We start from the raw sequence: 121896 nt of genomic DNA, 5'->3' as shown, positions 1-121896 counted from the left end.
TTTTAAAACTCCACATGGTAATTAAATTTGTTTGAAAACCTATTAACTGCTTCAAATATAATTTTCATCAACATAAAATAAACAGTACTCCAAACCAAAATGTCCATTATCAGCCATTCTAGAAGATTTCTTATTAAAATTATAGATTCTCCTCATTGGTGGCTGCCCAGAGAATTCAAAAACTTCAGTCTTTTTGTAAGCTGATAGCCGAGTTCTAAAGGAAAGCCTCCTTCTTAAGAACAACCGGAATTCAAAGAAATTCAAAGCTATTCATTTTGGTGAATTGCAACCTGTCATCAATAACTATTTATTGAATGTCCACAGGGTGCCTAGGCATTCAAGTGGCAAGTGATTTATTTGCATTATTCAAAGGATTTCTAAGGAGAGTCTGAAGATTTGCAGATGTCTTTAAAGATGCAAAGTGGTATGTGCCTCTTTAATTTAAACTGCCCCTACCAGGGATGAATTGCATAGTCTGGGTTTCAGAGCTCTAGGGATTTCTAGCACTCAGAGCCGACTTCTGTAAGCGAAGACCCCATTGGGTGCCAAGCGACAGGCAGGCTGGTGGTCAGAACATGGCCCCACCGGGGGCTTCTGGACAAGTCAAGACCTTCCTGGGCTCAGGCAGGGCGGACCGCAGCAATGGCGGCCCTGACCCGCCGCCACCCCATCCCTCCCCCCTACCCCTCCACTCCCACCCCCCACATCAGGCTCACACCCTCTCCCAGTCTCCCAGCTCCGACCGGTTCTCGCGAGATCCGGGCAACTGAGCGCTCGGGGCCTTTTCAAATCGGGATCCGTTACCGCTTTCGCGGCCGCCGCCATTGTAGCGCTCGGAGCCCCTCAGCGCAGGCGGCTGAGGGGGAGGCGGAGGCAGCGGTAGCGGGATGGCGGACGCCGACAAGCCCGAGGTGCTTCGGGCCGCTGGCGACGACAGTCCGCATCAGCAGCCCGTGGAGCAGCCGGGCGAGCCGCGGCGAGAACCGCACCCGCCGGAGCCGGAGAAGCAGCCGCCGCAACACAGCAGCAGCTCCAATGGCGTTAAAATGTATTGTCTTTTTCTCCGGGGACCGGGGCGAAGTGGGGAGTGGGGAGTCGGCCTGTGGCGGGCGGGCGTGTGTGGGGGGGGTCGAAGCCGGCCTGGGCCTCGGTGAAGGATAACCGCCCCAGGGCCGTGGGCGGCGGGAGGAGCAGGTGCAAGCCGGGCCGCTCCCAGGCCTTACCCTCCCGCACGGTGCGGGAGGAGCCGGGGTGCGAGCCCGGGGCCGACGCCCCTCCCCTGTTGATCCTCCCGAGACTGCGGGTCACCCCTTCTTCCCAGACTTCAGCTGGAGAACCTTTGAGCAAAGCTCCGCGGCCACCACGGTCTGCAGGAAAATGGTCCCCCTTTCAAAGCCCAGTACTGTAGTTAGTGTTCATCACTAGGGAGTATCTAGGGATGACATCATCGGACATTTCCTCTTAACTACGGAGAACGTATTTCAAAGGAATATTGCCCCTTCTCCTGGCCTTATTCTGAGCTTTAGAAGTTCAGTGTTTATTGTGGCTTTCCAAAGGATATATTAATTTCTGAACTGATACATACCAAGAGGAAGTTGAATAGTGTGCTGTTAGACTGAATCCATTGTGTTATTCTTGAATTGGTAAGGGTTATTCTGAAAGGGAAAAGGCGCGTGGTGTCTTGCTCCCCTCCCACTCCCGACCTCGCAAATGTTTGTAAGTCATGCAGGTTCTTTTTTAAGAACTCATCGTGTGATGGTTTATTCTTAATTTTGGTAAGTTGGTAAAATAAGATTTTGTTTTTTAATTGAAGAAAACCCACTACTTCTAAGATTGCCCCAGCCATCAGGGCTTATAAAGAATTTAGTTAGCTCGAATCCATAAATTCTAGTTATAAGAAAATACCATGCTTCCCATTGTTCTTGTTATGTAGGGGATATGAATCAGGCATTCCTTTGCATGTGCTCAGCTCTTTAAACTTGAAGTTGAAAGTATGTTAATAATTTAGCCCAAACATCCTTTTCCTTCTCTCAGTTATGCTTCAGAGTAGAAGGCAGTGAACATATGGTCACACTAAAATAGGGAAGAGAAATGTTCTTTTCTTTTGTATAAAATGTTTGAAGCGATAGGGTAAGACCTGGACTAGTTTGTGTAGGGGTTGAGTGCAGATGAGGTAGCTCTCCCAGCTCAGTTATGACACTCTTGTTCTTAGTTGGGTTTGAATAGCACAAGTGGCATCTTCTAGGTAGAATAGAGATGTAGGTATAAGAGATTCAACCTCAGTGGAATTTGTTGCTAGGTGCAAAGTGGCGCACCTCAGTAACTGGGCTGAGGGAAAGTGATCACTTTATACTATGCCTGCCAAAATTGTTGGCTGTCTGGAATTTGGCATCAAAAATTCGAATAAAAAGCATTGGAATGCTAAATATAAAATATGTGCTTTTTGTTTATATCTAAACATGGGCTTGCCTGCTGAACAAAAGGTACAGCCTTGAATTACAGAAAGAAGCCCTACTATACTTGGGTATGATTAGTATAATAGTGTCAGTACAGATAAAGCTGGTATCTAAACCTCCCAAGTCTTTAATCTCTTTTAATGTCTCATTTTGGTTTACCTGGATAGGAGAGGACAGAGGTAGGAAAGAATCTCACTTCTAACTGAAGATGAGGAGACTATAAAGTGAAGAAATTAGGGAATGTTACTAGTAAATACAAATGAAGATTTTTTCATATTGCTTATAATTCATCTCTCGCCCTTCCTCTTTTCTCAAAAGTTGAATAAAGATGCAAATTTATTCTCAAGGGTTTCTTGTACTGTCAGTTCCATAAGAACCGTATAGTGGTCCAGCATGGGTCACTCACACTGAATAACTAGGGACATTTACCTGCGTCAACCTAAAAAAAACTTTTTTTTTTTTTTTTTCTTTAACTCTAAGAACCAACTGGAGTAGTTAATAATCCAACACAAAACCCTTGAGTTGATTACTGTATGTGTACTTAACAATCCAACCCACAATCCTGGAGTTGATTACCATACATTTTTAAGGATAAGGATTCACAGATTATAAAAATTACCAAATATTGCCTTACTTAGAAGTGAACAGAGTGCCACTTACCAAGATTGAAATGACTTTTCTGAGGTTAATCCATAGTCATTGAGGATGGAAACCCGTGTGTTTTATTCATCTTTGTATCCCCAAGGCCTTACGCTTTACTTACTTATTTTTTGAAAGAGTTAATTTATTTACTTGACAGAGAGATCACAAGTAGGCAGAGAGACAAGGGGAAGCAAGCTCCTTGCTGAGCAGAGAACCAGACATGGGGCTCCATTCCAGAGCCCTGAGGTCATGACCTGAGCCACCCAGGCGCCCCTAGGCCTTATGCTTTAAAAGGCCTAGTATATTTGTTTAAGAAATGCAGATGTGAACTTTTATGATCATGAAACATATGCACAAGGACTTTATGGGCATATTCACATCTTTTGACAAGAAATTAAAGATGTTTTCCTAGGTTTAGTCTTTTTGTTTATGTCAAAATGGTATACCAGTTCTCCTTTTCTTATGTGACTAGGAGGTAAAATAGCAGTATTGTTACAACTCTTTATTATTTCTGTGTGCTTAGGTAAAACCGTATATAGAGATTGAGAGTTATATTAGGGTATAAAATATTGTATGAAATATTAAGCATTGAAGCAAGGTGAAGTGTTTGAAGTGTAATATATTTTTTTAACCATATTGGTAGTAAAGAATGGAACTGTGCTTAATTTTATTTGTATTTGTATTTTTTATTTTATTTTATTTTATTTATTTATTTGACAGAGATCACAAGTAGGCAGAGAGGCAGGCAGAGAGAGAGGAGGAACTAGGCTCCCTGCTGAGCAGAGAGCCTGATATGGGGCTCCATTCCAGGACCCTGGGATCATGACCTGAGCTGAAGGTAGAGGCCTTAACCCACTGAGCCACCCAGGTGCCCCTGTGCTTAATTTTAGATTGCATACTATAGCACTGTTTTTAAAATTAAAACTATTTTCCTTGTTTGGTGTTGAATATTGATTTTTCAGATATTTATATTATAATTTGGGTAGGCATAATTCCATCTTAAGAGTAGATAACCTGTTAGTGATTTAAAATAGTCACAGTCTTTATCTCAAGTACATTAAGAAGAGAGTTTGTTTAAATGAATAGTCTGAGCTTTATTACATGGAATTCAGGATCTAGTGCCAATATTTGATACTATGTAGTGTCGTTTCTCTGAGAGTTTTCACATGTATCTTAATTGTCTATTCCATGGTGTATTTATGGCATAAAAAGAGTTTAGGAATTGAATAATTATATCTTAGTTTCTTTTTTTTTTAAGATTTTAGTTATTTATTTGACAGACAGAGATCACAAGCAGGCAGAGAGGCAGGCAGAGAGAGGGAGGAGGAAGCAGGTTCCCTGCTGAGCAGAGATCCCAGGATCCTGAAATCATGACCTGAGCTGAAGGCAGAGGCTTAACCCACTGAGCCACCCAGGCGCCCCTATATCTTAGTTTCTTAATAATCAGACCATACCTCTAGCCACTAAACTGATCTGCATTCCATAGATAATTTATGCATTATAGATGAGCAGTGTAACAGTATCTTTAATATGCTGCTAATTGTTGAAAACTTGAAGAAATTGCTCTGTCTTATCATTGTTGGAATAAATATTTTAGAGAAGATATCCTACCCTATACATTAATTGCTTTTTTTAAAAAAAGATATGGGGCGCCTGGGTGGCTCAGTGGGTTAAGCCGCTGCCTTCGGCTCAGGTCATGATCTCAGGGTCCTGGGATCGAGTCCCGCATCGGGTTCTCTGCTCCGCGGGGAGCCTGCTTCCTCCTCTCTCTCTCTCTGCCTGCCTCTCTGCCTACTTGTGATCTCTCTGTGTCAAATGAATAAATAAAATCTTTAAAAAAAAAAAAAGATATGATTTATTTATTTGAAAGAGAGATGGTGAGAGAGAGCATGAAAGGGGAGAAGGTCAGAGGGAGAAGCAGACTCCTGTGGAGCTGGGAGCCAGATGTAGGGCTCAATCCTGGGACTCTGGGAACGTGACCTGAGCCAAAGGCAGTTGCTTAGACAACTGAGCCACCCAGGTGTCCCTCTAATACTGCTTTTTAATGGAATTATCAGATTGTTGTCAGCAAACACAACATTCATGTAAGAATAGAAGAACATAGTATTTTAGAACTTTGTGCCATTTTCATAATTGGTTCCATCCAGGAAGAAAATGGGTAGGAGAAGGCGCATTGAGCTAGCGACTATATAGATGTCGGGTTACCTGAACAGACTTATTTTAAAGCCATTCACTGAATTCAGCCTACTATGTAAATGGGTTCCTTGGGGAATTAAAAAAGAAGAGTTCTTGTATCTGTTGTACTCAGAAACCAGAGAAAAGGCCTCTGTACCTTTTGGCTGCTTCCTGCCATTTTCAGAAGTGGCACACTATTCAGACAGATAGGTACTTGGTGGAGTTGGACAGTTGTAAGACCACTTACAGGCTCTGCCATTTCGGGGGAGAGATGTTTGACCGGAAAGGTGCCCCTGTCGAGGTCTGAAAAGGCTGGCAGAGCAAGTTTGGCCCTTAATGTCTCTTCCTTGATTTTAGCAGTTTTTCTGGCAGACAGCAGCACCATCTGTGCTCATATTAGGATGGGTTCTTAATTGACTGTTCATGCATTCAAAAATTAATATTTATTGAGTGACATATTATGTGCAGTCACAGTGCTAGATGCTGCTCATACCAATGCAGAGAGTTTTTGTTCTTACAGTTTTACATAATTTATTTATGGCTGTGCTCTTACCTGCTCAGGAAAGTAGTACCTAAAAAGCTTAGTATAGTAAGGAACAAATGACCACATTAGGTGTGTGTGGAGCACTGCAGTGTATAGATTCCCACAGTTACTTGGCTTAGAAGATAAATTAGAGCCTGCATTATGAATCCTGGTTGGTTGTTGGACTAAGCGAAGAAGCTTTAAAAGATTTGGATTTTGAATGTCATTCCCAGAGATTTTTATTAGTATGTGTTTGTGGAAAATTATTTATCTGTTTGTTTATATTTTTTTAGAGAGGGGAGAGAGATAACGGGGGGGGGTGGTGGAGGGGTGGCATGTATGGGGAGGTGCAGACGGAGAGGCAAAGAAAGATTCTTAAGTGGGTTCCATGCCCAATATAGAGCCAGATGCGGGGCTTTGAGATCATGACCTGAGCCGAACTCGAGAGTTGGATGCTTAACCAACTGAGCCATCCAGGCACCTCATGGAAAATTACTTTAAATTGAAGTTTTACTAAATAGTTTTAGATTCACTAGAGTAATTAGTGATTTAAAAGAAACCTATTGTTATTTCTTCTGTAAAAAAAAGATTACTTTTGAAAAGTAAATTATATTTTTATAATATATACCCAGATTTTTATCTATAAGGTTTTCTTTAAGCATATATTTACATGTTATAGATGGTTGGTGGGTACCATCATATAGTTGCATTGTGATTGCAGTCTTTTTTTAATAATTTTTTATTTTTTAATTAACATATAATGTTTTATTAGCCCCAGGGGTACAGGTCTGTGAGTTGCCAGGTTTACACACTTCACAGGACTCAGCATATCACATACCTTCCCTAGTGTCCATAACCCCACCACCTTCTCCCTGCCCTGCAACCCTCCGTTTGTTTTGTGAGATTAAGAGTCTCCTAATGGTTTGTCTCCCTCTGGATCCCATCTTGTTTCATTTATTCTTTTCCTACCTCCCAAACCCCCCACTTGTGATTGCAGTCTTAGAAATTAAAGATTTTTCCAGTTAGGTTCTCATTAAAAAGTAGATTTATAAAATTCTTATTTGTGTTGCCTCTATGTACTGCTTCCCATCTCCACTCATACTCCATCCCACCTTCTAGGTAACAACTACCAATAAAAGTTACATGATTCTATGAAGTGCCCTATCCTACTTTATAGGTTAATACACAGGAAATACTGAGTATGAAAATATTAGAATACCTGACCAATTAATTACATTGATCAAAATTGAGAATAGAAAAAATTTACAAGAAATGTAGGAGTGTATGCATATATAGATAGTAAAACTATGTATTTTAGTTATGTTTTTAAACAAGGAGGAGAAAAGTTATGTGAAGAAACTGTTAATCTTGAAGAGATAAACTTTTTTCAGGGTATCCTTTTGCAGATTAATTCTTTATAGAGTTTTGATTGAAGCTCGGAAAGTTAGGACTTCTTTAAAGAGGGCTGTTACATATATTCTAGGAATAAAATCACCCATTTTCCCCTCTTGTTAGGTTCTAATAATATTTATTAAGTAGTATAATGGGAGAAGCTGGGAGACTGGATGCTGCAGCTATTTAATATGCGAAAAAAGAGGATTATTAAATGAGAAGTTTGGTAAGATGCCCAAATCCTTGCTTTGAAATGGCACTGGGTAATTTCAAAGCAAGCGAGCTGACTCTCCAGCTGCTTTGCTAAGGTCTTATTGGAGAGTTTTGTGAAGTGAAGTGATAAATATAAAATATTTGTGTAATGTAGGCTTCTATTATTAGAAACATGACTGAGGTTTTCTTCTTGTTTTGTTTTTAATTCATAGGGAGAATGATGAATCAGTCAAAGAAGATAAATCTGAATTAAAAGAAAAATCTTCAGGAAATAAGAAGGCTAATAGATTTCATCCTTATTCAAAAGACAAGAATTCAGGCACTGGAGAAAAGAAGGGTCCAAATCGAAACAGAGTTTTCATTAGCAACATTCCATATGATATGAAATGGCAAGCTATTAAAGATCTAATGAGAGAAAAAGGTAACCATCCCTGATAAACCCACTGTTGGATAATCTTCACATAGAAAGGGGAGGGAACTAAGCAAACGTTTTTTATTCCCCTGAGCCACACAGACTCAAAAAATTGAATTTTGTTTATTTCTTGACATGAATTCTTTTCCTCCTCTTTCACTTGACATGATTTCATTACAAAGTCTTATGGATAAATGAAGTTCTTTTTTTTTTTTTTCCCATTTTAGTGGTATAGTAGTGAGCCAGCATATGCATGCCACCAAGAATTTTGTTAAAGTGATTGCTTTGTCTAGTTGAAGTTTTTATAGATTTTTTAAAGGACTATTGCATTAGTTAAGCAATACATTTAGCGTGTTAAAGTATGAATAATAAGGTCTGATTATTTTTTTCCAAAAGCTGTCTTGTTATTATCTTGGTGGAGTCTGGAATCTGGCTGTGGAGTTCATTTTGTTTGCATTGTCATGAATGCCATGATGCTGTCTCTGCAGTTCTATATTAAAATTGCGTTACTGCTGTTGCAGTTTTGTTTCTAGAAAAACCTGAAAACCTTCATTTTATATACATGGTTGGTTTTGGGGAAAAATAATTTTAATATTTGATCTTGTAAAAGTTAGCTTTGTTATCTCTTGAAAAATTGAGTTTCAACAGTCCTGCAAATTATGTACTTGGCTTTGAGGCTGATCTCTTCTAATAAATAAAAAAAAATTTGCATTGGTGTATCTGTTGTAAGGTGACAACTATTTGATTGGTTTTATTCATTGACTTTTTTTAGAAAGTGTGTGGCTTGCTGTGAAGCATGACTTGTAAATTTAGTTTACTGATGGCAAATATGATTGAAGACATTCAGGTAGAAAGTCACCTTAAAACAGCTGTTGTGTGTAGGCGACCAAAGTTATTTGAAAAGTGTTAATGTTGATGTTTTTAATATGATAGGCTAAGGGACCATTTGTATGTATATGTGCATTTGTTCACCAACTATATCATGCTGGCCAAAATATGATCTGTAGTATGAATTAGGTTAATATGGTTGTTAGCTTTTTTTAGAGAACGTGGATGATGTACATTTCAGAAAATTAGTTAAATTTATATAGCCATTGATAGGAGGTATGTTGGTCTGGTTTTGATTGTTGGTGAATAATAGGTGCTTTTCTGTAGAGTTGTGCACAGGTGTGCAGTAAAGCAAGATATTGGTGTTTAAATGTATTGTTTCTTGGTATCTTCCTTTTGTATGTCTTATGTAGTTGGTGAGGTTACATACGTGGAGCTCTTTAAGGATGCGGAAGGAAAATCAAGGGTAAGTGCTGTGGGCAATAATCTGCTTGAGGTTTAAAAGTTCCTCAGCAGTTTACTTTTTTGTATAATATTTGTACCAGTTTTTGGAAACTTAAGTTTCATTTTGTTTTACTTTATTATGCAAGATTTGAGGCTTTATACGAGCAACTCTGACACTTATCCAGACCAAACTAGCTGCCTGGAAGGGCTGGGTTTCATAAAGGGCATTCACTTTTCTAATGCTCTAAGGTAATGCTTTTTCTTAGCCAACAGATTTTAATATAGGATTTTTTTTGTTGTGTTTTGATGTCTTCAAGGATATTTTAAAAGTTACTGAATTGATAATTTTCCCTAAGAGTTCTATGAGAAGCCCATAGCTTAAAGGTGTTAATTCAGAATGTATGTTTGAAACTTATATTGAAGAACTTAATTTGGTCGCCTGCAAGACTACGTTAATAGGCAGGGCTCTGACCAATTGGTATGAATGACTTTGATGATTAAATTGACATAGAAGGAATTGGTTGATAGTCGTACTATTTTGATTTTTAGCAACAAGATTTTAGCAACAAGATTTTAGCAACAAGAAAGCAATACACAGAAGAATACAATGGAAAGCTTTTAAAAGTGTTAAATTATATTGCAAAAACTAGTTGGTGCATGAGAAAAGCTTTGTCATCACATACAAATGGCACTTCAAACAGTATAATGACAAATAATTATTTTAAAATGATTCTATGAATTTGTTTCTTTAGCATAGGTGATTTTCTTTTACATACTTAAACTGGATGCTGTTAAATTGTATGCAGCCAGTTTTCTGTCATAGAGAACTTAGTTAAAAATGCAGTTATTTCCTATTTTGATTTTAATTGAAAGGTATACATGAAATTTGTACATCATACATCTTTTGAAAATATTCTTAACAGTATAAGAATAGGTATGTTGAAACCTTCAGTTATTTCCTTCAGTTACTTTTGATTAAATTTGTGCAATGACATTACTTAGTTTTAATTTAAAGAAGAGGCCTCTAAAAATAAATATTTGCTTTAAGATTGTTAAATGCTAGATTTTATCGTCTTAAATATAGATTTAAACATTGACAGGAAATTTGTGGTACTTGCCTATTATGTTCTGGAAGTGTAAAAGACAAAATGTAATAATTGATTGCTTTTAATGGACTTAAATATTAGAGTCTGCCATTAACTTCATCTACTGATCTAAAACTTTTTTTTCTTTTGCATATATTGACCAATCTACCTGGATATAGGGTTGTGGGTAAGAATTTTTTTTTTAAAGTATCTTAAGTCAAATTTAAACTTCTGATTGGAAGGAAGTAAACTTAGTAAATAAACATTTCCTATAAATTTTTCCTCCTTAAGTGTGGTTGAATTCAAAGATGAAGAATTCGTAAAGAAAGCACTAGAAACTATGAACAAATATGATCTTAGTGGAAGACCCCTGAATATTAAAGAGGTAAGATTTCTTATATTTGGAATAATTTAAACTTTTGAATATAAGGACACGTTTTCTTTGATTTTTGTCTTTGGGGATGTATTTCTCTGACTACAACTTTTTTTTTTAGCATAGATGCTTATCAAAGCATTATATATTTGATGATAGTTTTGCCTGTGCATGGTTTCCTATTTGTCTTTAAGCACTTTTATGTATTTGATTTGTTGTAAGTTATTATAAATAACTAAATGAAAAAAAAACTTTCAGATATTTCAAGATGGCGAACTTTAGGTGCTGACTTAATTTGGTATAGACATTTTCAATTTTTAGATTGTGTTGCTTAATTTGAGAAATGTAACAGATATTTTTTACAGTTAATAATAAAAGGTTGCTTAATAATGCAAATACCTAATGGCTTTGAGTAAGATTAATACTCACTTTTAATTAAAATTACCCTGAAACTGTACCAGATTAAAATTTAAGAAAACTTATGAATCTATTAGTGAAATTTGTAACTGGAACTTGGAAACCTCTAAAGTGGAGGTATTCCCTTTGTACTAAAGGAACTGTAGTAGCATGAATCTCTTGAAAAAAGAATGATCAGAAGATACATAAAAAACTATTTACACTTAGGTTTAATTGACCTTGGTAATGATTAGCTTGAATAGAAGTCATTCTCATATCTTCCTTTAGTTCATATTGTTACTCTTATCTGAATAGTTTGATCACAGATGATTTATTTTTACTAAAATCTGTATTATAAATAATTGAGAATGTACTTTAGGACCCTGAATAGTCTCTACCTACAAGGTTGCAAGTCATTGGAGTAGAGCATTACTGTTGGTCACAGTTTAATTTGGTTTAGTATACCATATAAACTATATGGTATTACCATATAGACTATGGTATAGTCCCAACTCTTATCACTTTCTAACTCTGTGACTAGGCATGTTACTTATACTCTAAACCTCAGTAATTATAATAGCACTACTGATAGTATTCACCTAATAGGGTTTTTATGAGGATTAAATGAGATAACATGGTAAAGAAGTCAGGCTTTTGTATCAGATAATCTGTGATTTAGGGCAAATTACTTACTTTAATTACTTAACAAATTCCCCAACTTTAATTACTCTCTATTTCTTTGTTTCCTTATCACTAAAATGGGAATAATATTAGAAGCTATGTGATGATTTTACAAGGATTCAGTTAATATATGTAAAGCATTTGATAAATGTTAGCTACTATGATAGTGATGTTATTATATAAAGCACTTAGCATGGTAGTCAAAATATGAAATAACTACATAGTAAATGTTAGCTGTAATAATAATTGTTACTCCTGCCTGAGGTGAGAATGTTACTAGTTGTTGATTTCTTGATCCTAAGTATGAGGTGTTAATAGCTTAAGATGAAAGGCTGTGCCACCAAAAAATACAGGTATCCCAAGTCCCTTTATTGGAGTCAGCTTCAGAATTCTTCTACTTCTGTTTGAGTCTGGGGGTTATTTCATTCTTTATTTCTTTATTTTTCTTTTTTTATTAAGATTTTATTTATTTGAGAGGAAGAGAGAATGAGAGAGAGAACGATAGAGAGAAAGCATGAGAAGGGGGAGGGTCAGAGGGAGAAGCAGACTCCCTGCCCAGCAGGGACTCCAGGGACTCCTGGGACTCCAGGCTCATCACCAGAGCTGAAGGCAGTCACCTAACCAACTGAGCCACCCAGGGCCCTCTTTCTTTTTTAACATTTTGACTGGGAAGTGGAGAATTAGTAGGGAAACTACTATTGTAGTCTATGCCAGCCATTTATGTGGTGGTTTTTATGCTAAAGGCCAAGTCTGTGTTTGTGTTACCTTTTTAGCATGTCGTAGATCCTTAGTAATATATCAGAGACCCTAGTATAGAGTTAATGTGATCCAAATTGATGTAGGATACTTGCATTTTAAACTTTTTTAAGAGAGAAAAATAACCGAGTTTGGCCTAGCTAAGTGAAGAGGTATTCTTCATTCAGCTAGCTTTTTCAGATTAGTATTATAAAGGTTTGTTTCCCAGGAATATCTAATTTATAGATGGGTGGCTGAGCTCAGGAAGGAAAAATAAATTGCCGGTATTCCTTCCCAGATATTGGAATTGTGTTTTTTTCATTATATTAAATGGGACTTAGTAGCAGTTATAAGCTTATAGGCCCTCTAATAGCAATAGCTGGTAGTGACGGGCAGGCTCTCATCCAAGGGGAAAGAGGCATAAAAACCATGTTATATAGTGGTTAATTTGTTTTAGATAAATTGTATTTTTTTTTTTTTTTTAAGATTTTACTTATTTGACACAGAGAGAGAGATTGCAAGTAGGCAGAGAGGCAGAGAGAGAGGGGAAAGCAGGCTCCCCACTGCACAGAGAGCCCGATGCAGGGCTCGATCCCAGGACCCTGAGATCATGACCTGAGCCAAAGGCAGAGGCTTAACCCACTGAGCCACCCAGGCGCCCTGATAAATTGTATTTTATATATGTTTTATGTATTTTTATGTGTATGTATATATTTTTGTGTGTACACATTTATATACATGTTAAATATAAAAAGACATATAGGAATATGCTTTATTATTGTTAAGATGTTAAGGACAATCAGCCTATCTTAATGGTTTATGAAGCACCTCTCCTACCCCTCCTCTTCTCCCCATAGGTAACCACTATCCTAAATTTTGCATTTGTACAGGTTTTTGAAGCTTTAGTTAGATGTGAAGCATTATTAACTTAAAAATTTTATAGCGTTTTCCAAAACATTTATTTCTTTATGTTTGTATTTTTATTTCTTCCTGGTGAAGAAATACTTTGGAAGCTGATATACCTTTATACTTGCATTTACTTTTCCACCTTCTATTCTTCCAGCCTTCCTAGAGAATTTCTTAAGGTTATCCAATTTTCTTTTTATTAGTGTCCCCAAAATGAGACCAGCAGAGTAGCATTGATTGGTTACATTTATCATTATCATTTGGTATTGGAGATGATAGTGTACAGTGTGTTAACGTGGATTTGTTTTTTGCATTCTACCTAGTGAGATACGAGTGAGAAGTACATTGAAACTCGCTTTTTTAGTTTTGTTTAAAGGTAGACTATCTCGGGGCGACAGGGTGGCTTAGTTGGTTAAAGCCTCTGCCTTTGGCTCAGGTCATGATCCCAGGGTCCTGGGATCGAGCCTGCTTCCTCCTCTCTCCCTGCCTGCCTCTCTGACTACTTGTGCTCTATCAAATAAATAAATAAAATCTTTAAAAAAAAAAAAAAGGGTAGACTATTTCTTTTATAAAGTTAATGAACTTATTAATAAAAAGCAATGTTTAGCATCATTCTTTACTTGGACACTTAGCCATTCTTTATCACTCCCTGGCCCCCTTCATCTCTGGTAAAATTGTCAGGTCATACACATTGTTGAGGAAAGAAGAAGGTTGGAAATTAGGTAATTATATTTTGTTTAGGAATGAAATTTATACATTATAATAGTTCCCCTTTACTCCAATATTCCTGGGTTTTATAACAGTCTGTTCCGCTGTTGAAAAGCTTTCAATTAGTCTCATTTGGCATTGCCTTGGGCATCTATCTGGTGGTGAGAATTCACCATTACTGCATTTTGGAAAGAAAAGAGTCAACAGTAAGTATTTTGTTCCTCTTTGAGTTATGTGTATTTGTGTTTTCTGTCATATATTTGCACACTAATATAAGGGCAAAATTAAACTAATTTCAAGTTCTTAAGTGACTTTAGTGATTGGAAAGAGGTATTTAATTGACATCCCTGGAGACTGAAATCTTTTGTCTGTCCACAGGTTTTTATGGGACTGAATTCCCTGGATAAGAAAAACTCACTCTTCAAGAGGGCCAATAATTTGAGCCAGTTGGGATAGCTACTGTAGAATTTGAAGTTGTTATTTTAATGATACAGATTTACTGATGTATCTAGTGGTATTTAACATTCAATGTGTGTTATAGGATCCTGATGGAGAAAATGCTCGTAGGGCATTGCAACGAACAGGAGGATCATTTCCAGGAGGACATGTACCCGATATGGGATCGGGGTTGATGAATTTACCACCTTCCATTCTCAATAATCCAAACATTCCTCCTGAGGTTATCAGTAATTTGCAGGCTGGTAGACTTGGTTCCACAATTTTTGTTGCTAATGTAAGTTTAAGTTTTAGTCTAAAATTTTGTCATTCCGGTGTTTAATTCTAATCATGAGATTTTTAAATTAGATGAATGGGTTGTAGGTTTATAGAACATTTTGCTTATTTTTAACTAAAGTAAGCGAAACAGTAATGGTAAACTCGAACCCAATTTAAGTCTATATATATAAGATTAGGGTATAAGTATGAGTAGGATTCTTTTAAAAGAGAACTGTGGAATTTATAAATACCTAAGCAGTTCTTGAAAATGTTTACTTGCATTACATTGTGATTTTGTTCATATTGGGAAATGGATTTCTTTCTTTAGCTTTGTTACTTGATATTTGTGAATGTGCACGTTGTAGTTGGTTTGTCATTTGTTTGAAGCTTTTGAAAGTCAGTGATATCAACAATACTTTCCAAAGACTGAATTTCTCAGTAAAAATAGATGTGCAAGTTTTAAATGTATAAAACAGAGTTGGACAGTTGAGAGACCATTTTGGCAATAAAAAAATATTAAGGATAAGGAACAATGTGGATGTAGCTTAACTGATTTTAAACAACTTAAGATGTTTTTATTTGAATATTCTTGATGTACTGTCTAATAAGAAGTATACTTCTTTGTAGTTTTGACAGTTTAGAAAAGATATGTTTGTATTATTTGTAAATGGGAAGAAGGGTTTATTAGGTATGTAACTTTATATAATTTTATGTTAAGCTTGACTTCAAAGTTGGTTGGAAGAAGCTAAAGGAGGTGTTCAGCATAGCTGGAACTGTAAAGCGGGCAGATATTAAAGAAGACAAAGATGGCAAGAGCAGAGGAATGGGCACAGTCACTTTTGAACAAGCAATTGAAGCAGTTCAAGCAATTTGTATCCTGATTTACACTTTAGCATTATTTAATAAGGTTGAAGAAGTTTGATACTATTTTGTGGGGTTGTGGAATTTAAGGTTGCTTGGCTTAGAAATGTGTATTAGACTTTAGTCTCCAGCACATAAAACCTTTACTATGTCCAAGTACTAAAGTCACTCTTAAAACTTGAATTAGCCATATTGTATAAGTCTGGTAATGAACTTTTTTCTGCTTTCTCTTCCTACCACAACTAATTGTATATATATCTGCTGCTGACAGTTAATGTAATCCATTATATATTAATGCAGTTGCTTTAAATGAAGCCTTGTTAATTTTCTTTTTTCAGTGGTTGGATTAGATTGTATTTTATTTATAAAGTAAAACTGTAAAGGAAAGAATTCAAGATTTTTCTTTGAGTATATGGAAGGGACTAATACAGATAAGTACAATAGTGAAGATGATTAAAATTTTAGGGTTAGTCTGACTCTTAACTCTAAGATTATTAAAAATGTATGTTCAGGTATAACTTTATAGTCTTAACTGAGTTTCCTTGACTGAACCAACAGCTATGTTCAATGGGCAGTTTTTGTTTGATAGACCTATGCATGTGAAAATGGTGAGTTCCTATATATCACTTCAACCTTCCAATCTCTTCAAATCTTTATCTGCTTTCCTCTGCATTATAGATCCTTTCAGTTATGAATTAACCGTACAATAAACTTTTTTTGCAATTAGGATGACAAGTCTGTCCCTCATGAAGACTACCGTTCACATGATAGTAAAACACCACAGTTACCACGTAAGTAAAAGTTATTATTAGAAACAGTGCAGACTATTTTGTTTTTCAATTTTATTATATGCTAAACAAAACTCTTTATACAGACAAAATAAAATTACTCCTGTTGTTATCACAGGTCATATTGTTTTAGATGAGTTTTCTTTAAAGTAAAATTTTACAGATAAAATTGAGACTCCCCCTCTTTCCTGACCACCAGATACCATATCAAGAGGAAACAACTTAAGGAATATAGTGTTTATCATTTAGGCTTTAGTCATTTGGCTACGCATTTATACATCCATAAACACTCCATGAAATTGTTTTGCTGGATAAAAATTTGGGGTGAGTGATATCATATTGTATATATTATTCTGAAACTTGCTGTTTTAGGTTTAATATTGTTTTGAGATGCATTTATATTGATAGATGTCGCTCTAATTCCTTCATTTTAATTTGCCAATACCGCATTTTATATGTATTTTGTTTTTTAGGTTATTTCCGTTTTTGGCCATTAGAAACAGTACTAAGTTGGGGAGTATTTATTCTTTTTCTGTTAGAATAATCTGTTCTCGCACTGTTTTATGAGAAATTACTTGAATATACTGTCTGGCCTTCCTCTTTTATTTGGGGGAAGACTTGAACTAATGATTGTTCATATTTCCTATTGCTTCTTGAGTCAGTATTGGTCATTTCAATTTTTCTAAGATTTTTATAATTTTTGTTCATTTTCACATTTATTGGCATGAAATAATCTCTTAAATTTCTGCTACATCTATAGTTCTTCGCTCTGATAAATTCCAAAGGTTTGCAATTTCCCCTTTTTTCTTGGTCAGTTTTGCTTAGATTTTTCAGTTTTATTATAATAAGTGCTTTCAAAGAAGTGAATTTCATTTTTGTATCTTAATTTCTGTTCTTTGCTTTAATATTTTCTTCTATCTCTTTGGGTTTAGTCTCTTATTTTGTCCAAATTCCTTAAGTTGAATGTTTACTTCACTAATTTTACAGCCTCTCTCTTCTAATAAAAGTAGTTACAACTATTAAATTCAGCTGTTGTATGCAGGTTTTGGTATGGAGTATTTTTATTGTGATTTAGTTTTTATTAAATTACTATTATGATTTTTTCTTAAGCCATACTTTTTTGAGTTTCTAAATGTAAGGGGCTTTTTCTTATTAATTTTTAACTTAACAGTATGGCCAAAGAAGATATGATTGTGATTCTTGGAATTGATTTGGACATTGCATATGGTAGCTTAATATATGGCACTTTTTAATATATATTCCAGGTGTGCTTGGTGAGTGCAGTGTTTTGTATATGTCCATTAAACAAGTTTATTAATCATTTACATTTTCTTATGTCTCTACTAATAGTAATGTCTGTGCTGTCAGTTACTAAGAGTTGTATGTGGTAAAATTTCCCACTAGAATGTTGGATTTGTCTTCTTTTTTCTTGTTTTACTTTAAATATTTTGAAACTAAATTAGTAACTATATCCAAGTTTAGAACTGATATAGTTTCCCAATAATCAAAATTCTATCATTTTATTTTTTAATTTAATTTTTTTCAGTGTAAAATTTTATCATTTTAAACTGATTTTTATCTTTACTAGCTAAGTCTTATCTAATATTAATGTAGATACAAGAGCTTTGTTTTATTTATTCACATTTATTGATTTATTTGGATTAATGCCCATTATCTTATTTTGTATTCTGTTTTTCTGGTTTTTTTTTTTTTACAAATATTTTTCTCCCATCTTGCTTTCTCATCTAGTGATTATCCTGGATTTTTAATATAGCAATACAAAGTCTGAAGTTAATGTAATTATTTGTTTACTCAATAATAGAGTGCCCTTTGAATGTTTTAGTTCTGATCACTCTTCTACTGAATTATGTGTTGTTATTGCTCATTGTCTAGTTGTATATATATATTTTTCAGTCCCACATATTAGACATTACTATTACTTACCTTTTTTTTTAACCTTACCTTTTTCTGCTTTTACCCTGGCACTAATTTTTTTTCCCCTGAAAGATATATTTTAAAATCTCTTTCAATGAGGATCTGTTGTTAGTAAATTCTCTTAATTTTGGATACTCCATAAATATCTTCAAAGATAGTTTTATTGGTTTGCAGTTTAAGATTTATAGTTATTTTGTCTCAGCACTTTGAAAATATCCGAGTCTTTGGGCTTCCGTTGTTGTTATTTTAAGCCAGCTATCAGTTGAAATGTCCTTTCTTTTTTGTTAATCTTTGTTCTTCATGTAGCTGATTTTAAGATATTTGTCTTTGGTGTATAGTTTTCTACAGTGTGGGTATGAATTACTTTTTATTGAGCTTTCACAATATGAGAATTCAAGGTTTTTTTGGTAATTTCTGGAAAATTCTCAGCTCATGTGTCTTTGAATATCGTCTTTTCTCTCTTTATAAGATAAGGGCAGTCTTTTCCTGCCTCAACCAAATTTATCACTTAGTACTTTTCGTCTTCCAAGATCCTGCCTGGCTTTCTGCAGGGGACTTCTGGTTTACTTTCCACTATTAGTACTCTTCTATTTATTTATATTAAAAAAAAAATCCTCTGTTGTATTCAGACTTCTTCTTTATCTGTTTTTTTGAGATTTACATTTTTATATATTCTTCTTTCTTGAGATATAATATGAATTCATAGACTTTATTTTTTTTTAAAGATCTTATTTATTTATTTGACAGACAGATCACAAGTTGGCAGAGAGTCAGGCAGAGCAAGAGGGGGAAGCAGGCTCCCTGCTGAGCAGAAAGCCTGATGTGGGGCTTGATCCCAAGACCCTGAGACCATGACCTGAGCTGAAGGCAGAGGCTTTAACCAACTGAGCCACCCAGGCGCCCTGAATTCATAGACTTTAACAGAATCAGTTTGTTGTTCGAGTTAATCATTACTAATGTCCTTTTTCCCTTCTCTTCTTTTGCTCAAATTATTGTAACTTTGTCAGGTGGGAGCCTTCTCATTTCCTGTGCTGCTGATACTCTTACTTTTGGTAAAAGCATGATTTCCCAGATCTGGGAAGGTTTTGTTTTTTGGTGTTTTTTTTTTTTTTTTTTTTTTTTTTTTGTCCCAGAGACATGGAATTGGCCTAGTTTCAAGGAGTCCTGGTTCCTTTTAATAAAGAATAATATCAAATGAAAGTATGAGTTTTAGGTATAGACATGAGCATTACTGATAGTCAAATGTGCTATTGCTTTCAGTTAGACCATTTTTGGGAACTGAGTTGAAAAATATTTCTCTTACCAGATCACATTAATCTTTCCAACTTAACACAACATGCTTCTGTATGTATTGAAAAATATGTATTGGAAAACTATATATGGTATATAATTTTCTCAGCCTCTACCATTTAATTGCTACATTGCTAGCAAGAACTTTAAAGTCATACTCAGATTTAGTAGAATAAAATAGTTCCCACTCAAATATTAAGTCTTTAAGGTCATCAAATTAACTTCTTAAAGTCTATTTTCAACAAATTTAGTTTAAGAGAGGTAGTAAAAAGAATATTGGATTTAGGGGCGCCTGGGTGGCTCAGTGGGTAAAGCCGCTGCCTTCGGCTCAGGTCATGATCTCAGGGTCCTGGGATCGAGTCCCGCATCAGGCTCTCTGCTCAGCAGGGAGCCTGCTTCCTCCTCTCTCTCTCTCTCTCTGCCTGCCTCTCTGCCTACTTGTGATCTATCTCTGTCAAATAAATAAAATCTTTAAAAAAAAAAAAAAGAATATTGGATTTAGAGACAAAACTTAAATTCTAGTCCTAGCTCAATTACATAGCTAAAATGGCATTATACAAGTAACTTAAGGTTTCAGACATTTCCTCCTCTATGGAAAATAGATGTGAAAACACATAAGGTTGCCATATAAATGTCAATAAATATGTCATGGACAAACCAAGTAATGTAATGTTTGTTTTATTCAGTATTATGTTATCATTGTTGTTGTCTTTAGTTTGATTTAATGCATCTTAAACGTAATTCTTGTATTTTAAGTGGTTCTATAAAATTGAGCAACTTCTCATTTTCAGATATATATACCATTTTTAAGGTATATAATGTTATTCAAAATCCTCTTGGTATTTCATTAGTCCTTTTTAATATTCCTTGAACCTAGGATATAAGATGGGGCTGCTTCATAAAACACTTCTCATTAATAAATGGTATTATAGTGACGCTTCAGTGTGCTGCATTCTGATAAAAAGAAGAACCAGTGCTCTTATTTGCAAATTTGCAAAGTTTTGGAAGTATTACTACAGGCATCTAGCTTTAAAACATTTACTTAGTGCCAGTTAGTTAATTATATATGGGTGAGTACTATTCTTATTTATGTTTTAGGTGGTCTTGGAGGCATTGGAATGGGACTTGGTCCAGGTGGACAGCCTATTAGTGCCAGCCAGTTGAACATAGGTGGTGTAATGGGAAATTTAGGTCCAAGTGGTGAGTATTCTCACATTTTTATTTCTTTTTAAATGGTACATTTGCTGGATTACAAAGCCTACATTTACTAGTTTGTAATAATGTTCAAAGGACTCTGTTTTATAGTTGAGCATTTAGGATGTCATTCAGTCTGATAAAAGAATGAAACCTTGAGAGCAGAGAACATGAAAAAGGCTGAGCAGAGGTCAGTCAGGTTCCTCTGGGGCCAGTTGTGTTGTAGCTAGCCTTTTAGCACTTTGGATTTTAAAATGTCTGTAAGGCAGAAGGAGAATATTTAAATGTAGTGCTCTGTGTATGTATCATGGTTATACAATATTTGTATATGACTGAAATGCTTCCCTCTTATAAGCAGGTTAAATTGAAAGATATAGCTGGGACGGTAGCTCTTCAAATAGCTGTTTGGCTCTTCACCTGGACTAATTTATAGTTTGTCTTTGAAGATTAGTTTTTATACTTTGTGGTTTCAGAATTCTTTTACTCTCAAAATTTGTTGAGGATCCCAAAGTGCTTTTGTTTTATGTATTACGTTTTGTTTTGTTTATGTAGTTATGTAGTTATGTTTGTCGGTATTTACTGATTAGAAATTAAAACTTAGAAATTTAAAACTACTTTTGTATTTAAGATAACAGTAATAAACTTGTGTTAACATAAATATAATTTTAAAGAAGCTAAGTTGTCTTTTCCAATACAAAAACATAGAAGAGTGGCATTGTTTTACCTTTTTGTACATCTCTTTAATGTTTGGCTTAATGCAAGACAGCCATGTTCTTGTGTCTCCTTCTGCATTTAGTTTGTTACAGTATCAAACATCATGTAGTTTCTGGGAAATTGGATTTTATATTCATGAGAGAATGAGGGTAAAACAGTCAAATATTATCTTAATGTTATGCTTGAATGAAATAATTTTGACTTATTAGACCCAGACCATACTTTGAGAACTGTGTCTTAATTGATGGACTAATAAATGCTATCAGATTCCTGTTTTTGCTGAGATGCTATAGTTAAACTTTTAAATTATTAGGGTAGCTACAGAAATCATTCTGACCCAAAGAGATAGAAACTTGTTCCTTACTCTTAGGCCCTCTGCCCTCCTAAATACATGCTTTTTTATTCTTAGTTTTTTATTGCTCCCTTAGCTGCCATGTAAAGAGTCCTTACTTTCTAATGTGATCTTTAAATCTGTTGGTGGTGTGTTTGTATTTGTGTGTGTTGAAAAAAAAGGGAGAGCGATTACCTGGTCCTAGATATTCTCTGCTTGAATATGAGTGTGACCAGTGAATTTTGTTTTCTCATTCAATAAATATTCGTAGAGGCCTTTTTGAAGACTCATGATTAGATAGCTGATGTGGCATAGCACACATGCCACCTGCGTTCCACTGCTTCTCTAGCATTCCGTCATGACTAGACCAGTGGTATCTTTTGCTGTATTGCGTTATGTCATTCTTTAGTCATAAAAATAAGATTGACTGAACGTACATACTGTGTATTTTATTTGAGGTATGGGAATGGATGGTCCAGGTTTTGGAGGAATGAATAGAATTGGAGGAGGTATGTATAAGCATTTGTTTTTTGTATGTACCCATCACCATTTTTAGTAAATTAGAAGCTGTGTTGAGAATTCCAAGGAAAAAAAGTCATGGTTTATTGTTGGCTCACACCTAAAGACTGCTAGCAGAGATTGAGCCTGGTACATACTTAAGGGATATGGAAATGGATGTGTTAAGAAGCCCCTTGGACAAGGTAGGGTGGATGAAGAGTTTACTGATGAAACCAACATTTACAAAATGTACCTTTCAGCTCTCTAACTGACAGTCGGATCTCAAAATTAATCTTTATTCCATAGGAATTGGGTTTGGTGGTCTGGAAGCAATGAATAGCATGGGAGGATTTGGAGGAGTTGGCCGAATGGGAGGTAGGTAAATGTAGGAATGGGTACTGTAGAGGTCTTCGGAGGGCATATGGGCAGAGAGAATAGGACAGGCATGACGGGACTGGGATATTATATGGCATGTGAGGTAAGTTGGTAAATCACAGACTTTTTTGTTTTTGTGACTTTTGCTGTCTTTTCAGTTTAGTTTCAAAATTTTTCTAAATAGATTACCGTGTACTGATGCATTTGAAAAAGGGTTAATTTGTTGCATAATCGTTTCAGAGCTATACCGTGGTGCGATGACTAGTAGCATGGAGAGAGATTTTGGACGTGGTGATATTGGAATAAATCGAGGCTTTGGAGATTCCTTTGGTAGACTTGGTAGGGTTGGCTGCATATTTCTCCTTTTCGTTTTGTAGGTCATATTTTTCAAAGTCTGTTTCCCTTTTTTTGTGAACAGTTGGAAATTTATAATGTTTCACGTAATTTATTACTTGATGAAAAACACATTAGGTATTTTAATGTACTTGCTTGCTACTTCAGTATGTTATGTATTTGAATCCTATTTCTAGAAGACATATAGTTTTTTGGTTACTGTACATCTGAAAGCATAGTACTTTGGGAATTTTAAAATATGATTATTCAAATTAATTAGTATATTATCTTTCCATCCTTGTTTAGGCAGTGCAATGATTGCAGGAAGAATAGGAGCTTCTAACATGGGTCCAGTAGGATCTGGAATAAGTAGGTTTAAATTTTACTAGAATTTATTCAGTAATATTTGAGTGCTTGCAAAAGATTTTGCAAGAGTAGTTATTGTAGTATAGTAATACTTTGTTCTTATGTGTTACTGTGTCTTGTCATAATTTAGAGAAATTTTAATATTTACTGAGCTTTTCTGTTTGATCACTGTTTGAAATTTGTAAACTAACTTTGAATTTTACTTTGACATTTCTAAACTAACACCAGAGTATGTGTTAATTGTCAGCTAATCCAAGAAGCTCTATTCCAACTAAGGAATCTGGGGATTTCTGTGATCACATGTCAGGAGCAACTTTTGCTTTAGCACCAACTTTGTTTCCTTGCCTATTGTCTACAGTTGCTGGTTGGTGACTAGCTTATTTCATCTGTGAACATTTTGTGTCTTTTGGTAGATGCAGGTGAATCGCCCTAGTTATACCACCTTTAGAGACTTCCTGAGGTTGAAGGCTAAGGTTGAAAGAGATGCTTATTTCCTCTCCTCTTAAACTTTTCCTGTGATAGAATCAAGAGTAGTTGCAACACTGGGCAATGCCCCATGTCTTCCATCTGTTTCCACTACTACATTTGAGGCCTTATATTAAGTCTTAAGACATTGCTCAGTTTTTGATCTCTGTTGCTTACTGAGCCATGTCTTTGTGAGTTCTCCATACTTAACTGAATTCCTTTAATTGATTGAAATCTCACAAATAGGAAATATAGCCTACTTGAACTTTTGTAAAATCCTGTTAGCTAAAGATATTTACTTCCCTTGTACCTTGCTTCTCATTCCCTTTCATCATTTTTTTTAGCCTTGGTCGTCTTCCCATTAATCGTAATAACTTCCCTACCTTCGTTTTTTACCTCAATGTTCATACTTCTGTTTCCCGAGCTTTATATTTGTTATTCATAGAAAGTCAATTTGAAGGTGATGTTAATTTTTAGAATTTCTGTGTATGAGGATATTAAGTACAAGAAAAAAAGATGAATTTTGAGGATGAATAGGATTGGAATTAATTAAAGGGGACTCAGTGCATAAGAATGAATTAGGTATGCACTGTGAGTTAAATTCTCAAGCTCTGGCCAAAGGCATATGATTCCATTTTTTGTTATCTCCTTAAGATCTATATAATATTGAGATTAAAAGTTAGGTTTTTCTGTGGTTATTGCATATTGAATTGATATGAAAGAGAAATTGTAAAACAGAAGATACTGAGGTGAAAAGAATATTATATGGGAGAGTATGATGAGATCAACAGTTAATGCGTTGGAGTTGTAATAGCAGGGCGAGGCAGATGGGGGGAAAAGGGGGTCGGAAATTTGAATTCATTTCATATATCTTTATTCTTGCATTTATTAAACATGATATTATTAAAGAAAAATGATAAAAACTCACATTCCATTAATGGATCAAATATTTGGCAGAGAATTTGTATAACTTATATGATGTATTTTATGATCAGAATATAATTTTATAGAAGTATATAGGTATGATGTATTTGTGTAGTGGCTAGAATGAGATTCAGTTAGCCATTAACAGTCAACTAACTGAATGTACATCAAATTATATTGTTTCTTGGAAGATTTTTCTGTTGTGTATAAGAAAATGATTTTATGTTTATATATGATCTAATTATATAAATGAATTAATTTTTCTCTTTCTTTCTTTCTCAAAAATGATTCTCTCCCTCCTCTTTTTCCTCTTCTTTCTCCTTTTTCTTCTGTTTTTAAAACAAAAACACCCAAATTCCCAAATCCCCCCACTTCCCTTCTTGAAATCTAGGTGGTGGCATGGGTGGCATGAACAGTGTGACTGGAGGAATGGGGATGGGACTGGACCGGATGAGCTCCAGCTTTGATAGAATGGGACCAGGTATAGGAGCCATACTGGAAAGGAGCATCGATATGGATCGAGGATTTCTATCTGGTCCAATGGGAAGCGGAATAAGAGAAAGAATAGGCTCCAAAGGCAACCAGATATTTGTCAGAAATGTAAGCAACTAAATGTAAAGGATACTTAAAATTTTTTTTTTCTTTGTATATCTGTTACTAATACCTTTTTTCATTCTAGCTGCCTTTTGACTTGACTTGGCAGAAACTAAAAGAGAAATTCAGTCAGTGTGGTAAGTATGCTAATGACTGCAGACATGTTAATATTGATTATGGAGGGAAAACTGATTATAAACTTTTAAACGTTGTATTTAGACCTTACCTGTCCAGATGTTTGTTCCTGGATAGTACGACAGGTCTACTTCTACTTAAAATAAATTACTCTGTTGTCCTCTGACATAGAGCAGGGCAAATTACTACTAAATAACAAGATTTAGAGTAGAGCCTGTTTTTGTCTTCTGTGGATAAAGAAAGGGCTTGTTTTATTACCTGATTTTTAAAAGGTTAGTATATCATCATTGCTTGCATTTAAAAACCTTTTTTTTTCTCTGTGGGAAATATTAATGAAGGGTGTATTTATTTCCTTGTTTGTAGTGTAGTGCAGTACGTTGTCAACATGACCCTAAAATGCTGACATCCAAATGATGTGGAGTTAATAGATGACACCTATTCTGCCTACTCTATTACCTATAGGACACAGGAAACTTAGTTGATAGCTAAGGAATTCCTTAGACAGGTACATTCTGGTGGCCCTTCTAGTTTTTTCATAAACTGTTCTTGGCTGTGATGATGCTGTCTATACAACCTTACTGTGTTCATTAGTCCTGTAGGTCTTCTTACTTTAGAAGAGGGCTTTTTTTTTTTAAGCTTTTGTTTATTTATTTTACAGAGAGATACGCAGTGAGAGAGAGAACACAAGCAGGGGGAGTGGGAGAGGCAGAAACAGGCTTCCTGTTGAGCAGGAAGCCCGATGAGGGGCTCGATCGCAGAAACCTGGGATCCTGACCTGAGCCAAAGGCAGACACTTAATGACTAAGGCACCTAAGCGTCCCAAGGCCTTTTTTTTTTTAGATGATGAGAGAATTAGTGTGAGTGGAACAACATAAGCAGATTTTCTGCCAGTACTTTCCTGCTATTGCATTGTATCCCAGAGACTATAATCATAATGGTAAGTTATAAAGATGGCATATAGTGATGAAAAGGGACATTCAGTTTCTGAGAGTTGATGGAAAGTTAGGTGTATTTGGAATATATCTTTAATTTTTTGAGATCTTGAGGGGAATAACTTTAGTTGTGATCAAAGTGATCACATGGCTGTCATCTGCTCTGTACTCAGATTACTTTATATATACCTGACTCTGTGATAATAATGTGCTCACATGTTTTCTTCCCTCCTAGATGGAGGCTCTTGATGGAAGAACTGTCATTTTTAGTCTAACATTTTTCACCCCCTTGGTATATGTAGTAAGAGTTTGTTGAGGGTTTATGAGTGAGTTAAACACTCTGAGCAAATCTTATTCATTTATTCAGTTTTTAATCATTGAATAAATCTACAAATACTGTATTTTTGACAGTTGATTATCATTAGAATTAGAAATGTGAACAAACAAAGACATTATCCCTCTTGCCCACAAAGGACATACAGTGTAAATCTGTTTAGGATGTTCGTGGGACTCCATTTGTGGATTTTTTTTTTTTTTTTTTTGTATTTCATTTATATTTTATTCAAAGAAGAGAAACTTGATTTTTTTTTTATTGTAAAAAAGTTGTTGAAAATGAGTTAACTACTAAATAGGTACAACTAAGAGAAAGTAGAATTGTAACAGTTTTGCACAGTGGAAATATTTGTAGAAGTAAGAAGTCTGCCAGAACGAGTAAGTGGCATTTGGCAATGAATCACATAGACTGCAGAGGAATGAATATATTAGGGCCTTGTGAAATATGTCAAATGAGGAGCAGTGGCAGCAGGTATGGATGATCTCTGTGATAGTTTCGGTAGGAAAAAAAATCTCCAAATGAGATATATGTCATTTTTCAATCCCAGAACCCTGGCATCATGCCCTGAGCCAAAGGCAGATGCTTAACGACTGAGCCACCCAGGCGCCCCGTTTTTCTCAATTCTATTGTAAGAGCTTCTGACTTTTAGATTTATATTAAGGTAATACCATATTTAAATAATTCCTTGGGGCACCTGGGTGGCTCACTGGGTTGAGCCTCTGCCTTCGGCTTGGGTCATGATCCCAGGGTCCTGGGATCAAGTACGCATTGGGCTTTCTGCTCGGCAGGGAGCCTGCTTCCTCCTCTCTCTCTCTCTCTTTCTCTCTGCCTACTTATGATCTCTGTCAAATAAATAAATAAAATCTTTAAAAAAAAAAATTCCTTGCCTTCTTCCTGTTTTTAACCTTGAACTACATTGATGGGAAAGAAAATAAGTTACGGTAATATGGAATTTAGTGTTCAGCTATTGACAGCTATGGAAAGTATCTGGCTTGTGTGAACTGAACCATCTTTATTTTTCTGCCACATTCTTTTATTTATTTATTTTCAAATCTTGGAAAGGTTTTTCTTTGTTAGTATGGGGAGTTTGTTTTTAACCTGCTGCAGTCAGTAATGATCTCTTTAACAGCAAAAGGCAGGTTTTTGTTGTTTTTTTTTTTCCTCCCTTGAGCCCAAAGTGAGTAAGTGTATATGCTTGATTGCTTCTTAGTAAGAGTCTTGTGGTAGTCCAAGCAGCCTTCCTAGGCAATATCTGCCTACAGGTGGCTCACCAGCAAGCAGTTTGCTTATTAAATGTCTATATAGATCTTCCACGACTTAACAATGGAGCTATGCTTAACCTACTGAGCATCATAGCCTCACCTAGCCTACCTTAAACATGCTCAGAACACTTAGTATTAGCCTACAGTTGGGCAAAATCCTCTAACACAAAGCTTATTTTATGTGTTGAGTATCTCACGTAATTGATTATATACTTAAAGTGAAAGGGAAAAACAGACTGGTTAGGTGGGTACACAATGGTTATAAATGTATGCATTGTTTATCCTTGTGATCGCCTGGCTTACTGAGGGCTGCTGTTCAATGTCTTCTGCCCTGTATCATATATCACATATCATCAGCTTGGAAAAAGAAAAAATTCAAAGTACAGTTTCTATTGTGTATCGCTGTTGTACCATCATGATGTCAAAACATTGTAAGTTGAACCATTATAATTTGGGACCATCTATATAGTGGTTAAATGTCCTTGATAGGGCAAATACAAAGGCCCTAGAAAAGGCACTTTAGGTTATACTACCTTCAGTACATTTCCTCAGCCTTTATAATTTAGGGGAAAATGTGTTCAGATATCCCAATATGTAACAATATGAGAAATAAGTGACTGTAATAAAAATAGATCCTATCTACCCTATCCTATGTGATTCTTCAATGACATGCATTTTTTAGAAGGCTGAGTATAAATAAATTAACTGACTCATTCAGAATTAGACACCACATTAGTTTAAGTTGTGCTAATGGAGTCAAATAGATAGTCTTTCAAACTTGCTCCCATATTTATTGTCCACTTTAGCTGTACTTTGACCTTCTAGCTCAGTATGATGATGTACCATAACATTTTAGAACTGCAGTGCAAGGAAAGCACATTTAATTATTCTCCTATAAACCATGTAAACAAATATAGCTTTGTTTCACACATTTCCATTATGGAGTTTTCTAGATCAGTATGCTTGTTAACCGGCTAGAAAGTAGAGACTTGTGGTAGATTTTATTTACTAAAGCACATGCTGCTTCAAGCATGACTAGTGGATTTTAACTCTGGAATAATTTAATAGTAAAAATAATGCATGGAGAACATTCATTGATAGCATTAAATCTTTGTTTTTTGTCCTTTATATCATAATTATGGCTTTTTGTAGAACCTGATTTTGCTTTTTTTCTCGTTTCTATATTACACTTCACTTTGGTAGTAGATTTTATTGAACCACTTGTTTCTGCTTTTAATTTGGTGTATTTTTAGATATGCTTTTATATCAGCATTTCCCAGATCATACCACAGGATAATATTAATAGGCTGGATTGAATAAAGTGAAAAGTTTTCTTTTCAGGATGAGTCATTTTTATAACTAGTACATGAAACAGCAACATGTTTGATTATTCTGTGGTACTGATTTCTCATTGCATACTATTTTGTCCTATACTGTTGTTAAAATAGCAATTCTATTTTTGCTTTTTGTGGAATCATACAAGATCAGTAGATATTTAAGTCATTTAAGAAAATCCTCAAGAGCATGTAAAAATAGCCAGGGAAGTCAGATTTTAACTTTTTGAAACAAAATTTTTTTTCTCCTCGATTATTGCTTTAGAAAAGTAAGTTATCTCAATCAGTGTTTTTATGGGATTAGGAAGAAACTTAGAAAACACACAGCTCTTTCTGGTTCTATGCCTAGTGGGGATTTTTGGACAGCCTAACCATGAAACATAAGTATCTATAGGACATTTTCTATAGTGTAAGTGTCCCAACTGTAAGCATTTTGAAGCATCTTGGCTGATAGACCTTGTCAAATTGAAATGCTGTGAGGTCATTGTGAGTTTAGGAATTTAGGGGTCTGAGTATTGATTCCTAAATTGAGAGATACAGTTTAAGAGAAGAAAAAAAGAGAGAGAAGCTTATCTTGAAAGATTGAGACAGATTTTGCACGAGGTAATTACGTATTTTCCTTTGAAGTTCTGAAGGTTTCTTGCTTGAGTGACTCTTAGTATTATTGCTAATAAATCTATGATGGGATGCTTACATTAAGAAAAGCCCTAAATTTTTATAAAAGGTAAATGTAGAATAAGGAGGAACCTCTAACCTTAAAAGCCCTTAAAAATTCTCCGCAATCTCCTTTGGAATCACTGTACAATGCTGCCATTGACCAAGGTATGCTTCTTTAATTAAACTTCTTTATTTCAGGTCCCAGCATTCAAGATATTAAGAGGATTCTGGAAATTGCTCTGCATCTATCTTTAAAGCTTTTTAAAGTTTCATTTTATGTTATTAGAAAATGTGATTTCTGTGTTTTTTGTTTTATTTTGTTTTAAACAGTTGTAGGTTGTAGATCCAAACAATATATAGTTTTTGGGGGGGTGGGAATTAGTCTGTTTTATAACTTTTAGAAACAGTTAAAGGCTGCCCAGCCTGGGTTACAAGATCATGGTTTTGGTTCGCTATGACATTTATTAACTTGGACCATTTAATTAGTATTGAGTGGGTGAGCAGTTGACCAGCAGTTGCTTTAAAAAAATATAGTAATGGTGGGATGGGAAATGGATGAAAAAATAAAAGTAGAAAAGTGGTCCAGGATGTTGTACATAAGAAAGCATTCAGATCAAGATTTAAACAAAACAAATTTTTCTACTCATGCATTGAGATTAAAGTTGATCTTATCACCTGGAAAAAGGCTTAAGCAATTTTTTTGATAAGCCTTTTGCTTTCATTGTCCCCCTCTTCCTTTATAGTCCCTTTATAGAACTAAATATAGTTGGCTTTCTATGTTGGTTGCTAGGCTAAAATTAGCCCATGGTAATTTGGCAACTATATAATAATCAAGGAAAAGAAATATTATGGTAAGTAGGCACACAACTTACCTGTTGTGGATCAGGTGATTATATATCCCAGTTTGCCTGGGGCTAGTCTCCCTTTGCATCTGTTATTTAGTGTATAATTACTAATAACTCAATTTAACTCTCTAAAGTGTTCTAGTTTGGATGGTCGATTTTTATGGACATTTACAATTTGATGAATGATACTGTTTTACTCAAATATCAGTCTCTAGAGTCAGCAATGATACTAACTACATATGGAACAGTTGTCTGGTTTTCTTCCTCCTCTTCGAAGCTTCTCTGAGGTTCTTTTTGTTCTGACCATCACTGTTTCTACTTTTATTGATTTAAATCTGATACCTCTTCCATGCCTATTTCCCTAGCCCATTTGGTACCACTCTTAACACTGGAGTTCAAATTGTGATGTTGAATAAATAGATGATTTTGCACTGTGGTTGATAAGCAGAATTACGGGGGCCCTTTGTGGCCTAGTAAAAATTAAAATTCTGGGCAGTTGCTACTATTTGAAGTTATAAAGGAATGAAAAGGAGGATAAAAGAGAAAGAGATTAAGGAGATTGGGCAGAAAGTGACAGTGTTTTTCTAAAACTAATTTTGTTTAAATTTATAAGTTTGTTATTGGGCATGGTGACTTGGTGGCATTTTTGTGCTAGTTTGCCATATTGCTATAAAATTCACTTGAGAAACTAATAATTTTTTTTTTTAAGTCTTTATTCATTTGAGAGAGTGTGTATTTGCATGCATGTGTGCACAAGCTGGGGGGAGGGGCAGAAGAAGAGGGAGAAGCAGGGAGCCTGAGCAGAGAGCCTGACACGGGGCTTGATCCCAGGACCCTGGGATCATGACCTGAGCCAAAGGCAGTCACTTAACCAACTGAGCCACCCAGGCACCCCCAGAAGCTAAGAATTTAACATAAGAAAGAAATTATTTGTTTTTTTATTTTGATAAAATATTAAATACTAAGTAAGTTTAATTCTTGTTTTGTATATTTTAATGTGTATATTTATTACTTTATGTGAATTGCCTTATAATCAGAATATGAAATGATGAGAATAATGTTTATATGATGTTATTTAATCATTAATGTTTTTAGTCAGTTATTTATCATTTCATTGGCTGTGAGGAATTTCAGACCTGTGCAGTCAAATGAAACCCACTTAAACTGAGTAATAATTCTGTAATTTTTCTTTTACAGGTCATGTAATGTTTGCAGAAATAAAAATGGAGAACGGAAAGTCAAAAGGCTGTGGAACGGTCAGATTTGACTCCCCAGAATCAGCTGAAAAAGCCTGCAGAATAATGAATGGCATAAAAATCAGTGGCAGAGAAATCGATGTTCGCTTGGATCGTAATGCATAATTTCAAACCACGGTTGGAACATTCTTACATCTGTTTTGCTGAATCTCCTAGTAAAAAGTCATTTTTTTAGTAATACTGTATGCTTACAAAAGCTGTAAAAATGAACTTTTAAAACTCCCACCAGCTTTTAACAGTATAGTGTTAAATATACTGTGATTTTTGTTAATCTCAAGTTTGGGTTTTTAAAGACAGCAAGTCAGTCATTCAGTTTAAATGAATGGTTATACTGTTTTTAATGAAATAAGCCATTTTCTTGTTGTTACTTTCAGTACTACATAGTGGGATTTGTTTGTTCAAGTTTCCTCAGCTTTTATCAACTTATTGTAAGGTAAAACATAGATGATTTTTTTCAAAACTTCTGTTTTATATATGTAATTGTCCTTGAAAGAAAGGGCTCAGACAAATTAGGATGTGATTTTGGTTGGCTTTAAATTACTTTTCTTTGGTGATAAAGAATTACTGTAAGTAAGTTTTAGTTCAGGATATTTTTTATTTCACTTAAATGAAGAAATGGGAGTTTTCTTTCTCTTCCCTCTCCCATCATTCACATTTTCCACATAACACTATTAATGTTAACCTCCACAGCCCCTTATTTTATTATTTCCAATGATTCCAAGTTCATATAGAACTGATAATGTGGTAAGTCCCAAGTATAATAACAGGCAGACTGCTCCCAACTTCCTGTCTAGTTTCCAGCCATTGAAGTGAACTGCTGAAAAAAGAAAAATAATTGATATGTTGAGAGCGATGGTTATGTAAGTTAGTCCTCTGCTGTTCACTTCTACAGGAGCTGATGCATTCATAAATGCAGTTTTAATAAACCATGGAACACCTAGGCACAGCATATCAAACACGTTGGATCCCATGATGTTAGACATAGCCATATCTCCTTTGCCTGCAAAAAAAGCATATTGTTAAAATGTGCACACCAATACTGTATTTTATTAATAAGCTTCATAAAAAAAACACTGGAAATTCTTTTTTGTTTGTTGGTTTTGGAAAATTGTTATATTAGAGCAAAAGTCTTACTGAATTTGTATTTTTTAATTTGGGGGTTAGTATTTAAAGTCTTAACATTTATTTAATAATAATTATCTTTATTTATTAAATCATTTTTCAATAAGGTCTGTAGATTACTTGTTGCTTTTCATTCTGATTTAATATGGTTAATTACAATTTGATGCACATTTCAGATGAATATTATTTGGGGGATTAGATTTAGTGAAGTTACTCTGCTATTAAATAGTAAACCCTTCTTTTTGAGTCACTCTTTTTTTTTCTTCAAAGTATGTTAACTGAGGAAATAAATATTTTTAAAGGTACCTTTGCTCAGTATTTCAGCCAGCTTGTAGAATAGGCATTGCAGCTTGAGGGACCTAGCTCTTACCTTTTCTTGCAACCAATACACTTGCAATCGTGTCTGGCAGACTTGTTCCTGCTGCTAATAAAGTAAGGCCCATTACTGTATCTGGAATTTCTAATGTTTCCCCTGTAATTAACAGAGATATACTACAAGTTGCAAATCTTACAAATTCAATAACCATTCTCTGCAGTTACTTCAGATATTTCCTTCCTGAACAAAAAGAAAATAGGCACATTTAGATTTCACAACCAATATGTATTTAAATTTTACCTAGCAAAATATTTGAATAAGATTGGTAAATTGGGTAGCCCAGGTAGCACAAATTTTTAAAAGCAGATATCTAAAGATATTTAATAGAATTCTACTAAGGAGTAATTCCCCTACCTGATATACTTACTGAAGGTTTAGATGTTCACTGTTATCTCATCAAGGCCATTGCTTAATATATGCTAATGCGATTGGTCATTTTCTGCTTTTCAAACTATTTTCTTAAAGTGATCAGAATTAAGCAAATTGTTTATAGCTATTTTTAACCTGTAAATGTGTTACATGGTATACATTTTTTAAGTTGTACGTACTTTGGTGATCTACCTTAAACAAAGGAAAACAAAATAGGGTTCTACTCGGAGTCTTACTAACATTATGGTCCTGTTCTGGTAAATTCAGTATCAGTTCAACATTTTTCAGATATGTGTTCATTTTGGGAAGCAAGCAGAGGGAAGTTAAAAAAAGGTACATGTAACTGCTCTTCTAATGTTGTGATTGAAAGCTTACTTTAGAATCCTTTTTTTTCTTAAATTGTCAATTGAGAGAACTTTAGCTGTTTATTGCATGCTTTATATATTGATATTGGAATTGTAATTGGTTGTTAATTTTTGTTACTGGTTTGCCGGAGTTCATATGTACATAAATAACAGTAATATTTATCATCTTGGGGGCTGTTTTATGATCTATTACTTGATTTTGTTCTTTTCCTGATTTCCTATTGTGAAATATATTCTGGCTGAGAAAATTTGAAGAGATTTAATATGCAAGCTGATTGGACTTTTTGATCTTTCTCATTAAAAAAAACAGTGCTTTCTTGCTAGCATGCTATTCTAAGTCATATATTAATTTGTGAAAAGTCAGAGATCAGCTTTTTTTTGTAAAGGGCCACGTAGTGATTACTTTAGGCTATGCAGGCTATATGGTTTCTGTTGCAGCTATTCACCTTGGCCACTGTAGTGTGAAAGCATCCGTAGATAAGGTATAAAAGAATTAAATGAGTGGGCATGATAATGTTTAGTAAAACTTCATTAGCAAAAACAGGAGACCTGGTCACTTGGTCACATAGGCTGTAGTTTGCTCACCTCTGATATGTCCATTCGGGCTAAACTTTTTGGGAGAAATTTCTTGATTTTTTTTTTTTTTTCCATGTTTATATTCAGTTTTTTCTTCTGGAGTCCTGTGGGACTAGAATGGATTATGGCCAAGCAGTAATATTTAAATTCTAGTCATGAAGATAGTAGAAACCTAAATTGAAATTTTACTTTATATGCTTTTCACCCATTTCATAGTTTGTTTATATGTCCATATTAAAAAGCAAAATAAAGTGCATTTCAGTTAAACAGTGAGCATATATCGTTTTCTCAAAATGCTGGCCTCTTGCTATATTTTTCATTATGGAATGGAATTCAATATAAAGAGTATATTGTGGACCCCATATCATGTGCTGTAATTATTAGCACAGTAGAAAGCTATCCTGTGTATTTGATTTCATTTATAAGAAGATCCTGTGGCTTGTAACTCTGGACTGTATAATATTGGGAATATAGTTGATATGTAATATGCAACTTACAAACCCTGAATGATCTTGTTGGTATCTTAATATTTAATCTTTTTGTGAGTAGCACATCTCTTTAGTCTTTTGCTGAGAGAGAAATTTCCTCTGTAGCTAGATTACTTTTTGTGAGTATATGCAGTTTGTTCTTCTATAAAACTGATTATTTTCTTTTTAAACTCTGCTCTTATGCTAAAGATACATACCAGTTATTGTGACCATCCAAACCAGGATATATGTAAATGCAGATATCCATAGTGCTGACATGAAAAATGTTATTACAAAGTAATTTTTCCAAAACTTTCTTCTACAGTCTGGAATGGTTAGAAAAAGTAAGGTAGTAATAGGAAGGGATAGTACCCAAAAAATTCTTTTTAAGTCGGCTTCAGGCATGTTGAAAACACTTGGTGGATCTGTTGAGCGAAAAACAAATGATTTTGAGTTTTTTCTAATGGCCACTTAAGTTGGAAATGTCCATTTAGAAAGCTATATTGAAATAAATTAGCTGTATCAGTTTTTAAGAGGCTATTTAAAACATTTGAATACCTCATTACTGATACTGCTGGCAAAAAGAAACTAACTGAGACTTTAGGGCAGATAGTATAAAATGTAATACTCAGTGTTTCTTGATTTGGGGCCTTGAATCCATCAAAATAATCTTGGATCATTCACTAAATATATTAGCCATAATGTTTATGAAGTATCAGTTGGACTTCTCTGGTTTTCTTCAGTGTGGATGGTCTTTAGTAACTTTTTTTTGCTTATGGGATTAACCTGGCTTCTACCTATTATAGCTATTATAGTTGTTTCTATTCCCCAGTATTGTTGATGTCTCTAGCCTGCCCTGTGTGTCAGATAATGCATACTTAGGAGGTATAAAATAATTACAGCATAATCTTTTTTATTAAGTTTTGAATATTCCATCCTAATTCTCATTGTAAGTGAGTTTTGGAGGCTTGCTTCATTTTTCTTTCTTCCATTAGTTTACCAAATTTGGAATTCACTACCATTCTTAAGAAGAACCTTGAAGAAAATAGGAACTAGCCTGGAATCTACAATATAACTTAAAAAACTCGAGTATGTTCCTTTATACAATTTGTTTTATTAAATTAATGGAAGACAATAATAGATTGGATAAAAATAAGCATTCACTTTAAAATTATTTAAAATTTGCATAGCATTTACAAAAGAATGTACCCATATATTAGATCAAATTACATTACAACTAATGCTGGTAAAATAACTCGTGAAAAAAATTTGCCAAGCCCCAGCCAATAGGCTACTAGGTAAATTTTAGATGTAATCTCAGTGTAATGAAAAAATTTAGAGTGGTTCTTTTATAAAATTTAACTTGGCAATATATACCACTTGCACTTGAAAGGCTAAAAACTATAATTATTGTAAAAAGGGGAAAAGTCTTTATTTTTTTTTAAGGTAGTAAAAGAATAACTTCCCTTCCTAATGTACTTAGATAAATTTAGAATCTGTTTCATAGAATCACTTTGTAAAAAACTAACACAAAAATTTTTATTTCTGGCCATGGATGAATTTGACTTCTATTAAATATCTAAATGTGTTGCTGCTGCTTCAGATGGCATGTTTAAAACTCAACTATTTATGTTTTCCCACACCAGCCCTTTTTTCTAAATTCCAAGTTTCTATAAGTGGTATTTCTTTTTTCTCAATGATGAACAAAGCCTCAGAATTTTCTCCTCCCTTTTCTTGTCCCATGTAGTCCTTCCATTGCCTAGTCTTGGTGATGCTTCCTTTGCGTTGTCTTTTTTATTCCTACTTTCCTTTCGTCTAGGCATCTACCAAACATCAGCTTTTTTAGTAGCCTCTTACAGACCTTCATTTTTTTTGTCCTCAAATTTCCCTGCTTCATAAACCTACAAAGCATTTAGGACTCTTACTATCCTGTTCTTTCTTATCTACCTTTTCTCTGCTTCCTTACTGTGTACATTCTGTGCTCTAGGTATGCTAGTACTTGAATAGGCCTCTTGCTCATATTAATTCCTTGGCATCAAATACAGACTATACTCTTACTTCTACATCATTTACATAATAGACTTCTATAGCTGTTACTATACACATTACATATTTATTTATGTAGCTTTGTTCATAAATCAGGTCATCAGCTGAAATCTGATCAGTTCTAGAAGGCTCAGTTTAAATACTCCCTTCTCTGTGATAATCTTTTCTATGTAGCCATCAAATTTTATACAATCTGTCCCATTTAGGAACTACACTTACACTTTTTTCTTTTATAGTACTAAAACCTTCATATTTTAGCTATTGTCTTTTTTCTCTACAGCGTTGGAAGCTTCTTAAAGATAGGGACCACCTTCGTCATTTCTGAATCTCCACAGTATCTTTTACATAAGTATATATAGTAATTGCTGAATTGAAATGAGATTTTTAAGTTTTTCTAGTGAATAGACTCAATAGTGGGCATGATGTGCTTATTACCTTCAGAAACCTGACTAAGATCCTGTAAACTTAAAGGAAGCTGAGAGTAGCCAGACTCTTCATGAAATATCCCACTGTCAGTTCTTGATTGCCGACGGATGAATGGCTGACCCTCATCTTCCCATCCCATCAGTGGCTGTTGTTCACTGCTCTCCTCCATAGCTTGGGCAAGACAGGTGCACCAAGGACTGAATTTCTTTATAATATATTGGTTAATTTTAATGTTAAAACACAGCACCAAAACATATAATCCATATATCAAAAGCAGCAAAGTTCCTTCATACCTATAAATCAGAGAAATTTGTGTGTTTTAAAATTAAAAACACTTAAAAAAAAAAAAGTTAATAGCTTTGGGCATATCTGCTTAATAATTTTATAGCATAGCAATAGAACAAGCAAAGAACATTTCTAGGTGTATATTGGTTTTATGGATACATTCTCGCTTGGTTACAGCATTACTATAAATTGATAAAAGCTTAAGAGTCCTTTCTATATTTCAAATAAAACCAAGAATTATAAATTCATTGTCTTCATTTACAGATTCTTTATAAATGGTAGGCATAAACAATGCTTTGAAAATGATAATTGTAGATTTTCAGAATAAAAGTTAATGAATAGTGATGGCCATTCTCCATCTCCGTTCATTGGCAGCAAATATTCCCCAAAATGTATGGTAATTACAAAAGAATATAGTATCAGTTCATTTCAACTGAGTCTGTTCAAATCCCATATAAGAATTTTGTGTAAAATATTCAGAATATATGAGTCTTTGACTGGGACTTCTCAGTTTACAGAGTTTTTTTATTTTGATGTAATTAAATTTGGCATGTATTCACAAGAAGACGAGGATAGTCTTAAAAATAAAATTATACCTTAGGCCCTGAGAACTGTTACTCTGTGCTCTGATTTCCTAAAGAGTTATGATTGGCTAATATCATATTTGCACCCGTCATTTACCTTTTATTTGATAGCCAGTGAATTTCTGCTACAGCTGGAAGCACAGAGTTCTTGATTTCCCTAATGGAGGGAACATAAGCTTGGATACTATCCTTGTCAGTATCCCCTTAGAGAGGACTGCTGGGTCCCAGAAGGATCCCTACTATATCCATTGGTTTCTTTGGGAAACAGACCAGATTTTAGGATGATTCATTTAGAAATTTTTCTCCCTGCTAGATTTAAGTTTCTTGTTAGCAGGTATTTTGCAGGGTTGCTAAGTTGTAGTATTCCAGAAAGGTGCCATTTACATTGTTTTTTCTTCTTTTCTGGTATCCTCTGGCATTGAGCAATGCACAACCTCTTTGGTTGTGATAACCAAAGAGGTTGTGCATTATATATTCCTCTCCATCCCTTATGATTCCTAGCGTAGTGTTAAACACCTACTAAACACTTGGTTCTTATTAGTTGAAAAAGTTATTAGCTGTCCACTGATTCACCCTTTTTTTTCATTTTCTTGCAACAGCAAGATACTGGGAGTTTACAAAGAAGGCAAACAATTATTAATACCTAAATATTGTTGATTCTTAGAGGAAGAAGGCTGTAATTCCTCTGCTAAATGAACATCAGAGAGAAAGTTGGAAGAACCTGAAGATTTTAAAATTTACTTCCTCCATCATTTCTCTCCAGTCTTGTGACCATGACCACTTCTAACCAAGGCAAGGTAAACAACCCAGTAGTTGAAAAACCCAACTGTTGGGGCTTTAATAGACAACAAAAGGGGAGACTTTCTGAACAGGTAGTGCAAAGAAGGAAGGTTGGTAATATCCAGTGATTGTGAGACAAGGAGATTGACATGATTATAGAAATTTTAAAGATGGGAAAGCCCAACCAGCAGCTGTGATGAGGAAGTTAGCTCAGAGGCATCCAGGAAAATGGTGCAGAAGTGGCAGATAATTGAGATCTCAGTTAAAAAAAAAAATTGCTAAAGCATTGGAATTTCATAAAATACTCTCTGAAGTTGTGTTTTACATAAGAGTAACAATTATTTCAAGCTTACCAGTAAACTTGGTTGTCGAATATTATGCCAAGAACTGCGGCTACACTAATTGCATATGCTGCACAGTCTCTGAATAGGGGCCAACACGATAGCGTTGAGACCTGTAAAATGATAATTTACTGTTTCTGTTACACTGTAACTTTAAGTACATGCTTAGTGTGATAATGAAATTGTATGTTTGTAGCCAAATATTGTTATCTTTTGCATTTTGCTTAGAGAAAGGAATTTTAAGAAAAATTGTGTTTTAAAGCCTACTCTGGTTTTCATAAATTTGACCAAGAGCTATTTGTGGGTAAACTTTAACGGAATACATGTTTTTCTACTGATTAATAAATTTGATTGAACACATTACTAGTGCCTTCTTTGTTCTAGATTATAAATAGTTTTAAGAGTTTGTCAAAACAATAAACATGTTGAGTGATGTTTTCTTACATACCACATTAGATAGCAAGCCACAAGCTGCACAGATGCCCAAGAGGTTATACATTGCAGATCCAAGGATGGTGCTAATGCCGATATCTCCCTTTGTGATAAATACACCTATGAGCAAGGTAATTGCTAAGTAAGTGTTACTAGACTTGAAGATGAGAAAATCACATTGAGTAAGCAGAAAATATAAGGAGCAATATTTACCCAGGAAAGCAGTAACTAATTCAGGAGCTGAACTACCGGCTGCCATAAAAGTTGCACCTGCAACATCCTGAGACAATCCAAGGGCTGAAGACAAATGAAATTATGTTAAAGTGGCAAATGAAAGTATGTCTCTATATCTAAATATTCAAATCTATAGCTTCATAGAAAAGCACTGACAGTGACTTAAACTGGAAAAATAAAATAGGTTAAAAAAGAGGAATCCAGTGCCTTACTTTATCTGTGAATTCATTACTTAATGGTTCTGTAGGAAGGGAGAGAAGACCAGGGGCTTGTGGAGCTATGCTGAGACTTGGTATTGTGAATGCCAAGATACAGGGTTTTTTAGGACCCAGAAAAGATTCTTTTCTAGCTGTATGGCTTGTAGGTGTATAGTGACAGCATAAATTCTTTAAAATAACACTGTCAACAGTGCTCCAATAGGTGTTGGGAAAGTAAAGTATTTCAGGAGTCTTAATCCAATTTGAAACAGGAGGAAGAAGTAAATATTGGTCGTTTTTAAGATCTGCAAGTGAACCTGAATTAAGGAGCTTATTCACAAATTGGCAATTTCAACCTTGTCATTACAAATGAGAGGAAACTGGTTAACTAGGAACCAAAAAGATTTACTATTGTATAATTAGAATCTATTGATTCAAGACATAAAACCATTAAGACGGCTCTAGAGTAGGAAATATGAGAAAACACTACTATTCAAATAGTTTGTGTATATCCCTCAGACTTAACAAGTGTGGAAATTCCTTATCTTTGGTGATTGCTGGGATGAGAGTCTTTTTTTAAAAATTAATTAATTAATTAATTTTTTAAACATTTAATGTATTTTTATCCCCAGGGGTACACATTTCACAGCACTCATCATAGCACATACCCTCCCCAATGTCCATATCCCCACCACCCTCTCCCGTCCCCTGTCCCCCTAGCAGCCCTGGGATGAGAGTCTTAAGAAACTTTTGGCTCTTTCAATTTTAGAGTTAAGGGATCTACTGTTGGAAGGAAAAGAGAAAGCCATGTTGAAAACTTGCTTTAGGGAGGCCAAAACAGGTTGCATCAGAAATGCCCAACTGGGCTTTGCTGGTACACTAGAAAGTAGCCCATAGAAATAGCATGCTTTTTTATTCTTGGTGTGGCAGATTGTATTTTACAAAGATGGCTGCAATATTTGCATCTGTGAATTTTGAGAACCTTTCCATTTCCTGCCCTCCCCCCAACCAAAAAAAGGTAGAGTTTATATGTCCTGTAACTGCTTTGAGTAACAGAACATGGCAGGGCCATAATATCTCTGAGGCTGGGACATAAAAGGTGACAAAACTTTATCATGATTCTCTCTAGGGACCTTTACTTTAGGGCCCCGAGCCACCACATAAAACTCCGACTTCCACGGAACTTCTGTACTGGAGATGCCTCATGAAGAAACCATACAGAAGCAGAGATGCCTGACGTACCCTTAACTATTTCAGCCCACAAAATTTGAATTTCCCCATCTCAGACACCAGACATGTGAAAGGGAGGAAGGTTTAAGATAATTCCAGCCTTCTGTCATTGCATGAGCGACCTCAAGCTGGTACTGCCAGCTGAGCCCAGTAAACCCTCAAAGCTGTGAGAGGTAATTGTTGTTTTAAGCCACTAGTTTTGGGGTGATTGGTTAAGCAGCCATTGATAACTGAACACCTGGCTATTGTTCACTTAATTTGTTACACTTTCTGAGTACCTACTATGCCAGATGCTTTTTTAAGTGCTAGGAATAGGACAGAAAAAAATAGACAAAAGTTTCTGCTCTTGTGGAACTTTCATTCTAGTGTAAAGAAACACAAGTGAAATATGTGTTGTGTTAGATTTTTGATGTTATTACTGGAATTGTTTGGGGTTGCCATACTCAACTTCACTCATACAAGACAGTGAATTTAGCTGATAAATATTGTATGTGTTCAGACTGCTCTACCAACTGGCTATTCTGCTATTTCTCGCCCTCTCCTCAGGCCTCCCTAGTCCCAGAGACACAAAAATATTGAAATTAGGCCAGTGAAAAAACCTACCATGGCCTTCAAATGTTCAAGTGAAAGGAAGAGTTGCGCATCTCTCACTTGAAATCAAAAGCTGGAAATGATTAAGCTTAGTGAGAAAAGCATGTTGAAAGCAGGGATATGCCAAAAGGCAGGCCTCTTGTGGTCAAATAGCTAGCCAAGTTGCAAATGCAAAGGAAAGTTCTTGAAGGAAATTACAAGTGCTACTCTAGTGAACACACAGAAGGTAAGAATGTGAAAACCGTCTAAATGCTGATATGGAGGAAATTTCAATAGTCTGGCTAGAAGATCGAACCAGACGCTACATTCCCTTAAGTCAAAACCTAATCCACAAAGCGCCAACTCTCCTTAATTCTATGAAGGCTGAGAGAGATGAGGAAGCTGTAGAAGAGTTTGAGGCTACCAGAGGTGGTTCATGTGATTTAAGGAAAAGCCATCTCCATGACATAAAAGTGCAAGGTGAAGCAGCACATACTGATGTGGAAGCTGCAACAAGGTATCCCGAAGATTGAGCTAATTAATGAAGGTGGCTACACTAAACAGATTTCCAGTGTAGACAAAACTGTTCTGTTGGAGGAAGATGCCATCTAAGACTTTCTTCATAACTAGAGAGGAGAAGTCAAAGCCTGGCTTCAAGGCTTCAAGAACAGGTTGACTTTTGTTAAGAGCTCATGCAGATGGTGACTTGAAGTTGAAGCCAATGCTCATTGACCATTCTGAAAATCCTAGGGCCCTTAAGAATGATGCTAAATCTACTTGGCCTGTGTTCACAGTTTACTGAATATTTTATGCCCACTGTTAAGACCTGCTGCTCAGAAGAAAAGATTCCTTTCAAAATACAACTGCTCATTGACAATGCACCTGGTCACTCAAGAGCTCTGATGGAGATGTACAAGATGACTGTTGTTTTCATGCTAACACAGCATCTGTTCTGCAGCCCATGGATCAGGAAGTAATTTCAACTCTCAAGTCTTATTATTTAAGAAATACATTTTTTAAGACTATAGCTGCCATAGATAATGATTCCTCTGATGGATTTCAGGAAAGTTAATTGAAAACCTGGAAAGGATTCACCATTCTAGATGCCATTGAGAACATTCATGATTCATGGGACGAGATCAAAATATCAACAGAACAGGAATTTGGAAGAAGTTGATTCCAACCCTTGTGGATGACTTTGATGATTTCTTCAGTGGAAGAAGTAACTGCACATGTGGTAAGAATAGCAAGAGAACTAGAACGAGAAGTGGAGCCTGAAGATGCGATTGAATTGTGGCAATCTCATGACAAGACTCTGATGGATGAGGAGTTCTTATGGATGAGGAAAGAAAGTGGTTTCTTGAGATGGCATCTACTCCCTGTGAAGATGCTCTGAAGACGGTTAAACGACAACAGAGGATTTAGAATATTACATACACTTGGTTGATAAAGAAACAGCAGGGTTTGAGAGTATGGACTCCAATTTTGAAAGAGGTTCTAGTGTGGGTAAACTGCTATCAAATAGCATTGCATGCTACAGAGAAGTTGGTCATGAAAGAAAGAGTCCATCATTGTGGCTAAAGTCATTGTCTTATTTTATGAAATTGCCACAGCCACCCCAGCATTCAGCAACCACCATCCCAATCAGTCAGCAGCCATCAACACTGAGGCAGGACCTTCTACCAGCAAAAAGATGATGCTCTGAAAGCTCAGATGATGGTTAGCTTTTTTTTAACAAAGCATTTTAAAATGAAGGTATGAACATTTTAGTCATAATGCTGCTGCACACTTAATGTAAACATAACTTTTTTATATGCATGGGGGAAACCAAAATACTGATTTCACTCACTAATTTATTGTAGTATTTGCTCTGTTGTGGTGGTCTGGAACCAAACCTCCACCATCTGAGGTGTGCCTGTACCTGGGCTAAGAGTGCTCAAGGCAGGAGTGAGTGTAAAGATTGGATGCTAGAGGCTAGCCTGTGTGTTGAAAAAACAGAAAAAGGCTGGCATGTATGGAATAAAGAGTGTAAAGGGATAGCAGTAGGAGATAATGTAAGTGGCTAGATCAGGCAAGACTTGTAAATCTTAGCAAGGATTTTGGCTTTTATTTTGAAAGATACAGGAAGTGCTTGGAAAGTCATCCACATACTGCCTGTCAGTGATAAACCAGCCCTGGTCATCATTTCTCTCATGGGGTATATTTGGTCTGAGAGACTAACTGGAGGCTGAGCCATTTTGTGAAAAGACCTCTTAGAAGAGCTGGAATGATTCCTCACTATTTGCCTTTGGTCATGTTGCTTGATGAACATGTTGCAGTGATGAATGAAGGGAGTGAAGTAATGTTTCGTGGAACAGATTTCATAACATTTCTTTTGCTGTTTAGAGTATCTACCTATCCATCAACTGATCAATCTATCCATCTATTCATCCCTGTGATCTGTAGTAAGACCAATTGGCCATAAAATTTAAAATAGGACATGATAAGGCATATTGCTCTGTGTTAAGTTTTTTTCATTTTAGGAGTGAAGTAAATGTTATCTTACATTCATGGTATACAATTCACTTTCATGTACATAATTTAATCATCTCAGTTATCCTCAGATATGAGTACTGGTATTTCTTTTTTACAGATGAAGACACAGGTCCAGGGACCTCAGTTACATGGATAGTGAGGATCTTCAGTGTGAGGAGTTTGGGCATACACCCTGAATCTATTGTTTCTAAATCCAATGCTATGTCTGTTTTATCACAGAAACCTAGTATAAAAATGGCACTCAGACAAGCCAATTATAACATGATGGGTAACTGAGTTATTTTCTTCCGTGATTCTTGGCATGGGTGTATTACTGTCTCCATTCTAGTCTTTCCTAGGGGAAATAATAGTTACTAGGACTCAGGGGTACTTAGGAAGTTTTCCAGAATATTCCAGAAGATGTATCAATTGAGTGATACTGGATATTGGATTATCATGAGTTCTCTAATAAAATCAGGGCCTGATAATATGTGGATGAAGTTGAAAAAGAAAGATGCATTATTTTGAACTAGATGTCCAAACTCAGTACACCTGAAGAGTGAATGACCAGAAGAATCTTCAGCCGCTTAACACTAGCTGAAGAATGCTTCGTTAGAAAAATTCAGTCTCAGGAGGAAAAGGTGATCTATTGAGTTGTTTGTTGCAAGGTGGAAAAATAAGTAACTCTTCTGAACACTTCCACTATCAAAAGACAGTAACAATAAAGCTGGTTGCTATTCACTGGACTCTAATTGAGTTATGAAAGGAAAGATTCTGTAAAGATGGATATATAAAGCTTCAAAGATATTTTAACAAGTTATATCTTAAGGTTCTAAGAATATTTTGTAAAATGGTTTATACTTTTGAACTTTAGAATAGACTGACTTTGTCTTCACTGACCTTTGGGTAGCATTTCTCTCTGCTATAGTTTATTATTGAAGATAAATTGTTCTGGTTTTTTCTCCCCTAGAGCTATTACTTTTTTCCTCTTTATTACTTTAAAGGAATAATCACATTTCCTTCAGGATATAGGAAGATTGTTCAAGGTGAGTTTTCTTTATAGGTTTAGATATCATTACATTGTTTAAATAAAGTGCACCTTTATTTATGATAATGAACTGTGGTCCATGGGTACCACGACTTAGACCAAAACTCATCAGACTTTCTCTTAAGCATATTGTCTTCTCTGGTGCCATGTTAAAAAGCTTATAACAGTTTTTGAAAACTCTCTTCTGGAAATATAATTCAGTAGGAAAAGTTTTAAACTAGAATGAAGATCTGTATTCTGGCCCTGCCCTAATATGAGACTTCAGACAAGTCATTCAGATAAGACTTGTGTTTTGCTGTCTGTACAATGGAGCATTGGATGACATGATCTTTGAGGTATCTTCTAATTTTATCATTTTTATCAAAACGTAGAATATGGATTCTATTCTTTTAGACTCTATACCACTTTTTATTGTTAAATAAATTTCTTTTAATAAAAAACCCCTACATTATTGAAAATTTAGGAGATAGAGTGGAAATATAGAAGGGGAAGAGTCACATGTTTGCATTGTGTTTTAACCACTGCTATAATTTTAAGATATTTACAGCTGTTTTCATGATGCATATATTTTTTAAAGATTTTATTTATTTATTTGACAGAGATTACAAGTAGGCAGAGGGGCAGGCAGAGAGAGAGAAGGAAGCAGGCTTCCTGCCGAGCAGAGAGCCTGATGCGGGGCTTGATCCCAGGACCCTGAGATCATGACCTGAGTCAAAGTCAGAAGCTTTAACCCACTGAGCCACCCAGGCACCCCCTCATGATTCATGTCTTGATAAGAGTTATAAGCATAAGCTATATATATATGTGTGTGTAATTTGGTACCCTCTGGCTCAATTTTAGAAGGTCCCCAGTGATAGCAAATTTTTATGCTTTGTGAATAGATTAGAGTTTTGGAACCAATCAAAGGTCATTCATACCCAAATCTAGTGATTGGGATGGTAGTCATCCTGTCTAGTTTTATTTTGGGTCCAATATGAAGTGTGACAACAAGCTGATATATTTTTTTGTGATTTGCAAAACTGCTTCTGACATTAATTTCAAATGTATTTTTAGAAAAATTTTGAGTAAAACTTTAGATTTTTGGAATAAATGTCTAGCTTCTCAATGCGCTACGTATATATGTGTACATATATATATATTCTGTGATTTTTTAACAATAAATACAAGCATTTTGAGTTCTTTATAGTTACCCATAAATTTTGAAACCCTGTATAATATGTAATTTATATGCAATATATAATATAATATAATATAATATAATATAATATAATATAATATAATGCTTTGAAGGTAATTCCACTTAAGAGGACTCCCACAAACCCCCAGTCTGAGGCCTATAATATTATAATTAATTTCCAACTTTCCTAAGCTTATCATATAACACATGCATAAGACATAACCTCACAGTTACCTCAGTTTTGGCTCCATAACTTGCCCACGGTCACATAGATAGTAATTGGAGAGATGGGATAGGCACCTAGCTCTTTTTTACTCCCAAGAAGCTACTCTTTCGTTATCCATGTAGGTAAAGTGAAGATATGAATGCATAGCTTTATTTTTGTTGTTGTTTTTGTTACTGTATGTTTCTGCTATTGCAGACTACTCAGGTAATACCCAGATGACTGGGTACTTATCTAGATCCATACACCTGGGGTAGATTTAGATGCAAATCCAGGGGAACCACAACTTAGGTCAGAGGGAAAAGAAAAAGAGGATGGAAATGCTCTTGAGAGAAGGATGAGTGCCCTTGAGTCAGGGAGGAAGCACTATTCTTAGACTCTCTGTTCTTTGGGAAGGCTTTGCCTCTGTAAATTTCATGAGGATTAAGAATCCAACAATCCCATGAAACTGTAGGCTATCCAAATGCCACACTCATGGAATTATTAAACTCCCTTTCAATTTTATCAAGTTAGAACCAATTCTATGTGGATTTAAAACTTGCATTTCTTTCTTACTCTTTCTGAGACATAACATTGAAATTGAACATGGGCAAACATTAGTTCAAAGCAAAATGAACAAAATAAGTTTTTAATACAAAATTAAATATTTTATTTAAGTACGTTTCCCCAACACCTTAGTAAGATAATTTTCACTTAAGACATGTTATACCTCAAAGGATCAGCACAATGGAGGGATTAGCGTTTCTGAGTAGTATATTAGTGTAACATTTAAAAAGAAAAGTGTCTTAGCGAGCTTACGGTAGTCTTTGGGCTGTATCAAGTGACCAGTCATAAAGCATTCTCAGTTTTCTGTGTAGTTAGCTTGGAAAAAGGTAAAGAAATCTGCTTTAAACTGTGGTTAAATAAGTCCCCATTACCTATCTAAAGGGCACATAAAAAGGATTTATTTTGGCTTTATACTGAACTTTTGTTGTTTCTAAAATTGGACTGCTTATAGAGATGAGAGATAGTAGTCCTCTTTGGGCTAACAGTTAATATGGTTTGTATTTTTAATTTATATCATATATGAAATATTAATTTATATTTAAATTAAATATACTTTAAAGATATCATTTTTTAAACAAGGAAAGATTGCTAGAGATAGAATAAAATCATACGAATTTTAATGTAAAAGAAGTAAAAGGAACCCTAAACAGAATATCCCAAAGAAGTATCATTTATAAGTTGCCGCATGGATTATTAGATCAAAGAGTGGATTTCATAAATTTACCTCCTAGCTTGTGAAGGTAGTACTTGCTTTTATTTGCCTTGAACTTGGTGTTCAGGCTCTAGCAGATGCTCCCTAGATTTGGTGTTTGCCCCAAATATATTCATATTGACTTCGATCACTCACCTTCTGCACTTCCATCTTTGCTGAGTAAAGGATTATAGTCTTTGTAGTCTATTCTTATGTAATAATGAATAACTTGTGAATGTTTACTATGTTCTAGGTTTTTGTGTAAGCAGTTTAGTTATATTACCTCCTGTACGTGACACACAGCTCTATGAGCTGTCTCTGTCTCCATTTTTCTGTCACCCACACACCTCAGTGTGTCCACCACTTATGGGTCTAGGGTCTAGAGGAGCACGGCTGGCAGGGATGAGGGAGCTCCCTTAAGTATGTTCTTTACCCCGTTGCCTCTAGCTTCTTTGATCTCAGATAATATTCCACCTCTGATGACACCTTTTAACCCCTTCCCTGAATCCTCATCCTATTTCTCAATTCAGAAACCAGATCTTATCTCTAAGGTAAAATGCTCTGGACAGCTAGAGTGTGATTTTTTATTTAAGCAATTCAGCAGATTCTCTTTATTTTGTACTATAGTTCCTCCATTGTAACAATGGGTATTTGATGTATTTTTTGTTTTGGTCAAAATTCCATTCCTTTGGGAGGAAAATGCCACTTAAGACTGTTTACATAGAATGCTACTTCCGAAATAACCATATTATGGCAGTTAACCTTAAACAAGAATGTGTAAAATTGAGAACATTCTTGGATTTTGGCATTAGAGAGAACAGTCTCTGCAGGGTCCAAGCTGTGTAGTTTTTTTTTTTTTTTTTTAATGATTTAGAGAGAGAGCACTGGTGGGGTTGGGGGTGGGGGTGGGGGGGGGGAGGGCAGAGGGAGAGAATCTTTCAAGCAGATCCCCCTGCCCGCTAATTGAGGACCCTGACTTGTGGTTCAATCCCACAACTCATGAAATCGTGACCTGACCTGAAACCAAGAGTCTGACACTTAACCGACTGAGCCACCCTGGTGCCCCCAGGCTGTATAATCTTAAGTAATTAGTTATCATCTGAGCCTCAGTTTTCTCATCAGTAAAACCAATCTATAGTCCTGATTTGGTAGGGTTTTTGTGAAGACTAAATGAAACTATCTCTGTTTAGTTTAGAACCATGCTTGGTCTTCTATAATTGTTTTATGATAAATAGCTAAAAAATAAATATATAAATAAAACCCCTCCATCACACTGTGGAATGCTTCAGTAAACTGTTTTCAGGATTATATTAATCCTTATTAGTTGACAAAATGGGTGGAATTATTACAACTCAGTGCTCATCAAAGAACTTGGGGAAATATAAAGCATTTGCAGACTTCTCTGAAGCCAGTTTCTGTGTCTGTAAGCAAATTTCAGGGAAATTGTTTTTTATTGCTGATGTCCTAATTTGGATGAGAGTATGCTAGACCTTGAACAGAGAAATGACAGAATTAATCTATAGGCACTTAAAAAATGAATCTAGCCAGCACTATTTCTATCTCATTTTGTTGCCAGGTATTTTCAGTACTCAAGACCAGGGTCAATTCCTAGCAGCTGAAGAAGATTTAGCAGCAGTGTGGGCATCCATCACTCATACATGCGATATTGTGATCTATAAGAAATATATATTTGGTCATTCAGATGAAAATATATGAACAAAATGTATTTTTTATATATATTTGGTCTTGAGCCATAGTTACTGACTCAGGCTCCCCAAACCCTTGGAATTTCCTAAGTATTGAGAGCGATGAAGGCATCTTTCATTATGTTAACAAGGTGACTTGTGGGCTCCACCTAAGAGGCAACACTGTAATTAGAGGGTTAGAACTTTCAGTCCCACCTCTGACCTCTAGGAAGGAGAGGGACTGGAAGCTGGATCCAGTGTCAATGGTTAATTATTTATTCAATCATGCCTATTTAATGAAGCTTCCATAAAACTCAAAAGAAGTTTTCTGGAGAGCTCCCAGGTTGGTGAACATGTGGAGGTTCAAGGAGGGTGGAAACTCCATGCCCTTTCCTTATACCTTGCCCCATGTATCTCTTCCATCTGGCTATTATGTCATTTTATAATACAAGTATATAACAAATATATAATTATACATAATGTATTTATTATATTTATATTTATTTTATATATAGTTATATATGTATATTATTTTTCATAAACCAGTAATCTAGTAAGTAAAATGTTTCTGTGTTCTGTGAGCCACTCTAGCAAATTAATTGAACCCAAGAAGGAAGTTGTGGGAATCTGTGATAGATAGCCTGTTGGCCAGAAGTAGGGGTAACAACCTGGGCTTATGACTGGTGTCTGAAACCCAGGGAGGGGTCAGTTGGAATCCCCAATCTATAGCTAGTTTTCAGAAGCACAAGTTTGCAATGGCATCTGAGTTGGGGGGTGGGAGAGAAGTCTTGTAGGCTTGAGCCCTTAACCCATGAAATTTGATGCTATTTCCAGGCAAATACTGTCAGAATTGAATTGATATCTTGGACACCGTGCTAGTGTCTGAGCATTGCTTTTGCTGGTGTGGGAACCCTCCCCCACCCCCATGCATATACATTGGAATTGGGTTCAGAACCTATTTAGTTTGGCGTCAGTGAAGTGGGGTTTGCTAGAATGACCCTGGCTCACAGAAGCATTTGGTTTGGAAAGAGAAAAGGTGAAAGGACAGGGAATGAGGAACCTTTGATTTCTGGGTGGCTATGTGGTCACCCACGGTATGGAGCCGCAGCTGTGCTGTGGTCAGTTACTAAGAGTAAAAGTTAACTAAAGATAAGTTACCAGGAATTTAGAGATGGATCCAACTCCTGTGGTTGATTCACTTAATATATAAGGAAATGTGAAGTATGAGAAAAGGCAAAATATTCTACCCTTTAGTTATTGTTATCTGTAATAGCTAAACTAAAAGAGGATGCCTGACCAGATCTTGATGCTAAATCAAGCTCCGATTTCAGTGAGTCTGAGCATAGGCTACTAGCCTCAGAGCCTCCCAGGAAGGGGAGAATTACACAGGGGTATCAGAAAGTACTTTTAAGACCTCTGGTTGCCAAGAAAGTGGTCAATAGAGAAAAACAGCAAAAACGAGAAACCATTGAAACCAGAGGGTATAGTGTGAAGGAACTGTTTCGTTTTGTGTATTGGTATCAGTAGCTTCCTGAGGAACCTTTCCTAAGGGCATTGTAAGGGTGGTTTGGGGGCTGTGTCTGGTTTTGGACACTGCAGAGTGAAAGAGCATGTTCGGGTTGTTAATGGGACATAGAGCTAGCTCACTGTGAAAAAATTACAGATGGCTATATGTGATCCATACACATAGGAAGTTATTCCAGAGAGAGAAGGACTGGATAAAAGACATGGAATGGTCTGTTTACCCTGAGAATGCAGACTGCCCAGTTTTCCCTATGAATATCAAGTGGGACATCCCAGATAAAGCTGTTGATAATGCTTTGTATGTACGCCATGTGGGACTGGCTTTATGAAGATTAGGGTATTCACCCACTGAATATGTCCATTACCCATGTCATGACAGATGCTGTGGTTAAGGGAGCCTTCATGAGCACCCCATATCACCTTATTGTTGCAAAACGGAAAAATAGGGAATCTATATCAAATCTGCTGAGCTTCCTCGCATGGGTCTTACAGATGCTAATGAAAACATTAGGTTAATTAATAAGAAAATGGGAAGAGGCCAAGGGGAATGCCAAGGGACTGTTTCCAAGAAGGTGAATGAAAATTTCTAGAAGGTTATTAAGAAATACATTAATAAACCAAATATTGAAAGGGAAAAGCAAAGGAATCAGAAAGGAGAAAGTGGTAGGACTTGTCCCAGCAGGGTGGAAGTCTTTAGATGATTATTAGTAAATGGGATGAATAGGGATGCCTGGGTGGCTCAGTCAGTTAAGCATCTACCTTCGGCTCGGGTCATGATCCCAGGGTTCTGGGATCGAGTCACAAATTGGGCTCCCTCCTCAGCAGGGAGATTGCTTCTCCCTCTGCCTGTTCTGCCTGCTGCTCCCCCTGCTTGTGCTTGCTCTCTGACAAACAAATAAAATCTTAAAAAAAAAAAAAAAAAAAAAAGGAAATGGGATGAATAAAGCAGACATTGACTGGGTTAAAACAAAGGTTTTAATGAGTGTTACCTAAGGTTGGTGGGCCCATGGGACCCCCTATTGGTCACCCATCATTAAAGGACCCCAAACACATGTGTTCTATTTACCTTGTCTGGAGAAATTATAAAAACTGGAATGTAGCGGTTACTATGAGAAAATGGACCAGCAACCACTTGAGGCAGTAGTTAGGCAGATGAATCAAATTAAAGGTTGATGAAGGGGCCAGGGTCCCTTGGGTTGACCCCTCACTGAGGACCTTATGTGCAAGTGTGGATAAATTGGGCAGTGATGGAGAAGAGTAGTTTTCAAGGCAGTGCCCAATGGCCTGACCATATGGTCAGATTAGAAAGGCAATAGGAACCTGGGTATAAATATATGTCTACATAAGACATAACCCTGTGGAAATCACTATGAAAATTTGAAAGGTGCGTAAAGTAGGAGCCTATAAGAAGAATGCCCTAAGTCTGGAGGGTGATTGAAATAGATAAGTAGATATCCCAGTGTGCTCCCTTGAGATGGCTGCCTGGGGGTCCATGAAATGACTAGACAGGAGGGTCTGCAGCAGTGCAAAGATAGGCTGAAGCCAGCCAACAAGAGAGACAGAGACAGCTATGTGTCAGATTCCCTGGTGGGAAGGTCCTGAACATAGCTGGCAAGTGAGATTGATGCTGGTAAACTTCGAGGGCTACAAATGGGTCCTGCCTGACAGGAGTATTTACCGCTTCCAGACTGGGTGTTGCTTCCTTGGTAGTAGATGCAAATGCTCAAAATACTATAAAACAATAGCAGCAGAAGATAATTGCATGGTTCCTTCAGGCCAAGAACACATTTTGCAACCTCTAACAGCCAACAATGGGCAGAGAGATAAGTTTGATGGAGAATTGGAATGGGCGATTGAAACACTGGTTATCGAAAACGGGGGAAGAAAGAGGTATGGAGGACTGGCTCACCAGTCATCACCAGAGTGTGCTTACCCTAAAAGTGCGGAGTCCTGAAGGGGTGGCCCTGCTTGATAACTTCCTGGTTTCTGGTGGGTCTGGGCAAGAGCGGGAAAGGGAGATGTTGGAATTCTTTCTTCCGCACGTTGCCACAACTTATGTTTTGTTTGTTTTGTCCCCCTGCTAGGTGCAGGGGGTCCCAGGACCAGGACTGCAGCTACAAGGGCTGGAAGCAGGGAGGATGAAAAGCCAGAAACTGTGACCATGTCTTTAACACTTCTGTTATGATTGCTGAGAGCCTGGTGGGATAGGGTGTACCTTCACCCCCTTTGCCAAATTGGGGTTAATAGTGAATTCAGCTTTATTGCTTGTAGTAAAAATAGCTCACTAGTTGTGCACCATGTGGCCTTACACTGTGTGATGAGGAATGGGCTGAGGGAGAGGCTCTTGCTAGTGTTGCTATCCGTGATCGAGACCAGCACAGTGGGCTGGGTAGTTACCAATGAGAGTCTGGTAATAGGCCAGTATCTTTGGACTGCCATGATTGTTTTGCCATAAGGGGAATATGTGTGTAAAGACCAGGAAGTGGGCTGTGATATTGTGATGTATTAAAAAAAAAGAAAAAAAAAATATATATATATATTTTTTTCATCCATAGTTTCTGGCTTCCAGCTCCCAAAAGCCCTGGAAATTCTTAAGTGTAGAGAGTGATAAAGGTGCCTTATGTTATGTTAATGAGGCATATTTTGGACACTATCTAGCATGGCTGTTGGTTGCCAAGGAAGCAAACCACGTGATTAGAGGATGGGAACTTTTAGTCCCAACCTCTGGCCTCCAGAGGAAGGAGAAGGGAGAAGGGCTGGAGGCTGAATTAGTTGTCAGTGGTCAATGCTTATGTGATGGAACCTCCCTAAGCAAAAAACAAAAAGATGGGATTTGAAGAGCTGGGGGAGTGACATGTCTGGAAAGGACATAGAAGCTCTGCTCCCCTTCCTTGTACCTTGCTGCATGATCTTTTCCCTCTGGCTGTTTCTGAGTATATATCCTCTTACAATAAACTAGTAATCTGGTAAGTAGAATGTTTCTCTGAGTTCTGTGAGTCACTCTAGCAAATTAATTGAACCTAAGGAGGAGGTCATGGGAACCTCTGATTGATAGCCCATTGGCCAGAAGTATAGGTAAGAACCTAGCCTTATGCCTGGTATCCAAAACCCAAGAAGGGGATTGTTGGAACTCCCAATCAATAGCCAGTCAGTCAGAAGCATAGGTAATACTTGGGCTTGCAGACGCCATCTGAAGGCAGTGAGGGCCAAGTGTGGGGGCATTCTGGAATCAGACGCTATCTTTGGGTAGATAGTGTCAGAATTACTTTCTGTTGGGGGAACTGCACCCCTACCCTACCTCCCACATGTTGGAATTGTGGACCAGTTCTGGACTGAATACCAATTTACACATTTGTAATATCTACTGTTATCATATTTCAGAGCAAAGAGTGATTCACTTGTCTGCTGATGATGTTTCAGAGTAATTCCACAAGTGGCCTGGTGGAACTCATTATTATAAATCGTCTGTGAAGTCACTTAATGAAGATTATTTTGAAGTAGCAATCTAAATTTTAATGCAGTTTCTGCTGCAGGCCTAGAAAAGTTATTTATTTATTTACTGCTCCCAAGACAATTTTTCTATAAACAAAATTCTTGATGAATTTATTCTTTTAGTCAAGTCATTGTTTAGAAATGTGAAAAAAAAAAAAAAAAAAACCAACCACACTTTTTGACTTTCTATTTTCCAGGAAGAGAAATTTTCAGGGTGGGACAAAGTACCTTGAATTTAGAATTTCCTAGTTTCTGTTTTTATTTTTAAAGATTTATTTAATTATTTTAGAGAAAGACAATGTGTGAGCCTGGGGTCGGGAGTAGGGGGGTGAGAGGCAGAGGAAGAGGTAGAGAGAAACTTAAGCAGACTCTGTGTTGAACTTAGAGCTTGATGAGGGGTGCGATCTCACCACCCTGAGATCATGACCTGAGGCAAAACCAAGAGTCACGCTTAACTGACTGAATCATCTAGGCAGTCCAGGCGTCCAGGTCATGGTCCTCAGGGTCATGAGATTAAGCCTTGAGTCAGGCTCTCAGCTCAGTATGGGGTCTTCTTGGGGTTCTCTCTCTCCTTCTCCCTCTACTCTTCTCCTGCTTGAACACTTTTTCTCTCTCTACCATAAATAAATAAATCTTTAAAAAAATAAGATAAATAAAAATGAAAAAATTCTTATTTTAATATAATTAGCATGATCTATTTAGATTTTCTAACTAAAGGTTCAGTCCTGGCAAAAGGGAGATTATTACAACAGTTAAGAGTATAGAAGCGGAGAGACTATGGACTCTGAAAAACAATCTGAGGGGTTTGAAGTGGCGGGGGAATGGGAGGTTGGGGTACCAGGTGGTGGGTATTATAGAGGGCACGGATTGCATGGAGCACTGGGTGTGGTGAAAAAATAATGAATACTGTTTTTCTGAAAATAAATAAATTGAAAAATTAAAAAAAAAAGGTATAGAAGCAGATGTACATACATCTATATGTAAGAATTTAGTATGTGAAAATGGGTCAACTTTCTGAAGATAACATTGCACCTATAGTAAAATTCTTAGTGAAAGAAAGAAATAAATGTAAAAAAAAGAGAGAGAGAAACTACATGTAAAAGAAAATTTGACAATTTTTCTGACCTGGGGATAAATGTCTTTCGAAGTATAAAACCAAAAGGAGAGGGGCACCTGGGTGGCTCAGTGGGTTAAAGCCTCTGCCTTCACCCCAGGTCATGATCTCAGGGTCTTGGGATCGAGCCCCACATCGGGCTCTCTGCTCAGCAGGGAGCCTGCTTCCCTTCCTCTCTCTCTGCCTGCCTCTCTGCCTACTTGTGATCTCTGTCTGTCAAATAAATAAATAAAATTAAAAAAAAAAAAACAAAACCAAAAGGAGAATCAGAAAATATTTATAAATTCAAAATATATAAACTTCCACGTGAGAAACACACAAAATACAAAAGCAAACAGCAGAATATGAAAAGCATATGATATAAAATTATATTAGAAAAAGTGTTAACATCCTTATATGAAAAAAAAGTCTTGGGAATCAATAATAAAAAGACAAATACCCTCCTGTTAGAACATGGGCAAAAAAGCAAAAAGCAAAAACCACAAATTTCCATAAACATGAAATTTTCAGCCTCACAAAGAATAGGATAAATCCAAATTTTATAAAATGAAGTTCCATTTTTAAAGCAATTAACAAAAACATTTATTATATTATTATTCATGGTTTTCTAGAGTAGAAGCTATCCCACACTCTGGAGTTTTAAGTTAGCATACCCTATGTGAAGTGTTTTTGGCATTGTATAAAATAAAGCTCAAAATACACATAGCTCTGTATCTTTATCAGAAAATGATCAGAGGGGCGCCTGGGTGGCTCAGTGGGTTAAAGCCTCTGCCTTCAGCTCAGGTCATGTTCCCAGGTTCCTGGGATCGAGCCCCACATCGGCCTCTCTGCTCAGCAGGGAGCCTGCTTCCTCCTGTCTTTGCCTGCCTCTCTGTCTACTTGTGATCTCTATCTGTCAAATAAATAAATAAAATTAAAAAAAATGATCAGAGAACTTTGCAAAGATTTTATACAAGTACAGGCTTTTATTGCATGAAATTAAAAAAAAAAACAAACCTCCAAATGTCCAAAGAAAATAATTTTAAAAACTATACATTTATACTGGGTACCTACTGTATATAAAACCCAGTGTTAGATACTTTCATTATTTACAAAATCATGCTACCATTAAAAATCATGTTTTTGAACAGTAATAATATGGGAAAGTGTGAGGAATAAAATATGACGAAAAGAAAAAAACCTCAAACTGTATTTATATCAAGACCTAAAAGCCTGAAAGAAAATACATCAGATGCTGACTGTGGGGATCTCTGGGTGATTTTACTTTTTTCCTTGCATTTTATCAGTCTAGGTAAAAATACTATGTTAAAGTAATTTAATCTGTTTTATAGAAAAATATCAAGGTCGTCATAAAATGGAATGCCAATGTAAAAATGATGATATTTAGACCTACTTGAGTTAAATCATAATAATTATAACAAACTTAAACTGACCTGTTCTATGGATTTTTTTTTTTCTTAAAACAAATATGTGTTGAGAGCCTCTGGTCTTGTCAGGTCCTGTTGTAGGTCTTAAGGATACTGCCTGCAGTGGTACAGTGAACAGGAGAGAAAATCAGGAGCATTTCAGCAGAGCCAGGGGGCTGGTGCATTGGGAAAAGGGAGAGTTAATGTTCTAGCTTTCTCTGGGAAGAAATGTTAGCAGAGTGTGTGTGGGGGTGGGGATGGGGGTGCTGGGGGTGGATGCTATTTCTGTACAATCCTGTAAGCATGCAGCTGGACACCTAACCCTTAACTTTGACATTCTCTGAGGTAAGCATGCTCCGTCAACTAAACCAACCAAGCTGGAGACAGACTGGAAATTTCTGCTGGCACTTCTGTTGCACAGGGCATGACTCATCATTGACATCCTGATTTAAGGGACGAGGATTCCAAGGAAAGGTCTATGCTCAGAATTCTTGTGTGATACATGGCTGAGGGGACAGAAGAAAGAGGCTTGGCCTGGCAGATCTTATTTTCAGAAACCTGACTGAGCTTAAAGTTTAATAACTGAATTTACAATTATCTGATACCTGAAGTCATTTTACATAAGATGCAGGACTTATTACTTATTTATTGGTTCATAAACACCAGTTAGTCTCCTTACTAGCATAAGGCTGAAATGAAAAATGTCATTTGTTTACCACCCATTTATCTTAAAAAAAAAAAAATTGAAACAATTTTAGAGTAAAACAGCAGGTTTTTTAAAGTATAAAATGAGCATTAGGAAGGCCTTATCTTACGGGTACACATCAAGGGCACAAATGTGCAAACTTGGAACAGTTTACTAACAAATGGCCAGGATTATAGGAGACAAAGAGTTTCTGGAGAGACCCATTGTAATAATAAGTGCTGGGTACTCATTTAAAGATGCCACGCTGCACATGAACTACCAAGAAAAACCACGCACAGGCCCGTTCCTTGAGGTAGGACCCCTCAACACAGAAGTCCGTGCTCTGTTACCAGCTGAGACGGACAAAATTGTTGCTGAGCTGTTTTAAAGACAACCATGCGCATGTGGCACCACATTTCGGAAGCTTATGGGGGAGATTTCCAACCACTTACCTTCACTGATGATTTCCAGGGAGGGTAGGAAGTACTCGTCACAGACAATAGACACGGCCATGAACATGTAAAGGATAATTAGGAAGTAGATGACAATGCCTCCATCTGTGCGCTCCTGTTTTGTGAAAAACCCTTCGGGAAAGTCCAGTGATGGAGACATAACACACTGGGTGCTATTTCCTGGTAAGAAAAAGAAGGTGAAAATTTGAAGTATGCTGGTGTCGCTAGTTCCAAGCCCACAAAGAGAGATTTCTTAAGAAAACTAAGTGTGTGGTCACGAGATGGAATTTTAAGAACCCTAGTGGAAATGTATAAGGCATTTTGAATATGATGTAGAGCTTTTGAAAAAAATAATTATTGGGGCCCAAAAGAGGAGCTTTAATGAAGTAAGCTGATGATAGTGAAAGAATTAAAAAAAAAAATCACGAAATCACTCTTCCTTGTCTGCTTTATTTCTTAAAAGGGAATTCTGAACCCTTCCTCCTCCTCAAAGAGAAACTGTATCTCTGGTGAGAAAGATTCCTAATATCTGTACAATTTCATTTTCCCATTTCAGAGCCCAAGCTGCCCACGGGCCTGTGAAGAGTCCTCCACTGTTGCAGAGAGAATTTCTAAGATGAAAGAAGATTTTTTTTTTCATGATGAAGTCTCCAACAATAAAAACTGGAGACTCGCCTGCTTCATGAAGCCTGTGAATTCTTTCTGAGCTATCTTTGAGAACTCATCCGAGGGATCAAAAGCATTTGATATTCTTCCAAATGCTAAAAATCAGAGGAGGAAGCATGAGCCGAAGTAAGTCAAGTGAGTATTTTCCTCTCTTTGTCCCTCCATCTGTACATGGCAGCTGCGGCAGGGGCCGCTGACCCCAGTGTCCACCTACCTGTGGCCCTTGGGAGACGCTGGGGCAGGGAGGCACTCGGGGGAGGCAAGCGTGCAGTAGCCCCGAAGATGCCGAGGAGCAGAGCCCTTCTTGCCCATCGTGGGCCCCCTTCGGTCGGCATTCCTGCTGTGCTCTTACTGCAGAGTGCTGCTTTGGGAAGGGGGAAAGGGTGGAATAAGCTGGGTCATGTGAGGAGTCTCCTTCCTGCTCACTGCCCTGCCCAGGACACATCTCAGCCAGGCCTGTGCAGGAGGGAGGGTGAAAGGAGCCAGGCAGTCTCCTCTGATCAGGAGCCCCAAGCTCCAGAGAGGCTGGGGGAGGTGAGGAGGAGAGCAGATGATTCCTGTGTACAGCTGTAGTTGTCCCTGAGGCAGATCCAGGCGGCTTGTTCTTTATGGCATGGTTTGATTTACTGGTCTTCATAGTGGCTGTGATTTTGACTTTCTCTAGATTTGGAATGACCTGAGTTTGCAACTGCTTTGTCTCCAGCCCTCATTTCTAGAAGTTGCTGGGACAGGTGTATGTGAATTCTTTGGCTAGGTATGCATGTTTTTATCTTTCTTTTGGGCCTCTCCTCCTCCTCTCCCATTAGGACTAGAGACAGAAAGGTAATTTTGGAGGTTGTTGCAATAATCTAGTGGAGAAATGATGGGAGCTTGAACCAGAGCTGTAGCAATGGGGGTGGGGAGAAGCGGACAGCTTCAAGAACTGTATGGAGACATGGTGGATGCTATTTGATCATTGATTAGCTGTGCTCTCTGCCAGAGATTTTGAAATGCAAATTCGACAGGCCAGGGGGTTTCAAACACAAACTACTAACTCCCCTACCCTAGCATTTGTTGCACTTGCTAAGGCATTAAGAACTTGGGGCAATGAAGTAACTTGTGCCTAATAGCACAGACCACATAGTTTGGGTCGTAGCACTGCTACTTCCTAGCTCTGTGTCCTTGGGCACGTTATTTAACTTCTCTGCTTCTCAGTTCTACTCTCTGTTAAAAGGGAATGGTAGGCCACCTCACCTGTGGTGAGGATGACATAAATGAATGCATGTAATCTGCTTAAAAACAGCCTCTGCCACATGGTCAGTGTTACCTATTTATCTATCATCTGTCTTTATTATTATTAATGTGTTACTTTTGATTACAATAAAAGCCTCTTGGGGTGCCTGGGTGGCTCAGTGGGTTAAGCCTCTGCCTTCAGCTCAGGTCATGATCCCAGGGTCCTGAGATCGAGCCCCCCGCATCGGGCTCTCTGCTTAGCGGGGAGCTTGCTTTCTCCTCTCTCTCTCTGCCTGCCTCTCTGCCTACTTATGATTTCTGTCTGTCAAATAAATCAATAAAAATCTTAAAAAAACAAAACAAAACAATAAAAGCTTCTTGGCCAAAGGATTTCTTTTTTTTTTTTTTAAGTTTCGCAATTCTCGTGGTTCCTTTGCTTTGCAGAAAAAGCATAAAAATTGATGTGTTTGTTAAGTTTTAGATTTAGAAACTGGGTTTTTCTGATGGAAAAGAGTAAGTTGTTTCCGGATGCTTATTATGATTCTGGGTTGGTAAAAATTCTCAAACGCCCTTTTGTTTTGCTGGGAATTGGTAGCCATTATAAACCTCTCTGAAACGGTCATTTCTAGGAACTGTCTATCCAGATGTGTGGTGTGGTTGTGAGGTTGGGACAATGAGTCACCAAAGTGTAGCTCAGAACAGAGCAGATTCTCAGCAAACAGTGTCTGGGCTGCTGACCCCCACAGAAGGCGGTGCCCTGGACCACGAGACCGTGACCTCAGCGCCAGCAGTGGCCGAGGCCAGGGTAGAGGCCACTTAATTTTGTGCTGAGTGGATATGTTGCATGAGCCTTTCCTCTCCAAAATGCAGTAGTTCCACCAACTGATAAAACTAAACATTACAAACAAACAAAGTAGCACAAACATTCAAACCATAGTATTTCCAGTGCCCAATATCAATCTGGGAACTAGTACATATCTCAGGATACCAGCCAATTACAATGGAATAGAGTGCTTCACATAGTAGTTACTTTAAAAATGTTCGTTGATTGATTACATTGTAATTTTTTTTTAATTTTTAAAATTTTTATTTATTTATTTAACAGAGAGAGAGAGCACAAGTAGGCAGAGCAGCAGGCAGAGAGAGTGGGAGAAGCAGGCTCTCTGCTAAGCAGAGAATCTGATGTGGAGCTGGATCCCAGGACCCTGGGATCATGACCTGAGCTGAAGGCAGACACCCAACCGACTGAGCCACCAAGGCATCCCCATTGTAACGATTCTTCAAAATACATTTCCCAGAGCACATACGTACTTGCTCTGAACAAATAATAAAATCAAATAGGAGTTTATTGAGGAAAGAGAATTTAGGAGGCTAATTATACATACCTTATACGTTTATTGCTCATTTTACAAAAGGACATTAAAAAGTTTTTTATTGTAAAATAAAGCATAGATAAAGCCCAATGAAATAAATGTGTAGCTTATTGTTATATTATTATTATTATTTTATAAGATAGAGTCTCTTGTAAACACTGTAGATCAAGAACTAGAACTTTGCCAGCCACCCTAGAAACCCCTTCATGTGCCTCAATCCCACCTCCTCCTTTTCTTGGAAAGTAAACAGCCATGGACTTCCGGAGTAATCACTTCAGAGTCTGTGTATTTTTAATTGTTTATCACCCATTCCTAAATGGGAGCATCTTTAGGACACTATAGCTTAGCCTTACAAAAAAAGACCTTTAAGTTTCTTTTAGTTTACAGATTTCCCCTCCTTCTTTTTCTTTTCTTTATAATTTATCTATTGGGAAACCCCAGGGCACTTGATCTACAGAGTTTCCCACAGTCCTAATTTTGTTGGGTGTGTCCTATGGTATAGCTCAACATATACCTCCATTTCTTCTGTTTTTGGTAACTGGCAGCTGGATGTAGAGATTTGATCAGACTGGGTTCTGTCCCACTGGCAAGACCATAGTGGGTGGGCAGTGTGGCCTTTCCTTAGAAAGCACATGAGGTCAGTTTGTCTTTTCTTTTGTGATGTTAGCAGCCTTTCCTTCTCTAGAGGTCACAAAAAGGTCATGTTCTAATTCTATAATTTTTTTTCACTTATTACTTGGAATATTTTATAGTGAGATGATTTCTATCATCTACTCTTGGGGTACACAGGGGTACCCAGTTTATATGGAAAAGTTAAGATATGTGCTTGATCCTTTTCCTCTACTGATCATTTCTCAAGTTAATTAGTTTTCAATTTTCTTCCAAAAATAACCAGCTAGATTTTAAAAATGATTATGAATCTATGTATTTAAATATATTTGATGGCTTCCAATTGCCATGATTATCCTTTTTAAATTTCAAATCATCTCATCTTTAGCCTTATCTTTGGGTTGACTTCTGAGAGCCTTTGACATGACCTTAATAGGTTTTAATTGCTTTCTTATTACGTGATGTAAAAGAAATATTCCAGCCTCATCCTACACACAAAACCAATCATTTGTTCAAAATGACCCTTTATTTTGTTTAAGTGGAAAGTATATCCATATCATGATCTAAGAATCTGGGTTACTAGCAATGCTTATTGCTACTGGATTGCTCATTATTTGTAATCCCCTCTGCCCCACCCCTCACCATATCTCTTTATAAAATATCTCATGAGTTCATACTCATACTTCCTATTCAAGGGTCCTGGATGATAGAATTGGCATATCTAGAATTTCACAATTATTTATTTCCTGGTCCTATGTTAGATATATGAGTTTCAAAATGATGACATTGATTCTACCACCACTAATAGAATCACTAAGAAAAGTCCAAAAGTTTTGCTTATGCTCTTTCCATTCTCCTTCTATTCCAAGAGCTATAGCCTATCTGCATTGCTCCCTTTAATCCTCATTTAGTTTTGGTAGTACAAGTAACTACACTTCTAATGTTTGCCACTGTTCTAAGGTTGATGTTTCTCTAGACATTTTGATGCCTGAAACATAGTTTCTAATAGATCCCTTGGAAGAACTCATAGGAACTGTGTTCTTCGAGTTCTTTCCTGTCTGTAATGGTTTCTCAATAGTCTTTATACTTGAAAGTCAGCTGTGCTGGATATAAAATCACTGGCTCACATTTTTTTCCCTGAAGTATCTTCTGTTGCTCTGTTTTCTTATGACATAAAGCATTACTGTTGACAAGCTGATAATTATATATATAATTTTACTCCCCTTAGATGTCTCTTGCTCTTTTTTCCTAGATACCCAGAAGATTTTTTTTTTTAAAGATTGTATTTATTTATTTGGCAGACAGAGATCACATGTAGGCAGAGAGGCAGGCAGAGAGAGAGAGAGGAGGAAGCAGGCTCCCTGCTGAGCAGGAGCCTGATGTGGGGCTCGATCCCAGGACCCTGGGATCATGACCTGAGCCAAAGGCAGAGGCTTTAACCCACTGAGCCACCCAGGCGCCCCACCCAGAAGATTTTTTATTCTCTTTCTTTAAAGTTCAGTAATTTTATGAGAATATCATAATGTTGGTCACTTTAAGTCACTATTCTTAGATATAGAAAGTGCTCTCTCAGTGTGTAGTTTCAAATTTCTTGATTTCAGGAAAGTTTTAGAGAATTATAGTTTTCAGTATTTGTTCTGTTTCCTTTCTTTGGATTTATTCTCTCAGGGACTTCCACTATTTTTATGTTGGATAGTCTTTGGGTATCATCAGTATTGTTACTTGGTCATGTATCTCTTTTTATCTTTTTTTAAAATTTCTTTTTGATTTTAAATTTTTTCATTTTCCCTTTCTGTTTCTTTTAAGATATTATCTGTTGTGTTTATTGCTCCTATGTTCTTTCTAGTTTCATACTCATTTTTTCAAAAATTGTTCTTTTATATCTAATATCTCCTGATGACTAACACCTCATTTCTGAGTTTTTTCTTTCTAAATCTGATTTGTGTTGTTCTTATCTCGTGTGATTTTCTTCATGTCTTTTAGATTCTAGTTACAATTTAATCTGTTGTGTGGCCATGTCTTCCTACCGTGCCCCGTGTCTGAAGCAAGGCTCTTCTCCCCCCTTATTCTCTTTTTTTCTTATGGTAATTTTGTGTGGGATTTCACCTTCACATCTTTCTTTTCCTCATTTTTATGTGAAACAAATTTTTCCTGAACTTTAAGAAGAAGGTGTTGTTTAGTGTAACTTCTTTCAATTTGCAGAGATGGCTCTTCTATTGTTTTCTTGTAGTGTAAAAAAAAATCATGACTTGCTCTCTGAAATTTATTGGCTCTGTCCTCCGTGCCTACTTTTATTGGGACTTCCTCTTTCCTTTCTTCCCTACTATCACTATTCTGGTTAGCTTTTATTCCATGACTAGAAGTTTCAAATGTCTGTGTGTCAGCCCCATCCTGGAAGGGAGTTCTGCTTGATTAGTTTTGAGACTTCATGTGTTTCAGACCCTATTGCGATCCCTTGTACTCAACCAATGTTAGGCTGAGCCAAAACTTTTGTTTGTTTGTTTGTTTGTTTTTGTTTTTGACTGGTGTTTGCAAATAGTCCTATTTCATCAAATTTTTGTTGTTATTTTGGGGTGTCCTGTTCTCAGTTTGGTCAGATTGCCTGTGCTTTGCCTGTACTTTCTCCCACATAGAAGCTGATACCATGTATATTTGGTATCATGAGGGTGCTTCATCCCCACTCATTTGTGTTTGGGGCTGCTGGTGGTAGCTCCAAACAGCTTTCTGTTAAATGCTGTTAATGGGTCTTTGCTATCTAGTTGCTTTGTCTGTTTCTATTGGAGATTTGGAAAGATTGGAAAGCCATGCCACTCCTGCCTCCATGCTGAAAAACCTTTTCATCTTTTTTTTTTTTTAAAGATTTTATTTATTAATTTGACAGAGAGAAATTACAAGTAGATGGAGAGGCAGGCAGAGAGAGAGAGATAGGGAAGCAGGCTCCCTGCTGAGCAGAGAGCCTGACGCGGGACTCGATTCCAGGACCCTGAGATCATGACCTGAGCTGAAGGCAGCGGCTTAACCCACTGAGCCACCCAGGCGCCCCCAAACCTTTTCATCTTTAAGCAAAGGAATCCATAGTTGTATTTTTTTAACCAGAACTTTTTTTTAGTCCATTGAACATATGGTTTACTTGATAAAGATTCTATTTACATACAACCAGTAGGAAACTCATCTATTATGTAAAGTCGCATACAGCCAAAATGTTAGTGAGGTTCCTGCTGTGCAAACAAAACAAAACCATGAAGCTATTGGATGTTTGATCTTGGGATGATGACTTTACTTCCTAGGGCTTCCTCGTGCCCATTTGTAAAATGAAAGGGCTGGGCTAGATATGTTCTTAATTCTTTTTATTAGCATTTGCTAGTAGTCAACATTATCAGACTCTTTTTTTTTTAAGATTTTATTTATTTGACAGATATCACAATTAGGCAGAGAGGCAGGTAGAGAGAGAGAGGAAGGGAAGCAGGCTCCCCGCTGAGCGGAGACCCTCCCCCCCCAATGCGGACCTCGATCCCCGGACCCTAAGATCATGACCTGAGCCGAAGACAGAGGCTTTAATCCACTGAGCCACCCAGGCGCCCCAACATTATCAGACTCTTGAGTGTGGTTTGTATTGAAATGGAAATTAAAATAAACAAAAAATAGAGAATCTCCAGAAGAAGCCATCTCTTGAAGTGGCCAAGGAACTAACCCATTCAGATTGGTACAGAGATGGTTATTGAGCTGTGGTCAAATTATAGACTGGTAGTGATCCTTTCTTTTAAGATGTAAAACTCTCGGAATTACCTTCAGCTCTTCCTTACTCACTGAACGACTTCAGTTTAACAGTCTTCTCTGGAATACCTGGGCCTCTGCTGAGTAAGATGTCACCCGTTGTGCTTAGGAATCAAAGCCAACAGTCCGTGTTTACTAAACCTGAGATCTCCTTGTGTATCATGCAGTATAAATTTCCTACCAGCCCTAAAGGACAGAATCGGAGTTCTCACTGGTTTCTCAGTAGAAGTACCTGGTGGCTTTTAAAATTACTAATGATCTGGCACTTACCCAGATGAATTGAACCAAGATTTCTGGGCATGACTCAAGCATGGATATTAAAAAAAAAATTCCCAGCTGGTACCAGGAGTGTTGAGAACTACCAGGATGGATATTGCAATATCCTTGCTTTAAAAAGGATAGATTGAATTGATTGCCTAAGATCTAAGGTTACATAGCACCCACCTAAGTGGCAGAGCCAGGATGTAGGGAAAGGTCTGTCTAAGGCCAAAGTACGTGGCATCCTCACTTGCAGCCTGAGCCAGGTCCTCGGTAAGTGAGTTTCATGAGGGCAAACCCATGCCTATCTAATTTCCTATTGCATTGCCAGTGTTTAGCCAGTGCCAGGCACATGGTGTGGGTACCTAATATAACTATTGGGGAAGGCATGAATGAATGAAGTACATAGGGAATTTCACAATGACTGTTCCTTGACAACATCCCTGGGACCCTACAAGAATGTGCAGGGTCTTTTGTCCCATTCCAATGCCACTGGCTGCATTGTCTGAGCATTTGTCTGAGTGTCCCCTAACAGAGCAGCTCAGTTAGCTCTCCAGCTCCACCTGCTGATGCTTCAAACACAGTTGGGCTCTCCAACTTCCCGTTGGAGGAAATATGGAAAAATCTACTCTAAGAAGCCCTGTGAAATCAATCATTTGAAAAGACATTTTGATTCTTCTCCATAGAATCAGACCTAGGGATGTTTGCTACTCCCTGCCTTTGAGTATCTGCTCCCTTAAATGAAAGCTTTCACAGTCTGCGCTCTTCTTCTGAGGACAGAGGAGGAGAAAGAATCAAATGACTAAGGCTGTCCCTGTGCTCTGACTCTAGCATCTTGATAGAACTTTTTTATTTTTTAACTTTTCATTGTATATTATGTAGTGTATATACACATATTACACATGGATATGACACAGTGTGTGTATTTTGCCATTGCCTTTTGCAGTTTAGACATGCAACATCAAGCCCCATAGGTGATCCTTAATAAGGTGAGCAATTACGTGTCCCTACGTGTGTTCAGCACAGCCTGGGAAGGGAGTGTTGAGTGGGAATGCATTGTTACAGGGAGGCTTCAGTGTCTCAGTTGCTGCTGTCCTATGAGTGGCTGCTCATTTAAGAGAGTAGCCTGGGAATCCTCAGGACAAGGAAATTTTAGCTCAGGCTACCAAGAACCTTCCTGTTTTGTCTCCAGCCATCGCAAGAGTTGTCAGCTTGAGCCACAGCCATGGCCGTGAGCTGAGTGGCATTCTGCTTATGGTTCACATATTCACAGGGTGACTGCCATCTTTCCTGCACTCCCATCCTCAGGGAGTTTATAAGCCAAATATCAGGGTTGAGCACTGGTTTAGGATATGACTGAGTATGTTCAATTTTCAACCCAGGACAGGTTGGTCTCATTCACTGATGTGTGTGTCCAACTCCATGAAAATTATTCAAAAACATTTTCAATTCCTAGAAGGCCTTCACAGTTTTCTCAGAATTTCTCCCTTTCCCCCTTTTTATGGGAGGGTATATTCCAGTTCTCTGAGTCCTGAAGGGGAGTTCAAGTTTTTCAGATCAAATATTATTTAAAAAACATTTTGGAGTGGAAATAATTTAATTTTTATTAACATATAATTTATTATTTGTTTCCGGAGTATAGGTCTGTGATTCATCAGTCTTACACAATTCATAGCACTCACCATAGCACAGAAATAATTTTAGAATTAATTAAACCTCAGTTAAATCTCCCCTTCTTGATTATTTCTGAAACTTAGTAAGTGGGGATAATACCACTTGTTTTTAGGCTGTGTAATTATAGACCTAGAATATAAATACTCGTCCCCCTTTCTTCTGTGTTGCATCTCCATGAGAGCACATTTTATGTTATTAGAACTTGGCAGAGTGCTTAGCTCTCAATGAAATTGAATACATCAGGCAGGCCATCATCTGGGAACAAAATGATAAGGGATTTTTATTAGCTATATTTACAAAAATTTGAAATTTTGCTTTTAGCCTGCTTTTTGATACTTGTTACTGTCACTTAATTTGTGGTAGCCTTTCTTTGTCTTTGCTCTCTGAGTGCAAATAAAAGCCTTCCCTGAGTGATTCAGTACCTGGTGGTTGAATGAGTAATCCGGAAGAGGGCCTGCCTTAGCCTGACTTTGCATTTTCTCTTCCAGCTCTATTTCATTGAGGTGCTGTGAAGGGGTGGCAAGTGAGACAAGTGGAGGGCCCCTGACTAAAATATGTTGGAGTGTGGAGATTTATTTTCTTCACTTTAATGTAATAAACCCCCTCAGGGCCTGAGTTAGCATCATCATTTTTCCTTAGTCTGCTCTCTGAAGGCTGCCAACCCTACGTGAAGAGATTGATGCCTCCTTTACTATAAATAATCGGGATGAAGGCATTTATCAGGGATTCTTCAAAATTTGCTGGCCTTAGAACTTCTCCCCCCTAGGCTTGGAACTCAAAAGCCCTAGAGCTCATAAAGACTGAATATAAGAGAATCTGGTCCTGAAGCGAGAAAGACAGTAAGTGCTCTGTAACGTCTCTCTGTGCTGGGATTGGCTGTACAGATTATATTATGTGATTTGAAGTCCTTGCTTAGCTAACAGAGAAGGGAGTTGCTATGAGGGGGTGGTGGAGTATGGAGCTAGAGGAGAAGTAGGGAGGTGGACAAAAAAAGATGGGCCACTGTAATAGGAGCAGCTTAGTACACCATACCCATGCAGTCCAGGACAGCTGGTGGGACTGTGACCGTGGTCGGTTTTTGTAAATCAATCTCTCGAGGCATGGTCTGCACAAGTCTCTGTGAAAAAAGCCCTCGCCTTCCAGAATGCTGGGCTACTTGTACTTCTCTGTCTTTGGCTAGATATTCCCTAAGAACTAGAGCAATATTACTCCCCCTTACCACGCCCCACCCGGAACCTAAGGACGCCCGTTTCTCACTCTTTCCTCTTCTCTGCCTCTCTTCTCAGTTCTTCTCCAACTGGAAGGTCACTGTGGGAGACATGAACTTGTGTCTCCCAGATCCCCTTTGAGGGAAGATTGCTGCCCCAGCCCTGAGGGTGCTGTCAGTGGATGGCCTCTACCTCTCAGATCCTTGAGTGGAAGCCTGAGCTGCAGAGAGCCGCCTCATCTGCCATCATGCTGTTCCCAGGGCAGACCACATCGAAATAAAGGAGGGCTGTAGAAGCCCAGACATTTTGTTCTGACATAGACAACTCTGTTGGGAACTACTCATTTCAGAGCTTCTCACTGGTTTGGCTACAGCTTCGTTCATCTGCTCCCAAGTTCAAATTCTTCCTCCCCCAAATCCTACTTCTTCCTTTTCCTCTTACAGATGCTGAGCCCCAGTAAACATCTTGTATCCCAACTCCATCTCAGTGACAACTTCAGAGAAGCCCACATGTGAGGGGCTCTAACCTGCCTGATAGTTCTATGCTCAGAACTCCAAACTTTATTCTAGGTGTATAAACAAGTGAGTTTTAGATTTTATTTTATTTTATTTTATTTTTTTGAAGATTTTATTTATATCTGACAGAGATCACAAGTAGGCAGAGAGCAGGCAGAGAGAGAGAGGAGGAAGCAGGCTCCCTGCTAAGCAGAGAGCCTTATGCTGTGCTCGATCCCAGGACCCTGGGATCATGACCTGAGCCAAAGGCAGAGGCTTTAACCCACTGAGCCACCCAGGCGCCCCGAGTTTTAGATTTTAGAAAATGCTTTTTTTCTTTCAACATATCTTGGGTTTCAAAAATGTTGTCTCTGGACAAAAAACAAAAAAACAGAATGAGCTTGAAACTCAATGTTGAGGAATGACTCCTTATGAATGCCATCAATTCCATGGATGGGTAGTCGGTCACAGGGCAAGAAGAAATGGGGGAAAAGAAAGAATTGGAAAGTATCATTATATCCCTATTACATGACTTTGTAAACTGTAGAGCACTGGATAAAACTTGATGGTTGTGGCTCTTTTCATGGATGAGGGCTATCCCTTTCACCATGTTGCAGTCCACTGAATAACTGGGCTGGCCTCAGCCAATCTGGTTGTTCTCAGATACTTCAGAAGGTGATTTAGACAGGAGGAAACAGTGGTTATGATGGCAGAAATGGCTTTAATCAAGTTAGGATATTTTAATTTCAGCTGCTGTGTCTATTGTCTATCACGCTTTTTACTCTCCTTTTGCTCATGTGCTTATTTTGTGCTCTGGCTGATCCCTCTAATCTGGAGATTTTCAGACTTTCCTCCTAGATACATAGGGAGTGAGAGGTTCATTGTTGGAGGGCTGTCTCTCCTGCGCCTTGTGTGCTTAAACTTTTGAATGTGACTTGTGCAGCCGTCCATTTGTCCTGCATGTGGACTCATGTCCGTGGGAGGTATGACCTGGGAGAACCCCAAAGAACAGCAGCCTTGGATTCCCTTCACAAGGAATTTCACTGCAACATTTAAGATTCACTCAGCACCCACTTAGGAGACTTGGCTTTCTTTGAGGCAAGGTCACAGAGAGAAACAGAAATAGGGCTGCCCTGCAGGTAAAGTCTCTTTTTTTGTGCCTGAGAGACTAAAATAGAGCTCAGAATTTCTAACCAAGTCTCAGGATTCTTCTTCTCTTTCTTTAAGACTCATGGTTTTCTTTAAAAAAAAAAAAAAAAAATCATAGGGGCACCTGGGTGGCTCAGTAGGTTAAGCCTCTGCCTTCGGCTCAGGTCACGATCTCAGGGTCCTAGGATCAAGCCCCGCATTAGGCTCTCTGCTCAGCAGGGAGTCTGCTTCCCCTTCTCTCTCTGCCTGCCTCTCTGTCTACTTGTGATCTCTCTTTCTCTGTGTCAAATAAATAAATAAAATCTTTTTAAAAAATCATAAAAGTCATTTGGTACTTCCTCATGGCCAAGTAGAGGTTGTGTTAAAAAAAAAATTGATGACAAAAATAGCTTTTATTGAGCATCTACTATGATCCATGCACTGTTCTAAGCTTTTCTAGTTATTACTATATTCTTCCAATAACTGTAAAAGAAAGTTGATACTATATTTCCATTTTGTCATGAAGAAAGAGAGACAAAGGAAAAAGGCATCCATCCATTCTGGTTCATTTCTTAATTGTTCATAAGAAGTTGCTAGCTATGTTTTCTTTTCTTTCTTTTTTTTTTTGTGGGGAAGGGTGCAGGTAATCTCCTTATTCTATACACAACTATGTTTTCTTTTCAGTTACTCAATAACTATTCACTGAGCACCTGTTGTGGGTCAGGTGCAATGCCAGCACTGGAGGATAGAGTGCTGGATAAAGCGGACAGGGTCTCTGCACTGTTGGAAGTCAGAGACGGTCAGATCATCTGGTTTTTCAGGGGCAATACCTGCATATCAAGGTTTTTGGCTGGGGAATCCACCTCTAACCCTCTGCTTGTTGTCCAGTTTTTCTTAAAGGCTAAGCTGAGAAAAAGCAGGTTTCTGGAAAATTTCTAAAGAATGTATTATATGCAGCCCATTTTCCTCCCAAATTCCCAGTCTTAGTGAATGAGATCACCCTTTTGGCATCCTTGACTACTTGTCCTACTTTTCCCACCCCCTACCATATCTCTCAGTCTGTGGGTCCAGCTATTTCTTTCTCCTAAACATCTTTGGGTCACCATGCTTCTCTCCATGTCCACTGTTCCATCATTTGTTCCCCAGAATTCTTCTGACAGGGTGTCATGTCTCTTGCCCCCCTAAGCCCACTGTCCTTGTGAGTCAAGCAGACAGTTGAATACAGGAGTATGAACTCAGAGGTGCATCCTGATAGAAGAGGAGGAGCCAGCAAACGAGTTTCAGCAAGTAGGTTGCTGAGTGGGAAGAAAGCCAAAGAGTGGTGGTATTGCTAGAGTGGAAGATGGGTGGGTTTCACGGAGGGACTGGTTAGAGGTTAAGGTGAAATACAGAACAGTCCAGTATATTTGGCAGCACAGAGATCAAAGATGACCTTAACAGAAAAGTTTCATTAGAGTCCTATGGGTAAATAAAATGGGAGTAACCTTGAGAAGGAAAGAAGTAGGGTTTATTTTTTTAAAACCTTATTTATTTATTTACTTATTTATTGTTAATCTATGTGAAACAGAAATTGAGGAGAATATTGGGTAGGGGATTCGTGTTTTTGTTTATTGTTTGTTTGTTTTGTTTTTTTTACCATGGGAAATTCTTTTTTTTTTTTTTTTTAAAGATTTTATTTATTTATTTGACAGACAGAAATCACATGTAGACGGAGAGGCAGGCAGAGAGAGAGGAGGAAGCAGGCTCCCCGCTGAGCAGAGAGCCGGATGTGGGACTCGATCCCAGGACACTGGGATCATGACCTGAGCCAAAGGCAGCGGCTTAACCCACTGAGCCACCCAGGCGCCCCTTACCATGGGAAATTCTATAGCATGCTTACGCATTGGTGGAATGATCCAGTAACAAGCAAGAGTGAAAGTACAGCAAACATAAGGGAATCCTTGAGAAGGTGCTGAGGATGAGGGCCCCAGACCTCCAGAGGTTGCAGACGGGCCATTGTTGGAGGAGATTTGCTTCCTCCCGTGAAACAAGAGAAATGGGGTAGAAACAGGTAGAGGTGAGGCAGATTCACAGATATAGCAGAGAGGAAAAGTAGGAATTCTTCCCTGATGGTGTCTATCTTTTAATCAGAGCATTAAAAAAATCATGTTTAATTCATATTTAAAGAAGGTTTGAGAAAAGAGACTGTAGAAGGTATAAACTAATCATAACAAGATTAGAAAAGCTAATTTACTGAGGAAACAGAAGAGGAGTGTTGAGGGTTTTATTTAGGTTTCTGGTCATGAATTTAGAGTGAACCTGGTTTGCTGTATTTCATGCATGTGTTTTTCCTCCAGGAGTATTACGTCATTTAAGTATAGGCGTGGATAAACTGGAGTCCACCAGGCTTGGCTTTATTCCAGGCAAGTGTGACAGAAGAGAGAGGTTTAAAGGAGGAGAGGAAACTTTCTTTCAAGGAGGCGATAATAATTATAGAGCCCGTAATGTAAATGATTCAGAAGGATAATAGAAAGAGGGGACTGACTGACTGATGGATAATGGGAAGGTGGCTGATGGTTTGTAGATAGCAGAGAGGTTAAAGAATCATGTTGGTGAGGACAAGCTAGGGGAGGAGGTGTGGGTTAGAGACTGGCTTTCGTGAAACAAAGTTGGAGGTGGTGTGCTGCAGCAGTAACACAGGAGTGGGTGACAGTGAGACTAGCTTAACAGTAATAGGGTGGAGGGAAATGCAATTGGAGATGAGAACATTAGGGAGCTAAAATTCAGTGGTTTATATTTTATCTCATTTTGAACACATCTTAATGTTTTGTGGTGGTTGGTCTATCTTTCCAACAGGTATGTTGTTCTCTGAAGGAAGGAACTACATTTGTCTTGTCACTGCTTTCTCCCTCATGCCCAGCACAGTACCTGACCCATAAAATACTCAATAAATATTTACTGAATGGGCAAAGAGTTCTATTCTTTTAAAAATTCTAGAAGTTGTTTCTGAATTGAGAGCTGCACCCTAGGACAATTGTGTTGACTCCTTATGGACCTCTTTCTGTGAGCTGCCTTGTCAGTAATGACGTTTACTGCTTCTATGGAAGCCCTCCTGTCTAATTCTCCCTGGTGTTTAATATAGGGCTTGCTGAGGAAGTAATTCACTCCCTTACACAGTATTCCCTTCATTAGGACCCACGAGGGAAACTTTTCTAAGATTTCATTGCTTGGAAGACCTGTGGCTCTCTTAAGTGAACTGACACTTTGTGTGCCTTGTAAGCAAATATGTACTCCTCTTTGCTTTGCCCATTACAGTCAGATTTGTGGCTCAGGCTCAACTTAGCAATTATGCAGAAAAATATGGTATCAATTTCTTAGGACTAATTTTACCCTTTGCTTTATCTGGTTCTCTTTTCCTGGTTTCCTCAAGTCGGTGATTTCTTCTCATGTTTCATTTCTATTCTAGAATATTTCTTGAATATGTAAAGCTAAAGTGTATTTCCCCAAGGTTCAGCTGGATGGATTTTATCTTGACCACTTCGACTGGTACATGCTTCTGGTGATCAGGTTAAAAGTGAGCCTGTTATTTCATAACCTATAATAGTAAAGATTTAACTTACAACGATTTATAAACAATACACATTTCTCAGAATTTATTGACCTTATCTTTTTGAGTTAAGTTCAGAATTTCTACATAAAATGTTAAACATGTCACCTATTTGGGGCTTAATAACAAGCACAAAATTGCTTACAAAGAGTAAACACATTTTTGAGCATTTATCAATTAAATCAAAAGCTCCTATCTGAGCCTTTATTAATTTAATTAAAGAATCTTATGAATTTTTTGAGCATATATTTGCTTAATCAAATAATTGAAGAAGTGCAAAAAGAACTAAGTCATGACTAAGGACTTTGGGAATCTTATTAGAAATGCAAATGCAATAATAAGGCAGAGATCAAGATGACAAATATGGACGAAGGCCACTGAAGACCGAGAAGGATAACTGGAAATAAGAGCACATAAGAAACTCTATAGGACCAGCCACAGAGGAATACTGGACACAAAAATCTACACATGAAAGAAAATGAAAAGGAAAAACAGGAAACATGTCACAGCTGTGAGCTTTGCAATACACGATATTGGAGAGTCATTAAATACACTGAGAGAATACATAAATACTGTCATTATGGGAAAGTTTATTCCAGAACACAAGCTGAGATACCTACTATATTTTACAAGAGTTGCTTTCTGCAGATGGAAATGTGGAACCCACAGGGTAGAGAAGGATACACAAGTACAGCTCAGCAATGGTGCCTATACCAGTGAGGCCAAGACCAGACCACCATTTGTAATTTGGTTGGAGACGACTGTAACCTTCTTCCTGTAAAGTTTGATCAGTGGTTTCATTAAGTATTGTATCTGAGAAGAATGAGATTGTTGATTGTGTTGGCCGTGAAATAGATGCATAGGAAAATAAAATACATCAATATTTTATCAACAAGTGTAAAAACATTCCAGAATGGTATAAGTTATGTTGGGATAGCAACTTTTACATATTTTTGTAAGCTACTTTGCATCCTTTCTTGGGAGAAGCAGGGCTGTTCATTAAAGAATGTAAAACCAGACTATATAAAGTTATATTTTCAGTATTGAATTTAAAAAATGACTCTGGGAGTAGAATGTTTATTACTAATATTATTAGATCTATTAACTATCATACATGGTGTGCTTCTATGTGCTAAGCAAAGGCTAAACATTTTTTTTTGTCTTACTCATTTAATCCTGATTTTAATCTGTATTACAGATTACAGGAATGTAATCTGATTGTAATCTGATTACAGGAATGATCAGGATTCTCATTTATGCATACAGCAAATATGTATTGAGTTCCTACTATGTGCTGGCAACTTTTCTCATAAGTCAGACAAAAACCTTCCTTTCATGTGTTTCCTTACCAAAAGAAGACAATAAATACAGAATCTAACAGAATACCAATAGTAATAAATATCTAAATGTTGGGAGAAATGTAAAGCTAGACAAGGAGATGGAGAGGGACAAGGGGTACATTTTCAAAGAGTGGTCAGGGAAGGCCCCTCTGCTGAGGTGACATTTGGGAAGAAACCTGCATATGGTGAGAAAGTCAGTCATTTCATAAACACCAAATTCTGGGCTAATTCTACCAGAGCCTCAAGGATAGTTTTGAAAGTAAAATCTCAACTCCTGGAATTCTATCTTCCAAAGTCAGGGCTTCCACTGCTGTTTGGTGGCAGCCCTGCTGTGGTCACAGCAGTGGGGCTTGGCTTCAGTTTCATGGCAAAAAGATAAACATGTCTTTGATGAAAACAGATTTGAAAACCAGCTGGGATCTGTCCTGCCATGTGAAAATAGTGAGAGGGGAGTGTCTTTGGGAGCTGTGTTGTGTTGTGTCGGCACTTCTAAAGCATTACTTGATGAGGTACCTGCAGAATGTTCACATTGCTTGAGGGTAATTCCTGTTGTGTCCTGCACCCAAGTCCTACAGGATCAAGTTGATAGAGTGAAAACACATTTGCTTCTTTTAACCTCCTCTCACTAGTTTCCCCTGCCATATTATAGTGGCTGCTAGAAGGGGATGCAAAGACTGTCCTATTTACACTTCACAACCCACCTTTGTTCATCTAGAATTCCTGTCACCAATTCTTCTCTTCCTGATCCCCTCAATACAGAGAATGGACAGTCCCTGGCTGGTCCCATGGTACTGTGTATATTGACTGTGTTTAATCACCTTCTTTCCCAGGGTAGGAATGAGCCCTGGTGGTAGTGTTTGTTCATGAGAAGGAGGGGAGAGCATACTGTTGGTGGGAGCCTGGGCTGAGGTAAGTCCCCAAGGAAAGCCTGGTCCCTAAATATGCAAAATAACAGTCTTTGAGTTGATGTAGATTTGAATAAACCTCTGAAGTTGTTGGAGAGGTCATAGAAGGGCTCAGTAGAATTCTAGACTGCTTGTTCATTTGCTCACATGTACATTTTCCACGTACTTATTAGGCACCTTCCATAACCACAGCACTGTTCTTATCCTGGAAGGTGGTCTCATGGGATGGACAGATTTGAACAAGACCATTGCATTTAGTATTACAAGTGGTGCAAAAGAGGTACACATGGGGTGATGTCAGAAACACAAAAAGTGACTGCTGGGAAGTTCAGAGTAGCTTCAGAGGATGTGTTCTTGGGGGTGGACCTTAGTGGAGAAGGAGAATTTGCCAGAGAAGGAAAGAAAGAAGATAGAGGGGATAGATAGATAGATCTTTCTAAGATAGAGGAGATGGCATGGCCAAAGGCAGAATTCAGAAGTGGCCTGGCTGAATCAGGAAACAACAATGGGACATGAGATGCCTCTGCAGGGAACCAGAGGAGGGATGGCTGGAGGGGAAGCTGGCTGGCCCAGATGCAGGGCCTTCTCTTCCCAGCCAGGGAGCTTAGGCCTTTTTCTCTCCCTCTGTGGAGTGGAACCGTAAGTTTTGGGAACATTTTATGGATAAAAACCTTGATGCCCAGAGGGCTAATGATGTTGAACATCTTTTCCTGTGTCTGTCAGCCATTTATATGTCTTCTTTGGAGAAGTGTCTGTTCATGTCTTTTGCCCATTTTCAAACCACATTGAGACAACACCTTACACCAGTTAGAATGACAAAAATTAACAAGGCTGGAAACAACAAATATTGGAGAGGATGTGGAGAAAGGGGAACTGGAACTCTCTTACACTCTTGGGAATGCAAACTGGCACAGCCACTCTGGAAAACAGTATGGAATTTCCTCAAAAAGTTAAAAATAGAGCTACCCTATGACCCAGCAATTGTACTACTGGGTATTTACCCCAAAGATACAGATGTAGTGAAAAGAAGGGGCACTTGCACCCCAGTGTTCATAGCAGCAATGTCCACAATATCCCAACTGTGGAAGGAGCCAAGATGCCCTTCAACACACGAATGGATAAGGAAGATGTGGTTGATATATACAATAGACTATTATTCAGCCATCAAAAACGATGATTACCCATGCATCGACATGGATGGAACTGGACGGGATTATGCTAAGTGAAATAAGTCAAGCAGAGAAACACAATTATCATATGGTTTCACTCATATGTGGTTCCACATATGGTATATGTATATATAGTATAAGGAATAGCACGGAGGACATGAGGGGAAAACTGAAGTGGGAGGAGTTGGACGGGGAGACGAACCATGAGAGACTCTGGATTCTGGGAAACAATCTGAGGGTTTCAGAGGGAAGGGGGGTCGTGGGATGGGGTATCCTGGTGTTGGATTTTAAGGAGGGCATATATTGTAATAAGCACTGGGTATTATATGCAAATAATCAATCATGGAACACTACATCAAAAACTAATGATGTACTGTTTCGTGACTAGCATAACATTAAAAAAAAAAAGAACCTGACACTCAGCTGGTGACTTGATTAAACTAGATATTTAAAAATAGAATATGTTTAGGAGTTATTGCTAAATGAGAAATTCCTGAAGATTTTTGTTTTGTTTGCACATGTATGTATCATTTATGCATGATTTCTCTCCCTTAGCTATGCTTGTGTGCAAGTGATGGACAATGTGTCATAAGGGCTGTGGATTCTTACAGTCATGAAAAGTTGGTTCTGTCAATGAGTTTACTGCACAGCATGAAGACTGATGCTTTGGACGCTCACCCACACCATGCAGGTGGGAGTATAAATTGGAACAGCATTTCTGAAGGGCAATTTGGCAGTGTGCATCAAAACAACCTATGCAATCTACACAGCATTGACCTCAAACTCCTTTTTAAAGAATTTATCCTAGAGGAATGACCAGAGATGCATCTAGAGTATTTATTCTTGGTAGCATTTTTTATGATGTCAAAAAATGAGATCACCTACATTTTCTAATAAAATAATTACAGTATAATGGAGAGCACTGTTGATGTTAAAGGGATTAAACAGAAGTTTATTTGTTTTTATGGAAATGTGTTCCTAAGTGAAAAATACAGTTTGTAAAATAATATGTACAATGACTCCAATCTTGTAAAAATTAGATGTATAGTCTACTTATGTGTATGTATAAAAAAAGTCCAAAAAATTATATACAAAGATGTTAATAGTGGTAGTAGGATAATAAGTAATTCTCAAGTCTTACTACTGGTTTATCTATATGATTTCTAGGGTTTTTTGTTTGTTTAACAATAGACATGTATTACTCTATAGCTTGTGCAATATAATTAATTTCCCCACGTGTGTGCACACTGGCTGGTTGACTGTTTACCACACCTTTTAAAAATTCTTCTGTTATTCCATCCAGGACTGTTTGGCCAACAACTCAGGAACATGAAAAAAAAAAAAAGTCTGGGGATCATATATTATGTTTGGAAAACTTCTGCCTTGTGTAGGCCATGTCTGTGATCAGAAAGATAAGCTAGGCTTATCTCCATTCCTTTCTGGAAAGGATATATCTTTAGATTAAACATTGCTGGCAAACTTCCAGAATTTCCATTTCCTTAGTAACTGAGCAGGGTAATAAATTGGATAAAAGCATCTGCTATTTTTCAAGTCATCTGTATTGTACAAAAGTCTCACCTAGACACCTGGATTCTTTTTAAAAAACCATGACTTTCTTTTTTCTTTAAATGAACATATAATGTATTATTTGTTTCAGGGGTACAGGTCTGTGATTCATCAGTCTTACACAACTCACAGCACTCACCATAGCACATACCCTTCCCAATGTCCATCACTCAGCCAACCCATCCCTCCCATCCCCCTCCCCTCCAGCAACCCTATTTGTTTCCTGAGATTAAGAGTATCGTATGGTTTGTCACCCTGTCTGGTTTCATTTTGTTTCATTTTTCCCTCCCTTCCCCTATGACCCTCTGTCTTGTTTCTCAAATTCCTCATAGCAGTGAGATCATATGATAATTATCTTTCTCTGATTGACTTATTTTGCTTAGCATAATACCCTCTAGTTCCATCCACATTGTTGCAAATGGCAAGATTTCAGTTTTTTGATGGCTGCATAGTATTGCATTGTATGTATATACCACATCTTCTTCTTTTTTTTTTTAAAGAGAGCATGAGAGGGGAAGAAGTCAGAGGGAGAAGCAGACTCTCCAAGGAGCAGGGAGCCTGATGTGGGACTCGATCCCAGGACTCTGGGATCATGACCTGAGCTGAAGGCAGTCGCTTAACCAACTGAGCCACCCAGGCGCCCTATACCACATCTTCTTTATCCATTCATCTGTTGATGGACATCTAGGTCCTTTCCATAGTTTGACTATTGTGGACATTGGTGCTATAAACACTGGGGTGCACGTGCCCCTTCAGATCACTACATTTGTATCTTTGGGGTAAATACCCAGTAGTGCAATTGCTGAATTGTAGGGTAGCTCTATTTTCAACTTTTTGAGGAACCTCCATACTATTTTCCAGAGTGGCTGCACCAGCGTGCATTCCCACCACCAGTGAAACAGGATTCCCCTTTCTCCGCATCCTCACCAACACCTGTTGTTTCCTGACTTGTTCATTTTAGCCATTCTGACTGGTGTGAGTTGGTATCTCATGGTGGTTTTGATTTGTATTTCCCTGATGCCAAGTGATGTTGAGCACTTTTTCGTGTGTCTGTTGGCCATTTGGATGTCTTCTTTGCAGAAGTGTCCATTAATGTCTTCTGCCCATTTCTTGATTGGATTTTCTGCCATTTCTTGATTGGATTCTTCATTGGGTGTTGAATTGGGTAAGTACTTTATAGATTTTTGACACTATCCCTTTATCTGATATGTCATTTGCAAATATCTTTTCCCATTTTTTCGGGTGTCTTTTGGTTTTGTTGACTTTCCTTTGCTGTGCAACAGCTTTTGATCTTGATAAAGTCCCAATAGTTCATTTTTGCCCTTGCTTCCTTTACCTTTGGTGATGTTTCTAGGAAGAAGTTGCTGTGGCTGAGGTTGAAGAGGTTGCTGCCTGTGTTCTCCTCAAGGATTTTGATGGATTCCTGTCTCACAATGAGGTCTTTCATCCATTTGAGTCTATTTTGGGGTGTAAGAAAATGGTCCAGTTTTATTCTTCTGCCTGTGGCTGTCCAATTTTCCCAACACTATTTGTTGAAAAGACTGTCTTTTTTTCCCATTGGACATTCTTTCCTGCTTTGTCAAAGATTACTTGTCCATAGAATTAGTCCATTCCTGGGCTCTCTGTTCTGTTCCATTGATTTGTGTGTCTGTTTTGTGCCAGTGCCATACTGTCTTGATGATTATAGCTTTATATTAGAGCTTGAAGTCTGGAATTGTAATGCTACCAACTTTGGTTTTCTGTTTTCAACATTCCTCCAGCTTATGGGGTCTTTTCTGGTTCCATATAAATTTTAGGAGTATTTGTTCCATTTCTTTGAAAAAAGTTGATGGTATTTTGATAGGGATTGTATTAAATGTATAGATTGCTCTAGGAAACACATTTTCACAATACTTGTAAAATATTTGTGAAATATCCATGAACATGGAATGTTTTTTCCATTTCTTTGTGTCTTCCTCAATTTCTTTCATGAGTACTCTATAGTTTTCTGAGTACAGATTCTTTGTCTCTTTGGTTAGATTTATTCCTAGGTATCTTATGGTTTTGGGTGCAATTGTAAATGGGATCGACTCCTTAATTTCTCTTTTTAATTTCTCTTTCTTCTGTCTTGCTGGTGTATAGCAATGCACCTGCTTTCTGTGCATTGATTTTATATCCTGACACTTAATTGAATTCCTGTTAAGTTCTAGCAGTTTTGGTATGGAGTCTTTTGGGTTTTCCACAAAAAGTATCATATCATCTGCAAAGAGTGAGAGTTTGACTCCTTCTTTGCTGATTCAGATGCCTTTTATTTCTTTTTGTTGTCTGATTGCTGAGGCTAGAACTTCTAGTACTATGTAGAATAGCAGTGGTGATAGTGAACATCCCTGCCACGTTCCTGACTTTAGGGGAAAAGCTCTCAGTTTTTCCCCATTGAGAATGATATGTGCTGTGGGTTTTTCATAGATGGTTTTGATGATATTCAGGTATGTACCCTCTGTGCCTACCCTGTAAAGAGTTTTGATGAAGAAAGGATGCTGTACTTTGTCAAATGCTTTTTCAGCGTCTATTGAGAGTATCGTATGGTTCTTGTTCTTTTATTAATGCATTGTATCACATTGATTGATTTATGGATGTTGAACCAACCTTGCAGCCCAGGAATAAATCCCACTTGATCGTGGTGAATAATCCTTTTAGTGTACCTTGGAATCCTATTGACTAGAATTTTGGTCAGAATTTGTGCATCCATGTTCATCAGGGATATTGGTCTGTAATTCTCCTTTTTGATGGTGTCTTTGTCTGGTTTTGGGATCAAAGTCATGCTGCCCTCAAAAAATGAGTTTGGAAGTTTTCCTTCCATTTCTATTTTTTGGAGCAGATTCAGGAGAATAGGTAAAATCTAATTAGTCTGATACAAGAATTGCTACCCCAGCTTTCTTTTTATGTCCATTGACATGGTAAATTGTTCTCTACTCCATCACTTTAAATCTGAAGGTGTCTTTGGGTCTAAAATGAGTTTCGGGCAGTCAGCATATCAATGGGTCTTGTGTTTTTTTTTTTTTTTTTTCTTTAATCCATTCTGATACCCTGTGTCTTTTGATTGGGGTATTTAGCCCATTTACATTCAGGGTAACTACTGAAAGGTGTGAATTTAGTGTCACTGTATTGCCTGTAAGGTGATTGTTATTGTATATTGTCTCTTTTCTTTCTGGTCTGTTACTTTTAGGCTCTCTCTTTGCTTAGAGCACCCCTTTCAATATTTCCTGTAGGGCTGGTTTGGTGTTTGCAAATTCTTTTAGTTTTTGTTTGTCCCGGAAGCTTTTTATCTCTCCTATTTTCAATGCCAGCCTAACTGGATGTAGTATTCTTGGCTGCATTTTTTTTTTTTTTCTCTCATTTAGTGCTCTGAATATATCATGCCAGTCCTTTCTGGCCTGCCAGGTCTCTGTGGATAGGTCTCCTGCCAGTCTAATATTTCTGTCATTGTATATTACAGATTTCTTGTCCTGAGCTGCTTTCCAGATTTTCTTGTTGTCTCTGAGACTTGTAAGTTTTACTATTAGATTACAGGGTGTTGACCTATTTTTATTGATTTTATTTTATTGATTTTTTTGATATTGATATTTATTTTATTGATTTTTATTGATTTCTGTGCCTCCTGGATTTTGATGCCTGTTTCCTTCCCCAAATTAGGGAAGTTCTCTACTATAATTTGCTCTAGTATACCTTTTGCCCCCGCTTCTTCTCCTGGGATCCCAGTTATTCTTACATTTCTTCATCTTACGGTATCTCTTATCTCTTGAATTCTCTCCTTGTGATCCAGTAGTTGTTTATCTCTCTTTCTCAGCTTCTTTATTCTCCATCATTTGGTCTTATATATCACTAATTCTCTCTTCTCCCTCATTTCTTCTAGCAGTAAGGGACTCCATTTTTTATTGCATCTTATTAATAGCTTTTTTTATTTCAACTTGATTAGATTTTAGTTCTTTTACTTCTCCAGAAAGGGATTTTATTTATCCAGAAAAGAATTCTCTAGTATCATCCATGCTTTTTTCAAGTGCAGTTAGCATCATTATAATTGTCATTCTGAACTCTAGTTCTGATATTTTACTAATGTCCGTATTGATTAGGTCCCAGCAGTCGGTACTGACTCTTGTTCTTTTTCTTGAGGTGAGTTTTTCCTCCTCGCCATTTTGTCCAGAGAAGAACAGATGAATGAGAGAAGAAAATGCGAAAAGGGTAACAACGGTTCCAGAAAAATATACACTAACCAAATCAGAAGAGACACAAAACTGGGGGAAGAAAGAAAAAAAAAAATGAATAGGCCGGTGAATAGAACAGAGCCACACATTTGATTTGGGGTGTATTTTGGTCTGTTAGAAGAAACTGCCTCCCAAAATTTTAAAGAAAGAAAAACTTATATATATACAAAAATAAGGGTAAACATGATGAAGTGATGGACTATGACTGTAAAGATGAAATTAAAAAAAAATTTTAAAAAAGAATAAAAGGAAAAAACAAAAAAGGAGAGAATGTGATCAGTCTGGAGACTAGAAAAAAACCATATGCTAGGTTTAGGATATATTTTGTTCTGTTAGAAGAAACTGTATCCAAAAATTTTAAAGAAAAACTTGTATGTATGCAAAAAATAAGGTTAAATAAAATTAAGGGATAAAATATGACTATAAAAATGAAAATTAAAAAAGATTTTCTTTATTTATTTACAGACAGAGATTGCAAGTAGGGAGGCAGGTGGGGGGGTGGTGGTGGAAGCAGGCTCCCCCTGCTGAGCTGAGCAGAGAGCCCTATATGGGGCTTGATCCCAGGACCCTGAGAGCATGACCTGAGCTGAAGGCAGAGGCTTTAACCCACTGAGCCACACAGGCACCCCAAAAGAAGATTAAAAAAAAAAAAAAAACTGTATTGATAAGATAAAATAGTTAAAATAGGGAAGAGGAAAGATTCAAAAAAATAGAAAAAGAAAAAAAAAACAAAAACTTTAAAACTTCAACTTTGAAAGCCTAAAGAATTGTAGGAAAAAGCCATGAATTCTATGTGCTATATTTCCCTAGAACTGGTATTTCGTAATTCTCATTCATCAGCAAACTTTTTTCATGGCTGGTTGTTCTTGCTGCTTTTCTGCGGGAAGGGACTGTTGCAGTGACTCTCAAATGTCTTTGCTGGAGGCTGAATTGTACCGCCCTTGCCAGGGGCTGCTTTGGGAGCTTTTGTTTCCTGAATGCTACCGTAGAGTTCGGAGGCAGGAATGAAAATGGCGGCCTCCTAATCTCTGGCCCAGAGGAGCCAAGAGCTTGGGGCCTCGCTCCTTGGTGTGTCCTCGGAGAAAAGCTGTCAGTCTTTCCCATGGCCCTGACCTCCGGCTGAGCTCCAAGCTCACCCGGCCTGTAACCGAGCATTTCTATCTCTGGCGCAGGGCCCTGTTTGGAGTCTCCAAACCCAGCAGATTACTGTCGCACACTCTCCCACACCCTCCTCCCAGGGAGAAAGTGGGGAGTTTCCCCAGATCTACCACTTGTGGTGTCCCTGCTCGAAGGGCAGTAGCCAGGGTGTTCTAGGAATCACGGTTTATGACACCCTGAACTGAAAGCCCACTCTATGGCTCCGTCTCTGAAGCCAGCATCCCTGCTCTGATACTTGGAAGCTCTGTCACATTCAGGCAGTCTCATTCTTTGTGTCCCTGAGGGACCTGGGACCACACTTTCCCAACAACGGTTCCACCTCCCCCCTCCCTTAGCCACTGGAGCGACGTCCCTCACCAGAGCATGCATCTGGAAGTTCTGATTTTGTGCTCTGCTGTTCTATGGCTTGCTGGTAAGCCGTAGACAGAGGCTTGACAGAGGTTCCCTCCCCCTGCCATCTATCTTCCCAAATATAGCCTCGGATTTACTTTTCCCCAGGTCCTACCTTCCAGAAAGTGGTTGCTTTTCTGTTCATAGAATTGCTGCTATTCTTCTCTTTGATCTCCTGTTGAGTTTGTAGGTGTTTAGAATGGTTTGATAACTATCTAGCTGAATTCCTTGGGCCAGATGAAATTTAGGTGGTCTACTCTTCCACTATCTTGCTCCTCCTCCAAAAAACATGATTTTCATCTTGTGAACATACAGATGGAAATGCTCTGGGTTTAACCAGTCCTCATAGAAAGAGCTGCTTATTTGTTTTTTGCCTACTGTCATGACTCTAGTGTTCAAGTGTGCATCACCTAAATCTTGCATTTATTTCTAAAACTTTTAGAAAGGGTTCTGTACCTTGGGTTTTATGAAGATCATAAACACATTATGGAAAATGAATTGAAATGCCATTCATTGTTCTTATGTATTGATTTCAAGCTGCAAGGAAAGATACACAGCAGATCCTGCCTATTTCTCTTTGCCTTCCTCATTGATGAACTTGGAGATAACATTTCACTAGATTAGCTCTGGTCCAAACTAGATTCTCTTCTGCAAGTCTTCTGTTGCTTTTTTCTGAAAAGGTCTTATCTGCCCTGGGATATCTGCAACCTGCTTGTACCTTTATTACAAAGACTTTATTTATGGCAGAACAAAGGATTGAGATATTAATTGGTGCAAGTTTTACCTCCTCCTTTCTTGGTTCAGATGGGAAACAAGGGTGTTGTGTTTCTTTGCCCTGGAAACTTGCAGAGCAGTGAGGGGAAGCTTCATGAGGGCAAAAAGCCCAGTGTGTTATAAAATCTTGAGCTCCTCAGAGAAGGTGTTGGGTATTCTGGAGAAGTGTGGTGTGGAGGGAGAACCTTTGAGGGCAAAATGAGAGTAGGGGCATCCCAGGTATTAAGAATGAACGTGGGGTGGGATCTACACCCTGTTCCCAGCAGTGCTCTGGGAGGACCAAGGCTTCAGGAGGGTAAAGGTCATTGCAGCACCAGCAAGATGGGCAGAGACCCTATGCTTTGGAGCAGTCACACTTCAAGAAACCCTTTGAACATGTCAGAAGAAGCTGTTGGGAGAAATGAGGACCTGTCCCTAGTTTAGGGTTTTTTTTTTTTTTTTTTGATAATTCTTCCAAGTAGTGGAGGGGAAGGAGACTGGAATAAAAGTCCGAGATGCCATGTATCTCCAGTTCTGAATGACATGGGTTTTGAGATAGACTTATGTGGATGGAAAGAAAATGCTGTTTCTGTCTCTGATGTCACTGGCTCTGAGCCCATCAGACATATATATTTTTAGAGCACCTGTTTCCTTTCAATATTTCTCCAGCATGGTGCTGATGGTCATATACATTTCTGAGGTTTATAGATCTAAAATGAGATTGGACTACTGCATTCCCTTTGCGAGGATAAGTAATGTGGTGGTCAGAAGCTGAATTTTTAAGGACTTCGGTTATTAATGGGATTTGCAATCCCTTTGTGCAGGAAAAGTCACTTCCAGGTTGGAGCTGAGCAGACACAGACCATTTCTGTAGCTTCCTGAGATTTCCTCTATCATGTTGGTAAACCTCATCCCTTCCCTCCGTAGCGGCGCCAGCTCTAATTTTTTCTCTCTGTGTCGGCGCAGGTAATCCATTTTTAGTTGCGCTATTTAAAACGACGCCATTGATTATTCCTTGGTTTATATCATGGTTTCTAAGGCTGTGCAGATATAAAGTCACTGTACGTTTGGAGCTCTGATAGTTGCTGCTTATGCATTAAATGGGGCTATCAGCACAGGCTGGTGCAGTAAGGATGGCGCACCGTGAAAATTAGCTTGGATTACAAGCTGAGGCTGAAAAATAAAGGTAGCAGCCCTGACCTCAGCTTTCGGACAGCTCAGTGGAAAAGTTAGAACATAGTCCCCAACACCTGTAACACACAACCTTAATATAAGGCAGGTATTAATAAGGGCTATAATCAACTTGCAGAGCATTATGGGTATTTATAAATGGGAGAGTTCATTCCTGGATGGAAGGTGTGTAGAATAGTTCTGAATGATGCAGAGGATGTGGGTAGGCAGAAGGCAAAAATTTGGATTGCCCAGGTGGCTCAGTCGGTTAAGACAATGCCTTCGGCTCAGGTCATGGTCCCAGGGTCCTGGGATTGAGTCCCACATCAGGCTCAGCGGGGAGTCAGCTTCTCTCTCTGCCTCTGCCTGCCACTCTGCCTGTTGTGTGCTCATTCTCTCTCTCTCTTGCTCTCTTTCTCTCTCCCCTCAACAAATAAATAAATAAAATCTTTAAAAAAAAGAAAGGAGGCAAAAAATTTATGTTTTATTACTCATGAAGTTTTATAATAAAGCCTATGGATTTGGTTCTTGAGATAACCCATAGGCAATCCAAAACACCATGTTTTCCCATCACATCTTAAGTCTGAGTTTGAGGCAGATTGGAGCAAGGAAAGATTGTGTTCCTTTTCTTTTTAGGAGGGCTTTAATTCCATTTGCTTTTTCCTTTCCAACCTTTTTAACTGAAGACTGAGCTGAGCCAGCGGTTGAGTAGAGATGTTCTCCGTCAGGCATGACTGGGGACAAGGAGCGGTTTAGAGCTCCCTTTTCCTTCGGAGTGCTACTGCACGAGCCCTCACCAGCCTGTCTATGCCTGAGAACCATGTCAGAGCAAACAGGAGGAGAGGGCAGAAGAGAGGGAATGTCTCCAGGTTGCTCAGCTAATATAAATTGCCAAATTCCAAACATGGGAAAGGCCTGAGGCAGAATGCAACAATGAAATGTGGGGAACATGGTGACCAAGGGAAGCATGCTCTCCCCACATGTTTTGGATCATCAGGGAGACGATGGTGAAATGGAGAAGTACCCAGATAGAAAAATGTCCAGATTTAATAGCACCAAATCTGGCGGTTCTATTATCACATAACCATAATAGCTCAATTTATTGAGCACTCACTTGCTGCCAAGCTCTTGACATGCATAATCTTATTTACTGCACAGAACAACCCCATGCAGGCGATACAACTGTTACCCCTATTTTATAGATGGGGAAATTTAGGCAGAAGGGTTAAGACAATTAGCCAAGGTTATTAGCTAGTAGCTAGGAAAGCACCGAAGTCTGGCTCCAGAGCCCCTGAGTGTAATTCTTCTGCCACAGCGACTGTCTGCTTTCAGGAGAGCAGAGCAGGGCATGCACAGGGAATTTCTGTTAGCACTCCCAGCATTTTGGTTGGTAATGGAGACATCACTGAGTTTACTTGCATCGGCAGAGATAATTAAATGAACCATTTTAAACAAAGGCAATGGTTGTATTCATGTTTCACATTTCCTCAGATGTTTTCTCTTTTATCCTCTGCCATCAATAGGGTGGTGGCTAGACAGAGGCATTTTAAAAAAGCACCCATAATGAATTAAAATAGCTTTTTTGATGGAAAAACTATCGATAGCCTATGAAAGAGTAACACTCTGAATAACTCACCCGGACTTGACAGAGGAGAGCAGCCTGGTGTATTTTGCTGGTTTCCTTTCTGAAAAATAAATAAGCCAGTAAACTCCACCACTGAAGATTATATTGAGTTACAGGGTTGTAATATTTATTCACCAATCAGGAAACATGAGCTTGCATCCCTAAACAGGCCTTTGCTTCTCAGACACATATTTGTGTAATTCTTCAGCTTCCTGTGGGAGGAATGATGTTGAACCTCTATGCTATGTTCAGTTGCTATTTACAAGTTCACAGCCAATTCTAGGCTCCAATTCTAATTTTAGAAAAAGAGAACATTTCTAAGAGAACCTTCAAGTTTACATCTCCACCAAAGGGATGGTGCAAATACATTGGAATTAATAGGAATTTTAATTAAATATGTCCCCTCCTGGAGTTGTCATTCACTATTCTCTAGGACTCGAGTGCAAGGGGTTTCTTGAGGGAATACACAATCTTAAAGAAAATTCACTTATATTTTGGTAAAGGTAACACATGCACATAATACAAAATGTAAAGGGTGTTAGTAATTTATACTGAAAAGTGAGGTCCCTGCAACCGTCTCCCCTAGCCACGGCAGTTACTGTTTCCTTGTCTTGTGTCACATGATGTCTTGATTCAGATAATTTGAGAGTATTTTGACTGTACTGTAAAACAATCAAACTTTCACCTTAAAAGATGTTATCATATAACACACATGCATGGGGGCATCACTGCTCTCCTTCACCCCTCCCCTCAGCTGCTCTGATGCTCACCCCATTAAGGATAAGGGAGAAGGCAGGAGTTAGGGCTTTGATGAAGTCTGGGGACGGGCAGGAATGGTGGGCAGTCAAAGCTAGGTAGGATGACAGGTGGTGTACAAATCAGAGTTGTGGGCTGTGCAGACTCATTTTTTCAATCCAATTTCACAACTCAAATTGGCTGCTTCATGAGGTCGTGTTTTATGTGATGCAAAGCTTTAGTGACAGCCCTCAGAGGAGCTTAGAATCTGATTAGGTCATTTGGTTGTCTAAGGTAATATAACAGGAGTTCGTGACTAAGCCCTAATGGCGAGTAAGCACCGAAAGCATTATTACGTGTTCCAGCCTTCCTCACTGGCGGGACTGAGCAGCAACCCCACTTGAAGCAGTGTGAACCGGGGGAAGGTAGGAGGCTGTTGTAGAACATGCTTCCAGACTTCTCCGAAGCTCTCCCATGCCCACAGGCTATGAGTATCTTTGCAACACCTGTTCTCACACCCCCATTCTACCCCACCCCCCAAAAGTTTACCATGGTTTCTAGTTCTGATCGATTCATTATAACACAGTTTAGTGGATATATGGAAATAAAGGGATGTATATATTATTATTATTATTGTATCTCTCCGTATACATGGAGAGACAGTTGCATTTTCCAGGAGGATGAAAGAAGATGGAAATAAACACAGAGGAATGGCATGACCAAGGCATGGAGGAGGAACAGAGCAGCATGGTCAGGTGTGGGCGAGAAGCATGGAGTGACCCGCGCTCAAGAGGAGGTTTGAGCCTGGATGATGCTTGGCTCTGTACGAAATAGGGACGAGTGCTGGGCTATTTGAGTCAGTACAGGGGTATGGTCAGAGTCCAGAGTAACATCTTTGGTCACAGCATAGAGAGGGTAGCTTAGAGAGAGGAGTCAGAGTTGCTTGTTTCCATCATGCCTACTGGCTAGCAGTCCTAAATGGCATTGCCAAGAATCCAAGAATATACTTTAAAGAAAATCCTTCATCATCTCTCACCAGAGGCATAAGGAATTTTGATGCCAGTTTTCTTCCTATATTTTGGGCTTCCTAAAAAACTTATCTAGCCATCTGGCTGACTCTTTGGACACTACCTGGTTGCATTACCATATGCCTTGGGGGTGGTACTCAAATACTTTGGGATTCTGCTTCATGTCTCAGTTGTTTATGTTTTTTAGCTCCCTCAGGGAAGGAGTTGGCTAATTTCTCCGATTGGACAGGTCAGTTTACAGGTAAATTTGCCATATTCCCAAAGGATAGGAACATTCTTGTGCAATAATGTAGGTGCAACAGCATTGAGAAGGGCTAAGATGAGGTTTCCAGTATTGGAAACTTGTGGCCTGGCTAACTCATGCCTTCAGAGCTGGGCTGGTATGACTCAGCCCCACTCAGTAAGGCATGTGAGGAGGGCGGACAATGGGAGCATGGTTGAATGTTTCTTTTATGACGAATACAGGTAGGTAAACAGTGGTAAGGAAAAATGCTACAAGGACATATTGAAGATATTTCTTTTAAGGAATTGGCTCATGGATTATGGAGGCAGGCAAGCCCTGAATCTTTAGAGATGGCCATCAGTCTGGAAGCCTGAAGAACAGTGGGTATTTCAGTTCAGGATCTCTTGCTGGTGGAATTCCCTCTTGGGAGGGGGGTAGGGGTGATGGGATGTCCATCTTTTGCTGTATTTAGGCCTTCAACTGATTGAAGGAGGCTCAGCCTCTTGATGGAGGGCAATGTGCTTCATTCAAAATCTGCAAATTTAAATGGTACTCTTACCCCCAAATACCCTCACAGAAACATTCAGAATAACATTTGTCCCAATATCTGGGCAATGTGGCCCATCCAAATTGACACACAAAACTGACTCTCACAGACACTCAGGCACACAGGGCTGAAGATACTGTAAAGAAGGAGACAGGGATGGGAGTGATGTGTTTATAAGCCAAGAAACACCAAGGACGGCTGGCAACTATGTAAGGCTAGGACAGATGTCTAGGCTGGTTTCTCCTACAGAGCTTCCGGAAGGAATCCATCCTGCATATACCTTGATTTTGTTTTTGTTATTGTTTTAATAACCTGATTTTGGACTTCTGTCCTCCTGAGCTGTGAAAGGAAACATTTATGATGTTTTTAGCCCTGTTGTTTATGGTCGTTTGTTATAGTGGCCCAAGAAAACTAATACGTAGTTCAACTCAACAATGTCCCAGCCACATATCCCAGTAGAAGTTAGGGTCTGTTGTCCCATTCTGGGACTCGGTTAGGATGTTCATGGTGCCAGGCACATTGGCAGAGCTCTGGGGAGGACTGTGGAAAGAAAAGAAAGGCTAAGATACAGGGCTCCCAGGGGACACTACCTACGAAGACCAAGAGCAAACACACTGCATAGAAGTGGAACAGATATGATAGGGAAACGGGTTAATTTCCTTATATAGGAAAAGCTGCTATAAAAAAATCAGGAAAGAAAAGACAAATGTCTTTTAGAAAAGTGAAGAAAATTGAGGAACAATCAATACAGAAAGGAAAAAGCTGATGAATCACCCCTGGGATGACCTGGGCTCATTGTGCCTCTTCTCTCCTCTTAAATTTGTACTCAAAATGTGTTAAGTGTATCCTGAAGATGCACATCCAGGACCCAGCTTGTGAGGACCATAGAGAAGGCTTGGAGTGGGCCACATGAAGTAAAGATGGGCACCACGCCTCTTGCTTGTTACCCATCAGCAAGCCACGTTCTGCTACTTGGAGAGGGTTTCCTCAAACCTGGAACAAAGGGTGATGGGGACTATGAAAGCATGATCAGTTGATTATAATCAAGAAATAGCCATTTACTGAAGACCCACTTTGTCTCCAACACTACCCCGTGCACCAGAGGATGAGAACACCATGCTCTTTGTCCTCCCCCACCGCCCCACACACAAGAGAAAAGACAGGGACGAGGAATGGCAGAACAAAAATCCAAGATGATAAATCTTTTGGACTAGATCGTAGCAGTGGTTTCCAGTTCTGGATGCATATTAGAATCCCTAGAGAGCTTTTTACCAAATGTGGATGCCTACTAGAATGTTCATAGTACGACCACTACTTATAAGTGCTCCAAGCTGGAAAGTCTCCAAAAGCACATCAACAGGAGTTTGGATAAATAATTATGGATTATTCACGTAATGGAGTACCATTCAGCAATGAGATGGAAAGAATGACAGCTACACACATCGACGTGGATACATCTCTTTTGTATAATGCAGAGTGAAAGAAACCAGATTAAAAAAAAAATCACACCTCCATATGCCTTTGTAACATAAGCTATTCACCTCAGAGGAACCTTGGTACAGAAGCTCTCTGCACCATGTACAGATTTTCTGTAAAAGTAAACTCTTCTAAAATTTAAAAATTAATTTAAATATAAAATATCATACTGTATGGCTCTGTTTATGTCAATACAAAGACAGACAAAATTTGTCTTATGCTGTTAGAAGTCAGGAAAATGTTTACCCTGGGGGGAGTGGTTTCTGGAAGGGCACATGAGGGGACAGTAGGGAATTGGTAACATTCTGTGTCTTGATCTGTGTGCTGATTACATGGGCACATTTCAGTGTGAGAATTGACTAAAATGAACACTCTAATGCACTTTCTGTAAGTAATATTTTATTTCAATCAAAAGTTAAAAGCTGTTCTGATGTCTAATCCTACCTAGACTAACTAAATCAGGTTTCTTGGAGGAGGGCCTGGGCATTAGTAATTTTAAAAGCTCCCTAGATTATACTAATATCCACCCAGGATGGAGAGAGCAACTGTTATTTGTCCCATAGGCAGTGAGAGAAGCCCACAATCGGTGCAGACTCAAGCTGTGAATTCAGGCTTCCCAGAGAGGGCAGGCTACTCATGGGTCCTCAAAGGCTAGGAGGGATGGATGAGGGCAGTGGAGTCACACAATGAATGAGTGTTTTGAGCTTGGGAAACATTCAATTTCCAATTCTCATTTTCCTGTTTTTCTGGTGATAGCTACATTTTCACTTAGAAACTTGATTCCTTAGAAAATTGATCTTAAATGCTCTTAGGTTCAAGAGCTTGCAAACAGGGGCTCGCCAGAATTCATGCAAATAAAATTAAAAAGTGGTTAGTCTTCTGTTCCCAAAATGCTATATTTTATCTAATGTGTCCTCTTTTTTGTGTCTCTGCTCAAGCCCCAGTAAGCCCTCCAGAAAGCATGCTTGAAAGAAACGACTAGAAAAACAAGCCGCAGCATCTAGGCTGGATCAACAGGAGCAGTCCCTCTAGTATCAGTGATCAACTGCTAAGACATAACACAAACGTTTCAGTGGACAAAACCACGTAAGGGAAACTACGTCGGGTCAAATTCTGATGGATCCTGGCTTACAGGGGAACTGCTGTCTGAATGCCTATCATTGCTTAGGATTAGCAGTGGTTCGGACAGGCCAGCTGACTCACTGATAGGTTTCTTAGAAGGAGGGAAGAGCTATAGAACATCCGCAAGAGCATCTGTGAACCGAGAGCTGACATTTTCATTCTGCTAGCCTTTCCTTCCTTGGGCTCATTCTAGGTAAAAATGGTTAGAACAGCCAGCTTTTACTGAGTGCTCACATCACGCCAAGGACACAGTCATGCCATTTCCATTAATGATCTAACTGAATCCTCACTTCAGTCTTATGAGTCCACACTTGACAGATGAGAAACCTAATGCCCAGGACTCACAATTCATCCAAGTTCCCACCACCTTGCAGAAACTTGGCCAGTGACATCAATGCTGTTGACTTGCAGACTATGTTCTCAACCTTCGGGTGATGGTGGACACTGCTTCCAGTCATCCTGAGAAAAGCTGGGATGAGAGAATCCTGTGACAACATCCCTCAAAGCTGCTCTTCTCTTCTCCTTCCTCCCCACGCTAAGCTCAGCTTGTCACCTCCTCCTTTCTTCTCCCTCTTTCTTTTTCATCTCCAGATATATTTATTCTGGAGAGTTGCTTCTCCTTCTTCCATTTCTCATCTCTAGTAGGAGTGCAGATGGTGAATTAAATCATGCTAAGTAAGACACTTGAGATTTGCTGAGTGGATTTCTCTCGAGAGTGATGACCCTTGACAAGAAACCCCCCTGGGAGGACAGCGCTTACCACCATGAGTGCTTATGAGGGTGATGTAAGCCAGTCCAGGGGTCAGCAAACTACAGCCAGCTGACCAAATCCTGTGTTAGTAAATAAAATTATGTGGGAACACAGCTGCGCCCTTATGTGCATTGACCATCTATGGTTGCTTTGATGCTGCAAGGGCAGCCTAAAGCTTGCACTACCTGGGGCTTATGGAGAACTTTTGCCCATCCCCAAGCTAAGCGATGCAGGGGCTCTGTGCGGAGCTGGTGTGTAGGCACTCGATAAATGCCAATTTCCTTTCCTGCAGGTTCCAGGTGACTTCTGGCAGGAGGAATATTCTGCAGCCACAGCACAGGGCTACTGGCTGCCCCTGCCCCTTCAGGGCAGGCAGCAGGGGCTGCAGTCCTTGCTGGGTATTCGCTTACACTGTGGCAGGTGAAAAAGTGACAGGCATCCTCGCAGAAACCAAGAAATGTGTTGTTCATTTGGCATAGAGGGTTTTCTGGTGTGCAGGCAGCAGAGACTGGGAGTGTGCAGTGAGCAGGACCACACGGACAGTTGCCCCAGTGCCACAGACACAGGACAGTGATGGGTCCTGACAACTGTTTCCTGCACTGGCTTAGAGAAGGGACTTAACTTCTCCTTCAACGTATGTTTAAAACATCAAAAGCTGAAACTAGTCTTGAAATAGTTGACGTTACCTTGAAGTTAACTGCAGCATCTGCTTCTTTGTTGTACTTTTGTTAAGTACCTTTTTCCATCGTGCAATCCTGCTTCCCACTGGTTAACTGCAGGAGTGGCTGGGGGTTGTTGAGGGCAAAAACTGAATGGCTGCGATGCAGCCGTTTCAAGAAGTCACTAAGTGCAACCCCTCAATTGCACCAGTGATTTTACTTTTTCCAAAATGGGGGAAGCGGGCACCTGAATTTTGTGGACCATTCTCTTCAAGAACTGTATCTCCTTTCCGAGGGACATACAGGGATCTACTCTTTCCTCCTGGATGACTTAGAAGGGCTTAAACCTTCTTAATAGGACACGTGAGACTTGAGGTCCCACATTACATCTCTAAACACCTTCATTAAGATCTAGTTTCTCTGAGGTTGGTACAGTGGTGGAGATTGGAATTAGTAAGAAAGTAGCCCCGCTGGGGCGCCTGGGTGGCACAGTCTGTTAAGCATCCAACTATTGATTTTGTCTTAGGCCATGATCTCAGGTTTGTGAGATGGAGCCCCATGTTGGGCTCTATGCTGGGTGTGGAACCTGCTTAAGATTCTCTCTCTCTTTCTCCCTATACCCCTTCCACCTTGCTTGCACATGCTCTCTCTTTCTCTTTCTTCCCCTCTCTTATGGGAAAAAAAGAGAGAGAGAGAGAGAGAGAGAGTGAGAGTGAAGGTAACCCCATTGTCCTAGCCTGGCTTGCCTAGAGGCCAAGGCTTAACTGGAACAACTTAGTTCCAAGGAGCAGGAATGAGGGCTGAGGAAAGGGAGGCAGGAGGGAGGAGGGGCAAGTGAAGATGGGCTGTGGAACTAGCCTCCTGTAAGTGAGACAGGTTCCTCCATCTCATGAGACCATTTTCTAAGAAGATGTATAAACTGGGTCTCAGGAAGTCAACCCTGAGGGAATCCAGGAGGAAGAACTAATCTGCCAGCCCTTGTCTTCCCACCATCTCTTAAAAGCTTTGTCCACAGGTTCTTAGTTCCCCTCTGCGTCCTGGCTGTGTGTGTAGGTGCCAAGTGGAGTCCTGAGACATGCCAGGGCTGCCAGTCAGAGATGTGGCCCCTTTGTGACCTGGTATCCTTCAGCACCCCCAATTTTGCAGCTCTCTGCTTGGGGCTCTCTGGTTGTAGGAGCATGTCTGGTCCACCTACCCAGGAGTTCACATTCCTGGGAGCTGAGAGTTGGTGCTCACTACTCTGGAGTCTTCCTCCTTGGGGTGTGGCCACTGTAAAGCAGGTGCTGAGCATCCTCCCCGAGGCTTCTAGGGGCACCGAAGCCCAGGTACCCACCCAGGTACAGCACCTCCCACAGACACTGGCTTTCCTTCCGTCCCTTATCAGTGTCCTAGGAGCCACTCTACTTTTTCATCTCAGATCCCGCTTCTAGGAGAACTTACCTGAAGCCAGGAGACAGGTCCTCGGGGAGGTGAAGGGTGCGTGGCACAGGCACGCGGTGGAGGTGGCCGTCCCTGTGCAGCCGCTTCAGCTGCAATGACATCAGAAGTGAGGGGAGGTTGAGAGGACCCGAGGTGACACATACAGGTGTCTGATGGTGTCCGCTGTATCTGGCAAGAAGGGGGACAGTTCACTGATTTTAAACTGTCCCCAAATAAGTATTTACCCAGTGCAGAGGCTATGCTGAGTGTTACGTGGGAATCGATGCAGTTAAGTCTCACCATTGTGACCCAGGCACTATTCATGTGGTCCACATTTTACAAATGAAGAAACAGAAGCACATAAGGATGAAATAAGCTGCCTCAAGTAATAGAATAACAAAAGGCCAGAGGCAGGACCTGGACTCAAGGCAATCTGTGTCCAGATTCTGCATCTGTAAGTTAATGGTTGAAGATGACGCAGCTTAATCATTGCTGTTTGCAGATTTACCATGACCTGATTTAATTTTAGGGAACAGATCCATTCAGCCCCCCCCTCCCGGCCATTTCATTGACCTCCTCCAGACCCAGCTTCTTAGTTGAGTGTGTGTATGTGTGAGCACTGGGTGTTGGGAGCCTGGGAGCTGGGGGGTAAAAACACGGTGACCCTCTTTCCCTGCAGTGTTGTTCCCTCAAAGAAATAACTTCCCACCCTGTGTCATCAAAGCAGAATCTGGATCTGAGTCTCTCATCTGGGTTTGGGTCTTTTTCCAGGACCAGAGGCTGTTTCTAAATTGGACTTTAACTTACTGGCCATCAAATAGCACAAAGCAAACAACTTTTTGATGAGTTAAGTGTAAATGAGTCAGAGGCAGAGAGATTAAATTCTCCCTCAAATACACATGGGTTAAAAAAAATTATAGTCTCTAGAGAGCCTGGCTCCTTGAGGACAGAGCTTTTGCCAAGTCAGCACTCTGGAGAAAGAGGTTGTGACTCTGCCAAACCCCAAGCGCCACTGGCTTCCTTGCCTTAGCTTCTTGCTGAACCCAGGAGGAATCTGTCTTCCTAAATCCTCGCTGTCCGTCAGAGCTGAGAGCCCATTTCTGTGCAAATGATTCGTTGTTATAATTTGTGCCACCTCCTCACAGACTCAGGGACTTTTCATTTTTTACATCAGTTCCTATGTAGTATTTCAACAAGTCTTTTTTTCCTCCCCTGTCTCCCTCCTGCCCTTCCACCGTCTCTGCCAACAGATTCAAAACAGGAGTCCACAACAGGGCTCTCTTTGTCTAGCCCTGAATCTCACTCTCTCTGCCTCTGGCAGTCTCTTTCTGACAGGTGCAGAGCAAGCAGGAGGAATGACAGCATCATGCAAAATGCAAGCAAATATCGTAGTGTGCCTCATCATTTCTCCTGCTGGTGTCCCTTCGGGTTACAGCGAAGTCACCTTTGGGGACGACTTTGTTCTTTTACTCAAACAAAGAAGTCACTGTGCATATCATTCACCACCCCCGATTCTACTGTTAAGAGTGCAACAATGAGAAAAGGGTTAGAATGATTTTGAGTATCTTAGATACTTCCCATTTCAGGGGTTGGGGTAAAAATGTGTCCCTCAGTGCAGGTGGCTATATGGATACGAGGGCAGGAGGACCACTGAGGTGTCCCTGAATATTGGTGGCAGAGGGCCAGTTTGCTCAATTGCAGGCAATTCTACTTCTGAGGTGGGTGACATAAACAATCCAGAGCCAGGAAAACAAATCTCTTCTCTTTGCATTTTAATACCAATAAATATGGCTCCGAAAATTGAGCCAGCGGCACTTGCCAATTCCTTTGTGTTTGGAGTGGATTTTAATGAGCACCCAGAGGGTAGTTGTCTCTCCCAAGCTTTTTGCAGAGTGTCCAGATGATGTCTCAGGAGAACTCCACCTGTAGAACCTATGACATCCACACCTGTGACATCCCGGAGGGCTGGTCCACTCAGACACTTTCTGCCTGTGGTTCCTGGAAGGTAGTTGGATCTGAATCTAGAACGAATTCCAGGGAACACGCACATCGACTCGTCAAACGTTCTGCTGGGTTGGTGACATATGTTGGCGCAGGATCGTGCCCGGTGAACAGGCTGCGTGCGGCTCATGGAAGGATGCTGGAGTGTAGCCTGCTTGACACCGAGCCGTACATGCGCGAGCCGCGGTGAAGTTGAACAGCAGATGGGAGACTCCACCAAACCTTTTATTGGCCATATGTCACTTTTGAGTGTTGGCCAACAAACTAAAATTTCAGCTAATATATAATGATTTAAACAGCAAAAAGAGCAGCTGCACTTTGATTTTTGATTTCTTTCCTCCCAGCTTTCCCAGCCCTCTGGAGTTTGTTGAGCTCTTTTCTTAAACCCTAACTCTCTCTGAATCTCCGCCAGGTGGCTTCATCTTCAGAACTACACTGCTGGTTACATCCAACTTAGCTGGTCACTCTCCCTATATTTTCTTCCCTCGAGGGCTGAGTTTTCTAACTTCTTTGTGGTTATAATTATTTTTTAATTTGTTAAGAAAATAGTACAAAGCACAGAGTTGAGTATTTTTATACTTTTGCTGGCTTAGCTGTTTCTCTCTCTCTCTCTCCTCTCTCTCTTTTTTCCTGAATCCCTCTTGGGTTAGCCCCTTTTGGGGCACCTGGGTTGGCCTTCGAAAGAGCTAGTCCTTGGAGTAAGTAGACTGTGGGAGGGCAGCTTGCTCTGATTTATGAGGACATGACCTGAGATGGAGCTCCTCTGGAAAAATTCAGCTCTTTTACTGTCAGAATCATCTAGAAGGAAATGATTGATGTCAGGAATAAGGAAAGCAGGCCACCTCTTGGCTCTTTAGTCTCTGCTGGCTCTTCTATCCCACACACTTGAAGTGCCAAGTTTCTACTCCCGGTGGCCTTGGACATGCTAGCCGGTTTAGTGCTTGAAGCCTCATGGAAGAAGAGGCTTCTTTTTAAACATTGAGGGCTGTACAGTTGTTTCTGGGGTCAGTGTGCTGGAAGAGGGAAAGGAGTGGGAGAACAATATGAATTTAAACTTGCACGCTTGCCAACCACTAACCCAATAACTCAATTTAGGAATACATGATTGCTGAAGTTATACCATCATAAAAGGGCTCTATAGTTGTCACTCTACGAAAACTCCAACTCAGGTTTCTATGTATTAATTCCTGCAAAACTCAGCCACCTCCCTAATGATACTCAAAAGATTTCGAACGGCATTGTGAATAAAAATTATAGCAGAGTACATCAAACTCAATGATTTCTCTAACATCTGGAGAAAAGCACATTAAATGGGGAATAAAATGCACATTTATCATGCGTGTTTGGGTTTGTTTTCTGTTTTTACAAAGAGAGGAAGTAAGAAATATTTTTCCTGTAGGGATTTTTAGTTATCTTTTCCTGTGCTAAACTGGACACCTCACAGAATTACGGTTTCTGTATTTATAGGGTTGATTCTCTTTGTAGGTCTGATTAAGGTTTTGTCCTGTAGCAACTTTGCTTTGGGGAATTTATCCAGAGATAGAACTGCTGTGTGAAGCAACATGTGTACACAGTTAACTGGTTCAGCATTATTTATGAAAGCAGGAGATTGGAAACAACCCAAGTATTCATCAGTGGAGAACAAACTGCATTATAATATATCCACACACTGAGTGCAACCTCAAAGAGAGAAGACGGTCTCTATATCCAGAGACAGAAAAAGCTCCAGGACACTTGTTAGTAAAATTCGGGCATAGAACACCATGTGCAGGGCACTACATTTTGATCCATGTAATAGGCATATACACACAAAGAAACATTAGAAGGATACATAAAAAAGTAAGCTTATAGGAGAGCAAGAACAGAGACCACACGAGAGAATAAGCCATTTGCTTCTTTTTAAAAAAACTGAATGTATTTGATATATGACGTTGTATACATTTAAGGTATAAAGTGTGTTACTTTGATATAGTTATATATTGTGATCTGATTGCCACTGTATTGTTATCACATTACATAATTATAGTACAATATTGCCTATATTTATTTTTCTGTGCATTATATCACTATGGCTTATTTATTATTCATTGCAAGTTTGTAACCTTAAATAACATCACTTTATCCTCCCATCTACTAAACCCAGTAAACTACCATTTTACTCTATTTTTTTTTTTTTAACGAGTTAGGCTTTTTCATATTCTACACATAAGTGAGATCATGTGGTATTTGTCTCTCTCTGTCTGACTTATCTCACTTAGCATAATGTGCTCAAGGTCCATCTGTGTTGTTGCAAATGGCAGAATATCCTCTTTTCCTGTGGTTGAATAATATCCTATTGTATATATATGCACACGTATCTCACCTTTTTTATCCATTCACCCACTGATGGGCATTTAGGTTGTTTCCATATCTTGGCTATTGTGAATAATGCTTCCGGTAACACGGGAATGCAGATATCTGTTTGAAATACTGTTTTCCTTTCCTCTGGGTATGTACCCTGTTGCCACTCAGTTCTTAATCTCTTGGAATCTGGCTTTTGTACCCACTGTTCTGAGGAAAATTTTCCCCACTGGCTCACCTATAATGAATGTTCTAAATGCCAAGCTCTCAGTGTCCTGCTGCTCACTAACTGTGTGCTTGGGAATGCTGTTTAGGTTTTACAAACCTCAGCAGATAGAGGGAAAGAGGGAGCTAGTATTTCTGAGTGCCTGCTATCATTGTACGAGTAGCTCTTTTAATCATTACAGAGGCCCTATGGAAGAGGTGCTATTATTATCTCCATTTCACAGATGAGGGAATTGAAGCTTGGTGAGCTTAGCTGACTTGCTTCAAGCCTTGTAACTCCTCAGTTATGAGGTTAAGACATGAACGTTAGATGGCTAGTCTCTAAGGCTCGCATATGAGGATGCTGTGTGAAGGACAAATAGAGCAGTGTCTTCATTCGCCATTGTCGCCTGGCTCTCCACTGTACTATTTCTTCCACAACTCCGGCTGCTCGTTTCCTCACTCTTCTATTGGCTCTTCTTCCTTCCCTTCACACGAGATTGTCTCCAAAGCCCTGCCCTTGTCCTCCTGTCTCTAGCTAACTCCCTTCCTCCAAAAGAGCTTTGATCTTCCCCGTGGGGGTTTCCTTTCCAAGTCTGTGTCTATACCTTCAGACATTTATTTCCATTTGCTTGATGGACATTGTCACCCAGACATCTAGCTGGAACCTAAGCACCAGTATTTCCCGAGTCAAATATATTATCTTTATGCTTATAATCTGGTTCTTCTCCTTGCTTTCTTTTTCTAATAACACTACCTCCCCGACTCCACATTCCTTAGGCTCAAGACCTTAGAGAAGACTTTGATTTTTGTTTTCTCCCTTGCTACTAGTTTCCTGTAAGTAAAAAAATTTGCTGTTTTGACTTTGACTAAATTCTTGTAGCTTTTTTATGCATTATATCTTGCCTGGGGAGTTCTCTCTTCACTGACCACCTCACCTCCAGCTTTGTTCCTTTGCTGAGTATTTAAGTATCAGACAAATAATCTTCACAGAGTGGTGCTCTTAAGATCTATGTGAGGAAAAGTTTAAAATGTTAATGAAGAACTCACAGAAAAAGTCTTCATAAATGGAAAGGCCAGGAGCACAAATTATTATAAAGTTGCCAATTCTCCCTAAATAAATCTATAAATTTAGTGAGGTTTCAATAAAAATATCAAAAGGGCTTTTTTTGTTGTTGTATTTTTCTGTAACCAGATGAGCTGATCTGAGAGCTTTTATAGAAAAATAGTATGATAAAATATTGCAGGGAAATTCTGAAAGGGATAACTAAAAATGGGGGATGAAACCTAAAATATATTAAAATTATTAAAATGTGACAATACTTAACATAGCTTAACTATACATAATAAATGAGAGCAATTAATAGAATAGAATCAGAAATCAATCCAAATACTTTTATGAAAAGTTAGTGCTTGAAAAAGGTTGCATATCTAAATTGGTGGGGAAAGATTTACAATTTAACAAATGGTGTTGGGACAATTGGGCAGCCATCTGGAAAATAATAAAGTTGTATTCTCCTAACTCTTTAATCCAAAATAAGTGCCAGATGGACTATCAACATGAAAATTAAACTATCAAGGTTCTAGGAAAAAAAAAATCGAAAATATTTTTCTAATGATCTTGGAGTGGAAAAGAACTTTCTAAGCATGATAAAATTCAGGATACATAAAAGAAAAAATGGATACATTTGGCTCTAAAAATCAAGTTTCTGCATGGTAAGAAACACCATAAATAAAGTCAAAAGACAAATCATAATCAAGGAAAAATATTTGTAACAAACATGTCAGACAAAAAGCAAAATATGTTAAAATATAAAGAACTTATAAAAATGAATAAGAAAAAGATCAACAATCTTACTAGAAAAACTGGCAAAGGTATGAACAAATAACTCACAAAAAGAGATACAAATGGTACTAAGATAGTTGAACAGAAGCCTAGGTCCCTCCACAATAAGTAAATGTAAACCAAAACTGCATTTTTCAGCTAATATCCAAGGTTCCTTAAAATGTATTTTTGACAAGGATATAGAAAAACAGACATTTGTACATTTTTAAGGTATGTAAATTGATACAACCTCTAAAGAGAGCAATTTCAGAATATTTATCAACACTTAAAGTGTGCATACCCTTCCAATCATCAGTTCCATATTTAAAATTGTCTCTTACAATTCTGCTTCAGCTTGTGCCTGAAGAAATGTATAAGGATATTAACTAGAGCATTAAGTACAATAGCATATTTTATTATCTCAGAAAAAAAAAATGAGGAAATAGTAAAGCACGGAACCTGCCATGAATAGCCTCTACTCAAGCCCCCTGATTGCTTCCCCTCAGGTATGGAAAGTTTTGTGATCTGGCCCCAGCCTGCCTTTTCTGTCTTGCATCTTGCCTCTCTCTACACTTATACTCGGTCAAAGGAGTGCATTGCTGCCTTGCACATTTCTGTCTTCATACCTCTCTTTGTCCTGAACCTCCTGCTGACATGCCCTCTTCCCCACCCCTCCCCTCTTCTTCTTCTATGAGAGTCCTAACTCTCCTTTATAACTGGACTCACGTGCTACCTCTTCTGAAGACATCCTTGAACCCTTGACAATTCCCCATCCCTACTTGAAAATCTCTACTGGGGGTTATATGCAAACAATGGATCTTGGAACCCTACATCCAAAACTAATGACGTACTGTATGGTACAAAAACTAATGATGTACTGTATGTACTAACATAACATGATAAAAAAAGTAAGTAAGATAAAATTGATCATGGTGATGGTGCACCACTCTGTGAATATACTAAAAACCATTGAATTGTACACTTTTAATTGAAAACAAAAACAAAAGAAAATCTCTACCTGCTCTGACCTTTGCTACAGCATTCTAAATTTGTCTCTGGAATGACTGATATTTTGATGTCCAGTCTTTGATGTAACTGTTTTAACCTGGGGACACTTTGATACAACCTACAGAAGACAGTATTAACTTATTTTTCCCCCAAGAATGAAAATATCTTCATTGTTTGTTTCTGATTATCTAAGTAATATGCACATACTTAAAAAAGTGGAAAATCTGAAGACTCACTCCCATATGCATGTGTGTGCATATGTGTGCGTATGTATGCGTGTGTATATGTGTGTGTGTGATAGAATAGAGGAAAAATAAATTTTTTGAAGCAGATCCCTGGGTCAAAGAATACATGTATTTAAAATTTTGACATATGCTGCCAAACTGATCTTTAGAAACATTTGTAATTCATTCAAGAGTAGTCATTGAGATCCGAATGTGTGCCAGGTACTGGGTGCTGGGTATTTGGGATACAATAGTAACAGCAGGTGAGGAGTCTGGTGTAAGTATTACTAAGGAGAAACACAGAGTCCTGGTAGGAAGGACAGTTGAGAGAATTTTGGAAAAGGGGGAGTTCAAGGATGGCTTAGTGGAGAAAGAGACATTTTATTTAATTAATTAATTTATTTATTTTTAAATTTTCATAATTCTTTTTTTTAAAGATTTTATTTATTTATTTATTTAGATTTATTTACTTGACAGACAGAAATCACAAGTAGGCAGAGAGGCAGGCAGAGAGAGAGGGGGGAAGCAGGCTCCCCGTTGAGCAGAGAACCTAATGTGGGGCTCAATCCCAGGACCCTGAGATCATGACCTGAGCTGAAGGCAGTGGCTTAATAACAGACCCACCAAGGCACCCCTCCTTTGTTCATTTTCTTATTGGGATACTTGCCTTTCTTCTATTTCAGGATCCAGTCCAGGATCCCACATTGCATTTAGTTTTCATTTCTCCATTGTCTTCTTAGGTCAATGAAAATTTCTCAAGTGCATACACTTTTATTAATGAGTTGAATAAACCATTTTGATATTGACACAGGGCAGAGCGTTGTAAGAATCCAAGTGTGAAATTAAGGTAAACTTAAACCAATTAAAAAAGAAAAAAGCAAATGACAATGTGTGATACATGTTGCAAATATTTATCCAGTCTTTTTTTTTTTTTTTTAAACTTGGGTGTTTGTGTATGTCTGTTGATGCTGAATGCCACTGTCGCGTCACCATCTTTTCCTTTATTATTGCTGGCTTCGGTATAGTGCTTAGAAATCCCTCCAACCCAACAGATAGAACTATTTATGTGAGTTGTCTTATATTACTTTTACAACCATACGTTTTCAGGTTATGTCAAGTAAGATGCAAAACTTTCCCCTTTTGCTTATTCTTGTCCGCCCTCTGCTTCACCAGATGGGGCGATAAAAATCAGTGCTGAGGTGGTGCTTAGGATATAAAATCAGCAAAGTCAAAATGACTTTGACTCCCAATTGCTTTGACTTTGCACTGAACCTGTGTCCTTGGTATTCTTTAATTGTCTTATCAATTGTACCAGATCATGAGTTCCTTGAGGGCAGGAACCACATCTGTCTCCTTCTGCGTGATACCCATGTAGCTGGGTCCTCCTTTGAAATCTCTGCCAACGTAGCATTTCAGTGCATGTATTCCATGAAGAAAACTCAAACTCTAAACATCGATGAAAATGTAGATTTTCTTGAAAGTTTTGTGAGGTTTTCTTGGAAGGGAGAATCCCTTCAAGAGAATCAAGAGAATTTCTTGGAAAGGAGAATCCCCCCAATCCCACAGCATGACAATCAAATGTCTGTATCAGGAAGTACGCTTGTCCACTTCCTCTTCCCCTCTCCTCAGCAGCCACTCTCCAGTGAGAGTAAAAATCTAATCAGTAAAATAAAACCCCCCATGTCAGCCTAATGAGGGTCCCATGTGTTTTTTTTAAACTTCCTTTAAGGGTTTCTGTTTATCTTATGAAAGTTGTCTCCCTTGGTGTTTTTATCAGAGAACTTTGTGCATGACAGACAGACAATATGTGCTTGGGGAAACCAATGAGGTAGGCAACAATGCCGTTCTGATGCTGGACTGAGGCAGAGACTTAGTCAGTCTAGGAGGTAAAAAAGGCTTTCCTTTTTTCATTCCTTCTTGTCTCCATTTCATGGAGAGAATTAGGACTCTTTTGGAAACCCACCATACTTTTATGGGCTATCAGGTTAAGTTAATTGTAATAAGGATCTATCTTAAATTTTCACCAAAGGGCTTAGTTCCTAAAGAAGCATTTTCTTAAATGGTCCCTTAGCACAGACAACAGGACAGTGTTATTGCAAAGTGAGCAGATGGTCTGGGTGTATGGATATCATCTGTCTGTCCTGGGTGGCCAGCCAGATGCAAATCCATTTGGGATAAAGCCTTCAGGCTAGAAGCCAATGGCCCCCAAATGGGAAGTTTTATTGCTTCCCTGAGGAGTACGAAGAAAAGAGCTGAGACACCGTGCACCTCTGGTCAAAGGATGGAAACATTCTTGGTTCTGAGGGGCAAGACAACTGCACACATGTAAGCAAACCAGATTACAGGGGGTTGGAGGGTAGCTGCTTGGTGCCTCATCTCGGCCTGGGTTAGGAGCAGAAACATAGGATGTTTAAGTATCACCTGACCATTGGGTCACAAGATGGGTTCAAGTTCTCAGAAGACGCATGCACTGGCACCAAAATTCTGGCTTAATGGCAACTGCAGTCATTTTTCTTCTTTTCCTCCCTTATTTCACTTTCTGATGGCCTCGTCCTGCTTCCTGGGCCTCGTCCCCCTTCATTTACCTATAACAAGTTCGCCTTCTGTAAACTTCACTCTTGTTGGTGATACGACATCATTTTCTGTTCACTCTAGTTTCCTCATCTGAAGACATAGAAGGAAAATCATGAGAGATCACGTGGAGAGAGTGGCCAGCGCAGTCCTGGGCACCCTGCAGGTGTTCCTGTGGCCCATTTTAGGAGACCCTAAGGCTGATTGCAGCTCTCAAGACACCCAACGCTTCCTCAGTTCCCAGGCCATTGGCAAGGGTGTTCCTTGAGCAGAGCAGCGGGGATGGTGGGAGCCTTGTCCTTTCCTGATTCTTTGCCATGGCAGAGTCCTCAGCATTTAAATATCTTGTTATGTTGAAGACGAAGATGATGGCTCCCTGGCACCTCTGCATGTGCAATAGCCCACAAGCCCTTGCTGCTGCTGACCTCTCTGCATGGTAGGACAATGCGCTAGGGACAGCTGCAGGAACCATGGGAAAGAGCCAGAAGATTCAAAGCTGTAACTGACTTAATGACCCCAAGGCGCTGGGGGTGGTTGTCTTGAGAACTATAAAAGAAAGAAGAGAAAGAAAAACAAGAAAAAAAATCCCAGGCCCCAAAACAAAGACAGATGTTTTGACCTAGGAAAAAACCATAAAGAACAGTTTAGCCATTTGTTGTCCTAACAGCAAACAGATACTTAATTGGCCTAAAATAAATCCAAAGACATTTTATATCTACCTCAAAGTTGACCCAAAAAGGAAGATAAATGAATATCGAATCCTTTGGACTTCTCTATTTTCCCTCCTGTCTTTCTTTCCTTTTTTTCCTCTCCTCCTCCAATACAATATATTGCATATACAAGTGTAGATTGCGTATATAATAAGTCTTCTTAAGTATTTCACAGGGCTCAGGCTCAGGTAAGCTGGAACCAGCACTACGGTAGACGTCATCCATGAGTGGGAATCTTGGCAATTCCACCCCGCATCTTGCGCTGCCCCTCCTGTCCATGAATCTCTGTGAATTTAGTTTTGGGTGTTGTATGTTAATGACGTCCTCTGAGGAATTGTGCAAGGAGCCCATGTCTGGCATTCAGGACACATAGGCTAGAGTTCCAGGTGGCTCCTAACGGACGTGTGACTTGGAGAGTGTAACTCAAGCTCCTGCAGATTCCCCTTCCTAGGGTCTCTTCCTTGTCTACTAGTTGAAGTGTATGCCTTGGGCAGAGCGGCTTTTTACAGTCATGGAGGTTAAGGGGCCTTCTCTGGGGACAAGTCAGTGGATTGAAATCTGCCCTTTGCTGTCCTTACCAAGACTCTGTCTTGCCCGAGGGGAAACTTCCTGAGACCCTGATAATGAGCCTGGGCAAAGGGCCTCCCTAATGTAGGGCAGGGATAAAGAGAAGGGACATCATTTTTGAGGGCTTGGGACCCAAAAGCCCAATGATGTGACTATTTGCAGGATGTTCAAGAGGGACCAAAGATCAGAGAAGTCTGCGGGAGACAATGTGGAGTTTAGGAGAAGGAGGAGGAGACTGAGAGTCGGTGGGGAGAGGAGTCCCGGGAGAAGTCTGTGGGAGGCAGATATCTCTGATATCTCTGAATGTCAGGGTGACTTGGAGAGCAGCCTAGCCTCAATTCAATGATAAGGCGCAGAGGAACCAGACAGGGAGGAGGGTTTGTGCACACAGGCCGACACCATTCTGGCAGACGCTCTGTTCTGCTGGGGGGTTGAGGGGGGCTGGGCACAGCAAGCTGGGGCACAGGCTGGGGCAGCTGGGGATGAGAGACGATGAGACGATGAAACAGACTCCAAGTCTCCACACTGAGGTCATGTGTGGCTGTGATTTATCCACTTTTATATCGTTGAAGAGAGTGTGTCCCTTCAAGAGTTTACACCGTAGTAAAGTGGATCACTTTGTGCCTAACTGAGCCTGACTGACTGGCTTCAGGCTGTGTTTGGAGGTTCCGAGATGGGGAGATGCTGAAGAGAAGTGACAGGGAAGATGGAAGGTGGTGTTGAAGGGAGGGAGGCCTTGTACTTGGGTTGCCCTAAACCTGGCCTGTCTCAGAGAGTGACATGGTTATGATCCTGGGGCAGGACATGTGAATACACTGAAGACACGACTGCAGAGCTGAGTTTACCCCAGGCTTCTGTGGGGAGTCTTTGGAAGGGGCAAAGCCTGGCTCCGTTTGGAAAATCCAAGGGAGTGAATTGGTACTGGAGGGTGAAAGTCTGTGGAGATGGCCTTTGTGACCTGGAGCTGGCGCGGGAAAGAGTGTTGACTGTGCTCGGCTGGAAGGTCTGGTTTATTAGGAGGGATGGCAGAGGCAGGCAGTACAAGTAAGGTGCCACTACAAACTGCCTTCAGTGCAGGGCTGGGCCGAGCTTACTGTGGGAGGTGGTGACACCCTGTACTCTGGGTGACACCCCTGAGCTCGCACCCTGGACTCTCCCATAATGTGCTGAAGAGGTCTGCCTGTAAGCCATTGGCGCTGGGGGCCCATAATCGGCACAGCAACCGTGAAAATCTCAGAGAAGAGCAAAGGGCTGAGAGCAATTCTGTTTTACCACCCATTTTGGAGGCTGAGGATGACAAGGGGAGTGGAAGGGAGGCCATTTTGTTATGGAGGGAGGGCAGCACTGGGTTAGGTAACTTAGAAGATGGGTGCTGGCCCTCCCTCAGGCAGCTGACCTTGCTTACCAAATGGGCCCCTTAGTCTAGAAGGTTCTCTTAAGTTCTCTGAGACTGAGACAGACGTCACGCCCCGTGGCTCAGTACCCTCAGCTCTGACTCCAGAACTCCAGGGGATTGTCTACATCAGCATCACCGTGGCAGACGTAACCGTCACCCTAGGTGCAAAACCGATGTTTCGACAGTAAGGCCTGACACACCAGCCCCGAACAAAGCCCTGGCGTGTGGGTCCTGCATGCCCCTGCTTCATTGTGATGAAGTGCTGTTCATTCACAGCTGGACCCCAGTGCCTACCTACACTATCCAGGGTCTTGACCTCATTTTCTTATTTAGCAGATGAGAAATTCAGAGCTCAGGAATGGTCTGCCCAGTGCCATGGAGATGGCAGTCACACCAGACTGAGATTTTCCTGCTCTACTGGAGTTCACAAAATTAAGTCCATCTCCACAGTCACTTAGTCACTCCTCGAATTGCTCTAATTTCCTCAAACTCCCAAACTGTTATTTCACTAAAGTGAATTCTATTCCTTGTACCTACTAACTTTAATACCTTCATGGAAATATTAGTCCCTGGAACAGACTGATTTCTAAAAACGTACCCTTGGCAAACATTCTCAAATTAAGATTTATAGGCCAGAAGAGAAAACCAGATTAAGTTATATTCTGATGTGTCTTTAAATCTACCATAAAACCAAAAATCTTTAATGAACCAGAAAATGCACAAAAACCATTAAGTTAAAAATAAACTTTAAAAATTGACTGGAAGTCAACAAGAATAATAGAAGATATAAAACCTGCCGACTAGAGCAGTGATTATATTATATTGATCTAAAGGATTAAGGCAAAGAGAGGCGACTCAAGGATACACCATGATGAATGTTTGCTGCCCTTGGAATGAAAACTTCCAGACTTGATGGATGCTTAGGGTTTAGAACCCCAGAAGGAGACCACCTTCTTCCCTACCTTCACCATGAAGAAGTTTGTTCAACAGACCATACTCCAAAGCAGTTTTACTAGCAACGTCTGATGTGGCCATATGATCAAATCAAGTCAAATACTTTGTAGACTGTGAAGAGCTTTACAAATGCAAATGGCGCCTTGGTTCTAGGGGCCAGAGTTTAGGTCTCAACCACTATTTTATCCTCAGGGGGCCTGGGCACAATAAGTATTTGTTGAGCAAATGAGACAAATAATCTACAGATAACACTCTTTTGATATTATTCCTTCTGACTATCCTCAAAGATTTTTGGGGGAGGGGGTTGGCTGACACAGGATACTCATTTGCTCTATAATTACAACCTAAAAACTGCCCTGGATGGTTCTGTTGCTTCCTATTCTATTTGGAGGGAACCTATAGAGAAGGGGTCCTTTTACTGAGAAGGAGGATGGAGGAGATGACATCAACAGTCCTTTGAAGAGTCAAGACTCCATGATTGCAGATGCACTGGTTTTCTCTGGTGACACCATGTGATTTGCCCCCTGCTTTGCTCACTGCCTTCCTCCTCTTGTGGCCTGGCTGAAATATCTTAGGATATTCATTTCAGCTCCTAGAAACTCAGACATCACTTGATTTCTATGATCCAGTTCTTGGAATTTTCTTTCCCAAACCCTAAATAATCTACAGAAGGTACTCTGAAATAGTTTAGGTTTCTCTTGAGGGTGGACTCCATCCATTAATTTATTCAACAAATACTACTGATTACTTACAAGGTGCCAGGTGCTTCACTATTACTGAAGATCTAAACAACACAGACAAGTTCTTCTCATAGAGCTTGAATGTTGATTGGGAGAAGTGCCCCAGTGGTGTGGGCTCTGCTAGGACTGGCCTCTGCCTCCCCACCCCATCCCTGGACCAGCTTTGCTGTAGTAAAGGAAACAATAGCATGTCTGATAAGTCTGTGTAAGTGACAGAGGTGACATCAAGGACCTCACAGCGTTAGGCTTATTAATTTTGTCTTTATATTGTTTTGAGGATCTTTTACATTCTAGTTAGACAAAGGCTGCTAGTACAAAGGGCCACATGGAGTAGGAGGACCTGCTCCCAGCCATGACTGCCTCCCAGCCCAGTTCCTCAGTGGGAGGTGTGCAGCATAAATGGGATGATTCTGATACTTGCTGGAACTATTTAGGTTAAGACTTAGGGTCAGTGTTCTGCTACCTTGTCATCAAAGCATATAGTAGTGTAAATATTTTCTTTATCTGGAGTCTTGTAGCATAGCAGCTAAGAGGCATGAGATCTCACCTGTGTCCTTGGGTCTCCCAAGACCTTCTTCTAGGGATAGAGTAGAGCCAGGATTTGATCTGTCCTGTGAGCTCTGGGACAGTGCTTTGACTCATGGAGCAGCAAGCATTTGCACCCCCTTGCTTTGGTGTCCTGCAAAGAGCTTGTGGGGAAGATATGCTCCCCACCAAGGTTCCTTGCTTTCCTGGGCTATAGGAATGTCTTTGGTGAAACACTATGCAAACTTCCACAGAGCTCTGAGGAAAGGAAAAAAATCAGTGATGGGTTAACTTCTGGGGTTCTGTGTGATGGAGTATTTCACTCTAATTCTGGGATGACTCCAGAAATTGTTAGTTTTATTTTTAGGAGCCTTTGAATAGGTCTGACCTGGTCATCAGAACTACTTTGGGAAGACGGCTCCATTCTACAAAGATCCCAGGGAGTACAACTCATTTGGTCAAAGATTCAGGAACTCCAAGAGATGGTTTCATCAGCCACCTAACATCTTTTCTGGAAAAATGTAAGGTTACAAATGCAAAAAATAATCAAAATAAAGAATTGCTGGTTGGTGTTGGGGGACTATGGGAAGAATGACATTTTCCCACAAGATTTACCTTTGCTGTAACAAGAATTTATCTTGTTGGGCTCTGTCTGTTTCATCCTATCCTGTTGCCTGACAATATATACGTTGCCTTCCTGATAGTCAGAACCCTGCCTTCCATTTTCCCTTTTCCCATCCCTCCCTTGAAGCGGGGAGGCAAACAACCAAGACACAAAGGAACGAAGCCAAATACTACAAAACATTAATGGAATATTTGCTCCAGATGAGATTTTTAAAGAGGCACTTTAAATGCAGCAAAGACCTAAGCACTCGCATCAATGTTCCTGTAAGCAGAAAATAAAATCTACAAATAAAGTTTTAGTGGAAGGTGTATCACTTTATTTTATTAGTATTCATATTCCAAACTCATATATGCAATTGTGGAGAACTTCATGAGATGATTTTGCTCTTAGGAAATAGAAAACAACCCCAGACCAGCCTAATAAACATTCAAAATATCATCCATCCCCGGCACAGGTGTTCCCCACTTGCCACCTGTGCTGATGTTTAGTGGCCTAGAGCTCCGGGCACCTTCGTAATTTGTGCTCTGGCTTTGCATCCCACATGCCACTGCAGTGAAATGGCCCAATTTGTCCTGGCTCTGTGCTGGAGGGGACAGGGTCCCTAGGATCCTCCTAGCAATATACCTGTCTTCCAGTTTACTATATTTATATTCAGAATGACACTCTTCCTAGCATCCCCTAACTGTTCAAGGACAGGTTAACTCTGAAGAAGGGTACTTGAGGGCTTCCCATACAGCTCTGTTGTTTGATCTGGGCTCTGACTCACAGCTGTGCACAAGTGAGGTCTTTAAACCTAGACTCCGGCATTGTTCTCTGAGCAGGTGTGAGATTGTGAGTCGATGTGCATACCCCGTCCAGAACCAGGGGAGTTTTATTTTTTTGACAAACTGGACTGGTGTTCCTATAGCCCAGTAGAGCCAATAGAGGCTCTATCAGGCTATAGGAAATGCTGGTGCTCTGCTACTTTCCTCAGAATTTCATTCGACCTTCACAAGGGTGTTCCCATTTTTGACCCCAAAGCATCAACAAGTGACTTTTTCACTTTACAGGCACTTTTATTCCCAAGTACTGTGTTTCTCTCCTCATTCCACAGCAACTCTAACGATAAACTGAGAATCATTATAAATTCCTGATGGAAGTACCCCCACATTTTATTCCTTATGGTTATGTGGTGGAGAGCTCACCTGACAAGAATATTCAGATGAACGACAGGGAAGAAACCTGAAGGAAAACCAAGGATTTCAAAAGAATAGATTCCGATGGGAAGGAACCCATAAGATGCCCCAGGGTTTCAATAGCTCCAGGTTGTTTAGAGTTCTGAGACCCAACCCTGGATCTACAGAATCAGAATTTCTGTGGGGAAACCTAGGAATCTGTGTTTTAATAAATATCTCAGGTAAGTCTGGAAAACACTAGTTGGCTGAGAAAATTCCTCATCTGGACCCAAGACTCAATTTAAGATGGAGCTTCGATCTACTTAAATCCCACTTGCCTCTCTCCTCAGTTACCTTGCTCCCTGGACACATCTTCTTCTGTGACCTTGAAGCATTCTATTCTTTCTCCTCCTTGTGTGAGAAAGTGCTTTCTCCAAGCGTACTTTCTCCAAGTACACATGGACTTCCCTGCTGTACCCTGCTACCACCACTGCCTGGAAAGCTCTTTCTTGCCCCTCCCATTGCCCAGCCCTCCCCTGTCAACTGTATACCAGTGTTAGGCATTTTTTCCTTCTTCAAGGCTTTCTCTGCCTCTTCTCCTCATCTAGTAGAGTTTCTCAGGCAGAGCTAGACAGTTGTCTTCTCCCCAGACCTATCTCTTGGCTCACCTGCAATCCTCTTTAAGAGGGAATTGAATTCCAATCATGAGGAACTAAGGTGACGTGACCTGTCACCAGCTGGTGTCTCCTCACCCAGGGATGGCGGGGTGTGGATAAAGAGATGATCTAGTCTCTCAGGAGGCAGACCCTGCAGTTACTCTCACACTCACTGGTAGTAGTTGCACATCACACGTCAAACCCTTGACCCATCCACAACCAGCATAAGCCCTTCCCTGGTATTTGGCCCAGTTCCCTGGAACTGCTCTGTGTCCCCTTTGCTCTCTCCGCCACTGTTGCCCATACAGGATGTGGGTCCCCTCCCCACTGCCTTTGCTCAGGGCTTGAGACAGCCCAGTGTAACCGCCATCTTGGGCCGGTCAGCCCCAGTCTGGACTGCTGGGCACAGCCCTCCACTCCAGCCGCTGTGGCCTTGATGCCAGCAGGGGAGAATCTGTGTCCTGTGAGCCTGTGGTGAAAAGGAGGTCAGAGAGGAGGCTTGGGGCCACAGCCCAGCCTCAAAGGGCAGACCTCCCTGGAGACTTGGGAACTGGCCAACTGGCAGCTGAGGGACAGACATTCTTGGTGTTTCCGCTGTTGCATTTGCCACAGCCCAGGGCTCACCACATTCTCTAGGTCTGCTGTTTGCCCTGCTTTGTTAGCAGATCCCATCTACCCCCAAACCCCAAGCCCTTCTTTTCCTCTGTCCTTTGGCATGGGGGTGGGGGTAAGCTGTGGGGGCTGGAGAGACTGTGGGAGGAGGGAAGGAAGGGATGCATTGTGTCTTTAGGGGTATGACACTTAGCACCTAGTCATGGCTCAGTAAAGCTCCCAAGGCTTGGGACCATGGCTGAGGAAGGTTCTCTGGTTTCCCATGTGGTCATTTCTCCAACGGCAGGGAGAGAACAGTGAAAAGGCACAGATGGTGTTATATTCCAGGACTGTTTATTAACTCCTTTTTGTATGGATTCTATTCCTTTGCCAATAACCAAAGCTGACTGTTTGCCCCAACAGATACATGGCTTACACTTTAATTTCTTTCTTCATTCAGCAAATATTCACTGAAAAAGTACTCTGTCTGGACCCTTGGTGTAAAGGTGCTGGGAGGACATCTGGGTGGGGTGGGGGCGGTGCTGTAGATGAGACAAGCCTGCAGCATGGTGCCTGGGGTTGAGTTGGCCTCAAAGAATGGCTCTTAAATGGAATCAGGCAATCCTGATATAAGGAAATTAAGGACCACATAAACGCTATAAACAAAATATACAAGAGTTAGGAACTCCTCTCGGCTGCAGGTAGAGGTAACTCTTGGGTTGACCTTAACGGACAGGTGGGTACTTGGAACCATACAGGTTGGGTGAGCACTGTGGGTAGATGTCGACCTGAGTGTATGTAGGGAGATGGGAAAGCTCTAGAATATTTGGGAAGACGGTAATGTTTAGTTTGGCTAAAACCCAGGGTTTCTTAACAGAAATAGTGAAAATCCTGGAAAAAATTGGCCAAAGCAAATCTGTGGAGTGTCTCTGACACAAGATGAGAAGCTTTTGACTTGATTTGGTCAGATATAGAACTACTGGAAGCTATTCTCCAATAGAGAGATGAGTGAACATGACAGATTGTGCTTTAAACAAACTGAGTCTTCCTTCCAGGCCAGGAAGTATACGAGAGAAAGAGTACTGGCCGTGTGAATAGAAACAGAAATAAAGTTACAGATAGAGATAGAGACAGAGATAGAAATAGAGTGGTCTGGAGGAAGACTTGAGCGGGATTTGGCAATGCCGGCGGGGGGGATCAAAGAAAGCAACATATCAGGAAACTGTTGTGTGCTTCTGTATACTGACTCCTGTTGGCTGGAAAGCTTCTCAGTTCAATACTCACAACTGTTTATTCGTGCTTACTCTCTTGTCTTGTGTGAGACAAGCAATACAGAGCCAGCAAAGGTGATCAGACATAGTCTTTGGCCCAACTAGAAAAGATACTTCGAGGAGAACCCAGGCTAACTCTTTTGTTCTCTTTGGAGAGAAATCAGAGATGACTGAATGTTGCATTTAATATCATCCATGAATTAGGAATGAGGAAAAAAGGATCAGGGTTTCCTGTGAACACCTTGGATAGTTTAATGATTTTGTTGGCTTTGTTTCATTCAGAGGTATTTCTTTTGATTCTAACATGGGATGTATATTGAGTCACAAAGGTGAGTTAAGAGATTGTCTCCCAGAGATTATGCTGAGTGAAATCAGTCAAGCAGAGAGTCAAGCAGAGTTCTATATCTGACCAAATCAAGTCAAAATGATAACCAATTATCATATGGTTTCACTTCTTTGTGGAGCATAACAAATATCATGGAGGACAAGGGGTGTTAGAGAGGAGAAGGGACTTGGGGTAAATTGGAAGGGGAGGTGAATCATGAGAGACTATGGACTCTGAAAAACAATCTGAGGGGTTTGAAGTGGCGGGGGCGGTGGGAGGTTGGGGTACCAGCTGGTGGGTATTATAGAGGGCATGGATTGCATGGAGCACTGGGTGTGGTGAAAAAATAATGAATACTGTTTTTCTGAAAATAAATAAATTGACAAACTTAAAAAAAAAAAACTTAAAAAAAAAAAAAAAGAGATTGTCTCCCTCCCACTTCCCCAGGCTCTCCCAGATTTTAAAGATGTTCAGAGAAGTCTGAAACACATAGCAGGGCTGGGTGAAAAAGAGGACATGCTGGGGTCTGGGATTGAAAGGCAGGTCTTGTGCCTCACTGAGGCACTGGAGCTGGGTGAGGCAGCATTTAAGCCAGATGGTGAATGGAGTAGGATTTCGATAGGTAGACATAGAGAAGCGAGAATGGCATTCCCGGTAAGAAAAAGAGGGAGAGCAAAGGTGAGAAGACGGAGATGATGGGACACATTTGGGGAATGCTACATTGTCTTGTTTGAAAGATGTATAGGCAGGGGCGCATGGGTGGCTCAGCAGGTTAAGCCTCTGACTCTTGATTTTAGCTCAGATCATGATCTCAGGGTCCAGGGATCTGCCCCCATCATCAGCCCCATGGCAGGCTCTGTGCTCAGCTGGGAATCTGCTTGAGATTCTCTCTCTGCCCTTCCCCACCCCTCAAATAAATAAATAAATCCTTAAAAAAAAAAAAAAGATGTATAGGCAGAACATAGTCCTGTTTAAAGCTAGAGTTTTGTTTTGCTCTGTTTTGTTTTGTTCATGAAGTTAAGAATAACAGTTGGAAATCCATCTAAGTGGTTTAGAAGTTGTGGTTTAGTTGTTTCCAGTTATACAATGTTCTGGGTTTCTGATTGGGTCTAGAAGACATCCTTGTTTGTTAGCAACTGTCAATAGCTCTTTGATGAGGTGATTTCTCCATTCTAGCCCAGAAGTGTGTCTGTTGAACTTAGACTTTTGGCAATAACATATCCTTGGGAAGGAGGCTTTCATTACTCACTCTCCAGAGGAGTGGAAATCATGCTTGCTTTCTTCATGGGGTCTCTTTATGGACCCCGAAATGTGTATGTGACAGGACATCTATGGTGCTATATGGAAATCACCGTATTTCATAATCACATTCCTGAAACCCCAAAATGCTCAACGCCAGAAGGAGGCTGAAATCAGCACTTTCTTACTTCATTACTTACTTCATTACTTTGGGTCTTCCTTCTCGGAGTTGTTGATTCCTCAAAGGGCAACTAGAAATATTATGACAACAGTATCTTTTTCATGCTAAATGAGAGGACAAGAAGGACCACCCAAGGGTAAAAGAAACAATTAGCCAACTTAATTATCAGCAATAAATTGTCAGTAATTCTTAGCTGTGTTCTTTTGGTAACATTATGTGCTGGCATGCTTAATGTAAACAAGAATGGTTTTGTTTTGTTTTTTTCTTTTTGGCAGGGCACGGGAGAGGGATGGTGGTTAGGGTTGGAGAATTGCTTGTCAAAACAGAAAGGATTCTTATAAGTGCATGAGATTCAAATCCTAAACAGGTCTTCAAGCATGAAGTGTTGACGTTTGTATCTGTGTACTGCTTTCCTAGGGCTAATGTACCAAATGACCGCCAACCAGGTGGCTTAAAAAACAAAAAAACAAAAAACAAAAAAACCCCCAAAACCCAACAATTTACTTTCTCACAGTTTTGGAGACCAAAAGACCAAAATCGAGATGATTTCAGAGTCACCTTCCCTCTGAGGTGTCCCAGGGAGAACCCTTCCTTGCCTCTTCCAGCTTGACACTACATTGCTCTGCTCTGCCGCCATCTTCACACGGTCTACTCTGTAACCAAAACTACCCCCTACCTTTCTCTCATGAGGACACTGATCATCGGATTTAGGATCCACACTAATCAAGGATAATCTTTGAGATCCTTTGCTCAATTCCACCTGCAAAGACTCTTTTCCTAAATAAGGTCTCATTCACAGGTTCTAGGGATTAAGGTATAGACATACATTTTGAGGCCCACAACTTATGACACTGAAGATGTATTCTTTAGTGGCATAAGGTTGTCCTCCTAGATGTTCAACTAGTTTTTGGTGATTAATGACTCATCCTTAGGACAGCAGAAGATTGAATTCAGTGCAAGGAGATGGGAGATCCTGGTGAGTCTAAGTAAGCTGCACTTGGAACAAGAGCAGTCATGTAGTTCACTGGACAGAGATTTTAAATATAAACTCATTTTACCAATCACAGTGTACGCTGGACATTTATCAACAACTTTCTTGATAGACTCCAAGGCTGGGCATTAGAGATCCTCAAAGAGAGTCAATTACATAGTACATTTTATTGTTCATAACACCCTTTGTCGTTTCTTCCCCCCCCCCCCCATTGAAAATAGAAAATTTTGAATTGATCCAGCTGGGCATTTGAAACTCTGAAACATTGTGGAATAAAAAAGTACATTTTATTTATTTTATTTTTGCGAGAGAGAGAGCGAGAGCGCACAAGTGGGGGTGGGGACGGAGGGAGAAGCAGACTCCCCACTGTGCAGGAAGCCTGTTAGGGGACTGGATCCCAGGACCCTGGGATCATGACGTGAGCCACAAAGTACATTTTAAAGCAAGTCTTCCTAAAATAAATCGAAGACAACCCAGTAAATCATACACATTTGCGATTTTTTTCAGGAATGTTTAATGGCACCCCTCCAGGGTCAGAGTTTCTTATTTTTCATATGGGAATAGTGAGACGGAGAGAAGCTAGGGCCACAAATGCAAAGTCAGCGCCCTAAATAATACGTGCAGAATCCCTTTCCTCTTCCAGTAGCTGAGAAACACAGCCACCCACATATTCCTTCTCCTCTCCCCGGGTGCTTTCTGAAGGTGATAGGAAATGGTCAGGAGAACACTGACTCACCGGAAATGCCCTCCTTCCGAGAGTAAACAGCAAGAATGAAATCATGTCTACACCATTTACCAATTTTATTTTTAATTGGCTAATACGCCTTTGATCACTGAAGGGGAAATAGTGAATGAGGGCTGGCGCAAGCCTAAGGACTGGCATTATTACCTCGTACATTCGTTTAGACCATTTCCTACCATCCACCTGAGATGCCGTTATTTATTAGCATAATATGCTTACGGATCTATCTGCAGGGCTTAACAATGGAAATTGAAACTCTGTGATGATTTAGCTGAAAGTTACTGGAGCATTCATAAAGCTGTCAGAATTACAAGAGAAACCACATTAAGAAAACGCCAGCACTAGTTGCTATTAAATGGATATTCAAACATCATCAGCACTGTTATCCACAGAGGGCTGGTCTAATTTATAAGCTCCTGTACAAGGGGATAATGGTAGCTGCAGGTTCAAAGGAAAGTGGATCATAGGAATGACATTAGAAAGAGTGATCACATGTTTCAAAACATAAATCAGCGCATAGGACAAAGGGCTTTTCCCCGATTCATTAATTTATTTATGTCTTTAAAAGGTATTCTCACTAATAAATCACATTTATAGAAAACAATAAAATGAACTGAAAAGGCACAAATTCAACTTTTATTCATTCAACAAATACTTAGCCAGTGCCATCTGTATGTCATGCATGATTTTAGGTACTGGATATGATGCAGATCAAACAGACAAAATACTGACCACAAATAGTCAGTTGTTTTATCAACAGAGAATTATGGAGGGCTGCTACACACTAGGCATGTGTTATGATAGATACTCGGTCGATTCACAATCATATACATTTGTGATCACGTATACTTGGGAAAGGAGGTCTCCAACCCTAAGAATTCCTGGAAGCACCTGGATGTCTCCGGTGAGTCTGCTGATAACTTTTGGGCATAATCTGTGGCTCTGTTGGCTAAGCTAGAGTTCTATAGATTTGGTCTCATTGTACAGAGTAGCTGTCTGAGCTACAAATTTGTTTCCATTTCCACAACTTCCTCTGTGTTTATAGCTTCAGTGCTGGTGGAGCCAGAGGTGTGGATGTGATGTTTGTGCTCCTGGTAAAGAGCCTGGTGCTCTGAGATGGTGACCTGTCATGATTTATCAGGTGAATGCACTCCTTCCCCAGCACACTGATTGCAGGTTGCTTGTGTGCCAAGAGTTACAGTATTTAGCCAATCAGTTCTTTCAATTCTTCTCAAGCAGAGGTCATTTTGCAACCTTGTATCCACCTCACGAATCTGTACCCATCTCCTAACCCAGCATAAATCTAAGGATGTTAGTGCATGTACCTTCCACTCATCATGAGTCTCTGAGACCTGGAACTCCCAACCGAGGGCATCTTGTCATACACACATGCATCTTTGAAAATCAGGTGGCCTGAGACCTGGAGCAAGTTGCTTTATGAATATAGCCACTGGATGTAAACTGTGTGACAAAAAGTTCAAGGTAGAAAAGATAGTATATGGAAATGAGCAGTTAGGAAGATGAACCAGGAGTCAATCACAAAGGCAAAACACAAATTTGGGTATGAGCTGTACACCCAGAATTGAAGTTGAAGTTAAAGTGTAATAATTATAAACATGGAAATTTGCACCAGCAATCAAATTAAATTGGCAAAGAACTTAATGATCTATACCCCGATCTTCACAGGGAAAAATTATTACTTATGCCGATTCTGCCATTAAAGATACGTTTACTG

General features: G+C 39.2%; 2 protein-coding genes and 2 long non-coding RNA genes across 8 annotated transcripts; 3 read left to right on the top strand and 1 right to left on the bottom strand.

The window, feature by feature from the left end:
- Positions 1-736: 736 nt before the first annotated feature.
- Positions 737-32800, top strand: MYEF2 (myelin expression factor 2). Of its 5 annotated transcripts, XM_032343627.1 has the most exons (17): positions 739-1048; positions 7614-7822; positions 9055-9107; positions 10350-10357; positions 10462-10555; positions 14511-14702; positions 15402-15555; positions 16103-16152; positions 16272-16335; positions 20656-20757; positions 22255-22305; positions 22601-22669; positions 22910-23008; positions 23309-23371; positions 25149-25357; positions 25437-25488; positions 32048-32800. In XM_032343627.1, the coding sequence occupies exons 1-17, from the start codon at positions 888-890 to the stop codon at positions 32209-32211; spliced, it is 1794 nt and encodes a 597-aa protein (XP_032199518.1). In that variant the 5' UTR covers positions 739-887; the 3' UTR covers positions 32212-32800. The 5 variants fall into 5 exon arrangements, with proteins under 5 accessions (XP_032199519.1, XP_032199520.1, XP_032199518.1 ...); XM_032343628.1 differs by lacking the exon at positions 22255-22305 and having other exon boundaries at positions 737-1048; XM_032343629.1 differs by lacking the exon at positions 23309-23371 and having other exon boundaries at positions 737-1048.
- Positions 32755-60117, bottom strand: SLC24A5 (solute carrier family 24 member 5). Its single transcript, XM_032343632.1, has 9 exons — positions 59944-60117; positions 59064-59243; positions 40489-40572; positions 40292-40395; positions 39856-39956; positions 37863-38146; positions 35600-35806; positions 33599-33700; positions 32755-33106 (listed from the first exon to the last, which is right to left on the bottom strand). Exons 1-9 carry the CDS (start codon positions 60062-60064, stop codon positions 32784-32786), a joined length of 1506 nt encoding a protein of 501 aa, XP_032199523.1. The 5' UTR covers positions 60065-60117; the 3' UTR covers positions 32755-32783.
- Positions 40301-43418, top strand: LOC116591035. Its single transcript, XR_004285815.1, has 3 exons — positions 40301-40406; positions 41836-42102; positions 42483-43418. It is a non-coding gene; the product is annotated as an uncharacterized LOC116591035 (long non-coding RNA).
- Positions 59198-62085, top strand: LOC116591034. Its single transcript, XR_004285814.1, has 3 exons — positions 59198-59864; positions 60394-60483; positions 62047-62085. It is a non-coding gene; the product is annotated as an uncharacterized LOC116591034 (long non-coding RNA).
- The last annotated feature ends 59811 nt before the right edge of the window (positions 62086-121896 follow it).

This window comes from Mustela erminea, chromosome 5 (assembly GCF_009829155.1).
Source record: "Mustela erminea isolate mMusErm1 chromosome 5, mMusErm1.Pri, whole genome shotgun sequence".
NCBI classification, from domain to species: Eukaryota; Metazoa; Chordata; class Mammalia; order Carnivora; family Mustelidae; genus Mustela; species Mustela erminea.
This window is presented reverse-complemented; position numbering and strand designations above follow the sequence as displayed.

Bases quoted from the DNA above. Each gene is read 5' to 3' on its own strand.
- MYEF2 (XM_032343627.1), top strand. From the start codon at position 888: ATGGCGGACGCCGACAAGCCCGAGGTGCTTCGGGCCGCTGGCGACGAC. The intron at 16,153-16,271 runs GTGAGTTCCTAT...TTTTGCAATTAG, and splicing joins GACCTATGCATGTGAAAATG to GATGACAAGTCTGTCCCTCA. The intron at 20,758-22,254 runs GTGAGTATTCTC...ATTTTATTTGAG, and splicing joins GGGAAATTTAGGTCCAAGTG to GTATGGGAATGGATGGTCCA.
- SLC24A5 (XM_032343632.1), bottom strand. From the start codon at position 60,064: ATGCCGACCGAAGGGGGCCCACGATGGGCAAGAAGGGCTCTGCTCCTC. The intron at 40,396-40,488 runs GTAAATATTGCT...CCTTGCTCATAG, and splicing joins ATTAGTTACTGCTTTCCTGG to GTGTATTTATCACAAAGGGA. The intron at 35,807-37,862 runs GTAATAAGCACA...TTCGCTCAACAG, and splicing joins TCTTAGTCAGGTTTCTGAAG to ATCCACCAAGTGTTTTCAAC.